General features: G+C 41.3%; 1 protein-coding gene across 8 annotated transcripts; it reads left to right on the plus strand.

Moving 5' to 3' along the window:
* Positions 1 to 364: 364 nt before the first annotated feature.
* On the plus strand, positions 365 to 110,862 carry dscamb (Down syndrome cell adhesion molecule b; the record flags this gene model as incomplete). Of its 8 annotated transcripts, none has more annotated exons than XM_079225185.1 (34): positions 365 to 407; positions 17,455 to 17,772; positions 18,575 to 18,721; positions 68,687 to 68,833; positions 69,199 to 69,477; positions 70,129 to 70,404; positions 71,632 to 71,928; positions 73,000 to 73,272; positions 74,970 to 75,248; positions 75,515 to 75,634; positions 78,643 to 78,822; positions 87,854 to 88,050; positions 88,398 to 88,494; positions 88,761 to 88,889; positions 89,015 to 89,182; positions 90,026 to 90,096; positions 90,552 to 90,795; positions 91,622 to 91,768; positions 92,755 to 92,910; positions 94,169 to 94,302; positions 94,481 to 94,634; positions 95,037 to 95,154; positions 95,278 to 95,444; positions 97,093 to 97,191; positions 98,693 to 98,881; positions 99,347 to 99,637; positions 101,251 to 101,427; positions 101,789 to 101,819; positions 102,062 to 102,177; positions 102,305 to 102,499; positions 104,516 to 104,716; positions 105,140 to 105,442; positions 110,173 to 110,250; positions 110,401 to 110,862. In XM_079225185.1, 34 exons carry the CDS (start codon positions 365 to 367, stop codon positions 110,724 to 110,726), a joined length of 6,147 nt encoding a protein of 2,048 aa, XP_079081311.1. In that variant the 3' UTR covers positions 110,727 to 110,862. The 8 variants fall into 8 exon arrangements, with proteins under 8 accessions (XP_079081311.1, XP_079081310.1, XP_079081314.1 ...); XM_079225184.1 differs by having other exon boundaries at positions 102,335 to 102,499; positions 110,362 to 110,862; XM_079225188.1 differs by having other exon boundaries at positions 102,335 to 102,499.
* Positions 110,863 to 144,179: the final 33,317 nt, after the last annotated feature.

The following is a 144,179-nucleotide window of genomic DNA, read 5'->3' on the forward strand; positions in this document are numbered from 1 at the left end:
CTCTGACTCAGCATCACACACACACCTGGGCTTCACCCCTTCAGCATCCTTTTGAATAACAGGGAGAAGCAGCAAGACGCGGAGCAGAGGAGGAGAGTCTGAGCACAGCTCTCTCTCTCCCCAAGACAATCACAGAGGCGCATTTATGTTCCAAGCGCAAAGAGAGGGCTCCGAAAAAGAAAACGAAACGCGTGTCACGAAAAAAGTAGGAAGGAGATATTAAAAGTAGATACTTGGACCGGTTTGCATCAAGACAGTGGCAAATGTTTAACCTTACCCCAAGCGCACAGAAGAGAAACCCAGGGAGGCACCGGTCGGAGGAAGAAGAGAAAGCATAGCTTGGGGGGATTGAACGGAGCAGGGCATGTGGATATTGGCTTTTATCTTCTTCCAGAGCATCTTGAATGGTAAGTTGCACCGGCTCATCTTTTTTTATTAGCGCTCATTACCTATTGCAGAAGGCAAATCACCGGTAGGCAGCTAAGTGACTGGAGAGGGAGGATGGAGGTCACCTGTGACCCACATGAAATGGATTTTATATGGTTGTCAAAAGGCTGACACCCTTGATGGAGGGAGAGAGAGACGGGCGAGGCAGGAATTGCGTTTTAAACCCTTCAAGCTCTCCTACAAACCTTTAGACACATATCTGGCCTTCAGACATACATCCTGGGTCAGATTAAATACAACGGATACATTTTGTTTGTGTGGGCCTGTATTTAATTAATTAGTTTGATTGTGTTAGTTGGATATGATTTTTAGGGTCAAGTTTGAATTATTTTTCATTTGCATCCGAATTTAATTTGTATTTGACTCTTAATGATACTTATTCTGTCACAACCTTGCTCCACTGTGGCCCTTAGCAATAAGTGACGTATTTGGTATAATGGACATTTGGTTTAACCCCTTCCCCCTCCCCCACAATGAGCTTATTTTTCAAGTTTAAAGTGGCCTAAATTGATTTATTGCATTAAAATGGCCAATTTATGAACATATTAAAGATTCAGGAATCCATGTTTTCATTTTGAACATATTTGATGTCAAATGTACAATTTTATTTATCACTGTCAGAATGTTTCCAACATCTGTGCATCCAATTTTGTCACTAATGTGAATACAGCTTCATGCCATTTATTTATACATTTAGTTTGTAGAAAGAAATTTAGCACCTTTAGTAGAAATTGTTCATGTTAGAGATTAAGAAAATAAAAAAGTGTAATGTTGTTAATACGTTCCACAAAGGTAGTAGTTCACAAACACACACAAAAAAACATTCTAAAAATATTTCCATTCAAATATCCGTAAATCTGATTCTCCATTTAAATTCTGTATTCAAACACCCAGATTTGGTTGTGCGTCTTGTCTGTGTTTTCTTGCACACATGTGTATTTGCGTGAGTGCGTGTGCACCAGTGCACACATGCATGCGGCTGACACCGTGCACGCATATTTGTGTGCTCATACAGCGTATCTATAATCAATAGCAGAAAATTGATACAGCTTATTGCATTCACTTATTGGCCAGAGCCCCTTCTACAGGGAGGGATTATGGCTGACTGGGTGTGTACGAAAACAGGGGAAGAAGAAGAAGAAGAAAAAAAAGGGAGAGTCGAAAGAAGGAGAGAGAGCAGGAACGAAAATGGAAACATGTCTGTGAGAAAACACATCAGGGGGACAAGATGGGGATTGTTCACGTATTGAAACAAAATCCAGCCTGCGGTTGGTTGCATTTTATTTAAACGGTCAAGAATTCACAAAGCTAAAATTTGGGGATTTACAGGTATGAATACATTAAACCACATCGACGGGCAGTGATATGATATCGCGTGTCCCCAAAATGGATTTTCCCTTCTGGCCGGGATGATAAAATAAGGCTTCGAAATGGATTTTTGTTTTCTATATCGTCGCTTTTTCAGCGGCGAGGCAACCCTCATACGGTATCGTTTATTGACACCGACTCCATATAAAATGGTATCTCCCTCAGCCCAGCTTGTGCGGAAACTCATAAAGGAACAATAAGGAATCCTCATTAATCATAATCATCTGACTCTGACATTAGATCAACTGCCATGCAAGATTGTGTCCGTTTATTGCATAAGGGATTATTGAGGAGGCCTGTGGCAAACAACTGATAGGGATTAAGCAGTAAGACAGCGTTGAGTGCAGACATTACACGTTTCGTGTTTGTCATTCGCGCTGCAATCATGGAGCTTTTATCACTTTCTGTTTGCGTTGTCATTTGATTTGATTTCTCCATCCCCGTACAGAGGCTGTATATGACTTTGTCCTCTGCCGTCGGATGTTTTGTTGATTATCATGAAAATGTGGGTGTTCGTCGGCTGAGCAGGCGTTGTCAAAATGAATGAGTGACCTTGTAGATAGAAACCAGCACAGCGATTGGATTCCAGACAAGTCTTGCTGTTTCGGAGTTAGGCCTATCACATGCTCACTGGCCTGTCTCTATGGTAACCTCCTTAATGGGTGTCAGGGGCTGCGTCCGAAAAAACGTTCCCTCATTCACTCTATATATGTGGGTAGAAAACTATATGGTGTGTTGTTGTTTGTATGGCAAAACATCAAGATTGAACACTCTTCAACGCAATCAGAATCTATGGTTCTCATTTCGGTCGGATCATTTTGTCCACGATGTTTGGGGTAATAATGCTTCCTAGACAAATCGGACACCTCTAAAAAATGGCAGAATGGAAACAGTAGACTATACAGTATATATGGTATGATTTTAGAGTCTGGCTATTTTCTCAAACTGAGTTGACCCAGTGTTACTTGATTAGCAGCTAATCACATCCTGTTACATCAGTGTGTCAGGTGATAAGTGGCCAAATGGCAACCAGGGTTCTTTTCCACATTGCCTTGTGGTCATTTCACGGTATTTACGTCAGCTCAATGAACTCAGCAACCGATTTAAATAAGAAATAAAAAAAGAAGAAGAAAATAGATATAAACCTGCTCAATGTTCTCAGAATATTTAATCTTAATTGCTTTCATAGTGGAAATCATCGCAATTGGTTTCTTATTGCAAGTTACGTCAAAAGGAAGCAAAAGACAACCACAGTCCTGAGATAACTCATGAGTCATAACAATTTTAAATCTGACATATTCAACAGCATATTCATGCCTTTTCTATTTCCTGTGCTCATCAAAGTAGAATCTATAAATCCAGTCATCAGTACAGGAGAGGTAACATATTAAATATCTCTCCCTGAAAGCTGCCTCTAGGCAAAACCACAGCAAGCTAAACTGGCCTATTCAAATTCTCATTGCAAAGATATAATGAGGCTTCTCGCACAGTCCCCACGAAGACCGCGGTGATTTGTAGACATACAGGCGGCTTAACCTGATGCTCGTGACTTAAAAGGGCTTATCTCGTACGTCTTCAATAAATGAACATTTACGCGGAGGTCAGGGGATCACGCAATCAAATTTTTATCTCAATTAGCTGTGACATTTCTCGGGGTAAAGGCAGATCCACTTTGGAAGAAGGAAGCTCTTCCAAAGCATCTCACCCAGTGTAGCTCACAGTACAGCAAATAGCTGCCAACATCAGTTAGCCTGCCAATTTTACATGACCCCACATTATTAGCAACCTGAAACTCGCTACAGGGACCGGGGTGGATAGATGGATTGAACTTGGCTGCGACTAGAACAGGGGAACCGGATTTTTGCATGGCGATAAATCCACATGAGGCATGAGGCGATGAAGGCAGTGCACTGATGAGAGCCCCATTTGTTGGAGCTGGGAAGCGATTGTCAATCCTGTGTAAGGATGTCCAACGATCAGCGGCCTCCCAGCGGCCACAGTGACCGTTCACCGGCTCCGTAAGGCAACGGAGTGAAACCTGACCAGGCATTAGTCTGTTTACTAATTACCAATTAGGGTTTGGTTGCCGAAGCGCTATCACAGCTCATGAAATTAAATTACCCCATGAAAACACGTAGCGCACAGTCAAGTGATAGATCATCTAGTGCAGTCGTACTCTGATATGAATATCTAATGGGCTAAATTAAGTTTACAAACCCACTTAACTCCTGCTCACTTGTGTGAGTTACAAGAGGGTTTGTTGGGTTACATTCAGAAGTCAGTGTGTGATTCCAGTTGAAAGGGCTGCTAATGTTGGGTAATGGATACCCTGATGTGTGATCATAATAGATATCCCCTAGTTCATACATCCCAGCTGTATAATGAGGGCTACTCTACTGTACCGTACCTCCTCGAGCCTGTCTCGCTCTCTAATTAGGAGCAAGCTTCGGCGACTGGTGTGTGTGTGTGTGTGTGTGTGTGTGTGTGTGTGTGTGTGTGTGTGTGTGTGTGTGTGTGTGTGTGTGTGCTGTGTTTCACCCAATGTAAAATCTAATTACCGATCACACTGTGTCTGTCTGGCTTCCACCGAATCAGAGTTGTAATTGCGCGAGCCCGCGTGTAAATGTCTCTTGCATTAAAATGTTAACGATATCATTTAGCATCTGCAGGGAAGAGCAGAGGAGCCCTCGGCACCCAGATGTAGGTGTTTGATCATGCGTGCAAAGTGAGGTTGTAGTACATCTGGCGGGGGTTTCCCTCTCAGACAGGGTTCTCAGTAGAGAGGATGTTTTTAATTCACTCAGCACCTGTCAAAGTGACATGTTATATTACTGTGCTGCACTACACAGGTACTGTAGCGGAGGAACTGGCGTAAAAGCTTTATTTGACAGGTTAAAACTGACTAAGTCAAGAAAGAGGCGCTTCTGCTCCCTTGTGCTGGAGTGCTTCTATCTTGATTTAGATTTTTGGAAGAAGAGTGTCGAAGTTTCGAAAACGCTTGCCTCAGACATGAGATATCTCTCTACCAGTCTCCTCACCTTTTCTCTGACCCATCAGTGATGATGTACAGCTTGGTGCTGATTCACTTCATAATAGCAGCATAATAGTACTTCTTCTGACTCTAACAATATCGAGATTTTGGCCAACCGAGTAACGTCTGTATTGAGAATACATGAATCCTAAAGCTTCAGTTACAAATACATACTGTGTTGTGTGGTGACAGATTTCCAATCTTCACCTGAGACAGCAGCGTGTACATCCAGAGATATTCAAAGGATAACAATCAGAGTATAAATGATTTGGCAAAATCTCAAATATATACTGTTTCGCTACCCGTAGGTTGAATTTATATAAAACAGGCAAGCAGCACTTTGATATGTGAATTTTCAAATCAACAGACAGGGCAAGTCACCTGCGGTTACATCGCTGATCAACATACATTATGTTATTAGTAGCATCGTATTTGTGGATGGATTCCCTTCCATATCCAAGTTTTTATTGTCTTTTATATTCACTTTATTTTGTCTATCTGCTCTGCTGGTCACAAAAATGGTTTAAATATGCAGCATTAATATCTTATTGCCTCATACTATCCCTGTCTCCGAGAAATGGCATTTCTATAATACTAATGTGCATGGTGGAGGAATTATTCACTCACGTGTGTCATGTTTTTCAACAATATCTAGTCAGTAAATTGTGGTTATGATCACATCACATTAATGTTAAGGAAAGATTGGTCAATAGGGACTTAAGCCGTGTTTACTTATTTATTGCAGTGACATTTAACCAAAACCACGAGCTTTCCCTAACCCTAACCAAATCTAGTTTGCACACGCACACAATGCACTGAATGTGTTGTGCACTGTGCACTAAAGCCACAGTCCTTCTGTTTGAGCTCCCCACTAGAGCTTTTTGTTCAAGACAAACATTCACGCTGGACCTCATAAATACTGCCTCCTAATCCAGTCCTCCACATACCAGGCCCAGGCTTTGAACTCGACACACTCCGAGGCCCAAGGCTGAATTGATCCCTGCGACTCTGGCCTGGACATGATGCATGTGCCTGACGTATTGCAGCTCACTAACGTGTCTCCAGCTCCGTCTCTTTCTTTTTTCTTCCTCTCACATCTCATGGACTTCCCTGATGTATGCCGGAAAAAAAAGAAAATCACACATGTCCCTTTGACCTCTCTGCATTTTTTCCAACCATTGCATCTTTGCTGAATATTTCACATCCACTTCTCAATCAGATTATTCAAGACCACATTTCCAGGAGATATTTCATCGTGCGCCTGATGCGCCACAGTCTGAATATTAAAGTAGGCTAAGGGATGGAGGCAAAGGCGGATAGACAGCGTGACAGAAAGACAAATGGGTCCAGCTTGGTTTTTCGACACTGCTCTTTATTTTTATACCTGGCACAGATGCTAAGATTTAAGACCAAGTTAGTGGCGGTTATTTTTAGCCAGCCATTTTTAAAGCCCTGTCATCTTGTTGGAGTTGAGGTAAGGTGTGTGAGAGTGTGTGCATGCGTGTGTGAGGTGTGTAAAGTGGGTGCTTCATTGTGTAGTTGCGGCTGTTTACGTGCAAGTAACTATATTTGTAGGGAGGTGTGTGTTCTTGTGTGCATGCGTACTTGCCTGTGAGTGTGCGTGTGTGTGTGTGTGTTTGTGTGTGTGTGTGTATCTGTGTGCGTGCGTGCGCATTTAATTGGGGATCTGGGTGGGTGAGGGTGTGACATGGAGTGGAGCCACAGGAGTCTGATTTATGTCCTTCTAGCCACTCATCGATCCCCCGGCCCCGTGTGAGACTGAGTGCATTGTCAATAATCTTAGCACTTTGTGGTATTCCTAGAATTCCCCGACCTCCTCTGCTCAGACCACGGTGTGATGCTGCAGTAAGCCATCTTGTCCAAGATCAAATATGCGGGCACAGGGCCTGGTAGCAGTGCATTTGATCATAGGGTCGCCTCGCAGCGAATAGATCATTCTGCAGTGGCTGCGCGGTTGAAGGAAAAAGAGAATTGGAGGTATTGTTTGTATAAAGGAAGGCAATTTGGACGCAGCCCTGTCCCCAGAAGCATGTAACGGTTTACATGTTGTTGCTAAGTGTGCTTGTAGACTGTTGCCAGGATGAGGTCTATTATATGTTGCTCTGGGTCTCTCTATCTGGACCACCCATCCCATCAAGTGATTATGCTAATTAGTGTTTGATCAGATGATTCAATTAAAACTCGATTCAGCCAAAATTCAAAATGCTCAGAATGCATTCGTGGCTCCACACGGCACGGGACCCCCGGTGTCCCAGCCTCTAGGAGGGAGAGGATGGTCGTGAGAGCAGAGGGGAAGGAATTGCACAGAACTACTTTTTTAATTCCGGCAGTGGCACATATAGAGGAGGGTTGTAATAAAGAGAGCTGGGGGGCTGAGGGAGAGAGGAGGAGAGCAACAAGGAAAAGGAGGAAATAAAGTGTTTATGTGTGTGTGGCGGGGGTGGGGAAGGGGAGGGGGGATGCTGAAAGGAGCCGTGCTGTGGTCCCCTAAGTGTTGAATAAACATGCTTGGTTTAGGGAAATGGCTGCGATAAATGTTTAATATGATAAGTCCATAAAGACGGTCAAATGAGTCTGGAGTATTAAAATGAGCGTGGCACGCAGCAGCAGTAGCAGCAGCTTTAAAGCAGGACGAGGAGTGGGGGGGCTGATAATGGCAGCCAGAGCTAACAGGATGAGAGCAGCCAGCTGCTGTGACATCAACATTAACACACTCCACCAGCTGCTGGTCACAGACGTCTCCTGGACAAAACAGGGATAGCGGTATATCTTCAAAGGGCCGCCATGGCCTCTAAATGACATTATTACCTGTACGACACTAATAGTAAGAGCAGCATATTTGTATTGCATTTTTCAAAATAAGTTCAAAAGTGAAAAACAGACAGCTAACGACTAGGAAGACTTGCACTGGTGGCACAGTTGAAAGCAATGGCTTTTCCAAAACAAAAATGTGAGACAGGAAAAATGTATTTGGAAAATTCAATATCAAAAACAAACAAAAGAGCAAGCCTGTCTCTTAAAATTACGTTTATGTACTATACACGACTAATTTACAACAATAAATGCTACCTGGACTATGATTTCAGTCTGACAAGTATAATATGTATTAACGCATTTCATTTGTTTGTCCTACGATATCTGCTCGTGCAGAACAAAAGCATAGTTATGGTTGTTATGGTGAACCCAAATCACAATCTACCCCTTACCTTAACCGAATGCTTTTGTTGCCTAAACGGAGCCACCGAGAACATAAACCCCACACTTTTGGTGTAAAAATCATCTACCCCGACCACCTTGCATGTAATATTTAAACATAACATTTCCTTTGCTTGAAAAAAACGTTGCCCCAGGACATAATCTTTGTAGCAATTATGTTCCCCTCTAAGCTAATAGCAACCAAAACAGAGAAAGTCATTATGTGGTCTGTTCTGCACTGTTGTAGTTCGCAATGATTTATTTAACTTTTTATTTCATATTTTACTCTAAAAATACATAGATTGGGGTGAGTCTTTTTCTGACTTTGGCCTGTAAGCACGCGGCATATTAAAATCCAGCACACGGTGACCAATTGAGATGAGTCATCACCCAATAATTCAAAATACAAAGACAGGATTTAAGTGAAAAAGGTTTTTTTGCCACCATTTTCCAAAGGAATCATGTGTCATAGCAGATTCAGGTAACACAAGTAAAATAAGATCCTTCAGGTCCAAAGGCTATCAGTGTCAGGTCATTCTCCTCAGAGTCGCAGCTTGTGTTCACTGAAACCTTCATGGACGTCCCGTTACCTTCGCTGGCATGCAGGTGGACAGCGGTCACGTTAAGACACTATCAACAGCAACTCTTTTGAAGGCCCCTTACCTTAATGTTTGATGACATAATGAGGTTGGCTGTCCAGTATGTGCCATGTCTACATGTTTAACTGAGGGAAAGGGCCTCTGCCAACAGGTGCAACGAGAACGCTGTGCAACGAGAACGCTGCTGCTTAATCACGTTATCAAGGGAGGCCGCGTATGCTGACCATTGGATTAGTTTGGAGGCAATTTGATTATATCCACTCAAGTCTCAATCAGACATGTTTAAGTATAATAGTTAATTACAAAGAGAATCTTAAAGCATAGACCTCTCTGATGTTGCATTGATGGGGCAGCGGCCCTGAGCTACACTCATCATCCAAAATTGTTTGTAGCAATGACATAGACTTTTGTACAGGAGTTTGAATCATAGCCTTAACAATGGTTGTAGACATATTAGTTAAAGCTCAATTTTGCTGCATAAATGAGCACATGAGCACTGGATATTGTTATTATATCAGATAGAGGACTCTAGACAATCAGAGGCAGATCTTGACCATGTGTTCAGCTGTATCCCAAGCGAGGCCTGGGCAATTATTCTGTGTTATTGTGATTTTCTGTTAGCGGAACCATGTCGTGGCAATACATTTCCTTATTGATTACTTTACCGCATCACCTTTAATTTTCTCCATTATTCCAATACATTATTCTCTTACCTTTTCAGCTCCTGTAAGCTAACCCATGGGTCTTTTGTTTCAACACATTGTGCTGCAAAGCATCGTTCAAACCAGCTCATTTTAGACTGTATTAAAGGTCACAACATTTCTAAAGATGACTAATCCGTCATGCAGCAAAATGTGCAAAAGAATCATGCAAGACATCTCCATTTGATTTGTCTGGATAAAAGCATGATATACTAGCATTAATGATGTGCTGGAACACACAGATACAGTAAATAAACGGTATGTGACGCTGTCGTATTTTGTCAAGAATTTATTTTTCTAACTTACCACATTTTAAACACTGAAAATAAATTATTGAACAATTCCGATTTGACAGAAAATCTCATATCATAATCAGTTTGTCTGTTGCTAATGCAAATTATGCGTCCAATTATGTCTGGTGGTGACTTGTGATTGTGTTTTGATGAAATGCCTTGTGATCGTGCTGCAAACCAATTTCCCCACAGGGACAAATAAAGTATCTATCTTGATTTTATAATGTGACTCTTTATGGTTGTATGTATCTGCATACATACATCAGGCTGCATGCAAAAGCTACAGCTTGACTTGTTAGCAGTCTGTGTGTTACCACCGCCACAAGAATAAATCAACCATAAAAAAAAAGTATTTATAAATATATTCGTACTGTTTGTCATAAGGATTAGCGTTGGCTTTCTATAAATACATAGTTATTCATTCTTGTTAATTGGGCTGAGGAGAGGCACAGTGCTGCTCTCTTCCTGGTAAAATTAGAAACATTATTTTAATTAATAGGTAAGATTGCAGGTGTTGAAAATAACGTAAAATGAATGTAATGAAGATAATATGTTCCTTTTAATTGTGAAGGTTGCTGTATATCAGTAGCATTGTCTCGGCTCACACTCATAGTAAACACACAGTGAATCTATGCAACACTTTAAATGCAATCTTTGTTTTATTGACTTTATTACAGACACGGGTCTCCCTACACTTGCAATATTAGATTTGCACTAGTGGAAGTTTTTATTCATCATCATCAGCAGTAGAGGGAGCTGCTATAGTTTGCTACAGTGTAATCCCTCATCAGATCCTCTCTCATGCACTCATCATCTGCAGCAGCAGCATAATTTAGACATCACTGTCTTTATCGCTCAGTTTTACTTAAGTGAGAAACAGTCCAGGGTCTCTGGCTTCCCCCTTGATGAGACAGGCAGCCACTCTGGCCCATTTAAGACGTGAAAATAGACCACGGAGGAGGAGGCTCATCTGCTGTGGGGGCCTCGCTTTAGCGTTGCCCGCCCCTTCTAGACATCAGAGGACAGATCTGTCGGTGTGGATCAGCGGCTTGCGTACAGCCAACCCTTTCTACTGTCACAGCACTGCTTAATATTCATGAGAGCAAATTGGAAGACAGTCATTTAACTTCCGTGCATGGTGTATTGCCTCTGGGCAGATCAGATCAGTGGGAATGCTTACTCATACTGGACCGCTTGGCCCTGATGGTTTGTTGTCTGCCTGTCTCAGTTCTTCTAGCTGCTATATGTTATTTTTAGGTTCACGGACTTTGGTAGACGGCTAAATGAACTCCCGTGAAATGTTTTTTTTAACCAATTTAATCAGTTTAAATGAAAAAGGAAATACCTGCACACTATATTTAATATATAGGCCATGCACAGGTCAAAGTCATATTGTTAGCTCCTGTGAATACAGCTTAAATCATGCCAATGCTGCTATCCATAAATCCACAGAGTAGGAAGAGGAATGTGTTGAGGTGGAAAATTGCTGTGGCTACTGTGAGTCTCAAATGTGAGTGTGATCTCCACATCCAATGCAGACTTGCCCTGAGGGCACAGAGCAGAGAGTTGCTTTAATTACCCAGGGTTCCCGCTGTCACATTGTCACTGTGGAGCACCCTGTGCCACGCTGCCATGCGGTGCCGAGTCCCCCTACCGCGGTGGCGATGACAACTCAGACAATGGCTCCACTCGCTCAGCAGATGCAACGCGAGTGCCCTCTCAAATATGGGAAGCCGAATCAATCCCACTGTCTCTCTGATTCTCTCTTTGCCTTTTCCTGTTTGTTCCCCGCTGTTCTCTCTTCTTCCCATGTCAGAGCGTGTTCATGAATAAAGCCAGCGGCTGCATGAAAGACAGAACATGTAACTGCAGAACGAGAGTTACTAGGTTGTCACCGGTTTGCCATGTACACTGGGACCATCATAACGCTGCAGGTACATGAGATGGGACAAATCACACCTTCTCTATGTGACTTTTACATGTTTTGTTCAAGCAGCGCCAAAAATAGTTCAGCTGTGATCACAGGATTGAAAGTGTGATCTTGGGGCGACTTCGTCCATCTTGGGATTCTGCAAACAGCCAGTTAGTGAATTCATCTTTACCTGCTGTTCGCTCCCATCGGCATTGATTGCACGTTAACTTAAATGAAGCGCCCTAGTGGCTCTGAAAGCACACTGTCATGGTTGGTTACACCCTGTCAACTGATCAGCTCTATTGTGTGAAGGATCACAGTCTTTTGATGATGCTGAACCATAGGTGTTGTTTGTCATTTTGTACGGTAACGCTGTGGGAACGTTACTGCAGCTGCTTTCCCAAATCACATTTTAAGTAATAAATCACCAAAGTGTGAATACTGTGAGAAACAGCTTAATAGAGTTTACACTAGATTTTTCCACTCAAAGAAGTCTCGTTAATATATCAAGAACAGACAATATACATTTTGCCTTATTCTGCAAAAAATGGCATGAATCAGTCCACTTCTGTTTCATTCTGTTTAAACATCATAAACATCATAAATGCCAAGCAGTTACAGTATGTGTTTACAGCACAGTTACAGTTATGTAATGCATTGTAATGCAGCATTCAGTTCAGATTATATAAAGCCCAAGATTCGGATGCACATCGTTGTGATTGTTGTCGAATCATCTGCAAAAAACACATATGAATGGCTGTTGGATTATTGTAATATCTTAAGCAACCCCACACGTTTCAAGTCATGTCTTGTACATTGTTCTCTCCCGAAAACTGTGCAACAAAAACATCCTATTCACAGTTTATGTTGTACAGTGTCTGTTGGAGTCTAAAGATCACAGACAGCCTCGTGGAGGCGCTGGTTCAAACACTCAGAATACAAGAGAGCAAGGCTGCTATGCTCTTTAAAAGACGATGACAAAGTGCTATTAAGCAAGGCACAGGTTTTTACTATATATTGATCTTCCAATTTGCAGGTGATAATAGGTGTTTTGTAATCTTGTACGTAATTATTTTGGTTTTCTGGCTCCCAACTGGCTCATCGCACTCTTAGCGCTGTTTTCAGCTACAGCAGGCAGCTGCTTTCCACCCAGACACTTAGTGAACACTACCTGCTCAGCACCAGACAGCAGACAGAGAAATATACCAACTAGCTAGTGAACATAGTGTAGCATTTAGCAGCTAAAGAGTCCGATATTTCCTTCAAGAGTTGGTGGAAACCAAAATTGAGCTATAAGGAATGTTAATTTTGGACTTGTATTGGTCCAAATAAACCACTGTTTGCTAGCTACCCCAATACCCATTATGCGGTTGCTTTAGCTCAACACTGGAAATTGCAGCAGTGTAATGATGTACAATATATTATTTTGTGAGTGCAATCAAGTATACTACATGTTAACCTACAAGTATACCAGGCAAACTATGAAAATAAAGCTCAGATTAAAAAATACAAATTGCATACATCTTTAAAAGAATAAATAGGAAATGTAATGCATTAAGTTACCTGTGACAACATGAACCAAAGTCACGTGTAATCCTCACTAATGTTTATGAGGTATTTTTTGCATTCGTGCTCTTCTGGCCCCAAAACAGAAAAGATTGAAATAGAACAGCTTTTTTACTTCTCCCCTTTTCCTTGAAGATATCCCATCAAGGAAAAAATCATAGTCAATTATAGATGCATATAATGCATTATTGAACAGTGTCATTTATTTCACCTTTACGGTTGAGCTCATAAAAAATTATGCCAATTACTGATTTCCTCTCGGGCTATGTAGTAAGTGGTTAGGCCCGGAGGCCGTTTGTTGGGGCATGACACGGTGCTCTCTGTGAGGTCTGCGGGGTGATGTACCTGCGTCACCGGACCATTTGTGGCCTGGCTCCTGAGCTTAGTCAATTAGGAAAACGAGTAGTGCAGTGATATGCACCCTTCCACCAGAGTCCATTTCTTTTTTTAATTAAATCAATCTCGCTATCACTCAGCCAGTCTAAATTGAGTTGCTCTCACGTACTTTTCATATGTGAATTAGACGAATATCAAAACAGCCATGACATAAATCCTAATCCAATTTCTCCGATGCTTGCACAGAATAGAAGCTTTCCAAGCAACCACACACTGCTTTGATCTACTTTTCTCCAGTCGTTTTCTATTGTGGCGCCGTAACGTTCAAAGTATCAATTAAGTAGCCAAAATGTATTTGCAGAAAACTTTGATGTGTGCCAGTTGTGTCTGTCACATTTCTCTTATTGAAGAAAATTGTATTTTAGTTTTAGTTTTTGTCTTCTTCATTTTTGCAAATCATTTTTGGTCCCTCTATCTATATGATCATATGATTTTTGGGGACATACTACACTAACTCATAAGCCACATTTACAAAGAGTATAATCACCAGAACATTTCACATGTTATAAATAAAGAAAATGTCTACTGTGTAACATCAGTAAAGGCTGTGTTTTAAAATATCGACATGAGTGATCTTCTCCTTCTCACTAACCTTGAGCACCGTCCATGAACAGGTGGGGTTTTGATCTCCCCCCTCACAGCTCCAGTCTGTATTATCAACAGAGCACTGAGAAGATTGATACTCCCTGTGCCAGCTGGAAAAAAGAGAATGAATCAGAATTTAATATGACTTTGATGTATTATTTTCATCTTGGCCGGTGCCACAGACCCACTGAGAACCCAGCACACTTTCTACCGCATTTTAAAAGATTCAAATTGGCTAAAACTTTTTGATGTAAGAGACTGTACATAAATACAAAACTTCCTCTCCTGGGAGCATATTGTACTTCTTAATATTTTATTATTAAGTCAAATATGTTAGAGAACCAGTGTGTTTCATATGTAAAATGATTTGTGAAGTTAACACAATCTGATTTGGTAGTCAAATCACAACACACCACTTATATTACCATGAGGATTAGAGTTTAACCAATTCAGGAGGAGGAAGAAAATCTAATACAAATGTTCAGTTTTTCAGTGATTTGTTTTCCTTATAAACACAACCAGACAAATAGCATTGCTTATTCCATTTTCCTGGTGTGTAAGGAAGAGAAAACGTGCACCAAAATACAACCAGACTTAATAAGCGCTGAAGCTGTTCACAGTGTCATTTCTATAGAGTGAACATCTAACATATTCACAGAAATATGTGAAGAACCAGAGGTGCATTGTTTGTCATCACCTTGTACAATTCACAAATGGAAGTCACAAATAGTTGTGTGCAGCAATGTCAGGAATGTGCATTGCGAGCGTTCACAAATGAAATCAGTATCCACACAGAGGCAGTCACAGAGGTAAACAAATAGATGGATTCAGTAATCAGACTGTCCTGCTACTAAAACCCGTCACGCCCGACGCCTTGATACAAGCTGGAGCTGCACTATTTCACCACGGTGTCTGCAGGCTGCAAATGGCTGCTCGTTCCTTCATGTCCCCCATGTAAAGTTAAGCATGATGTTTGAAGATTTATATCCAAGTCAAAATGTAATTTGGTTACAGTGACTAAAAACAGCTGCATAGGTAAACATATTACGATATTATGACTATATAAAAAAATATGTAATAAACGTCCAGTATGCAAAATCTGTTATTATAGCAAGAGGTTTTAATATGAGTTGCACTGTCTGTGGCCTCTGTTAATTATTGCGTCACCTGTTTGCTCTTAATGACATGCAGCTGTTTGCAAACAGTCCTGCTAGCTAACGCTAGCTAAAAGAGAAAGAACAAGCCACAGGTTTGTTGGTCGTTTTATCTCAGTTACTGTATTATAAAAACGTAGCAGGAACAACACGCACAATGCAGGTAAAATGCAAACAACGTTTCTGTTTTATTTGTATTTGTTGGATGTGAACGTCAATGTTTGCTAGTTGTTCCTTGCTAGTTTTAGCGAGATAAAGCTAACGTTAGCTCAGAATTAAAAAAAGATACACTACTACATTAATGTACAACTGTTTTTGTTTTGTTTGTTATGCGTTTGTTGTGTTGAAAATAACCTACAACTGAATGTTGTCATGCATCCATGCGTTGCATAATGACAATAACTTATCCTTGAATCCTTGATTTATGTGAGAGCTAGCTAGCTTATATTTATATGTATATAGCCAGCTAAACTGTGGTGGAAGAAGTACTCAGATCACCTTTACGTAAGTTAAGTAAAAGTAGCAATACAACGATCTAAGAATGTAGTAGTACTATAAGTAAAGGTCCTGCATTACATTTTTTTTATTTGCAGCAAGTGAATATACATAGGCTAGGTATCGTCAGCACAAAGTACTTGGCATATCTGATATAAAACTATTCATTCTGCATAATCACCCATGTCAGAGATTTGTGATTGTATACTTGATATTATTGTATAATAACTCATTTTACTCATGGATTAAAGTGTAAGCAGCATTTAATGTTGCAGCTTGTCCAGAAGTAGCAAACAATGGAGAGTAAAGTAACATTACCTCAAAATTATACTTAAGTGACATTGCAGTATTTAATTACTTAAATGTGACTTTCTTCCACTGTAGCTAAATATTGCCAAATATTGCTAACAAAACAACAAGAGTACATTTCTAGATGTTATGGGCCACACATCCTGGCCTTCTCTTTGCTATACCACACAATAACCTATAATATTAAACACATGCAGCGTGCATGTTCAAAGCTTCATCAATATTTAACTCTGTGATCAATGATTGGACACGGCTGCCTTTTCTTTTCCTTGTCCTGTGGATGAAACCCCCCCACAGTCAGTCCACATTATCTGAATACATTTAGCAATGCATATTCCAGTTTCTGTAACACAGGGAGAGTGCTGAGCTGTTTGCATTTCAGAAGTGGTGCAACTGTCCGGATCGCCAATATGTCAACAAATGCCTGTACAACAGCGCTGCACTATTGATCTTTAGTGTGCTAATAATTTTGAATGAGTATTCCTAATTTGTAACAACAAATGAGCGTTGAGCTGATGTGCGTGTGTGTGTGTACATGAGCAGGTCATTGGAGTGTCTCATTGCTGATTGAGAGCTGCTGGAGCAGAGAAAAGGATGGAAACGTCTGCAATTTGAAACCTTGTTAGGAATTTATGAAGTGCTAAAATGTTTTCTCCCCTGGGAGGGTCCAAGCCAGCTGCCAGTGCCACTGTGAGCCATTTAGAGCAGAGCCTCTGGGCTCGTCACCAGGCTGAGATGGCAAGGGAGATGCACACATACAAATACTGTATCGTATGAAACACAAATAATAAAAGCAGACTGCCTCTCAGACACAGAAGCTCAGATTGCAAACGTGTGCTGGCTTCATCACTCTGAAATCAAACAGCTGTAGATTACTGTGGAGCTAATTGGTCCAACATTGACATTTATTACCCTCCTCTCCTCTGGAGAATGCTCCAGCACAAACTGCATTTAACATCTGTCTCTTTACTGTGATGTTGGCTTTGCCTTGAATTAAATCTTAAACATGATCAAGGCAACTGACCTTATTTCATAATTGATAGTAGTTTATGTTAATTTCATGTTCCCGAGGTCCCAGGGATGGGAATTACATTGATGAATCCTAAACTACCGATCATGTTCCATAACTAGAAGCACTTACGGTGACTGACTTAAGAGGAATACTAATTTGTGCTTTTTTACATTTTCTTGCTCAAATGCCAAACAATCTGAATATAAAAAAAGAACGAAAAGTACATTTCTCGACAAATATCTGTGGCCTCAACTTAAGATTTCTTTTGAGAATGTCATTCAAAGTTTTACTTCCAAACTATTCATAGGAAAAATGATCAAATACAAGACCTGATTGTAACAGTGAATCTTCTGTGTTTCCTCTCTTTCAGTTTTCAGTGAGGACCTACATTCCAGCTTATATTTTGTCAATGCATCTTTGCAAGAGGTAGTATTTGCCAGCACCACAGGGACCTCTGTGCCCTGTCCTGCTGGTGGCGCGCCTCCTGCCTCGCTGCGCTGGTATCTGGCGACAGGCGAGGAGATCTACGATGTCCCGGGCATCCGCCATGTCCACCCCAATGGAACCCTCCAGATCTTTAACTTCCTGCCGTCCAGCTTCAGCAAGCTGATCCACGACAACACGTACTACTGCACTGCCGAGAACCCCTCTGGCAAGATTAGGAGTCAGGATGTCCACATCAAAGCCGGTGAGTCCACAGTGGAGGGGTTAGAGTAGCGGGTGTACTGGTGGTGGTGAGTAAATGTAGGGGTAGGTTGTAGTTGTAATAGTAGCAGAGTAGTGATGCTTTGTGTATTAATGCATTGGTAAAATCAAACACTTGAAAGACAAATTAATTGCAAATTAATTACGTTTCCAAAATCATATTAAATCATAATAATGTTCAAAGCAGAGTATTACTCTTTATGTAATTTATCTGAGTCTTATTCTCATGGCAAGGTCCTCTCATTAGCTTTTATGGAGCTTTCTGTTGTATCACATGACTTTCAGACGGATTTGTACATTTTAGTTTTTTTCTGAACACTTTAAGGACTTATTGTCCATGTTGGCACAACGATTATGATTTAAAGTTCATTATTGACCTTGGTAACAGCAATTGTTACAATATTGTGTTATGTCCACCTGTCATCTCTTTGACTGTTGCTTAATTAGGTTTCATACACAAATTACATTTTTAATGCGTGACCAAATTTGATCCAAACCTCTGCTGACATTAACATTACTCAATATTTTTTGGCCTCTAATATTTTTAAGATGGTAAAAGCTGATCAATTTACTTGAATTAGAGTGTAAAAAACATTGTCTTGCTTAATATTTAGTTTTTTAGAGTATGATGTTGCATAATTGTACACTACAAAGTAATAGCAGCATTGTGATACTACTACTTCAGAAGGTTATGACTCAAAAATGAAAAAGAAGAATACAATGAAGCAGTTGGTCTCTTATGAATGAGACTCGTTATGAATGTATGTGTTTTTTTTCATCAACAGTTTCACGGGAACCCTACACAGTCAGAGTGGCCGACCAGAAGGCTATGAGAGGTAGTGTAGCCGTCTTCAAGTGCATTATCCCTGCTTCTGTTGAGGCCTACGTCACTGTTGTATCATGGGAGAAAGACACAGTTTCACTCAACTCAGGTAAGACAAGTAAATACTTTGTATTTAGTACAGAGCTTTAAGTGTTAAAATAAATCCAAGGACACAACCTGTGACACCTTGATAATCAAGCCAAATGTGTAACATGTGAAGGTAAAATGCCAGTGTTGATGTTAAAATGACATTGGAGAAGGTATTGCAGGTATTAAAATGCTCACAGTGAAGCCTTTTTGTGCTGGAAGAATACATCTTTGACGGAGGGAAAGTTGTGTTCCTTTTTATTTATTTTTTGCTGTTTATCTCAGCACCCCTCCCTGCTCTGCTCTGCTCCGCGCTCTTTGGACACTATGTTCTGTTTCACTGTGAGTCATCTTCTTACCTGTTTTCTGTCGTAGTCTGCCATTACTGAGGCTCTGCAGCTCTGCACAGCCCTGTCCTCTCACTAGCCGGAGGATGTTGATAACTGTCACATCGAATCACTGATCATCTCTCTCCGATACACACTTCACCTCAGCCAACTCCATTTTGAGTCCAGCAAGGGGTAAAGTGGAACAGTTTACATAGCGTCATTGACCTAGTTACCCTCCTTGTTTGAATCCAGTGGCACAGCATGATAACGCAAGACAGCAGAACGTTCTGCGGGTTGGATTTTTACTCAAGTTAAATGGGATGCTTATCTCTTGATTGCTCCATGTACTGCCCGCTGGCTGACTTCGCTTCATACTGGGGCGTTCAGGGACCTGTAAGTGAGCACTTGATGTCATTTGACTGAGGGCAGAATCTGGGACGGTGTTTTGGTGGCATTTTAAATGTGTCTGCTCAAGCATGAAGATGTGTCTTCTGATCCATGCCAGCGACTTATTTACTGGAGGTTACTCGAGTTACTCGCTGCAAGCTGCCGGTTGAAAACATTGCCTAATGTCACGGTGAGCGGGCAAATATGCAGCATGCAGATATGATTACGTTCTGTAAATGAAATGAATCATGTAGACAAGACGCAGAGATGATGTTCATCTCATCTGTACCTGGAAAAAAGTGTCCATTATGAGGATGAAATGCTTTAACATTTAACTACTCGACATATTTCTAAAAAGGTCTGTTGGCCTGAACTAAAAAGACAAGGACATGTAGAGACCATCTCTTTATGTAAGTGTGCATGTGTGTGCCATCCTTTTTTATTAAATAGAATAATTTCCAATCATTACTTAAATCATATCAACTAAATCAACTTATAAGGCTACAGTGGCGTCTTCTCTCTTTTTTTTTCATCTTTTTGTTTTGTTTTACAGCAGGTCCGACTGCCTATAGAATATGCAGTGATGTTTTATTGGATTATATTGTACGCTCAGTGTACTTTTGAGTTCTTTCGCAAGTGTTCAAAAGAACAACGATATTGGATTGTCCGTGTTGACTCCAATAAGTATTGCAGCAGGCGAGTGCTGTCAAAAGCATGAGCACACTGTCAAAATCACTGCTGCTCGGTAATGAATATTTGATGGTCGATTCCGATGCATGAGCGGATTCACCCCGCACTGTTATGGAGAGGGTATGTTTACTCTAGGAGCGAGGGTTAGAAGGGTGTGCACGCGAGTGTGATCGTGTCTGTGCGGGAGCGGGTAAAGCACGCGCCAGAGGCCACAAGGACACCAACAGGGCTTGACAGTGGCAACCGGGTGCAGTTTGACCCAGCCTAGTTTCCCCCGACTCCTTCTCATTCCCTCTTTTCTTTTTCATTCTTTTTTTTTTTTCTTCAATTTTTCATGAAAGACGACTTGGTCTCAGTGGATACAAAATAAAGGTATCCAACACCACACTGAATTATTAATCCCAGGTTTTTTTGTTTGGAACGGGAACATCAAGCACACTTCCCTTCCTTGCATTGTGCATCAGAATGTGATGCAGCCAAGGCTCCTAATATTTTCACCACGGTGGTGTTCTTGAACGATTAATGTCCCTTGATTACTAATAGCAAAACAATGTGCATACCCTGAAACATCCAAACCTATGAACATTCGTGATATTTTAATATCGTGAGGTGTAAATGTGGTTTTTAAGATGGCGTAGAGAGGATTCTGGCTTAAATCGTGGACGCTGAAATCTTTGAATATCCAGGGATTCACATTAGGGTCGAAAATAGATGCATAATTACAGACTAGGGCCTGTCTTAATTAATCAGCTGTGATTGAAAAGTTAATTACAATATGAATTACCTCTCAGAATGAGGACTGCTTAGTAGTCATTTGAAGCGGCCTGTTTTCAATGTGAATGAGCACGACGCAAGCTCACTGGGTCCTAATGTCACTAACATACCATTAACCCGTCATGAATTTTAAAATGTATCTCGCAGCACGAGCTTTCAAAAGCCCGGCTCCGATCGCCTCCTTGCTGCTTTTGATAAACAATTGACAGAGCTAACAGAGAGATGAAAGAGGCACAAAAACAAATTTAAATAAAGTAGAGCGGGGGAGGAGTCGAGCCGTGTTGCTGCCAGGATTTTATATGGTGGACCTTTATTTCAATGCATGTGTGTATCGGTGTTGTCACATGCACCTTTGTGTGGCAGCGTGCACGCGTTACGTCTGCGTTGTGTTTTTATACATGCTGCTGTGTGTTTCAAGTGGCTGTGCTTTTAAAAAGGGATGGAGCTGCAATGGTTTGTGTTTTTGTGTTTTTGTGTTTTTCCATCTACCTACCTTTTGTCTCTCATCATTCATGATACGAGGCAGCGTAATGAGCTGGGCGGCCTCGGTTGCAGAGATGAGCCTAAAAAAAACAGTATTAGATACTGACTGAGCTGCAAACAACATGTTGTCACTGAGACCTTGCACTCTCCTTTAAGACGCATGCAGTTGTATGTTGTGCAATTTGAACATAAATTCTGTGTCTACTAACAGTAATATTTAAGATGTTTGAGCCTTCCTAATGTGCAGTATTAGTTGAAATATATCGTCTCTGAGCCGCTGCAGATGATTTTCCTTTGTACCCATGTTACAATTGTGTGTACATCTCCCACACAGTGATGTCTCATTGACTTTTCTTACCTTCTACAGTCGTAGAAGCAACAGTAGAATGGAGTCTACATAATCTCTATGCAAGTGCCGCTCTCAGAGCTTTTTATGCAACTGTCAACATTTGCATCCATTCAAATCTTGTTCTGTAAATGTTGTTCTCATCTTACAAATTTGGAGACCAGTAGCAAGTCAAGTGGACGATACCACAAATAATATTTTGTGGCAATAGTAAACGCTGGATGGTATTATGTCCATCATTTCAACACTTAAAACTAATTAAAAATAATGTTTGTAATAAATATTGTTTAAAACAGAGTGCCATGGGGTTTTATTGTCAGTTTCCTGTTTACATGTATTCTTATTCGATGGGCACCTTGACTCGAACATGTTTCTAATTTAATGTTAATTAGGATTTTTTTGATAAACACACTTTGGTTTAGGTTAGGTTAATAAAGGGCAAGGTTTTTCTTTTTTTAATTGAACATAATTTTCAGAAAACAAAATCACTCATTTAGCATTTCAAGTGAGAATGTTTTCTTTGACCTGTTTGATTGTAAATTGAATGTCTTTAGCTTTTGTACCGTTTATCGCACAAAACAATTTTAAGACATTTTAAGACGTCATCATGGGTTGTGCGAATTTGTGAAATAATCTGTAGATTAATCCTTTGTGAAACTAATTGTTAGTTGCACCTACACATTTCATGCAGAGCTCAAATGATTTGATATGTTGTGTTCATTTCATAACATTTTGAAGACAAAACACGTCTGGCGCTAACCGTGCTAAATGCTAACTATACCTGAAAGCAACATTGCTCCAACACCTTCATCCAGTCGCTCATCCAGTGGGAAGCCTCACACAGCTTTAGATAAGGGAGTGCATTGCACCTGGGAAGGACAGGAACAGAGGGGAAAGGTGAGGTAAGATGGGGAGGAAAACAGAGAGAAGAAAAGAAGAATAGAGGAAGAAAGGCCTCCTCTAGTGTGGATAGGGTTTCCTCCTGGAAACAAACAAGCAGGCCTTTCATCTTTTCAGGCCGGAGATTAAGCGAGAGATGGAGGACAGGAAGCTTCATTCCGTATTAAGGCGCATGCTCACAGCGATGTGGGAGAGAAGACTCCATCAGCCATTTGCCACCCTCTTGAAAACGAGATTGTACATCTCAAGAGGTTGTATCTTAACAAATTAATTTGACCTTCCTACTTCCTCTTTGTGCCTCTGTCTTGCTATTCCATCCACTTCATTGTATGTGGCTAGTTATCACTTTCATGTTTGACTAAAGGATGAGCATTATGATACATACGGTCGGACGACATGCATTTGTTAGTCATATGACATTTTGCCATACTGGATGCTTAATAGCATTATGGGATTTTTGGGACTATTCTGAGCTATTCATTCAGGTAGTGCAGTTAGTGACAGTGTGGGCTCCATGGTAGCTCTGACAGCTTGACGGAGTGGCAGCGGCGGAAGGGCTTAGCGAAAGAGGAATTGAGTAATATAATTTTCTGTATACAGTATATAGAATATCAATGTTGTAATGCATGTGAGATGCTGACATATATTATGCTCTAAGTTCCCACCATTTGCTTTGTTTTCGTCTTTCGTTTCCTTGTGTTTACTCCCCTCTTCTTTTCTCAATCCTCCTCCGCTGGCCTCGACTGACGGTCTTCTCTCCTCTCTTCTCCTCTTATTGCATAACCTGCTTGGCACAGCGCCCCAGTCAATTTCCTCCTGCATGGAGAAATTGTGTTTTTTTTATTTGCTTTATGCAAATAAGTCTCTCCAATACTCACGGCATCAGTAAAAAGAAATATCAAGTTACATTTTTCAGTCACATTCATGTCGGCCACTTCCCATCTGTGTGTTTAGCTTTCAAGCGATGAAAGTGCCTCTGCACTCTCGCATTCTGCTCACTCCTCTCTCATGGGTTCTTGTGAGTGCTTATAGAGGCTAATTAAACAGTTTGCTTGCTAATAGAATCACAGTCTTAACCAGCCACAAGCTCAGTCTGTGGAATGTTAAGGATGTCTTCAAAGGGGCAACTGTAGGTGTTTGGTTTACAGGATCACTGCTCAGCAGGAATTTATCATGCCAGTGAAGTGCCACCGCCTCCATTTTTCACTGAGATTGACAGTGAGGGCACCGAGAGGCAGGCGGAGACAGGGCTGTAAATTCAACACGCCCAAAGTCAGGACAACCTTGAAAGGAGGGCACAGTGGAAGAAAATGAGCTTGGGAAGTAAGAAGATGCGAGGAAGTGGGAGGAGAGGGCAGATCAGAGGAGAGGAAGAGGGAGCTGGGGAAACAAGAGACTGAGGAGGAGGAGGTTTTGAAAGGTAGAGGAGGAGAGTGGGCGAGGCTTTTTTCTTTTGTAAACAAGGGACTGCGTCACATTAGCCACATGATCTTTTCCCTCTGCCTTCTTCCCCTTCCCACTTTCCTTTCCTCTCTCACTTTTCCTTCGATACAATGGGTGATCTCTGCTTTGCAATTCAGAGGAAGATCTAGATTTTATTACGCATGTGTGCATGATGTGCTGCACATATGTGTCTAAGTTTTTTGTTTGTGGTTGCATTGATGTGTTTTTTTTTTTTGCACACTACTCCACCCATCCTGCAGTGAAACCCTATGAAAACAACACAGCCTATCATTTTGCTCCCCCCTCCTCCTACACAGATCAGCAGTTAGTGAAATGCTGACCCTTGTCTTTCACTGCACCCCTTTTCCCAGTTCACTCACACACAGCTGCCTGAAAGCTAAGGGTATGGGGGCGCTTATTGTTTGTACAGTGTGTGTGTGTAAAGGTGCTGTAATTGTGAATTTATGTTCATTGTCTATGTGTGTGTGTGTGTGTGTGTGTGTGTGTGTGTGTGTGTGTGTGTGTGTGTGTGTGTATGTTTGTGACAGAGTGTAACGTGTGATGCTGTCAAGTAGGAAGTGTTTGTTGGGGGGGCACTCTCCTGAAAGAAATAAGAAGAAAAAAAAGAGCAAAGAAAAAATAAAATCAATAGTTGTGTGCATTAATCACGCTGCTGCCACAGAGAATTATGGGAACATGAGCTGAAGGATGCATTTTGTGCATTTGCAACATATGAGTGCTGTGTGAAGGGGAGTTTGGGGAATTGGAGGAGGACGAGACCAGACCCTTTTAGTAAGAAGTGAGGTTAGAGCCGAGATAGTTGGGGGGCGGGGGGGTGTTTTCTTCATGTATTGTGTGTCTCTGGTGCCTTTTGTAGAAGACTAAACCCACTGTCTTTTGTAAAGCTTGCTTTAGGATAGCGTTCATTCAGTGTTATTTTGAAAGCTTTGATGTTACAGCTTTTGAAAGAGCCGAGATTACATTTTTATTTTATCGCTTTTATAATATGTAGTGGTTTCGGGATGTTTTGGCTCACATTTGAGTTATTTTTACATGAATATTTGGGTTTCACATCTTCCCTACGCAATGAGATTTGCCATTTGAAAAGAAAGAAAGAAACCCAGCTCTCCTTTGACTTTCTGTTTGAGCTGTTGCTGTTTGAAGTCTCCATCTTAGCTGCGGTGAAGGCTTGAGGATGTGATACATATTTGATAAGGATCAATAGAAGAGTTACTGAGACGGAGATGGAGGGAAATCGATCTTGGACCAGGCTTCCCAAAAGCATCTTAAACCTAAGGTCATCTTTGGAGTGTCCTTCTGGCTCAGCTGCTGACGCACACACTTGTAATTTGTGACTGAAAAACAATGCACATTTTTAATTCTTCCTTGCTTTGACATTGTCTTTTATAAGACATCAGTAGCGCAATCTGGCGATTTAGAAATACCAGAAGGAGGACTGTTCTCAGTCCTCAGATTAGTTTAATGCTTTATCTCAGCTTTATATATTATATTATGCCATCTACTGACATCCTAATCACTATGCACGTAAAATAAATAAAGCAAACTGTTTAGTGACGGGAGACTGAACAACAGACAACGTTCTGGCACAGTGGCTGTGATTCCCAGCTGATACTCCATACGGATAGACAAAATCAACAACTGTTGAAGCGGGCACTCTTCCATCAGTGTTTACTAATAAACAGCAGCAATATGGCAGCCATTAGGCTGTTTAGGCAGGGAATGATTAGGCTGGTGATGGCTGGGCGCATTGGGAGACTGAACATGCTCTCATCTTTAATAGGCAATTTGGCTTTCTGTGATGGGGATGCCCCTTTGTTTTCATCTCGGATTGAAGACGGAAGCTTGAATGAGCACTAGTTTGGTAGATTGTGCTATTATTGTAAGGCGGGAATCGGGTTTATAGTAATGTCCTGAATTAGTTTTATTGTTTTGGCTTGTGCATAATTCATGCGTATGAAATCCACTCAAACAAAGTGTAGAATATCAAAACTCAAAAATACAGTTTAACGTCATTGTGGATCTTAGACACTTTGTTATGCAATCGGTACATTACAATTAGGGCGACGCATTTAAAGACAAAACACAGTCGTAGAAAGAGGTTTGGATGAGGACTCGTTCACAGAAAAGTTAGAAATATGTGTATAGTTGAGAAAAGCTCAGTTAGTGGAACGGGTACATCCTGCCAGAGCTTATGGATTACTGTAGAGCAACACTGTGTTGAAAATGGACTGGAGCCGGGCCAGAACTGGCCTGGCGTCAGGCCAAGACACAGATTAGTAATAAGCATGGTGTGAGCTAATTACAGCTGGAGCAAGCAATTAATTCCTGTTTATAAACTCTCCTGGATGTGGGCTGTTGGATGACTGTGGCTGTGTAGGTGCAAAGTCCCTCTGTTCATGTATGTGACTGTGCGTGTCAGTGACAGGTGGCGTGATTCGTGGAGAAACCTTCCCATATGTTCCCATCTGAAGCACTGGGGGAAATAGAGACAAACTGGTGCGCTCAATCACGTCCCATAATACAACTGTGTCTGATCCCATCTTAAAAGTGACTGATTAGAGTAAAAAAGGCACTTAATAACTCAAATCACCCTGCTGATGGGTGAGGGATTTTTCACTCCTTTTTTTCTCTCTCCCGTCTTCCATCCAATCAAGGATTAATTCACGGTCTTATTCCGCTCACAGGGTGGTTAATCTGGAAAAATACAGTAAATCACATTGAGCCTCTTTCAACTTTCACAGAGCCTTGGTGCCTGTTCCCCCCTGCTGGCCATCTGTAACGCTGATTAGACGCGATCATGGTTTTAAAGCATCTGCTGGACACCAATCAGAGGAGGTGCTAATTGAGTGCTTTTGTGTCAAAACACTTCATGGATCTATACATTGTAGATTTGTCTCAAAACATGTTATCTTAAAATGGGAAATCCACCAATTCAGTTTACCGAGTCATCACAAAGATGACTATACATCCCGTACGTCTTCTGCAACTCTGTGACGAGCTTTCCAATAAGAACCCTGATAATGTCACAATGGGGATAATATTTCTCGTCTTTCGACCACTCGCAGCGCTTTGCCCTACATGCCAACATTTGACCTATTTCCACACACTCATAAACTGATGGCAGAGGCTGCCATGCAAGGTGGGCTCGTTAGGATCTAATTATAATCTGGTCTAATTGTAAGTCGTCAGGCTTAATATTAATTTGCCAGAGTGGCCCTTTATTTATCCTGCCTTGAATCTTTTAAACTTTTTTGTCAACCAGAAAATCTGAATAATGTTTAGTTTATGCTCCTCTATATTTGGATGTTATTGACCAAACTATTGGTGGCAGCAAGTACTGAAACTTGAATAAAAGGGTAGAATTAGTTCAACAAAAATGTTGGGTATCTCAGTAAATGAGCTTTGCAAACATTAATTGGATTTTGAAATGAATATCATCATTATAGTTTTCATTCTAACACTGTTTTCATACACTGCCTCACAGTATATGCTTCTGTACTATTGTTCCACCTGTATCAAGATGAGCTGAGATTTCAAAGAGTTGTTGGTGAAATTGTGAATGCAACATATCATTAACATCGTCTTTTTCCAATATCGATCTCTAAAATCTTAAACGTATAACATATTCATGTATAAAAAAACAGGAAGGAGATATTGAATCCCTGCACAGTCTTACTGCATCTTATCAGTTTCAGTTCTCCTGTGGTTTCAACAAATGGTTCTTCAGAGTGACTCCTTCAGTAGCAAATGACCAGCCGACTTCACTGCAAGGTGACCCTCTATCTCTTTCTTGATGTATGAGGCATCAAGCATCATTATTTTTCTTCAAGGCTCGTTTTCGCTCCTCCTGCCTCTTCCTTGGCGTTAGCCTTGAGAACACAAACACACACACACACACACACACACACACACACACACACTGAGTATACTTGCAGCCCGTCTTTGACCTCACCTTGCTATTGTACAGCCAGTGACTGAGATCCAAATAACACCCAAACTCCCTGCAGGCAGTCGGTTCCTGTCGTCCCCTGACTGTCTATTAGGTGATCAAAGCTGTGTGCAAAGCAGCCAAGGCTATACGTCTGATACATTTATGATTATGTTGTGAACTTATATGTCTCGTATCCTGTCTACGATTGGTTCCTAAATGTTTGAGTGTGTCATGCAGAAACACTGCGGGAGGGAGTGATGTAAATCTCCCGCTACTCTCTGAGTGCGGCCCGTCAAACTGTCATTTTGCGGCAGTGACGTCACGAGGTGACAACCGCGAGCAAGAGTGGCCTTTTGACAGACGCAGCCTGCAATCTTCACATCAGCGTAGGAGTCGAGCCAGCCAATCAGAGCCGAGAGCCCATCATCGCACACGCTTATCACCTGCATACAGCTGCTGTTGCCCCTCCGAGGGAGCGAGTGAAGAGGAGAGGAAAGAAAGAGCAGAAATGAACGCCGCGCCTGAGACAGAGGGTGATTTGTGTCGAGTCGCGGCACACTGCGCGCTTGCATCTTTCTTTCGCACAATTTTCAGAGGTGTGCTCGTTTGAAGACGTGTTTTTCTGGTCACTATAATCCCTGCTTGGCATTCACGGGGAGGAATGAAAAGAAAAAATCATTGTTTTGTCGTGATTAGTGCTGCATCAGCCCGGCAACAGTTAAAATGTGATTCAGAGTGGAAACGTGCTTCGTAGCCCTTGTGAAATGAGAAGGGAGCGGGAGAGAGGGAGAGATAAGCTCCGTCTGAATTGATTTTCCTGTTACTTTCGGCTGTACTTGAGTTTCCATAGCAACGTGGTCAGGTTCCCTCGGCCTCCTAGGGCAAGTGTAATTGTTGTCTGTTTTTTTTCCAGCCAAACTCCCTATTTCTCTCTGTCTTTCGCTCCTTTCCTTCCTCTGTCTATTTTCTCTTGACAATGGAAATGTGGTGTAGATGAGATTCTTCTGAGATAACATTGAGCACTTTCACCAACCAGCCGCATCAACATGTATCACAGGCCTTTTTTTTCTTTTCTTTGCTTTAAGGCTGGGCAATAAATCAATATTATATGGATATTGTCATGCAAGACTAGATATCGACTGAGATTTTGGGGATCGTAATCTGGAATAATTGTCTTTTTCTGGTTTTAAGGGCAGCATTACAGTTAAGTGAGGTATTTTTTTGTATTTAGATTATAGTTGTATTAATTGCCTTTACCCCCTTTGCCATTACTGCTGATTATTTATTAACAATCGTATTGTTAATCAATATTAAGTTCATGTATATCCAACCAATGTGGTGAAAAATTATTGCTTGATTAATTCACCTATTATTTGTCAAATTAATCAATTGTTTGGTCTATGCAATGTCAGGAAATAGTAAAAAATGCCAGAAATCCCAATGTACATTTAAATATCTTATTTTACCCAACCAGTCGGCCTAAACCCAAAGACGTTAAGAATACTATAATTTGACAAATGTCACATTTGAGTATTTAGCTCAAATTTAAAGGCAAATGTATTTGATTTAAAAATTCTATTCTTTTTGATGCTTGTGATTTATTACTATGCAAATCTGTGCAAATCAGCGGAGTACAGTTTTGGTCATATGCTGTTGCCCCTGGCTGATTATCACAGCACAATATCTAGTGAATCACATGAAACTGCTACACTCTCACGTATTGCCGCTCACATATCAGATCAGCACAAGGCGAGCCTAAATTAGCAAATGTATAATGAGAAATTTAGCTCAAGATGTGTAAAATGTTCTTCGGCACACGATCATTTTAGAAGTCACACATAGAGCACTGGAGATCAAAGATAATGATACGGCAGAGATCCATTTTTAGTTCTAATAAAACTGATTTGCAGAAGTTTGGAGATAATCAATGAAAGCTGCTGTGTCACAACTTTTGCAGGGATTTTTGATGGTAAGCACAAAATGTGCTCATGGCTTAGACACAGACAGGAATAGAGAAGGAAGCTAGAATAATCCTAAATTGAGTTTGCCACACACACAAATATGTCAGAAGGACCCTTAAAAAAAAATCTGATTAGATATTACCAGCTCCCTCTCTGACTCCAATGATACACTGCTGTGCGCATAACAAGGCATTCACAGCTGTTTGGAGCCTAATGGCTCAAAGAGGCCTTGCCTGCTCAGCAAGAAGAGATGGACTGCATCTTGGGTCTGCGATTAGGACTGCTGATCTAGAAACATTTACATTATGGCTTTCAGGTCATTACAGAAGAAAAATGGTCAAAAAGATCCTGGTGAGAGAGCCTAGATCAGCACTATGACCCTGAGTTATGTGCAGTATATTAGAAACAAAGGACCGAGGAAGACAGAAAAAGTTTGATAGGAAAATCCTGATTCTCACCCCTTTTAAAACATGCATCGAAAAACTAGAATACTTGAGAAGTTAAAATACTTAATTTGTGTAACTGCATACAATCTGAGTGAAAAACCTTGACCAAATTGTTCTACTGATGCGCTTCTCCAGATCAGTTAGCTCCCTAAAATGTAAAATGTAAATGTATTCTGTGTTGTATTTCAAGTAAGCTCCTGTATCTGTGAACGCCTTGGACCTGTCCCAATCTGCTCTGTGTTTTCTTGCTCCAGATCAATGCTAATTAATACACATCTCCCTCAGGGACAGCGGGGAGGCCACGCAGAGAATCAGAAAACGCCATCGTAGGCTGGGCTTCATGGTTCAAATATGGGAAAGAAACCTTGAGAAATATTTGCATACGGGAAGTAGTTTAACCTCGCGTGTGTCAGTCGTAAACTGAGGCTCACTCACGGATGCTTGGTGGACGATCAGAGCTTGTCCAATGGCATACTTGCATGCTAATTGGTAATTTAGGTGGTGGTGCTTTAATGCAAATCCAGCCACCCCTTTTGATTTAGCGGCCATATTCCAGTAAAACATGCTACACCTAAATGCAGACGTGAGACAATTTCCCGTCCAATCTCCTGATGATACAGAATGGCTGTGCCCAGACGTAGATTTCAGTATACGTGTGTTTTGTTCTGTTTACTCTTCTGTTTCTCGTTCTTTTCTTTCTTCTCTATCTCCCTCTCACTGTTAAAACAAGTAAAAAAAAAAAAGAAAAGAAAATGGGAGACATGTTTTTGTGCATGCCTGGCGGACAGATAGGCGCTGCATAACTAGCAGTTTCCTCTGAAGTAGGGAGAAATCTATTTGCTTGTAGAAGCTGCTTGCATAATCCTTTAGTTACACTTGCCAGCTGTGAGCAAAGATACAACGCTGTGGGATTTGGCATGAATATCATTGGGAGGACAAAGAAATGTAACTGATAAGTGTTTGTGCACAGGGTCCTTTGCATAATCCAGGATAACCCATAATCTGAGTTCTTTCAAATCATGCCCAAATGGATGTAGTGAGAAACCATTAATGAGAACATGCCGTTTGGAAAATGGTTTGTCCAAAAATAAGCATTTGTGCTACACTGAAATCAGAGATCAGCCTTGATTTGGATTTTTTGGTTGTTGTTTTTTACCTTCAAATTTTGAAACAGAGATTTGCTGCTGAATGACGGAGAGGGAATTTATTTTCAGAGAAAAGCCTTTACAGAGAAATGCACTATAGGTTCTCTCATGGCCGTACTTTATGTGCCACATTTCCATATATACAGTACAGTCTGGCCTTGTTTTGGTTAACACCCATATGAAAGGATTGTATTCTTACTGAAACTTCATCGCTCTCTCTCTCCCTCTCTCTCTCTCTCTGCGTACATTTCCTTCCCTCTCTCTCAGTCAACAGTATGCCCAGCAAAAAAGAAAACACACATCACTCAGCAGCTTTCAATAGATCTGTCCTTTCTCTCCCCACCTCTCAGTGTGTTTGATTGCTCAGCCTCCTCTGCCCCGGCGCTATCGTTTTATACCTCTCTCAATGTGTTATCGGATGGCAATAGACAGCTGCTGAAAGCTAGCATGAAATATCAGCACGCTAAGGTGTGTGGACTCCATATCGTTTGACGCACAGAGCTCTCATGTCCACGAGTCCAAAGAATGTACAAAATAATATGGAGTCTTCACTTAAAAAAATGTCCTTTTATTTTTTCTTTTTTATTTATTAGCGTGGTTTCTGTAAAATCATTTGATGCATGGCACCATAATTCAGATCCACTACACCCCTCACAGCTCAATACAACATTGAATAGGCAACAATACAATAACATAGCAATAACAGGAGGTAAGGGACATTTCATCTGTGAAACAGAAAATTATACTTTTACCGAAATTGGAAAGATCTTTCCGAACAATTGTGTTTAATAATTCATTAATTCAAAGTTGTGAATTTTATATTTCTGACAATACAATAGACAAAACAGACAAAACTACCAATGCATTAGTTTCCCCCCCTGTACCTTCTGACCTCATCACCCTGCTTTTGGCACCAAGACTATTTGATCTTACTGAAGATGTAAATCTTTAAAAATAAATCCTGAATATATGGTGTCATTTTTAAAAAGCCTCAGTAATTTAATATAATAGATAGCTGGGCACTGTAGATTTTATATATATATATATATATATATATATATATATATATATATATATATATATATATATATATATATATATATATATATATATATATATATATATATTTATATATATATATATATATATATATATTTATATATATATATATATATATATATATATATATTCATACTTTATTTTTTAGGAGGAACTATTTTCAGCTGTGGAATAATTTGCGTTTGTTACGTGTAATCGAGACAAAATTCACAACAGTGCTTGTGTTCAGCGTACTAAAGGAATGTGATTTAAATAGTTTTTGAACCAGGCTTTGGCTCCACAAACAATACATAGCAAGATCCACTAATTTTTGGTTTTGATGGGATTTGTTGACAATAAGAAATCTCCAGTATTGACCGTCTTTTCCTTTTAGTCAAACACGGTTACTGGGAAATGTGCTCAGCCATTAAGTGTAACAGTTGTCCCGACTATAACCACAACGAAAAGTCCACTTAATTAGAGTGCGTCCAAAATCAAAGCTCTCAAGTCTTGATGTTTTTATTCTAAGTGAGGATCCACCCAAGCGGGCGGCCTTAGTTTTCTTTATTTTTGCGACATAGCTTCCATCGTTGTCTTCGGCCTATGTTCACAGCCTGTCTCTCGTGCTCCCAAATAGCATTAACATTTAATTATCCAGCAGAAACAATAGAAATGTAAAAAAAAAAAAAAAAGGGGGGGGTAAGTCTCCACATCCAGGAGGGGCTGAAATATTGATGTGGTTGTGAGGTAAATTGCTCCAAATCTGAGCAAGAGGGTGAAAATGGGAGCGATGAGGAGAGTGAGCAAGGCGGAGAGGGGAAGACATCACTTGTAAAGCTGGGCTCTGAGGGGCGTGGGCGCATAATCAATGAAGTGAAGTGTGTGTTGTATCTGTGGCGTCGAGTCGGCCTCACAGAAGCCAATCCTATTTTTACAGGGAAGACAGGTCTGTTGCTATGCCCTTTGAGAAGGTCTCCTGCAGCTCGAAAAAAGACAGGGATCAGGTGTCGCATCACACCTCCAGAGTGGACAGAAGGAATGAGGAGAGCTGCTCCTGCGAGGTGCCACATTCAATTGATTATTGATGATTTGATCCATTATACACTCAAAGAAACACGTTGACACCAGCAGAAATAGACTCTGTATTTATTCATTTCTTTTTAGGCAGAGGTGTGAATGCAGTGAGACTGCTGCTGTCTGGGAAAAGCAGAGGTGCACATGAGGAGTTCTTTTTAACTATTTATTAACTATTTCATTATTTACAATATCATTATTTACTTCCAAAATTCCAATCCAAAACAAGTCAAATGTTCAATCTGCATGTTAAAAAAAAAAAAATCCCATTTTAGTTTGAATGAAATCATTTGATCAAAAAAGCTAAACGCCAGACCATTAGTGTGTCCCAAAGATAACCGTCTGTGTTATTTGGTGGTAAACATGCAGATAAATTCATGCTTACAGGAACAACGTTACTGTACAGACAAGATTATCGTTCCCAAACAAGTCAATCAGATTGTCTCCGGGCCGTGTTTTTTTCTATGTCGTCTTGTCCAGATGTCGTCTATTAGACGTCAGATTAGGAAGAGTGGCGTTGGATTAGCCAATACCGAGCCAGAATCATCTGAGATTAGATTATAGTATATGGACATCTGGGTCGCTGCAATGGCTCTGCTCAAGCAAAATAACATTAAGTCAGTGTTGCACAGTTAGACAGTACACAGACTGTAATCAGCAGCCGGGCAGAAGGAGGATGACAGCATTAGGACATAGAGATGGATGAATGATCCTTCGGTTTTACAACTTCACAATTATAGTATGGCGACAGACTGCACAACAACAACAGCAGTGGTGCGCCAAACTGTCCGTATAAAGTCAAAATTACAAGGCAAAATAGGAGGTGTGTGTCTGTGTGTGTCATGAGCTTGTGTGTGCAAAGAAGGTGATCAGGCCTCCAGTGCAGACAGCCCTGTCTGCTAATAATAATGGTTATTTTCTCCTCTCTCTCTCTCTCTCTCTCTCTCTCTCTCTCTCTCTCTCTCTCTCTCTCTCTCTCTCTGCTCAGCGTTTGTGCCCAGGCCTCCTGGCAGATAGATGTGCAGAGATTACACCTTCTAATTGTTGCTAGCGTCTGTGGGCCGGCGTAGTTCAGTGTGGTTTAGTGCTGTGTAGACTGTTTTTTATGTAGTGAGGATTTACAATAATGATGAGAATAGCTGTAGAACGGTGTGTTTGTAGTATTGCAGTTAATGTACTGAAGCATGTGGTCAGGAGAGGCCAAACAGAATGAATGCTTTGTTCCCATTAATCATTACTTTCCAACCAAATCTACTCCGATAGGGAGAAGCATCAAAGTCCATACTATGTATCTACCGCTAGAATAATTTAATTAAATGTAAAGAAAAGGTGCAGAATCTTCCAGCATATCACTTTTCAATGCGTTTAAATCAGTAAACAAAAGGCTGGCTATACAGTACAATACAATACAATAGAATTATAGAGCGCTTGAGTTTCTGAGCCGATTCCACAACAATATATTTTTACAATACTTTTCTTTGAAAATTGTTTTTCACTTAAACCTTTTTTTTTTTTTTATTGAAGAACAAAGTTCTAAACAATACTGACTGAACACAACACACCTGTGCAGGAACTTAAATTCACATCAGTACAGTCTAAAAATATGATTTAAATCGAGGAATAAGTCAACAGGATCATGAATCTGACTGGAGATTCAATGCCAACTTTCAGTACTCAGCAGTTTTTAATATCCGGTGCTCCAAACACATTTATGGTATATTAACTCCAATATGTTGGCCAAGAAGTTGTCACGTTGGTGTTCTGCCTCTGTATATTTTTCAAAGCTTCAGCGGTAGTATACTCTGCATATGAATGAATCAGGCTGAACAAATACCTGACAAGCCATATGATGAATGATAAAGTTGTTAATGTGTGACATTATTGGAGGTGACAGTGAGCGCCGGTCTCTGGATGATGATGCAGTGGGCCTGGCTACGTGAAAGCATCTCTCTCAGCTGTTTGCATCACCGGCTTTTCTGCCTCTCTCACAATCTGGAGAGAAGCGAAAGAAAAGGGGATCTGAAAATGAAATATGACGTGTCATTTTTTTTTTGTATTTGCTGCACATTTTTGCAATGGGTCCCGTGATACCCGTCTGCAGGAAACTGACGCCTGCGCGCACACATATGTGTGTCTCTGCTGTGCGTATGACATTTGTGCATATGTGTGTGACAATCCGCCTCTCCCTGTGAAAGTGTGTGATTCTAGTTGCATTTGTCACTCTTTTTTCCTGAGGTCTATGTGTGTCATGTCTGATTAAAGTTAACCCCTGTGAGGTGGCTGGTGCACCCCCTCCTCTGTATCCACCCATACCCCCTGCTGTATCTCTCCTTCCCATCTCCAGCCACTCCTCCGCCCTTCTATCACTCCATCCCTGTTCTCCTTGCTCCTGGCACTGACAGCACAGGAGAATATGCTCCCTCAAGGTCCCCCCCCCTCCTCCCTTTCTGGCTCCCGCGGGTGGCGTTTCCTTGGAAACAGTGTCAGAGTTGACTGGGTGGGTGCAGATAGATGGCTGCCCTTTATCGGACGACACCACTGGACCATTAAAAGCAACCACACTGGACTTGTGAGAACACTCCCACCCCTCTGTTCTCACCCCGAATGGATCGTTCCACCTGACACGTGTGAATATTAGCTCGACCCAGGCTGAGTGTGTGTGCTCTTTTTTGTTGTTTGTATATGTCTATTTATTACTGCCGATGTACAGTGTCTGTGTGTGTGTGTGTGTGAGTGAGTGATCGGCAGTATCTCTCATTGAATTGGGCATATTTAATTCAAGATTCTGTGCAAGTGTCTGCCTTCCTCTGTGTCCTTGGGAGTGAAACAAAATGGAGACTGGTCTTTTCTCTGCTTTGTCGTCCTCTTAAAATGATGTAGCAAAGGAACCACAGTTAGCTCCTGTGAGAGTGAACTTGACCTATCATTTTAAACGACCGTATTACACTTCCAGATGTATGACGACAGTAATTGTCTGTTGAATTATTCAAATGCAAACAGCTGCAGTTGGTATTGAGGCCACACTTCATCAGGAAGCAACATGAACAAACCAAACCTGATGCACAATTTCTTAATTTAAGTCGGAGCTGTTACAAACACATCGTTGTTTAACGTGCCTATAATTGCTGGCAATATTAAAGCAATCTACCATACAGCAGATATTGAAAAATACATATTGTATGAGGTTTATTTGAGCGTGAACACAGTGTTGTTGCATGATTTAACAGTCTAAACATAAAATACATTCAGACGTTGAACATAAGTGAACAGATAGTCGTGGAGTGTGACTATTCATTTGTACTTTTTAAAGCTGGAGTTACGATTTTTGCAATTTTTATGATCTGTTGTGGATCAGATGCATCATTAGTGAAAAACACAGTGTTTTACTACTTTTCTTGTCAACGTTTCGAGCTTTCCAGCTGTAACTATAATGAGCCTCATGTATATCAAAACTGGTGTCATGACTTGTCAGCAAACACTAGAAAAATAACAAAATTAGATCAAAACCATCTCCATGTTTCCCTTCATGTGCTTGTGCTTCCTTTTAACCTGCTCTTTTATTATAGTCTTATTTAGCATAATATGTTTCATCATTTTCTTGAGCATAACATCCAGTGTTGTGAACAGTGTTGTTCTGGACGATTTTAAAGAATATTCACTGTGGTTTTAAACTCTGCTTCCTGCAGTGAGGGAAATGTCTCCTTATCAAAGAGGAGTCAGACTACCTTTCAAAGAAGACAGAGCTACAGTTTTGAATATTTGACAACTGGAAAAAAATAATCACAATAAAAATAATATTGCAAAATCATATTAATAACACAACAAACAACATTCAAATCATTCAAATGTACTGTGCTTCCGCATATATGTGGTTGACCTCATGGCAAATGTTTTAGTCTTGCTAATCATGAGGGAAGTCTATATTTGAATACATTTGTTGCCATTTTTGATGCACACCATGTGTCAACAGACTTAAAAAGTATTTTTTTTAATTAATTATGTATATTTGTTCATATTCACCTGCAACTGTCTTAAATATCAATGCAATGTAGCATGGTGTGTCAGCAGCACACACACACACACAGTATTATGTATTTAAAGTAATTACCTCAGGCCTGATCCAGACTGAGTTTAGTAGCATGTGATAATCCATGAAGGCAGCATATGGGAGGAGGGGAATTAGAAGTCCAGAAGAAAATAAAGAAATTTAAGTGTCCTGGTGGCTGTCTGCAGGTCTGCAGGAGCGAGCATTAGGCCCCTCCATGTGTGTGTGTGTGTGTGTGTGTGTGTGGTGTGTGTGTGTGTGTGTGTGTGTGTGTGTGTGTGTGTGTGTGTGTGTGTGTGTGTGTGTGTGTGTACGTACGTGTGTGTGTGTGTACACGTCTGAATGATCATGTGTGTGACCACAATGAGGATGTAGGAAGAGGTAACGGAGGCTGTTGCATGCAACGTATCAGACAGATGGTTTAATTAATGACATCACTGAACAGAGCGTGTGGCCTTATGCTGTAAAAAGGGTCATCATAATATCATCAGAGGAAACCTCAGCTGCTTGATAACAAGAGGATGAAAATAAATCATCTCCATATTGTCAAAATCACATACTAATTTGGATAACCTCCCCCGCAGAGACTTTGTAAATTGATTGAACTGCCACAGAGCCTGTACTTTCGACAAATTCTCATCCAATTTCACCTCCTGTTTTTTTGGCACCAGGGTATCTTTTCCTGGTTGATTTGCATCAATAAACCTCAGTAAGCAAGGCATTGTAATGCCTAATTGGGCGGTAATGAGCTGTCGCATTATGCAGAGTGCTGAGGTTCAAGCTTATTAGTTGCTTGGTTGCCCATAACATTTTCCTGTCTACCCTCCGCTACTTCAGTGTTGCACAATTGTCAATGCAATCTCCCTTTCTCTCTTACCTCCTTTACTCCCTCTCTACTTCGTCCCTATTCTTCTCAGCCATTTCTCTCAATCTCCCACCCCCCCTCTCTGCAGATCTAAAAATAGTCTCCTATTATCCAGGAGGTCGGGGCCATATACAGTGAGGCAGCAATCAGCATGGCCGCCATGCACGTCAAGATTCACAATAGCTGTCATTCTGCTAACGCCAGCTAATATAATTCTCTCTACATTACTCAGAACCCCGCTGGACTGAACGGAGGGTTATAGTCCAGGCTAATCTGAATTAGTGGTCATCTGTTTTTTCTTTTTCTTTTAAGAAGTTCATACAATTGAGGTCCAAGAGTTTAGCAGAAAATGGAAAATACCTCACAAATTCAGCATGTTTGGTGCCTCTCTCCTTCAGATGGCTGCTTTCAGTGCCTGTCACTTTAAATGCAGATGTGCCACTGCCTCCTGTCCAGCAGCGTGTGCAGCGGTAAGGGACCTGGCTACAGTGGACTCTGCAGTAAGACTGTATGTTTAGGGTCTAAATGCAGTCCTGTGCGTGGTGAGGATTAGCTAGTTTAAAACTACTTGTTAATCCCAATGACCTACAGGTCTCCTTGAAGAGTTATACATAGACCTATAGGCAACATCACTGGACCAGAGTAGCCAGACTTTGCTATCTCCTAGGCACAAGGTTAGCAGGCATTCAGCATGAAAACAGAACTGCCCTGAAAACGCCCCGAAGAGAGGGGGCGGCTCAATGCGAAGCGCAGCCCCTTGTGTCATAAGAATGGGCTCTAAATCCATGCATTGTTGTGTCACATGCCTTCTGATGCAGGAAACCCACAGAAGAAAGGCAGAGATATTCTCCTTTTACATTTACAGGGTTGGTGGGCACATCAGCGACCCACATTTATGTGCACAAGAAATAAAAGGTTTCTCACAATGTAGATCTTCCTGAAAATACTTACTCTTTAGGCAAATAAAGACATAGCTTTTTACTCTACCTCCATTTAGGATGCAGGTTTAAACACAACTCTGGACTAATGCCTCTAAATCAGATAATATTGACAGATGTGTGAATCAGCTGGATGAAGAGCAGGGTGCTCGTTAGTCAACCATTTCCTCACCCAGAAGACACCAGGCGACAAATTGGACATTTCTCTAAGGGCCCAATCCTGGTGCCTCTTGGGGCCTGCAATTAGCACTGTAGGAAGGATGGTGTCTGTTTGTGAGGTTGGCAGTGAAAGGTGGAGGGGTGGTGGGACTGTGCAACATTTTAATCTTTCAATCTGAACGCAATAAGGAAAAACATTTTTTCCCTGAGGCAGCTGTTGACGTTCAGAACCGCTCTGCGCTGAGCTCCTGCTCAGTATTGTTATAATGTATTTATATAACGCTGCTAAACGACGAGACCTGTTCCACATTCATCTACATAAAACAGTACTGTATTGCCTAAGGGTGGAAATAGACACACACACACACACACACACGCACTGATGAGATCGTTAAGCAAAGCCCTCCCATTGCTGCCCCCAACCCCTCAGCACACACTGCAGTCACTGTTGGTTCTCCTGCTCACTTGTCACTCGTGATTGCCAAAAAGCAAGGCACCATATGCCACTCTGTTTGTAAGTGCGACCACCACCTGTGTCATCTTAAATACACACACACACACACACACACACACACACACACACACACACACACACACACACACACACACACACACACACACACATACATACACACATGCAAAGGAACACTGACACATACACCTACATTTAATGAACACTCATATGCACAAAAACCCACACAGACACACACACACGACAGACACAATTTTCCCGTCGCAGTCAAAGACAACGACAAAGAGCAATTCCCTTCAGCAAACGACTCTCAGATGATGAAAGTGAACGTTTTCTGCCTCTGATTTTTGATGTGCAGCGTGGATGTGATCAGAGAGGCCTCACATTGCCTCTCGCTCTCTTTTTTCTTTCTTTCTTGGCATTATGCAGTCTGTTCCCCCCCTGCTGCAACGGGAAACACTCACACTAGACAAGAGCAAACAGTTTCCAGCTGCTTGCTAATTCTTGATCTGTTAGTCTGGCTAGCAGGTGTTTTCTAGGGAAATAGTGTCTTTTACCTCCAGTGTTAATGGAGGGTCAACCCCGGTTTCCCTCCTTCCTATTACTGTAAATGCTTTTTTGTTTTTAACCAATATTACTGGCCTTTCCGGCTTTATTTCCAGTTGAAAGTTTGATCTTGAATCTGTTCATGTGTGGTCACATTCGAAAACCAGCTCTGAAGAAACATCTGGCTGTGTGAGATTGTCCTTCATGAACTGTTGGTTCATCATTATCGTGCTGACTGACAGCAGTCAGTGATTAACATATTGACTCTAATTGACTGTCTGGCTGGCCATCTAAATGACTGACTTAAGTGGAGACTTACCGACTGGCTGGCTGGCTGGATTACTAACTAACACAGCCACATGGCTGGTTCACTGGCTCACTAATTAACTGACTGACCCACTAAAATCCAGACTCTCTGCTGACTGACTGATTGACTTGCTGTCTGCAGACTGACCAACTGACGGTGGCTCTGTGACTCATCCGTCACGAGACACGTTTTCAATACAGTAGAAAGGAAAATCCTGCTCCTGATATCGGGCCCGACGGCTGTCTGACTGACAGGCACATTTCCATTTTTTCCCATTAGCTCTGATATGAAAAGAAATGGGATGAAATGGAGAGATACGAAAAGAGTCTGGAAAGAAATAGACTGTTGGTGGCTGTGTGTGTGTGTGTGTGTTTATTTAAATGGAGGAGACCAACCATCCAGTATGTTTCATCCTTATTGACTAAGTTCTATCTACCTTGTTGCGTTTGTCTATAATGTACAATCAGTGTAGAAAGGATTCAAAACAAGTTGCTGATATTGAGCTGCTGCGTGATTTGCACATTCAATTTCTTACTCACATCCAGGTTTTGGATTTTTTTTTCCCTGATCCTTGTCTCTCCTTTATCTGCATCTGTCCCTCGCGACTGAAATGGATGAAATCAAAGAGCGATAAGAGCTTTTACCTGCAGTCATAAGGCAAAGGCGGACTAGACGGCCTGACGCATCTCATTTAGCCGCTTGTTAGCAACTGTGTATCTTAAGACACGTTAAAGCTTAAAAATTCACGAGAGGGTCATCTCCTTTGTATTTATATGCTTGCGTTAACCACAGAGCTTATTTCAGCCACCTAACTACAAACTACTCAAAAAAAAACATTGACTTCGAGATAATGGAACTGGAAGTGCAAAAATGTTAATTAATTTCCGTATTTTAAGACTTGTTCCTGCAGCACTCTATCAGGCACGGATATTTAAAGAAAGGCACTTTAATTTTCCTTGTAGTAGTTCACTGCCGGGCTCTCCACCTCCCTCCAGAGCTTCCAACTGCAGGTCGAAGGCGGCTGCAGATCTGGGTCTGTCCACGGCCGAGGCCCTGCTGGATTCTGAGCTGCAGGAACTTCTGGTGAACCTGATTCCTTCTGATTTTGCTGGAATCGGAACCGGTGGCACTGATGAAAAGCATTAAAGATAACTTTGTATAAAAAGCCAGTCTCTTCTTGCAGATGGTCTTGTTTACTTTTGAAGGTCAGAAATCAGTTTTCAATTGAGACTAGTTCAAATTTCCCTCACAGTTTACAATTAGTCTGACCTGTCTTCAGAATGTAGAAAACCGTCTCATTGCTTGATCAACTACTTGTGTATGTGAATGTACAGTTTGTGTTTGGACATATGTTTGTGTGTGTGTGTGTGTGTGTGTGTGTGTGTGTGTGTGTGTGTGGTGTGTGTGTGTGTGTGTGTGTGTGTGTGTGTGTGTGTGTGTGTGTGTGTGTGTGTGTGTGTGTGTGTGTGTGTGTGTGTGTGTGTGTGTGTGTGTGCGTGTAGTGACTCATAGACCAAGGCAATGAAAGCCATCTGTGACAGCTGCTGCATAATCAGATTACTACTGGTTCAATTTGGACGTGTGTGTGTGTGTGTGTGTGTGTGTGTGTGTGTGTGTGTGTGTGTGTGCGTGTGCGCGTGTGTGTGTGTGTGTGTGTGTAATTGAGAGAGTGTTAATTTCTGGTCATTTGGATTGGACTCAGCTATGTTACTATTGGTGAACCTGTCAGTATATGTGGCCAGAACACATTAATTCAGTCTGATCCTGTTACCACCTCTGTGCTTTAGATAGTCCAAAGACTGTGTGTGTGTGTGTGTGTGTGTGTGTGTGTGTGTGTGTGTGTGTGTGTGTGTGTGTGTGTGTGTGTGTGTGTGTGTGTGTGTCTTATACATGTATGCGTACGTTACATGTTTGTAGGTGCAGGTTGGTTCACAGAAGATATTTGAGCCAGAACAGGGAGCTTAAAAGGAAGCGTAGCGTGTCAGTGTGTCACACAAGCTGTGCTTTTACATATTCTGCTCCATTTAATGCAGGCACACTGGCCTTCTCATCTTTTCCTTTCATCTTTCATTTTCAACGTTCCTCCTCTCACTCTCCGACTCTTGTTGAATTCCCTGAAGCTAATTAATGTTGAAAAGGACATTTTTCATTATCAAAGTCCTCCAAATGCTTTTTGGCTTTCCCTTGGGGCTATCATATCGCATCTTATCTTATCTTCTCATTTTTCTTCCTGTTCTTTCAGAAACATGTATTTGTTATTGCTGATATCAGTTTGCATGTACCCAGACTTACTGTATATTCACATATCATTCAATTATTGTTAAGGTACCAATCACATAGCAGAAGATTTATTTCCCACACAAAGCTAACATACATTTATTGATGGTTGATCTTTCTCTGTACAACAGAAGGTCATCACAGTGCATTGTGAGTGTTCGTGGCTCAGAGCCTTTCTACAAAGTGCCTCAGCACTCTTGTGGGGCATCATAGATTTAGTGCCAGCTAGCTTCCAGCTGCCATTTCTGACCTGGAATATACCCTGTTGTTGGAAACGGAAATTGAACCAGTGACCTCAGTCAAATTATATTTCTAGGCCAGCTGGTTGCCCCCTGTGTGTGTTTTACCCCTGTGTGTGTCTCCAGTGTGGCTATTGTGTCCACCACAAGGGTATTTTGTCACCTTCCAGCTGGTCTTATCAGAGTCTTGCAGAGCTGCGTAGCGTTGGAAAGGTCATCCACACCACAGGAGGCAGCATCCACACGACAGACTCCCCACAGGGCTGTTTACTCTGTCACATCGACTCCTCACAGGCCTCTAAAGATGGCGTCAACCCACGTTCCTGTGTGTGTTTTTGCTAGTGAAGAGACTCAGTTTAGGTCAGAGGTCGACGTCACAGTGCCAAGGCTGCGGTGACAGTTTCTCTTCTTTATTTCAACCCGCGAGCGAGAAGCAGAGATACAGAGCGAGTAAGATAGACAGAGGAAGGATTGCACAGAATGTCCTCAACTTCCTCATTATCTCCTTGGCTGCTTATGCCCTCATGTAGAGCTGGCTCCCTCTGCTTCATTACTGTAAGGAGACTATCTTAAGGGAGGAATGGCAGGCTTCCAGTTGGCTCTATGAACCTGTCAATCACTCCGGTCTAATCTTAGCTCTGCCCCTCAGTGCTGCCTATCATTTCCTGGCACTGTGGAGCAGTGAGCAGATTCTGTGTGCCTAATTCCCCTGAAATAGATAAGGACTTTAATGGATGGCCTACTCAATTATGCAATGATGTTTTGTTGTCTTCTATCTTGTTTTTTGCAGTGGCGCTCCATACTGCGCCATTCTGGTCCGCCCCGTTGTGTCTTTACATTTTGTTTTGCTTCTTCTCTCCTCTGCAAACATACATCAACTCAACTGCTTCACTGTGTTTTTTAGACAAAATAAGTGATAATCACTACTGAGTTGAAGCCGACTTCCAAGACTTTATTGTCCATCGAAACACTGCATAAAATAGCCACCTTCAGGGACATATACTGTGCAATACACAAACATAATGAATACTGTGGAATAGCATCTTGCAATCACACAAGTGCAAATCTGCACGCAATCATACACTGCTCTGCCACTCGGGCCGTCATTCTCTGCTGTTGTCACAGTAACCATCTCACCTTCCCTTCACAGTCCCGCCCTAATGAGACCACTGGAGGACAGACAGAGAGAGAGAGGGAGAGAGGGAGAGAGGGAGAGAAGGAGAGAGAGAGAGAAGGAGAGAGAGAGAGAGAGAGAGAGAGAGAGAGAGAGAGTACCAAGGGGGTGGAAAAGGGATGCAGACACAGGGAAAAGCAGAGATATATATCACAGGGCAGATAGGCAGCATGGAGGCAGAATTGGCATTGTCTTGTATCTGCTTTTTGCACATAAGAAACCAGCTCTGTTGACTGGCCAGGATCCTTCAAGAAAAAAAGAAAAAGCATCTGCCCCTGCCTGCAACATCCGCTGATTACCATGTGTGTGTGTGTGTGTGTGTGTGTGTGTGTGTGTGTGTGTGTGTGTGTGTGTGTGTGTGCGTGTTGATGACCACGCAACAAGTTCAGTTTGCTGCCTGGGCATTTCCATATAAATCCAATAACATTATCGTTAATAGATAATTACCCTGCACTGCATGATTTGTGACCGCAAACACAGATTAAAATTCAATTAAAGGTAAAAGTGTGTGCGGGTGCTGCCTGCTCTGCTTTGCTGAGTGGCTCCATTTAAACCCAATAAATCACATTCAGCGATTATATCTAATGTTCGTGGACGTCATAAGATGGAAAAAAATTAGCATTTAGTTGATGGAAGCCAAATAAAAGTAAAACTGAGTTTTATTATCATGATACTATTATGTGATTGCCTTGATCCAAGTTTAATAAACAAATAGATAGGGTATGTAGATATAAAGAGAAAGAGAGAACAAGGCAGACCAGTACCATGACGTTAACATCTGTTCCTTTATGTACTTTTAAAGCCTCTCCGTCTGCTGCAGCACCATAAAAGGCCTAAATGAAGTGAACGAGGCCTCTGGGCTCGGCACAGATTGGCAATTACAGTATACACCTCAACATTTCAGGAGACCTTTAGTGGTTCAGACCTGAGTATTTCATCTGGGAAAACACAGCTGCCACATTTTAATAGGCAGGCCTCTTGGATATGAATATGAGTGTGTGCAACAGGTTAAGAGTCTCTCGGTGGGATGCGTTCAGTGTGTGAGGACAAATACAAGCCGTATAAGGATACATACAGTAGTCTTGGTGTGTGTGTGTGTGTGTGTGTGTGTGTGTGTGTGTGTGTGTGTGTGTGTGTGTGTGTGTGTGTGTGTGTGTGAGAGAGAGAATATAGGTTTTTAATGACTGAGAGCAGACTTGGCACTTCCTGTGCTGTGTTTTATGGGTTGTTATTGCTGATTAGCCCGGGTTCAATCGAGGCCCATTTACATTTGGGTCACCAGCTAGTACTTACTAGCCTTACTTGAATGCCCTCAAGGTGTTTTCACTTATCTGATTAGAGCTCTTCTCAGGACTTTGTGGGCGTGTACAGACTGTGGCGTTTCTCTTCCACACAGTTACCTGTGTTGCACATGTTCAGGCGGCAAAGGTGCTAGGACCTTTGCCACATAGTGAGTACTCAAGTCAAGTAGCCAAAAATTGCAAATAGCAAATTTGCCTCTAGGAGTTTAACAATCCCCCCCAAATCCCTTTAACAGGGACAATGTGCCCGTGCTAAATGGCTAGTAAATACACTAATGTAGCTGGAGAGCTAGCTGCTAACAAACCCAAATAGGAACATAGTCAGTCATAATACCTGTCCCAGCCAGTTGACTAATTGTCAATAATTTCTGTAACACAGTTTATTCAGGAGGCATAGTCGTTAAAACAAACAATGCCCCTTTGGTGGAGCAGGTGGTCAGGACACGGTTCACACCTACACAGAATAATAATAAGAAGAACATGAATAAGAATACTCATAATAACTTTACGTATAGTACCTTTAAAAAACAATGTTAAAAATTACTTTACAATAAAAACATGATAAAAGTGATGAAGATCAAGACATCCGCTAGTTAAAATAATGACATTTGAGACAACGATATATCATAATTTTAGAAAAAGTCTTAAGAAGAGATACAAATTAAGATACTGAGTGTCTACCCTGTCTAGACACATTGTGTTTCACCTCCACCGTGTCACACATGCACTCTGAAATACACAAACAGACAGCACACACATGTACAACACACACATTCACATCATCGTCTGCGTGATGAATGATGAATGCCCTGACACTGCTTCAGCCCTCACAGTCCTCACACGGTGGTACTGTTCGCTCCCAATCAACTCCCCTTGTCAATATTTACTATCATCTGCCTCCGCCGCCTTTTCCGCGCTCTCGTTTCTCACCGTCAACTTAATTAGTCACATCTCTCGGTTTAATTACATCAAGTGGAAGGAAGTTGCAATCTCAAGTAGATCAAATTAAGCCCTATGCAAATCCTGTAGTGTCTCGTTTGAGGTCTCTGTGGCAACAATGTCTCTATCTCCCTTATTTCTGTTAGGAGGAGTCACGTGAGGCTTGTCATCAGTTGCCAAATAAAATCTTTCACTGTAAATCACCCCAATTAGACTGGTTAAGTGGTTGACTGTCTGTTTAAGTTCCCAGTGAGAAGTGACTAATCTCCCTTGTGTGTGAGAGAGAGAGAGAGAGAGAGAGAGAGAGAGAGGCTTGATTTTTTAGGCAAAAAGTAATTCTTTATTTTCGATAATCTAGTGCTATTGATAAACTGATGTTCAAACTATTCTCCTAATATTGTAAAAGGAGCATACAAACAAATATTGTTGTTTGGTCTCTCTTTGTTAGGTTTAGAGGTAACCACATCCTCCAGGTTTAAGAACTGGACTATCAAAAGGTCCAAAGCAAAGTCATGCTACCAATCAATATGTTCTCAGAAATTTAATCGGCAGGTATTTACTGTTTAACCACAATTGATAAACAAGCACAGCAACTAAATATTGAGTCATGTATAGCTTCAACTTGCATAAACGTTTTTATTCTGGACACTTGGAAGCAGCACATCAAGCCTGACACCTTAACCCTTGTGTTGTCTTGGGGTCAAAATGACCCGTGTACGAGTGTATATGTATGTGTGTTGATGGGTCATTTTGACCCCAAGACAACACGAGGGTTAAAAAGTTGTTGGGAATGTTTATTTACACATCATAGACACGATGGAACAACATAATAATTCATTTATGTCATATGTTTGGCCACTTGGTGAATGTAAGTCCAATATTCACTCTCCTTTGGTCTCCACCCACCACCTCATGGGTGGAATACCTGTCTCTGCTGCTAAATGCTCTACTTAATGTGTCTGTCCTTTGCTGCTGGTCGTTTATCCAAGATTTTTTGTTGAAAGCAGCTGCATCTGCATTTAGTAACAATTACGAGGGCGGTAAGAAAGAATAAAAACAGTTGCATTGTGGGCTATGAAACTAAAACAGTGAGCTGAAAGACTCAAACATGTTGTGGGTTTGTGTATATTGAACTTGCACCATTGACACACATTGAGATTTATTTATTAGACACAATATTAATAAATACATTAGTATGAAGTTGTATAATTAAGTCACAATGCTGAATTCACGATATGTGATTTTTAGACATCTGCTTAAATATTGGTCAAAATATACACTTGTTTCATGAGACATCAATAGAGATCAAAAGCTTGTTTCATAGAACTAGACTTCCTTTAATACTGAAAGTCACCTTTAACAAGTTTTCCTGTCGGCAATGAAACTTCAACAAAGTCCTGAATCTGTCACAGAATTTTTCAGCCCTAAGTGTGAAATTATGGCAGGAGCAAGCCAGTCCAACGTGACCTTTGCTTCATGTACACCATCCCAGAATGCAATCTTTAATTAATTAATCCTTGACGAATGCAAACTGTGACCTTGTGGCGAGTGGATTTCTCTTACCAGTCCCATCCACTCCATCATTAAAATCCTTCTTTATACCTCATGAGCCATTGCCCTTCTTCCCGCTCGTCTTCTGTCCTCTATCCACACACATGAGAAATGCATAAACCATGTGATGCCAGCAGAGACCACACGCAGCCTTGCCCGATAGAGATGAGAGGAAAAAAGTGAATTTGAGTAAATCAGTTGCTATGAGGATCGTCATGCATGCCCCGCTGCACTGCATCTTACAATGTTTTACGCCAAAGGCAGAGTGTCCTAAAGATGATACTTTTAATTGTCATTTTGAATGTTTTGCAAAAATAATCACTGTCACTAATGACATTTTAGATAAGGCTCTGTGACGTATCTCACTTGCACAATGTGATGTTTGGACTTCCTGAAAAACAGACATGAAAGATTTAAAATATAAAGAATTAAAATCTTAACTAATCCAAATATTAGGAGGTACTAAGGTAGCTTCTGTGCAGTAATTATTCTGGATTACATTTTAAATTCACTATGCTTACAAGGGACTAAAGCCAAGTAAAGGATTTGTAAATGTACACACCATGTATGGGACTTTAATCTGCTACACATGCTTTGCATTAACGGGGAGATTTTCATTTATTCCTTACTTATTTGGAGAGACTGCTATTTTGTGTGGGCATGTGGTCCTCTATAATCCCATACTGTGAAACAACTGGCTATTGTTCACCGATAACCTGGATGATCCCCAACATTAAATAATGCATTATGAGGACAGCAGTGTGTCTGTGTACCACACATAGTGTAGCACCAGAGATGTAGTGGAGGGTGGGACTGGTTTAGACATCTTTTCATTTTGTAAATCTGAGACATGACAACAACGAAAGTAACTATCGTAAAAACAGTGAAGGACAGAACAACTATAACAGTAAAAATCATAGTCAATATTGACAAAAACCTTTCCAAAACAGTATTTACAAAGTGCATTACAGATTACAAGGATGGACTTTGTACAACAAATACACAATTTTACCAAAAAAAAGATAGAAATATTAAGATCTAATCTAGAAATGATGGTCATTAGGAACGTATCCATTTGTTTTCTTTCATTCTTGCCTTCTAATTAATGACATCAATGCATTGAGTAATACCAAGATCACCATAAACCTGTATATTAAATATGATTTGGTTGTTCTATGGGAGTATAGTTTAAACTGAAGTAAAATCCCTTTCTTCTCGTGTAATAGTGCAGCATTGGTTGACACTAAATGGCTCCATTAACCATCAAATAGAGGTAATTTGTGTCACAATCCGACACCAGTGACAGGCTGCATCTGGCTGCACCCACTGTGTATTCAGATGAGCCAGGAGAGGCTGAGGGAGGGAAGACAAGGAAGGAGGAAGGGAGTCAGACGGAGGAAGAGGAGTGAGAGTGTGCAGCTTCCTCAGACAGCTGGTGATGTGCAGCTGTCTAGGAGGCTGGATTACTCCCTCAGTCGGCCCTCAGAGGGAGAGGCGAGAAGGAGAAGAAAAGAGTGAGAGAAAGAGAAATAAATAGAAACGAAGACTGAAATGGGGACAGAGAGCGAGAGGGATGAAGAGTGTGAAACAAAGGGGATTTGGGCAGTACAGAACAACGGAGAAACAGATGTGAGTTATTGAGATTGAGGAAGAGAGTGAGAGAAACATGCACGAGGGAGAATGACACAAATGTTCATCAGAGATAAAGAGCAGACGATGAGCGATCAAAACTCATCAAAGCAACCCTGAAGATGATAATCTATGAATACTTATAACCTTCTGCGTTTAAATGTCTTGAAATGGAATTTCAGTGATGGCCGTTTTGTTCCAGCAAATCTATAGTTAGTTAGTTGTATCTCTAGTTATACCTCTGCTAGCTGGCCACCTTTTTTTGTTACTCCTATTTTTGAGGGCATCATGTCTTTAATAAAATATAACACATAGACATAATGCCAGTGCAATACGAAAAGTGCATTTGAGATTTACAAAAACTATTTCACCACAAAGTCCATGAGTAGCTGAATCACACAATCTTCCTCAGCGGATAAAATGTTGAGATTGATAGTTCTTCTTTGAGCCTGGAAACAGCAGTTGACAAAAATAAGAAAGATTTTTATAATATTACATGGTTTTCTTCAGCAGATGGATGTTCTATAGTACTAAATAATATATGCAGGAAAATGCATTCATGCAACTTACACCAAAGACCAAAACTCTCTTCATATTATTATTAGGTTCCCAGGCCTACATCTCTATTAGGCCGGCTCAATGCTGAGGATAAATGTGCGTATGGTCCTCAGTGTTTGAGCTTTCTGCTGTGAATGCAAGCTTCATTCTTTGAGTCTGTCGTTAGCAGAAAAATGACTTCCCCCGGAAAAACCCCATTGAAACACGGCTCTACGTAAAGTCTGATTCTGAATTTGACTCAGTGCCGTGTCACCAGGAAAATGCTTCCTGTGCCTTTTGTTGCCAGTTAAGATTTTGATTCTGATCAAAGTGGACATGAGAGGATCTCTCGATCAGAACGTAACGGAGTGCGTGAGGCCGGTACAGGAGATCAGTAGCAGATGCTGCCAAAGAGCAGGAACAGTAGCTAGCTGGCTGGCAGGGTGGTGTAATAATCAGACTTCCCATGTGTTCCCCTCAGACTGAACTAATATAGTTTTTGCTGGGTAATGATACCGAGATGCGAGCTCACATTCCCCCGTAATTGATCCTGCCGGCTCCCGCCACAGACTAACGAGCTAAACGAGGAGGAAAACCCTCCTAGCATCTGGAGGATGAGAGCAGTAGAGAGTCACCAAGGGAGAAGAGGGACGGCTTACACAAGCAAATAAATGCATGCGAGTCAAACTAAGGCAAAAGACGGGGAAAAGCTTCTAAAACAAAGACAATGAGATTTTGATCCGTTGCTATGACGGCGGCATGCTGTAAGGAGATCAAAGCAGGTAGTGTAAAATGGTTGAAGAGTGCAGGAGCTGCTTGAGTATTCACTTTCTTTTTTCTCTCTATTCCAGAGAGAATGAGCAGAGAGAGAAAGAGAGAGCAGTGCGGACAGAGCGCCAGTGCACGCTACCTCTTTCATCTTTGACAACATCCACGGGGGGATTGGGCTATTGTGAATTTGGAGTGAAATATTTCAAAGGGCTGTTGGAGTAGAGCTGGGGCCGGGCTTCTTGGCTGGGTTCAGGCTGTGTTTCAGAGAGATGAAACACACCTGGTTCCCAGCCTCGCCTCTGATTAGACAAGGTTGTGTACCTCATGCCACGGGCACTCGCTGATTAATCTCGTCTTTATTTAATGACTGACTGATCGGAACAGATACTATTCTTCAAGCACATTTGTATCGGGCAAAGTAGATTTTTTGTCTTCGTTAACCTTTTTTCTTCTTTTTTTTCCGGTTTAGTCGTTTATTCATATTGTTTGTTTTCAGATGCAATAAAGAAAACATTGTTCTATTTTTTGATCAGCTGACCTTCGTGTCAAAGGTTGTGTCCTTTGGATTTATCTTAACTACTGTTGATAGATAACACAATAATCATGTTTTTCAACAGAAAATGGCATAATCGATATGCCTACAAACTGTATAGTACACATCCTCACGCACTATACACGGTCATGCTGTGTTCTGATACTGCAGAGCAAAAACCTAAACCTTTCTCTCTCTCTCTCTCTCTCTCTTTCTCTCTCTCTGTTCCATGCTCCCCTCGCCACTGTCTTGGAAACAGGTAAGTCTTATTGATATTCTAAAGTGAAAAATGTTGATTTGGTGTCCACAGAATGGGCTAATATCTGCACATTGTGAGAACGCTTGTGGTGCTTCTCCCTCGGCTTTTAATCAATATCTCTCAGATATACACTGCTCACGCTGTAGCAAATGAGGGGAAAGAGACAAACGAGCTAAACTCAGCAAAGCGTAAACAATGCCCATTTTGAAAGAGTGGGTGCCGGAGAAAGGCCCGGTCTGTGTGTGTTTATATATTTGTGTGTTTTTATCTGCATGTGTGTGTGTGTGTGTATGCAAGAAATTGCTTGCATGCGCCTACTGTTGTCTGCCGAAACGGAGATGGAAGCTGCTGAATATTCATGGCGTCTGTGCACGGTTGGGGCCGAGAGATAAGACGTTTATGTTCTGGCAGCCAGAGAAGGAAAGAGGGTGTGTGTGTGTGTGTGTGTGTGTGTGTGTGAATGGGGGTGGAGGAGAGAGAGGCCAATGGGCGCGGTGGAGATGTGTCGACATCAGTGGTTTAATGGTTTGAATCTAACTTGGGCCAATTAAAAGGCATGCCGCGTGCACCGAGGTGGGCTCCCATTCATTTCGGGGGAAATTGAGGTTGAAATGAGCCATTGTCGGGCCACGTGGCCACTGTGCATACTGAGCGGCAGGCCTGCAGTGGCTCTCCAAAACGGTGCATAGAGGACAGAAGAGACGCTTTGACTGTGGACAAGGAGAGGCAGTGTTCGCTTTGAGAAAGAGAGGAAGGAGAGAGGAAGGGTTGCACAGAGAGAGAGAGAGACAGAGAGAGAGAGAGACAGACAGACAGACAGAGAGCAAGGGATGGAGACAGATGCGGAGAGACAGAGGTAAAGAGGAAGAAGTAGGGAGAGAATGACAAGAGGCCAGAGAAGAAGGCACAGAGAGAATGACAAGTATATCAGGAAATAAGAGAGAAATGAACAAAGAGAGTGCAGAGAGGAATAGCTGATGAAAGATGAGGAGGACATAAGAGATGTAGGCAGACGGGGAGGAAGAAAACAACGCGCACTGATATAAAGGAAAAATGGTGAGGGGAAAGGAGACGGAGAGCAGAAGGAGAGACCCGTATGGATGCTTAGATTCACCGGGCTGTGGATGGGGGTTGCCTGGCTGGCTGGTATACAGTAGCTCTTGGCCTCCTGATGTCAGCTGGACAGCATGCGGAAGTGCTGACTGAGCCCCCCACACACACACACACACACACACACACACAAGAAAAAAATGCCTGCCAAGACAATGCCTGAAAATTGTACATCACAGCATATCAGGCAAATGTGTGTGTGCGTGTTTGTGTGTGTCATAGACGGGAGAGCTGCAAAATAACAGATGCCCCATCAGATCCCATAACCAGATAGCACAATTCCTGTCCGTGCCGTCACTCTCCATCCTCAGCGGTTTACAACATCGTTCCCCGATGAGTGCGTGTTTCCGACTGCTAACAAGCCCCTTGTCAAATAAAACAAGCTAACGTTTTTTCATCATCATGAGTCCTCAGCATCCAAATCCAGATTTGAGCTGTCAGAGGTGATTATGTCACGACGCAGTCCAATCGAGGACCAGAGCCACACCGCTCAGTGTGTATCACTTCCTGTTTGGCTCCCCTCCGTCCGCCAGTGTGATTGGATGATGGCTTGTATTCCTTTGAGGCTCCGAGCCATGGCGGCTGTGGAAGGAGTCGTCTACATGCAACCTTTTTTAATGCCAGACGTCACAGGCTTTAATGTCACACCCTGATGACAACGTGACATGGCAGGAATCGTTCGTGACTCCCCCCACCACCCGTCCCCCGCAGTGTGGGCTCGCTCACAGAACGCAGGGCCTCCTCATCAAGGATATTTCAGAGCAGAGTGGGGAACATTAAAAATCCTTGTGAGTGGTCTTGATGGAAGAAGAGCATTCGTACACAAGCTGCAATGACTGTGTACTTATATGAACGTATAAGTGTGGACGGGGAGTTATCAAGGCTAAATTAATCTCTACCGCCAGACACGCACACACATTAGTTTGAACTCTCAGCATCTCTGCGATTTTTTTTTCTTCTTCTTTTTGATATGCAGCTCTTTGACAAAAGTCTGAGTCTACCAGATACAAGGCACACTACTCAAAGCACAAAGAAAGGCCCTCTGTTATTGCAGGAGCACAGCTTTTGTGTTCAGAAAAAGAAAAGAAAACATCAATATTTCAAAACTTAACATTTTGGCAGAAGAGACAGAGGGCAGGAGGTGCAGACGTTATACAACAGGGAGCAAACAAGGTGGCTATGATATTGGTTAATGTTATTATAACAGCTGTCATGTACGAAGATGGATGAAAAAGCTCATTCAGACATTATTACCTTTTTTATAATGGAGGATGTTCTGTTTCTTCTTTTGCTTCAACATACAATGTTATTATGGATAGACCTTTTATAAAAGCTTCATGGAATATTTATACTGTTATATTTCTGAACAACCGACAAAATTGGCAAATTTAGCTTGACTGAGTGGATCAATTTCTTTCTCGAATATGTTGATGAAGTCATCTGCAGACATCACAGACTTGTCCTGTCTGAATCTCCTGCTATGAGAGAGGACATGTCCATTCCTCATGTGTATCTGACATATTGTAAAAAGTTGGCAAGTTTTACCAGGGGTTAGGGTTTGTTTTCATATAGTTCAGTAGTTTGTGTCTTAACCTTTACATCAACTAATGAGAAAAAAAAGGTTAAAGAAATTACATTTTGTTTATAATAACACTTTAGGCTGGAGAGTAAAGACACCAACACTAACACTGCACTTTAAACAATCAACACGGTCCATCCAGGCACTGGTGTTACAAGCAGCTAACGAGCAGCGTGTCTCTTGTTGCTTTACACTAAAAACGTCGGCTTTTACAGTTGCTTCATCAGAAGCTCATAAATAAGCCCCGACAGGCCGATGGTCCACCCTCAAAGATGACTTCCTGTGCCGGATTACAGCCCGGCGGAGGAGTGTGTTTGCTGACTGAGCTTGATTGACGTCTGTCTGACCCTCCTGTTAGTTTCGTCGAAGCTGTTTCGGATGGTAGAGGTCACACTTTTATCAGCTAACAGGCATTTTGACTGGTCACAGTTGGGAAAAGCACCGGTGTAACTGATAACATTAATGATGGTGTGTCGTCAAACCAGCTCGCAAAATGGAATAAAATGATGTATAAAATGAATTAACATGAAAATCGGTTTGCCATGTGTACATCACACATCTTGCTCAAAGTGCAATAACATGCCTCAGGCTGGTCTAGAGTGAGATCCTGCACGTCATGTGTTTCCTGGAGCTCCGATACTCCTGCCCTTCTCCTCTAGTCCCTCTCTTCCTGTCTTCACATTTTCTGACTTGCTCTTTCCGTCTTTGTTGTCTTCCTCTCTCTGCAAACACTGACTTTTAGTAGCAGCTGCATATCGCACGCACACACAAGTACTCTCTCCCGTCATGTCTTCCTCTCCCTCACACCCTTGTGGCCTTCTCTCTCAGGTGAATTAGGGCCAGAGGCGCGTGTGTAATCCTGAATATGTTTCTGAGCATTTTAAATTTCATTTTTTATTTTTAAATTGCCAATGTACTGTCGGTAATATTCAGTTTAGAGTCTTAACGGGATCGTTCGTCTTGTTATTGCTCAGTAAAATTCAGAAGGCACATGTAGAGAATGTTTATTGCATCTAGCAATCATGCGATCTTAAAAAACAGGGGAAAAAATGAAATAATTTGCATTTCAAAATGTTCTCTTTGATTGTGATAAAACTCTACACTGGCCTTTGCAACTTCTGTTTCGAAAATATTGTTTAAAATGTTTTACTAGCTGGCTAAATGTAAAATAATATTAGCAAAGTATGTTCTTAACAGGACTGCATATATGCTGACCTTTTCCTAAAGCTTTTAAAAGGGCAGACATCAATAATACTATATTCTCCAATCTCTGTTTAATTTATGACAAAGGCTGTCAATACTTTTGATAGCATGTGAAACAATCGATAGATAGATTTATATCCTGTTCTTTAGGGTACTTGAGGGCATTTAGGCAAAGATGGAGTGCAGGGTAAACCTGCCATAACTTAAATTTGTTTTGTTTACTTCTTTGTGTTACAGAGAACGGCTCTTCAGGAGTGACTATGTTTTTAGTTTTTACTGGTGTCCACCTCTGATGCTCAACTCTGAGAAAGGAAGGATAGCATCTTTACTCAGTGAAGACGCAAGCTGTATACACCATGAATATCTATTGTTGATATGGATTTGAAAATAATGTCAGATTGCATCACAGGTTGTGTATTACAGGGATTGACCCGCAGCTTGATAGTGGAGACTTTTTAGCAGTGTGTTCGGATCGATGGTGTTGCTATAGCTCGGGGCAGACTCGCTGCTCGCTGACAGGCATGTGTCCGTGAAGTCTGGAGCAGAGAGGAATCCAGACCTCACGGTAAGGAAACAACAAAACAGCACGCTGGATCTCCATCAATTTTCCAATATGAGCACATTACAGTTTATGTAAGTTTAAGTTATTCATTGATCTTTAAATATATATTTAAGGTTTTTATAGAATGTAAAAGACATTTTTACTTGTTATTTTGAGAAAATCACAGGTGTTACTAACAGCATTAATGTGACCGTGCGTGCACAATACCACGACCTTGACACTGGAGCAGCTAAATGTAATTTTCTATGATTACTTTTATTATTAACACCTAGGGCTCTATCCACACACGCAAACATATCTTCCATGGAATAGACCAATATATATATATATTGATATTTATTCATATATATATATGAAATATGGAAACCCTTTTTGCTGATTAAATGTTTGGGTAAAATAAAAATAAATGTTTTGATTTGTGTCTAAACACATTATACATGTTAGAAAATAATTGCTGAAAACATGTGAAGACTGTGTGTTTAAGTTAAGTTTTTGTGGAGGCCTGAAACCCCGGCTCGATGACGCACTGGAGAGCCATAAAAGAGTTACTCATCAGAGGAACTGCATGTTTACTCACACTCGCTATTACAGAATTACATTTTAAGGATGATAACTTTTTGACATTTGGATGTAGCAAAGTAAATATAACTATATATGTAATCTCAGAAAAAAATCTATGGGTTTCGTCCAACTGAGAGAAAAATATGACCAGTATGGTGTGAAGCACACAGCCCAGGGTTTCATACAGTCTTAACTACTTAGTGCATATCGAACAATACTACACTCGAAATACAATCGTAGTCAGAAGCTCAGCAGTGGCTTACTCTGCACAGACTCCTCTTGTATATATCGCTAATGTGGATTTCTTTCAGAAACATGCTCGATGAGATGGATCGGAGGGTCAAGATCTTGGCATTGGTTGTCTCCCCGGCAACGAGTGAGGCCTGAAGTATTGTCTCATTAGTGCATTCTTTACCGTTGCAGAGTAGCGGGGAAGCAAGAGGTTTGTGAGTGTCCACTAGTCCACATGTCAGCGTTGGAGCTGTTGGCAGCAGTTCTCAGTCGTGACATTAGTGTACAGTAGCTGCAGGACAAAACACATTTTTCCTGGTGATTTGTTGCTCCTGTGTTTGTGTGTTGTTTTTGTTGCCGTGTGTAGTGCATGCGTGCATCTTGTCAGTGTGTAACACTGCAGCACATCCAAGTGCAGTCTGTCTTTATTATACTGTATGTGTATATCAGTGTGGCATAGTGTGTGTGTGTGCTTTGGCTTGTGCAGAGCAACCCAAAGAATCGATTATTGAGGGGGCCTGACAGCTCTGCTCGCCGGATGCAGCAGAATACATACTGTAGCAGGGGAGCGCCATCAGTTGCCCTGACAACACCAGCGCCTGTCAACACCTCCGTCTTAATAGTGACAAATTGTACTTATTACATCAGCGTTAATTCCCTCCGATCTCCCTCAGATGAAGATACTTAGCCCCGTGCTGATCAAATTGTGTCAGCATAATTACTGGGAACAGAACCCTATTAAAAACCAGGGCCTCAGACGCACTGTCCAGACTCATCCACAGGCCTATCACTCAACATGCATCTCTGCGTAGGAAGTGAGGGAGGAGGGTGGGGTGAGAGGGTAGAGGAAGGCAGGGAGATGGGAAAATGAGGGGGCTGAGGAAGGAGGGAGGATGTGTTATTCTGAAGCAGTTGTATGCACAAAAGCTGCTGGAGTCGTTCACCTTTCACATTTTTCGACTGATGCACTCGCGCTGAATCCTCGAGAGAAAAGTCTTCAAAAATCGTGCATTAGTCATAAAGGGTAGCTGGAGAATTTTACAAACAACTTATTAAAACTTTCTCAACAACATGTAGTGGTGTAGATTGTAAATACACTTCAGCAAGACATAATAGTTTACAAAATGGCAGATGTTGTTTCTGCTCAAGATCTTTAAAGCTGCCATAATCAATACTTTTTGACTAAGATGATGTATTCGATCGATGGCTAGTTATATGTGAAAGTGGTCTCTGGTCGTGAATTGTCCCTCAGCTCTGCGGAGTGTTTTTAGCGTCTGTCGGCTCATTGTTTTGGGTTGGTTTTATGTTTTGGTTCGCCCTCACCGCTTGTTGTTTACAGCCCCAGCATGCAGCTGTTTTCAGTAAAACAGCTCTAAAAACCCACTGTGTGCTACTTGTCCAGCACCAAACAGCAGAAAGACAAAGTCAGCCACTAGCTGGTGAACATAGTGGAGCAATAAGCAGCTAAAGAGTCAGATATTTCCCTCAGGAGTAGGTGGAGACCAAAAACGGAGCTAAAAGCAGAGTGAATATTGGACTTATTTGCCAGGTGACCAGAACACAACTTAAAATGTTGGTGTAAAATATGAAAATGTATATCATACCAACTTAAAGGGTGATACTATGTCAGGTTTATAGCTTGTTTTTGCAGGTTATAATATTCCTGAATTGGACATTAGTTATTCATTAATTACATAGAATCATAGCAATTCTACATTCCCTACAGATTTACCATCAAAATATTTAACGCTAGAAATCTATACACATAGGGGGGTATGAATGAATATTGCCAAAATGGGAATCTCCTTCTCCCCAAAGTGAGAGGAAATCATTGTTTGATGGAGCAATTCCATTTATCTGTCGGGAAGGGGCATTTTTGGGAAGTCAGATGAGGAAACACGGGGTCCCTCGGGGGAGAAGTCAGTAAATGTGGACTATACAAAAAACAAATGATTAAAATTTGAAATTTCATTAAAGCTTCAGCCTAGTTTTACAATAACTGCAATTACCATAAGCAATTTTCACAGCTCTATAGATATGGATTTAGCATTGCCAGTAGCTCAACAGTAAATTAAGTCTCTCTCTCTCTCTCTCTCTCTCTCTCTCTCTCTCAGTGTGTGTTGGTCTTGAATGGTGCTGGAATGGAATTCACAAATTAGTGTCGTCTGATGGAAATGTGCTAATTGCTGTTGTTAAGCTGCTGCAATAATTAGGTTATGATGGCAGACTGCTACACATGTTGCACACACACACACACACACACACACACACACACACACACACACACACACACACACACACACACACACACACACACAACCGAGCAGCCCAAAACCAACATGCTCTCTCCCCAGTATGGTTGAAATAGAAGGCTAGATTTAATTACTCATTTTACTATCCATCTGAGTGTAATTTTCCAGACATTGAGTCAAACGCAGAGCGCAACAGATGACAACAGTTTCTCCTGTTGGTAAGAGAGATGTTTTTCTTTTTAATTACAGTAGACTGTAATGCAGTAATGCAAAGTAAATGATTAGATTAGTTAGCTGGCCATTTGGCTGTGGAAGCAAGACATGTAGCAAGACAACGCATCAAGGGAGGAGGGTCAAATTGGTGCAGTATGAGCTGATATTGTCTTCCTGCTCGAGGCTTTTCTTTTCCTGCAACTCTTGTTGCAACAGTTGTTGTGAGCTCCAGCATTGTCTTCTTTCTATCCAGGTGACCAGTCTACAAAGAACACGTGAGCCCGCATATGAATTAGACAGCAGGCCTACAAACCCACAATGTACTGCATGCACAATGCAGGGCTCCATTTCCAGCCATCCGGCTCCATTTTGTTTGTTCTTCGTTCAAACTTGTTTGCCATCAATAGCATGAACATCTAAATAGTGTCTAAACCTAAATAGCCAGGTCTTTCAACATGTTATACTGTAGCAGTGAGTGACCAATGACTTTCATCATCTTTAGCATGATATTGTTAAGGCTACTTTCTTGACGGGGTGCAGTGTGACATGGTTGCATCTGATTGTGCAAGGAGAGGATATTGGTGGCCCAACACTTAAGGTGAATAACATGCTGGTTATGTTATGGCAAACACTTAAATGGTTTACACCGGTGCATTTTGACTGCCTGACTGAAACACCCTCTTAAACGTCTGTTGTTGTTTGGACGCTGCTGTCCTGACATTCTTCAATGCACATACCTGCTTAGCAACATGCTGTTTAATGGCTCTGGGCTTCAGCAGCGATTACTGGATCGCTAACCTCATCAAAGACATCAACAACCCCCCGACTATTGAACCTTGGAGACCCGACTTTCTTTTTCAGCAGTTCTTTTGTGATGTGTGTGTGTGTGTGTGTGTGTGTGTGTGTGTGTGTGTGTGTGTGTGTGTGTGTGTGTGTGTGTGTGTGTGTGTGTGTGTGTGTGTGTGTGTGTGTGTGCTTCCCTGCAGCCAAGCTCAGCAAGCAACTATACATTCAAATGTAAAAAATATTCACAGCTTTGGACTGCATGTTGAGCTTAGCTTTGTTATTGGCCACATGCATTGCAAGGCCATCATTGATGAGTCTTTCCTCAGTTCACACTCTTTTCACAAAGTTCAGTGTTTAGTAACATCAGTAAAAATAATCATATGAAAGAGCTTGCGGATTCAAATTAAGTAAATACAAAAATATGAACAGACAGTGCTGAAGATAGATTACAACACTGCTATATATGAGGGTCACTGGGGTCACTGTGTGTCTGCCTCAAGTCTTTGTTTTTTCTCCTTTAGTTACCATAATAAATCTTTCTTTATTGCTCACCATTTCATGCCTTTGTGTCCACTAAACCTCAATATTCAGTAGCAATCTGACCAGAACCAGCAGCAAGTAAATACGACGGGGTCACATGATTTATTAAGATGACATCTTTCACTTGTTTAGTTGTTCATTAAATATGAATTGTTCATCTCATGGCAGTTGGACATTTCTTGCATGGATTGCAACGCAGAAATTATTTATGATGAATGAAAACCCATTTTTAATTTAAAAGATCTGTGGTGTAACACTGACAGTCACTGCATTTCACTCTGCATCTTCAGGACAGTTTCTCGTTGAAAAAACAAAGAAGTTAAATATAATTAAATACCGCATGACATTTGAGTGTTATTTTAACAAATTAAGTTTGAGTGACTCTTGGCCTTAACTGGTGTTTGGTTGTAGTTGTAACAGCTGGAATACGAAGCAATGCCGATACGAGTTATACTTGCATCCAGATTTGTTGATGATGCTCCAATGACTCTTGGAACATTGAAACAAAGGGATCTTTTCAGGGAAATATACAATGAAACAGTTTCTTATTCTTTCTTATTTTTCCAAAGAGCCTTCAATGGCAGCAATTTCATATCCTTAAAATCCAAAGTCTCACAATATCTTTACATTCATTGTGCTGAAGTTTTATATATGTATGATACATGCTATACATATATTCATACCTGTGTATAATAGTTAATGTTCATATATACTTTGCTCAGCTTTCTTTTTCTGGTTTTTAGCTGTTACGTCTATTTACATATTAAGTACTTTGAAAGTCAACTTTATTGTTTGCTTGTATGTGCATTATTAGTTTTTCCCTGATATCTTTGTCTTGTAATTGTTCTAAAAAGCTGTCGAACTATATTTTTTATTGCTGTAATTGTATTTCCCCTCTAAATGATCAATTAAAAATACATTCAGTGATTTAAATAATTAAACTGATTTCATTTGAATACACTGATGTTTAAAGAAGGTGAAATATAGCTTTGGGATCAACGTCGAGGTAAAGTGAGGTGTTTACTCAATGTGGGCGTTTGAGACTGCAGGATTTCATTGCAGTGTTCTGACACAGCCAACCACTGTTTTAGCATTCAGGACACAGAGGGAGAGGCAGAGAGGGGGAGAAAGAGAGAGACCAAGCTGAGGAGAGAGAAGAAGCAGGAGAGGAAGTAGAATGAGCCAAACAGGAACACAGAGGGTTTTTGAGGCTGAATAAGAGACAGAGAGTCTCTGATGCCAAAACTTTCACTGAACCAAGGATGCCTTCTTCCCTGAGGCTTCAATGGCAGCTCTGTCATTTACTTGTGTCCCTAAAATCTATTCACACAGCAGGTGCATTGAGAGAGAGAGATTTTTTTTTTTTACAGGTGCTGAAGGCGTTCTCATTTTACCTGTATTTAATAGAATTAGTTTAAACTTATATTTGCAAGATACTCTGCATTTGTTATGGTCTCATCATGTTGTTTGTTCTGCGGTGTCTCAACAACTATTTTGAGTGGTGTGCGTCATTGGCCAGATGATGGCACAATAAAAGTAACTTTATATTTTAACTGCCAACTCCTAAACTATATGATCTAGGATTGATTGTTTTCTTCTTCTTCAGATTCCCTGCCTCAAGACAAATACACCACACACTCTGTTTTTCATGATTATTTTCCCACCACTTAGATTTTCATGTAAAATCCATTTTCATTGGGGTTTTTTTCACCAAGCTATTAGACTCATCTTGAAAGTTTGAAGGACATGACAAACTGCCTACTTAACCGCAGTGTTGAAAATCCATATTGTTTGGCTGTGACATACAAACAAAAGTGCAACAGACAACATTTGCTTCAGATCGAGTGACTCCAACAGATCAGCCACGCAAAGGAGACTTTGTTGCTCTCTTTCCATTTTCATTTCACTAAAAATATTATTTGTTCTTTGACCGGTTTCAATTAAATTCAAATGATTTTGTATAGTCCAAAATCACAAACCACAAAATGTCGTATGATTGCTTTACAATCTTACGACATACTCCGTCCCCTGACGTCACATCGGAACTGGAGGAAAGGAAAGAAACCTCAGGGAGAGCAACAGTAGGATCCCTCTGCCAGGATGGACACAAGTGCAATAGATGTTAAGTATCAAGTTGCTCTTCCATTACTGTACTGTGGCATCAGAGCGGGTTGTATCCATTGATTTAAAGAGGGTTGCAGTTTGACCATTAGCATGTCTTTTTATTGATTCCAGAGTCATCATGTTAATTAAATGGATCCAAGAGAGAGCCAAAGTGTGTGCATTCACCTGATGGTCTGCTCTATGCAGTAGCTCAGTTTGACACCTACAGTACGCTGGCTTTAGTTCAGGGTGATGTGTGTTCTTCAGCAGTGCATAAGAGTCATTACATATGGCTGTTGATTACATATGATCATTTAAATAGCCAGGCAGATTAACGATAGGTCTTTCATGGTTTGTTCTGCAAGTCATAGCAGTCCTTTCAGTTCCTCTGCATGCAGCCTTGCAGCCCCGAGGAGCTCTGCGGTGGAGAGGTCATGCCTGCGATCTGACCTCAATCAGCTCAGATTAAAGCCGTGATCAGACGCCCTGTTTCGCAATGCAACATACCCTCCCCGACTCTGAGCAGGCAGGAAGAAGTCTGAGAACGCAGACGACAGAACACTCCTCTGACATTACCACCACAGGTGTCAATGCAGTGTTTCCTCTCTTGGTTTAGGAGCATTGTATACCACTGCGGAAGGAATGCTCTGTATTCAGGTTAACAGCACACCGATAGCAGTTTTAAGTAATATTTGAGCTTTACAAAAATGGATGGGTGGTGCATTTTTTTTAATAACAGATGCAGTCTGCAGTAAGCCCACGATAGATAGCTATCTGTTTTTAATTTTAAATTAATGTCGGAAGTGACTCAGGAGAGTTGAAGTGGGCCAGAGAAGCTAGCACACAGACCTGGAACATTCAAAAGCCCATTTATCATCTCTCTCTCTTTGCTGACCCGACTAGAACTGGGTCCCTCCTCACTGTCTGACTCATAGTGTACTGAGAGCCAGTCCCACCTTCCTCTTTAAACAACAACTCTGACTCACCGACTCACCCTTTATAGGAGAGACTACTCTGTGTGCGAAACATCTCCATCCTATTGCAGTCAAACTGTGTCATATCATTTGTGTAATATCAGTGTTGCCTGACATAAACAGAAAATATGCATCGACAGAATATGGTCTTATGAAGTATAATCCATATAGATGTACACAAAATGCAGGTTTTTAATTTATCTTGTGAAATGTCTCAACATTTTGAAGCACCATTTTTGGATTCCAAGATGATGAATCCTAATGTCTCTTGTAATCATATAATATTCCTATGTCCTATGACACACAAGTTCACATTTGTAGTTTTGAGGTAAATCTACTGGATGCAGCATAACATTTGGTTCAGATATTCATGTTTTAATAACTTCTGTGATGGCCTGATTTTTCTCTTGCCATAATCTGTTTACGATTATATTCCTGCAAAACTAACGACGTCCCATCAGCCTCAGCTGTACTGCCTCTTTAGTGCTAATTAGCAACACGCTGAACTAAGAGGTTGCACATGATAAACATTAGCATGTTAGCGTTGCAAGGCTGTGCAGCCTAACAGCCTAACAGCGTCAAAGAGCATAGACTTTTCAGGTGACTCCAGATGCTAAAGTATGTATTTATTAGTGGTAATATGACTGCATTTTGCATTGGTGATCAGAATAAACCTATTGGCAGTTCATAACTAATTCACTCAAGTATAGATTGACAGCTAAGATCTGACCAGCGTGGCTCTCATTTAAATCACAGCGACTCCAGAGCGTCTGTCGGCAGTGAGGATGCTGTGACTCTAGCTCATCTGTACGTCGGGGCTTATTTAGCCTGCTGAGAGTGAGAGCCCGCTGTTCGTATTAGATTCTGTCTCTGGCAAAGTGGGGATGATTAGATAAAGTGTGTGTGGTGGAGTGGAGCACTTTTTCACTTTACAGTAGCAGTGGCTGTGAATGAATGGAGAGAAGGGCTCCACTTTCTGACAATAACGCTGAAATCTCTGTCCAGAGGATGTTTTAATGCATCTGGGAACTGAGGCCTCAATTACTGCCTTAATTAATCCATAGCAGTTTATACACTTCACTGCACTACACGTTTAGCTTTTTTAGTGTTTAAAATACATTGTGCATAGTTTCTTACTTGACATACTGGCATTTTGGACGAGGCAGTGAGCAAGTTAAAGACAAAGCAGTGGAATTAAAGGGAGCGGGTCGCGGAGAAGAAATACAATAGCTCTCATTTTGAATCCCCTCCCCACTGTAGCGTCCCCTCTGCCTGCACTTCATTCTGTCATAACACAATAACTGAGCTCTGACGTCTTAAAAGGCATTGCAGGAGCATAGAGGTGCTTGAAGGGAAAATTGCAGCAGCTCACAGCGGCTGGAGTGAAATACCATTTTGTCTCACTCAAGATGGATTCCACAGTGAGATTTCAGAGGACCAGTACAGAATCAAAATGGAGAAGCCAGAAGGGAGGAGTGAAATAAGGGCTGTGTGTGTGTGTGTGTGTGTGTGTGTGTGTGTGTGTGTGTGTGTGTGTGTGTGTGTGTGTGTGTGTGTGTGTGTGTGTGTGTGTGTGTGTGTGTGAGAAGTGGACAGCTTTGGAGAAGTCTGAATTTTGTTTTTGCTGCTGCTTGGTGATATATATTTTTCAGGGTTTTCACCTTTTACAGATGGAGTGTTATTTATTTGGGAGATATTTCTAGTCTTTTCTTTTTGCTGTTGTGGTACTGACACAGCTACCTATGATCAGTTACAAAGAAGTCTGAAGCATTAATTAAACATACTGAAATATAAGGACAGAAAAACAAAATTAAATAATAAAAAAAGAAATCTCCCTCTGCTCTGCACAGACAAAAAGAGCAAAGGCGATGATCATAAACAGTAATGTTTTTTTTCTGCATCTGGCCCCCTCAACCTCTGAGAAGATTTCCTCCCACCAATCGTCTCGCACACTGGCATGCATGGCTGCCGGCATCAGCACACACACACACGCACACGCACACAGTCACACCCTCTTTCTGTCTCTTTATAGATTCCACTTGCTGGTTGCCCATCTAACAGCCATGTATGTAAACCAGTGAAAACCCTTCAGGACATCAAATCTGTGGAATCTGTTGTCGGTTCTATCTAGGTCAACGCTTACAATAGCTGTGCAATTTTCTCTTCTTCAGCCGCCTCGCTCTGTATTCCCCCTGTTTGCTTAACCCCACAAGGTTGATTTTCCCTTGCATGTATAAACATCAAAAATGCATATTAAATGTAAGCATATTAAGCATGCTTTGCTTCTTTCATACATATTAGTCTCAAGTGGAATATTAAAACATGTAGCGGTTTGATGTTAACATCTAATGTTTGAAGAAAATTACATTTAGGTTCTTTCTCATTAATATTTGTTCAGCTAATTGGTTTGGACTGAGCAGTAATTCTGTCTGGTAGCACAGAAAGTCAACACAGCAATGTGAAATGTAGGGGAAACAGTGCAATTATGTATAGCAGTTGTTTTTGCTCTGATCTATAGGGCATGGTGTTATGTGACCTAAGGGAGGTGACATCTAGTTTGTTAACCCGCACAGAAAAGAAAAAACCTCTGCACCTGCTTGTCCATGCATTTTTCATAGCATCTTAAAATGTCAAATTTTTTTTAGACCATTTTGACTAAAAGCACAACACTAAATATTCAAACAGCACCAGTTTAACATAAATAAGCAGATGAATTCAAAACCTTTGCTAATTTTTGCTTTTGTCCGACAGGCCACCCTCTTTCGTATCCTAAATCTAAACAACACATCTTACATGTTAAATGTCTGTTTTAGAGAAAAATCACCAGAAAGCCCGCAGCTCGCCTTGTTAAAGTTAAATGAATTACCCACTGCTAATCTACTTTAGCTGCTCCACACCGCCCCAGTTCGTTCTACTTTTGGATAAATCGCTGATGCGACTGCCTTCAGACACGGGTGCAATCAAAATCAAATATGCAGAGAGAATTCCTGCTTATCTAAGCAGTCAGAAATCTAACCTCAACCAGACTTTACCAGCGTCGTTGTCACGTATCATCTTCTTCATTATCCACATGCCGTAGGTATCAGTAGTTAGACGTCCAGGTATATTGTTAGACCTTAATTGTGGAAAAACAACTTCCGACCTTGATGATCCATCACGGTAAACACAACGCTTTAATTTATTTTTGTATAAGTTTCCCTGTTAACGTCATAATGCCACATTTTTCATCTTAATATTATGTTCCGCTCTGCTTACTGTCAATGAGCACAAGATGAAATAGAAACCTCCTCCTGGAAATAATCCCTCATGAAACATGTCACCCAACAAACTAATTAGTCACATACATGTCTTTTTTTTGTCATCTTTTATTAGCTTGGCGAGCAGCTAATTTTGCAGTGTGAAATGATCACAAATTAGTGAATATCTTTGCTCTGTGTGTTGTTTAGTATTCCACACAATCAGAAGGTAGAGGTGCGAAGTAGATGTCGGCTCTCTTAAAATGTGTCACACTGACGTGCAGAGCATAATTAGCTTCAACCCTGTGACGTCACTGTGCCGTGTTTTTCTCGCGGACCCCGTCAACATTCACTGTGGCCGCCTCTCCTCGGTCCTTAAAGGCTCCCTAAGCTGCCTCTGTCTTAGCATGCCCACCGCTGTGCACTGAAGACAATCTCCTGTAAATTGCTTTTTCGATCAGTTTTGACATCAATCTGCTCCCATGGGAATGTGGGCATTCATGTGATGGCGGAGTGGAGGGTTTCTTTCCTTATGGATGTTGACAACCCCACTCAGCCTGGTTTGATCTGCAGAATTAACATAATATTACCCTACATACTGAACTGGCTGTGACAGCCAAAGAGGGATTGGCTCTCGATGCCAGACATTGGCGCCAGTGAGGTTACTGCAACGGCAGAAGTCAAAGACGAGACAAAAAAAAACTGTTCGGGCGGCAAATATTTGATATGATGTGATTTCATATTATTCTGGATACATTGTGTGTTTCATCATCCAATAATTAACAGTATTAGTACAAATATTGGTATACTTATCTGGAGAAGTTTAAGTCTCATTCCACAGCAAATATCTGGTAGTTTATTTACACAAGATAAATATTTTTTTATTTTGCTTCAGTAAACTCTCATGTAGATATAAAGAATAACCTCAAAAGGCTTTGTGTGCTGTGAGATTCAAACTTCGACAGATTTTCCCTGCTCTCTACAAACACCCCATAGAGAAAGAAATGCCTGTGTTGCGGCAGGGTGAATAAATTCTTTATAATGTAGAAGTTGTTTTGATCCTACATAACAACCACACAACTGCCGACTTTCATGTGTTTCGACTTGCTCCTTTTTAATCTTTTCCAGGACAAAGACATCTCATCACATCCACGGGAGCCTTGTATATTCTGGACGTCCTGCCTGAGGATGGGCTGAATAACTATCGCTGCACGACACGCCACCGCTACACCGGCGAGACTCGTCAGAGCAACAGTGCGCGTCTCATTGTGTCAGGTCAGTACTGGAGTCCAAATGGATTCAATTTAATCTTAAAGGCCACAAATACAGGTCAAATAAACAAGGAGAAACTATTTTGGATACTTCGTGTCGATAATTTGACAAATGAGAGCCGTTTTGCATTTAGCAATTAGATGCATGAAGGGATAAAAAAAAAAAAAGGAGCAATCCATGGTGCAGTCTCTGATTTGACTGTGGGGGACAATTTTCGGAACACACTGTTCCTCTCTCCTCTCCCTCACATAACCGAATATTCAGTATATAGAACAGAATCGTGACCCCAAGAATCAATATTGGATTACACTGTCAAGCGCCTGGCAGCGCTCACCACTAATTAACACTAAATTCTCTGCTCCTTCCAGACCCCACCAATGCTGAGCCAGGCATCTTGGATGGCTTTGACCAGCGAGAGGTGATGATTAATCATCAGGTGGAGCTGCCCTGCAAGGCCTCAGGCTACCCAACGCCCAAATACCGCTGGCTGAAGGACAACAGCCCTTTGGAGCCTGACAGTCGCTTCCGCCAGACCGCCACCGGGTTTCTGATAGAAAGCACACAGCCCAGTGACTCTGGGACGTATGTTTGTGAAGTGTGGAACATTTATGGCAACGCGGAGGTGATGGGGCGCCTGTATGTCAAACGTAAGTCTTTTATTAAAAGGAAGGAATCCTCTTTATGACTGTTGATTCATGCATTAGTTGATCAACAAGATTTACTGACAATAGTTCTGATCAAAATGTTTTTATCAAGCAAAAAGGACAAACATTTGCACCTTTGCTGCTTCTCATATGTGAGATTTGCTGCTTTGCTCACTTATATTTAAAACAAATTAAATATTGTTGGGCAGACAGAACAAGCAATTTTGGAACTTAAGATCGGCATTTTTCTGACACAAATTACCAAATGTTTTGGTCGAAAAATGTCCAATGTGACATCTTTAAATTGCTTGTTTGGTCCGACCAACAGTCCAGAAACAAAAGATGTGAAATGTCCTGTCATAGAAGACAAAGACATTTTATTTTTAACATACATTTTTAAGGCGATGGAACCAGTGGATTTGGTGTACCAGTGAACATTGTTTTTCTTCAAAATATTGACTATTCAATTAGTAAATATATTGAATGAGATCTAATCTGGAGATGGTGGTTACAACCTTCTACTCTGAAATCTTATGTAGCAACGTTGATCAATTCTAAATAAGACTTTCTTTTAATCTTATTGTCACTAAAACAAAACAAATGTTTGAATGCTCCTTTAAAAAGACATCGTGTCTCTTATTTCTGTGTTCTTAGAGCCCTTGAAGGCAGTGGTCAGCCCCCGGAAGGTGAAAGGCAGTGTGGGTAGCAAGGTGTCTCTGTCTTGTAGCGTGAGCGGCTCAGACGAGTACGAGCTGTCATGGTACCGCAATGGAGAGATCATCTACCCTGGCAACAATGTCCGCTTCACCGGGCTGAACCGGGAGAACCTCATCATGGAGGGGATGTCGAAGAGCGACGGCGGAGCCTATCAGTGCTTCGCCAGGAAGGGCATGATGTCGGCACAGGACTTTGTGCAAGTCATCCTTGAAGGTAAAATGCGTGCATGTGATTTGCGGCATTCGCACAAATGCCGACCGAACGCCACACTGTAGCAGCGCCCTTATGTATAATCGGTGAGTTAGCAGAAACAGATGCAGGCCATTGAGATCAATACAGGGTGTGTGTGTTAATGGCGTCCAGCCGTGACTCTCTGCTATAGGCCGCCATTACAACGATCATCCCAGACTTCACAAACGCATAGAAAAATACATGAACACCCACCCTTGAATCCAATAGCTTACCTTGGCAGCGTTGCTCAGGCAACTGTCTGCTGTGGCCAGGGAGCTGTTAAAAGAAGATATTGATAATCTATAATCATGTGGAACAGATCTAGATTATCAGAGCAGCAGCAGGCAGACACAGACGTTTCAAAAGCCAACTGCTCTCAGTGTCTGGGAGGGAAGCTCCTGGATCTGTTCATAATGAAAGAATGGTAACAAAAAGACAAAATGTGCCCTTTTCCTTTGCTACGTTATTATAATTTCATTTAAAAAAAAGTTTATTTGACAAAGACCCCTGAAAGCAAATTACACATCTTCTCTCAAACTGTGTTCCAGTAACTGTTGATGAATATGAACAACTGATAAAGTAATAACCAACATGAAGTGTTTTTTTTATTAGAAGCTTTGTGATCTGAGTTTTCTTTTAGTCCTCATGGCCCTCAAAAAGTATACACTGTACTGTTCAATCATTATGCAATGCAACAGAATGCAGTAACGTATAGGAGCAGCTCTCTGAGAGGAATACCAAGATTAATAAATAACAAGAAAATGCCTCAGGAACACGGTCATCCAATCGTAGCCGTACTAGGTGAGCATGCAGTCAATGTGGCAGCGTCATTGCACCCGCTTTTTATTTGCAGAGAGAACTGGTTTTAGACAAAAGCTTCTGCCAAATCAATACATGCAAATATAATGTAAATGTAACTCCTCCAACAATCTGAGAGAAAAAAACAAGAACAAAGAGCAGCTCTTCTAGCTGAAACAGTGGGCTCTGCTGACAAGTTGCTACCAGGTCAAAATGAAACAATCCACTGCGTAAGTATTGTAAATTATGTCAACATTTACTTGTTTCTAGCTCTAATAATACTTCACAAGTCTCCCGTAATCACCTCATAGTGATGACTGAGAATTGTTTGAGGTCCAGTTTCTCGTTCTATATTTTATTCACCGTTGTATTCCTGTCCCCTACCCTGTTCCTCCTTGTCCCTCATCGCAGATGGTACTCCGAAGATCCTGTCCTCCTTCAGCGAGAAGGTGGTGAACCCGAACGAGCCCGTCTTCCTGGTCTGCAATGTCAAGGGCACGCCGCCCCCAAGATGCTTCTGGTCGCTGGACGACGACCCCGTCATCAAAGACACCCACCACCACCTGGGCCACTACGAGACCCACGAGGGCCACATGGTCAGCCAGCTGAACGTCACACACACCCAGGTGCAGGACGGCGGGGTGTACCGGTGCACGTGCAGCAACTCGGCCGGGGTCGTGTACCACCAGGCTCGAATAAACGTAAGAGGTGCTTGTCAAATCAGCTCCTCCAAGAACAACAATACACATACCTTGTCTGTCTCTCTGTGTGTCTGTCTGTGTCTCTCTGTCCAGCTGGCTTTCTGGCGCTTGCAGTACACGAGCGCTGGTTATTGATTAGGATGTTTTGGTTTCCTTGCTTTTGTAGTATTCTCTTATGATAATGATTTTGCTCAGTATTTATTAGTTCTAGTATTACATCTTTAATCACGTTTACTTTTCTGATTGATTTTGCTTCCATTTTTTTGTTATTTTTTATGCATTATTATTTAATTTTTCTCTGCTCCTTGTATACATTTTAATATTGTAGCCTCGTCTTTTTCTCTCCAAATTATTACTGTGCTTCTCCTACATGCCTGTATTTTAGGTCAAATGAATTATCCTGGTTTGCTGCACATAAGCGTATCTGGATATTGGGTTCCAAAATGGGCTGGTTTGTAAATAGCCGGAAGAAAAAAATATTTCTTTTGTTTGCATGAATACATTTATCTCTGGTTTGCTTGTGTGTGTGTGTGAGTGTGAGTGTTCTTGTGTGTCAGTGTCTGTGTGTGTTTACTCAAGCAGCCAATTCAACTCTCCGCGAACAGATGTTAAAGCGATTATTCTGTTTCCATTTTATGAGACACAGAATGTATTACTGCAGCAAGAGCGGACTAATAAGTATCAGTAGTACAGTGTTATCTAAACGCTCTGTTTTCCTTCAGATAGTTAGCACACTTTCATCTGCTTGTCATTTCACAGCCTTCTGCTTTGAGTTAAGCCTAAAACCATGTGGTAAAACAAACAAGTACAGCTTGAAACAACAGTTTGTTTTGCATTTCTAAATATTTCAGTGGTAGGTGCCATGTGTGAAGCTGCGGAGAGAAATGTTCTCTGTTTTGTGTTCTCTGTTTAGCAGTTAACCTTTCTTTGTTTAACTACTACATATATTTGGAAAGTAATAAGTCAGAAATATATTTCTATTTACAAAAACACCAAAAATAAAGCTCTAGTGATTTGATGTCACTATCCACTGAATGTCTTTATAGAGGATCTTTTCTCATTCTCTGTCCCTCTGTAGGCCGCGCCAGCATTCGTCCAATGAAAAACATCACAGCGATTGTTGGACGGGATGCGTTCGTTCACTGCCGTGTGATTGGCTACCCTTACTACTCCATAAAGTGGTACAAAAACTCGGCACTGCTACCGTTCAATCACCGACAGCGAGCATTTGAGAACAACGGCACACTGAAGCTGACCAACGTGCAGCAGGTGGACGCCGGCGAGTATAACTGCAAGGTGATGGTCCAACCCAACAAGATGGACTCCCAGAGTGTCCATGTTCTTGTGAGAGGTTAGTTCCATTGGGTTGTGGGGGGTTGCGCTTACCATGCTGCCCAGGCTGTCAATTTATGTTATTTGGTGCACTGATCAAATTTGAGTATTTACCGATTGAGACAGACGAGATACAGCAGTTTAGAATCAAGTGTTAAATATAGAGCTGATTTGATAAACCTGATGATTTAAACACGTCAATTCAATGTTTTGTTTTATTTGATGCAGTGCATTCTGGAGCCATCACATCTGCATGTTTTTCTTCAAGGAATATTTCGTGAAAAATGCTCATTCATGCTGAGATAGATTAGGAAGTCAGTTTAGCTTAGCATAGAGACTGGAAAGAGGGTGAAATAGCTAACCTGATAAAAAGTTACAAAACTATGCCTGCCAGCATCTCTAAAGCTCACTGTTTAATATTTTACTTGTTTCCATTTGTTTATTCGAAAAATAAATCAGTGAGTTTTATGAAGGTTATGTGAGGGACTCATATTTTGTGCTCTAATAACATTGCATTTGATAGATACTTTAAATAGGGAATGTAAGGCCCATTCTGAGTCTACTGAAAACACCAGTAGATATATAAATAAAATGACCCACTCAAACAGAAATGCAAACAGCTATAATATATGTCATAGATCTTACCACACTTCTAAATTAATCTGATATTCCTCAGGACATCAAGGCATCTAATAACGACTGTATCAGTGTCACTGATATTACAGAGCTGAGTGACTAATCTCCACTGAGATCGTACAACTGTAAGAAGTAATACTCAAAAGGGCTTCCCCATTATGCTCCATGCCCTTCCCTCTGTACAGTATGCTAGGTTGTTGTCACTATATTACACTTCCTAATGGAGCGAGGGAAACAGAGTGGGAGAGAGAGTGAGAACTAAAGAGAGCGATGATATAAAGCAACACTTCCCAGTGGTGCTATAGTGAGCAAGTGCATTTGTTAATTTACTCTGCTCATGCTTAAAATGCGGAAGTGTCTTTGGGGATCCCTGGAGTCCATTATCTCCCCTTTGTTGTGAATTAAATAAGGTGCTAAAGTGCTGCTTATTTCAGTGTTATTTCAACTCACTGGACACTCAAACACAGAGATGACTGGGGATGGCTGGAGATTTCCCAGAGAATAGAGCGCAGGCAATTTAAATAAATGTTATTTTGTAACAGTGTCGTTATATTATGCAGCCAGATTGGCTCTGGCTGCTCTGTGAATATTTGTTTTCTTCCACTCACTAGTCCGGCAATCAGGGCTTTGAGTGGTGGATACAATCTTAGATTTATGTAGTAGCCAAGCTGGAAGATGGGTAAGTATGTAGGTTAGTAGATCAATAGATCATCATTCATAGACAAACAGAAAAAGTTCAGGTTCACTCAGATTACTTTTTCCAAGCAACCTGAATGAGTCACTTCAAAGTTTTTTTGTTTTTTTTTCTGTTTCTGTGTGCGCTCCTTTTTCTGAAAGAACATAATGTCCCCAACTGACAATGATGGGAACTTATTGCAAAATGTTCTGCAATTCAGGTCTTTTGTGTTCCTTCAGTGACCTCTTTAAAGCAAGATAGTTCAAATATTTTTGTTTTACTCTAAAGGAAAGGACACAGTATCTGCCACAAAATCCAGGGAATTAAGACGCTCTTTGAAACTCACGGCTGAAATCACATTTGATCTTTGTGTCTCTTCCTCCCTCTCCTCCTCTGCCTGTCAGTGCCTCCCTACATTCAGCCCTTTGAGTTCCAGCGTTTCACCATCGGCCAACGTGTCTTCATACCCTGCGTGGTCATGTCAGGCGACCGTCCGCTGGACATCACCTGGCAGAAAGATGGCCGGCCGATCCCCATCAGCCTGGGTGTGACCGTGGATAACATCGACTTCACCAGCTCATTGAGAATCTCCAACCTCACGCCCGACCACAACGGCAACTACACCTGCGTCGCCCGCAACGAGGCTGCTGCAGTGGAGCACCAGAGTCAGCTCATTGTTAGAGGTGAGGAAGCACAAAGGAACAGATTATATATCTAATGGCACCCTTGTGGACGACTCTAATCTGCAGTATGTGTGCAGGTTTTCATTTTAAGCCATCCCTGCAGTACCAAACTTCAGTTATTAGTTCCTGCTGTCTGGCTGGAGGTAAAATCGACTGGTGCAGTGTTTGACTTGTGTGAAACTGCACACACAGGCTACAAATGTAATAAAGACACCAACACAATGATCATGTATCAATGTCAACTGTTGATTTTTGTGTATGTACAGTTCCTCCTCAGTTTGTGGTTCAGCCTGAGGATCAAGATGGGATCTATGGGAAAACGGTGACTCTTAACTGCTCAGCCGAAGGCTACCCTCCACCCACGATCGTATGGGAACACTCCAAAGGTACATTAAACACAGCACGCATTACCGACTGCAGGTGTACCTGCCAGCTACGAGGGAATGAATTAAAAACAGATCACACTTTTGAATTCAAACTTATGGAGTGGGTAAGCAGACTTAAGTCTCCCGAGGTACCAGGATGCTCAGCCATATATCAGATTGAGTAATAATACAAAGTGCCTGTGAAACAATCAAACATGGAGGTTCATCACTCAAGGTAATTAACTCCAGATTTAATGTATATGGTGTTACAATTCAAACGATGTTTAACCCTCACAAGACAAACTGCAATCACATAACTGTCTTTAGTTCAATGACATGAACACTTACAAGTGGTAAACATGGGAATCCTTCTTTATGTGCACGCAGTATGGGGTGTTCCACTTTTTATTGCTAAGTGAACACCGCTCAACAATGAACACAGTATTGAAACACAAAGTAATATGAATTCAAGCTCACAGCATTAGCATCGTTTAATCTTGAGTCTCAATAGGGATTCTGGTCTGTATTGAACTACAGTGATTGAAGGTTGCAGCCTTTAGATTCAAATTAATACTTTTCCATTATTTAAGAGGGAAATCATGTGAAATGGATGTATTTTTTATGCTACAGTACAAAACATAAAAGAAAAAAAGGAATAAGGATTGACCTGAAACAGTACAGCTTCCTGTGAAGCTCGCTTGGTCTCAGGTTGTGTTTCTTAAAGCAACTGTGTGTGAAGGCGAGTGCAGTCGTGCTTTTGCAGGTGAGTGCTTCATCCACAGCCGGAGCATATGTGTCTGAATGCACAGACATAAAAGCACACAGGCAGCCATCTGCTCTGTAAACTGCGGGCTGAGGGCTTGCAGGGTTTCCACCTGCACCATTAGAGAATCATCAGATAGAGAGAGAGAGACAGGGAAAAGTAGGCAGGCAGATATACAGATAGAGCGTCAGCAGACAGACGGACAGGAAGGCAGCAGGTGAGTTCGGCCACTTGAGCAGGGCAGATGAAGAGGAGCCCCAGGTGTTTGCTCCATCATCCATATAACCAGAGATGAAAGCTTCACCAACAGAAGGACAACAACCAATGAGGAGTGCGTGTATGTGTGTTTGTGTGTGTTCGCTCGGCCCCATGATCAAAGGAATGAAAGAGTCAGATCTGTTTTTCACCCTTTGATTGGATTGTGTGTGTATTTGTGTGAGTTTGTGTGTGTGGATGTGAGACTCACAGGCCTCATGCCTGATTAGTACTGTCTGTACATCCATTTCTGATCAGATTAGGCTGAGCAGTGTTTGTTTGTGTGTGTGACTACGCAATCGTAGCGTTAAAAACAAGCATTATCTATCCAGCAGGAAGGCCCCCATAGTTCAGTTGTCCCGGCCGCAGATCACTTTTTTACCTCCATCCTTCTGGGTGCTCTATGATATGTTGTTGTGCAGCATATCATTCAGAGCAAAGTAGCAATGAAAATCACCTCCAAAACAAAAATACATCCAGGCTAGGTGGCTTGGGAAGCTATCGTTTAATTTGTTGGAAGCCAGAGGGCAGTTTGTCCAGAGAATGGCTGTCTGGCATGCTTTTACTGCAACAGAAGTAGGTAAGAGCCAGATGAGTGTCTCTGGGAGATATGGAACAGTAAGTAAAGGTCAACTACTATTAGCATAACGACTAGCACCGTTTGGATATGCAAAATCCATAATTCAAGGAAGAACACATCTCCCTCCTCTCCCTGTTGGAGCCAGGGGAGCAGGAACAAAGTCACCACTTGACCCTTTGCTAGCCACGGCCACTTGACTGCATTTTAATTAAAAAGCAAAAACCCACAGCTCACTAAATAGCCTAATCTCTACACGCTTACTTTAACACGAGCTAATGCAACGTCTGGCTCAGTTCACACATGTGTTTAATACTACATGAGCAAGGTGGAATACAGTGCTTTCATCACTGTAGGAGCAGACTGCTCCAAAAGTGGTACGCTTTATGATTCATTGTCGGTGACATTTCCTGCGGACTTTGCAGAATGAGATACTGTATTGTTTAACAATAGAACTAGTGATTTTTTTATCATTTTTCTAGATAGATAGAGATAGGTATTAATTACACGCAGGATAGACTTTCTCAGAGATGCCAATTCCAATTATTACATCGATGCTTCAGTGATGGATATCAAGTGTCAGTCGTATTGGACTTTTGAGAATTGAGAAAAGACGCATGGAGAGATTTACACTACTTCTTTATAATCAGACAAATCCATGCCTGTAGGATAAGTCTGTCCTCGACCAAGGCCATTTATGCAGTCGATATAACTATTTATTCTGGATCTAGTAATTCAACAAACATACATGCAAAGAATAACCCAGAGATTTAACGCACAGGAATAAATAGTCTGGAGAAAAAAAAAAAAGTCTAGCTGCAGCACGTCTTGGTGTTGAAGGCCGACAGCAATGCAAGGCCCCTCCGCTCTGCTCGCCGTCTGCCTGTTGTTCCTCTGCACCAATCTGCTGTCTTGTTAAACATGAGCATTATGTCTATTCTGATTGCATCACACCGGCAGCTCGGCCTGCTTCACTGTGCTCAGCAGCTGTTTGGCGGTTTAAGGATTTAGGCCTGGTGTTAAGAAACATGTTTACAATCCTCCCTAAATCTGACAAGCTTTGTCATCAAATTTGTAAACAGAGACGCGTGGTCAAATGAATGCACGCACACACACACACACACACACACACACACACACACACACACACACACACACACACACTGGAGATCGACTTACTGTTAAGCACTGCATCCCGTTTTAGCATTACGCATCAATTTCTCCTGAAAATTACAGATCAATATATAGGCATGTGTGTGTGTGTATATATATATATATATATATATATATATATATATATATACATATATATATATATATGTACTGTGTGAGCTATAGAAAGAGTTGGATACTATATCGAAATGTTTATTTTTTCATTATTGTGTGGTCTTTTACTCTGTCTTTCTTTAACTTGTATCTTCCTTTTTGTCTCAGGCGCGGGCGTCCCCCAGTTTCAGCCCATCCAGCTGAACAGCGGCTCTCGTGTGCAGCTGCTGAGCAACGGTTCGCTTCTCATCAAACACGTGCTAGAGGACGACAGCGGCTTCTACCTGTGTAAGGTCAGCAACGACGTGGGAGCTGATGTCAGCAAGTCCATGTACCTCACCGTCAAAAGTAAGAGCCTGCGTCTGATGCACGATCAATAGTAGCTGATGGGCTGTAATCATTGCGTATTTTAATGTCTGGGCCGCTGCAGCAACAAGCAGCCGTTAAAAAGGATTTCCAGCTGCGGGATTTTACAGATAGCTATACTCCTCGTAAAGTTGATCGGCTAGACATTCATTTTGAAAAAAATAAATAAAAATGAAAGGAAGGGAGATGCACATCAGCAGATTCAATAGGCAAGCTGTGTATATGATTAACAAACTGAGTTTGAGAGTTACAGATTCTGATCATAATCCATCCGAACCAGCATCTCACTGACCAAAATATCTTGTGTTGAACTTCAGCTAAATACAAAGCACTTGAGTTAAACAAAGCATGAAAGGGGTCATGAGCCTGACTTCCTTACTGGCCAAAATGACAAAAAACAAACCTTTATTTTGTCAAATGTTCTGCACAATCCTATCCATATGCAAACAGTTTGTATATGTAAACATGTTACTGTTTCTCTGTCAGTGGTCGGGATGTTTATGTCCCCAACTGCAGGTCTCCTGCCTCCAGTGAGGCATTAGCATGTAGCTCCCCTATAGCGCCAGGAGTGGCTCTTCATTTTCATGCCGCTTAGATGTGAGTGGGGCTTATTTTCCCTGTGCTACTGTTATCAAACTGGATCACGAGGAGCCCTGCTGACATGCAGCCCTCTCTCCGTCTCCCCCTCTTTCTCTGTCTCTTCTCTTTCTCTCTCCTCACCAGCTACAGGACACAAATGTGAAAAAGAGAACAAGAACCTGACACATTTAACTTGTTTTCAGTGATGTAATGGAAGTTGTAACTAACCCTGACTTCTGACCCTTCTATGAAAAGGGAAGCAAACAAAATAATCTCCTTCTGGATAAATCATCTCTTGTTATCATAAATATCAGCTGGCATTGCAGTGGATTTTCATGTGTCACTGTAATTAAGCCTCGCAGTGTACAAGGTTGGGAGCTGTCACTGTGTGAAGCTGTCAGTGTTACAGCGGCAGGCTAAGAGAAGAACATGCTCTTTGTGTTTTCATAGGTCAGTTTGCTGACTGTAGCACCCAGTTGCTATGCAGCAAGTTGACCTATGGCTGTACAAACCTTCTTTTCTTCCATTTTTCACCAAGCAGGGAGCAAACAACGTGGCTGCCGCTACAGAAGACTCAACTCTCTGTAGCACATCTAACTCCAAACACCACACAATGATTTTTAAGGCATTGTTTATTTATCTCAACTAAAGAAAACTAAAGCAAACAAGGTCTTGTGTCGCACAATGTGCATTGATATCCAGGTTCATGATGTGCTTTTACTGTATTTACTGAACTTTTACTGTATTTACTGAACAATAAGTTCTTTCAGAGCCAAAGAGAAGACATTCCTCAAGCAGGTTAGAGTGAGATGTGCATCTTGTACTGATGTGGGGGATTGGGGCAGTGTGAGAATTAAATGAGATTGCATGCATAGTTTCGGTTTCATTGCTCTTTAAAGTCAGTTGTATCGTGTTCCAAAGTAGAGGAGAGTGATAGAAAGAGAGAGAGAGATGTTTGACCTGCCGAATGCACTCTGCTGTTGCTCTAGGCTTCAGTTTCATGTTGTACTCGGCTTTATCAAAGAGAATTTTGACAGCTTTCGTGCTAAATAATGTAAGTCTATACTCGTAACTAGTAGTTTCATTATCTGAACCGTAATGTTAACATTATTTACTGTTTTTTTTATGTCTATATCAATTTCTCCCCCATAAGATTAATCTTTAAAAGATTCTAGTAGTAGAATATTACATGAAAAACTATATTTCAAAGCTTGCCAGTTAATTGCTCTCTTTGTGTGTTGTATGCACACTGACTCCATACAGTATGTGTTCTTACTGCTGAAAAATATACTGAACTTTTAAAAATAGCATTTCTGTTTGCTCCATAACTATCAATTGTGACACATCTTTACAGAGCTTTCTCCGCTAACCATATGAGTCCCTTGACAATTAATGAAAATTCAACCAATCCTGACAATTGCCAAGAGCTTGAAGTTTTTCCTCCCTTTTCCCACATAAAATCCTCTAATTCAGAGCCATTGCTGTCTCATTAGATTTGGCGCTTTATGCTGAATTATTTACATGTTTTTTTATTGAGCCTTTGTTGCATATAATTATGGTTATTTGAAGAACTCCTGCTGTTAAAAACCTTTGAATATCATGTTTACTATTTCTCAAATTTGCAGAATCCCATTTTGAAGTCATCTATGAATTAATACACTTCTCCTGGAGCCTTGCGCTCTTATTGCAAAATAGAGTGCTGCAGGAATGACGTATTTTTGTAGGCCAACCCGGACGCATCGCTCTGGTTCCCGAGACAAAAAGCCAACGGGATTTTTTTCAATGGATTTGGGATTATTACAGAAAATAAGATCTGTGGCAAACTAACTTCTATAATGTTTACATGTTTTGTTCAGCAAGATCATTTTTAAGCGTCAATGAAATCAGCAGAAGTAAACATCTAACGTTGGGCTATGAACAGTGAGCGGGAGTAGAGACAGACTTTTGTAGCCACTTGATAGCTTACTCCTTTTTAAGGTACCTAAAAACTGAAGAATTTATGGTCTTGACTGATGCATTTTATACATAATAAAACAAAACATTAACATATCATAAGCTTGTGTTAACCACAAACCTTATTTCAGGCATCTAACTATCTATCTAAAAACTAATTAAATTGATCCATAGACTTTGCAACAACTAAACCGGAAGTGTCACTTTGTTTATTGTGCATTTTGTCTTTTTTTGTGGCAAATTACAAGAGGTGCAGAGAGTCTGTCACCATAACTGTATATACATGAAATGATGAAGCGATGCTAGATTATTTATACACTATTATTATATGTACATGATATCAATATTTCATTCTTAAATATTTATAATTATCGTCAATACCGGTATATAACACCACCTATAGCTACAATAAACACACAAATCTGTTTCCTAATCTCCAGAACCGTTGGTACTGCAGCTAACATCATGCGAACAGTTCCCCCATGACGTCACCAGTGTCATCATTAGTAGCACTGAAAATGGATTAAATACATGCGAATACAGTTCTCTTTTTACACTCAGTCCATTTACTCCTGAATTTAATTTACTTGCAGTGTCATTTAAAACCTCCAAGTCATTTATGATTCAGTTAGCATTGACGTGCCATCCTCACAGCTCGAATAATTCACAGTACAAGAGCCAGCTAAGATCTTTGGGCCCGTGATGACACCGTGCGCTGTCCTTCCTCGGCTGCCATTGGCTTCTCCTTCATTATGTACTGGCTCAGCCGCGTGCCAGTCACTCATCAACAGATCACATTTCATGCCCTTTAAACCCCAAACTGTACTCGTACGCTCAAGATGCCTTCTGTAAAAGTGTACTTACTCGCATGAGTGGTTAGAAAAACTGCGACCATTAGTGTGCTTGTAGTCATCAGCTCCATCGTGTCCATTTCTCAGTGTTTGTGTTTGCGAACACATTTCTGTTCTAGCATACAGTATGATTGTCATGTAATGGTTGTTTTATACGTTTTTTATTTGTGTATTCATTCATGGTGCATTCTGTTCATTCTGCTTGCATCAACGTGTGCGAATTTGTGTGTGTATGTGTGTGTTATGAGATGCTGGAACTCTTGAGTGCATTTCAGCCTCATTTAAATCCGTCAATACTTCAATTAGAAGCCGACGAGGGGGCTCAAGGGAAGAGCAGTCCGCATGTTTCTCTGCTTTATTTGCACTCTCTGTCTGTCTTTGTTTCTTACATTTCCAGAAATGCGAGAAAGATTAAAAAGATAAATGATACATTATCTGTTTCATTTTATAGCCTTTTTCATTTGATAGCCGCTGTGTGTGTCCACCAAGTGACTAAATATCCCATTGTCACAATAAAGCATACATTTATTTCCCATTTATAGATCTGTTTTTAGCTTAACTCTTCTCACAAAATAGTCTTAATCCCAGATGAATATTACAGTATCATATATTTAAATCCTTCTACATCAGTCTACACTGCTCCTCTGTGTGTCTGTGTGCATGTTTTTCTGTTTTCCTCTTTCTAAATCACAATGTCAACAGAGTGAGTCATGTATAGTGTCAAAAGAGAATTGTTCTGGTTGTATACTCGCAGGGTTGTGTGTTTTTATTTATGCTCTCTGAAAAAAAAGTATTGGATTCAACAGTACGTTTATCTACTAGGTAAAGCTAACGTGCCGTACTGACTGGTGCATATCACTTTAGCCTAAATATGTTTGCATCATACATGATGTATGACTGCTGGCTCACTTGTAGCCATCAAGTTCATGTAAAACACTTTTTTACAGGGTTCTCATTTTAACACGAGTCAGTTGGAAAACATTAAAATGTCAACCGTTGTTTTCAACTATAATGAAGTCAACTTTAGCTTAACTTAACTAGTTAACGAGTCTGATTAATCGTCCATCAAATAGTGACCAATTAATTTCTCTCTCCGTCAAATCAATCATCGAATTATTGAGCTCTTATTCAATCAGAAACGGCTTTAACAGTTTTAATGCCACGGTAATTCTGGAACTAAGATTTCAGAAGTGCCAGTTTCCACGCAAAAGAGGTTGTGCAAAGCCACCGTTGACTCAAATGGTGCTTCAGGTTGAATTATTCAACATTTAGCCCATGTTAGTGCGAGTGAAGCCTTCTCCACATTGCTCAGTCCCTCACCTCCGGTCTGTACCTTTCTGTCTTTGTCCCCCTCCTTTTACCTTCCCTCTCTAGCCTCTCGGCTTTCTCTTTCTCCCTTGCCTCAGCTCTTCCCACTCACACTTTCTCCTCTACCCGCCTGTGTTTTATTACCAGGCCCCTGTAATATCGCTGGATATTAAAAAATATACATCAACCAAGCAATTATGGGCTATCAAAAAGAATAGGTTTAGCCCGGGGCCCTGCGAGTGCTGCACGGTAGATGCATAGAGATGAGATGAGGCCTCACCTCAGCCTGGGCCGCTGAAGCACAACCAAGATCGGCGAAGATTGTAGGACATTTTAGATGCTGCGGTCTGTGTCATATGCTAGCGAAGCAGAATACACGGACATTGAGCATGTTTCGTTCTCACATATGCACTCACACACACACACACATGGTCACAGCCGGAATTCAACTTGTATTCAAATATGCATATTCATATTGACAAGCGTGTGCTCATATAAACCAACATATTTTAATAGTCATGATTTCACACCGAAACACGTACACAGATAGACACACCAACACACACTGAGCCATGCATTGTGTCATTGAGTGCCCTTTCTCTCTCGATGAGCAAACACGAGCTTCGTCAGTGTTAACTTGCACTGCCAAAGCCGCCGATTTAGATGGAGAAAATAGCCTCCGTTAAGGAGCAATAACATTTAGAGAAGGGGCTGAGAAGACTCTTTTAATAGGACTCACTTAAAATTCATAGTTGCTATGCAAAATAAATCAGCGATTTCCTGCGCGGGGGCAGTGGGAAAGGGGATGATGGTGTGGGGAGCGAGGGAGAGGGAGGGGCTGCGAGTGAATAAGTGATGAGGTTTAAACGTTGGCAGTCCCAAGTCTGACACATTTCATCATGCCGGGGGTGGGCTGGGGCTGAAGGTGCACGTACACGCACACACAAGCGCACAGGTCTCAAATGTGCGCACAAACACACACACATACACACACAAACACACACACACACACACAAGTAAAACCCCCTTTTGATTTGTGTCAAAGACGGAATTGTACTGTGAGAAAAGTCAGAACATGTTGAGTTCATTTGTTTGTGTTGGATGTGTGCATGTGCGAGTTAACTCTTGATTTTAATTTACAGTACACACTGAATACACTGATATCAGTGTAAATACATGTTTTAGCTAAGCCATGCTAGCAGCATTTTAACCGCCATACAAGCTAAACATCGGCATGTCAGCCGTGTCATTGTGAGCGTGTTAGCAAGTGTCATTGTGAGCGTGTTAGCAAGCTGACGTTAGCGTTTAGCTTAAAGCACCGCTACATCCTCACGGAACTGCTTGAGTATCGCAATCAGAATAAACAAAAAATCTTACTCTAATACACATGCATGCACATACTTTACAATATAGATACATATTTATACTGTATGTACTACTGAAATGATAAATAACAGACCAAGAAACAATCCGTGGCATTTTCCAGCCTTCTTGTGCTGCAGAACGAGGGCAGTTTAGCGCGTCAGTACAGTATAATAAATGATTAATTATAAATTCAAGTACTTTAATTGACTTGTGATTGTCTAACCTTCCTTGCACTCCTAGTACGAGCAAACTGTACCCGACTGGCGCCTGTGTGAAGCCAAAACAAATGATTACAAAGTTATCTACATTACTGTTTTGACCCAGGGGAATACTGTGTGTGTGGGGAAGCATGTGTGTATTTTTGAATCGTGTTTACAGTTGTTTATGTGTGCAATTGCTTCTGTTTTGGTTTGCATCTGTTTGTGCATGTGCATCCCTATGTTGTTTTCTTCCATTTTGACAGTGTTTCTTCACTTGCAAGGTCTCTGTATTTGTCTTTGTTTGTGTATTTCTGAATGTGCACAGGCGCGCGCGCGTGCGTCTGTCGTTATTCTTGCACGCCTGTACATGTTCGAATGCGTGTGTGTCCGTGTGAGACAACAGCACGGCCAGCGGACTTGTCTGCTGCGTATGAATAATCAAAGTGGTCTCTCTCATCATTAAATCATCGCTGTCCTGGTGGGAGCCTGAGGAGGGAGATGGAGTGAGAGAGCGAGAGAGAGGGATCATAGTTAGCGCTGCAGGGGTACATGCTCTCTCTCTCTCCTCCATCGTGTAGCGTGGCTGAGATGTGTCATGAGCACAAGTCTTTTCTGCTCTCTGTGCTCGCCCACTTAGCTCCCACAGACACAGCCGCTCTCATGCACACACACATTCATGCATATGCACACATAGTACAACACTCATACACATGCACACAGACAGATTATTCAGGAGTGTACAGACATGCACACACTGACTCAAACACACATATCGCATCTCTTCTTGGAGGAGAGGGCCTCCGACCTCGTCTGGCACAAACAAGTACCTGCCACATGTAGCCGCCACTACTGTCCTTTCCAAGGACACAGTTTTCACCATAGCACATATTTACTTAAGATGGAAACCTGCTAATAAACATATGGGATTACACACCGGCCTGTATAGTGTAAATAAAGAGTAACTGACTGATGATTAAAGCCGCTCTAATCTGTATTTGTATCATGTAATTTGTGTTGTGTAAAAGGATTCACTCATATTTTTAAAGCCACAGTAAACAAAGTAAAGTGTCTAGCTGGTGAACAAAGTGGAGTATTTAGCAGCTGAGGAGACACATATTTCTCTCAGGAGTTAGTAAAGACTGAACCGTATCTAAAAGGAGAGTGAATGTTGGACCCACATATATCAGGTGGACACAAGCAGGACTCCAAATGAATGAAAATGTTGCTCTGGATCTGTGGATGTGTAAAGAAGCAGCTGTTTGCAAACATCTCAACTTTTAAAGGGTGATAATATGTCAACGGTGTGTTTATAGCTCGACTCTACTGCCCCCGAGTGGCCAAAACGTAATAATAAATGTATTTATATTTAAATTTATTAAGTAAATCCTTGTAAACTAAATATATTTGGGGAATAAAACAAGTAATTTGAATAGTCTCTTTTGGCTCCGATGTTTTCCACTCAAATTTATTTTATAATTATTAGTCGCTGCCTTAGTTAGTGTCTGTAGAGATTGTTGCTAACAAATTAATTTCTACAATGATTTAACATGTCTTTTTCTGACTATTTAGTATTACAGATATTCAGTGTTTCTTCTCCTCGTGCGATTTAGAGCCTGATTGTTGCACATCAATGAATGGCATCCTGGCCATTATAAAATAACAGAACTGGGGGGATTTACATAGCATTTGTTGCTGAGAGCTTTGAATGGATTCACAGGATTATTTTCGCCTACAAATCTTGATGTGCATTGACTCAGATTGTCTCAGGTTTATAAGCCATCACACAACATGCATTTTAACATCTGTATAATGATTATGATAATGTTCACGATTGTCCAGATTGATAGAGATCATCATAATCGTTCAGTCTGCTCAAACCGCAGAAGATAATATGAGGTATTCCAGCTTTAACACTGCAAAGATCATTGTTCTGTGAAGAGCACCTGAACGCCTCTGTGAGTGTTATAATCGGGAGACGGCTTCATGCCAGTAGAGAGAAAAAGACAGAATGAAAGAAAGTGTGAGTATGAGAACAGTGTGAGTGTGAGTACAGACTGTGAGTAGTCTGGGTGAGAGACGTTCACAACACATAGTCGTTCTGCTGAACGACACACACACAAACACACACACAGGCTAGATGTGTTGCTAATGAGCCTGGTGTGCGGTTACGGCGTAGAGCCAGACCGGCACCACGCTCAGACCGATGGGAGTTCAGTCAGGAGTCACCACTTTCTTCTCCGTTCCTGTGCCTCATCCTCAGAAAGCAGCACGTTACCGTTCGCTGTCACTATCAAAGCAGGCGCAGGCTTACCTGAAGGGCTGCGTTTCAATCTCTAAGTATTGTGGGAGACAGGTAGACTCAAACATGAGTTCATGATGGTCCCCGGAGTGTTTAAGTGGTTGTCATAATTGTCAGAGAAAAGAGGGGAAAAAAAGAGTTTTCTCAGTATCAGACAGGAAATACCGTGAGAGAATGCATAGGTGCTGTGTTTTTTCAAATGTTTGATTTGATTTTACATTTAGATTTCTTTTGGAATAAAAAGATTAACGCATGGCAATATGAAAGTAATTATTTCCAAAGTGGCCTTTGGTGGAAGGCAAACTAGATAAAATGATAGAAAATGGTGATGTTTGTTGTCTATCTAATTGTCTAATCACAGCAGCAAATGTGCAAAATAATTGTTTAAACTGATTTATTATGTTCTTTTTATTTCTATTCTTACTCTCTTCCCCTCAACTTCTCTCACCTCCATCCAGTCCCGGCCATGATCACCTCCTACCCCAACACCACTCTGGCCACGCAGGGCGAGGAGAAGAAGATGAGCTGCATTGCTCACGGGGAGAAGCCCATCATGGTGCGCTGGGAGAAGGAAGAACGCATCATCAACCCGGAGACCAGCCGATACGTGGTCACCGTCAAAGAGGTGGCCGACGAAGTCATCTCTACGCTGGTGGTGAGTGCAAACATGTTTTTAAATCTCATTTTAGGGCGTGCACAACTTTTCGTCATTTAAAGAATCTTGTATCTATACATATGGAAAGCAGAGAGGGAGAACGAGTAGGTTATTCAAACACAGTATGAGTAAGTACATGTGGAATGCACTATTGTAAAAGACTACAGTATATGCCTTGAGATCATTTAGTAGTTAAGTGTCCAACATGGTCAGGATGAAGAGGAATTGTCCTCCTCTCTTGTAGAGGATGAGAATATTTAAGTTGCCCATTTTAAGTGATTAAAAAATCACTTGGCATGAAACTCTCTGCACCCCGTAATTGCCTGCATATGTGCGTCTCTCTGTAGATTATGCCAACTGTTCGTGAGGACTCCGGTTTCTTCTCCTGTCATGCCATCAACTCCTTCGGTGAGGACCGAGGCATCATACAGCTGACAGTGCAAGGTAAGACTCAGTTCAGCGAGAGGCTTCTTCACTGGCTGTTTCGAAAAGAGTCCCCATCAGGACTAGTAAAGTTGTCTATCCTTTATTACTTAATACATTCATTTATTCATTTAATTGCCGCACAGTGTGACTCTTACCCATAAACTCTCACAGGGGAAATCTCATACGGGGTAAAAACGATACGTCTGTCTGGTCTGCCGGCGATCCCGTTTTATTTCAGGACGACTCTGTTGTGTTCACTCTGTTGTGTTCACTCTATTCCTCAGAGCCGCCCGACCCTCCAGAGGTGGAGATCCGCGAGGTAAAAGATCGGACCATAGCTCTCCGCTGGACCATGGGCTTTGATGGCAACAGCCCCATCACAGGATACGATATTGAATGCAAGAACAAATCAGGTAGACACAAGTCGAAGAAACAAGAGGTTACTGTCACGCCTGTGCAACAATTACTGAAACGTGGCTTCACAGTAAACAGGAAATCCAGACGTTATTATCCATTCTCCCCCCTCTGTTTGTTCTAGCATCATGGCTATCAGCCCAGGTCACCAAAGATGTGTCACCGCAGCTCAACCAGGCCACGATTATTGACCTCCACCCTTCCTCCACTTACAACATCCGCATGGTCGCCAAGAACATCATCGGCAACAGCAACCCCAGCAACGAGCTCACCATCACCACCGATGAAGCAGGTAAGTCAAGTTGCATTTTGTGCAGTTTTACCTCATTTGAACACAAAGTTCACAGCAAGAATATAATTGTTACTGAAAAGGATCTGAACATTGCAAACAGAATGGAAGTGAGTAGTCTAAGTAAGTGCTGCTGGAATTACTTTCCCGAGAACATAAAATGAAACTCTACTTTCTCCATATCACACTCTTGTTAAATTGTTAATTTGGCTATTATGAACTTTACACTGTCACTAAGATTCATTTTAATAATTTAACACTGCTCTGTAGAGAATTGAGACTTCGTCCGAATGCTGGTTTGGACTGAAACTCCTCATCTATAGTGTCTATTTCTTCCTCCTGGCCCTCAAACCTGTTGAGTCATCTTGCACATAATTATTTTATGGTTGTTGGAATTGGAGGCCATCAACTTTTATACGTGGGGAAACAGATCAGTTCACTGTTGCTTTTAGTCGGCTCTATTAGTGTTCACTTATCTTCTATTGCCTATATAGATCCCGCCGCAGGCATACCAGCACTTTAAAATGCCCCATTTGACTGGATTCATTGCTAAAACAAAGTCATAAACTTCAAATTAAATAAAGCATGTATCATTTCTCACATTATTTTAAAGGTTAAAGTTGATTAAGTTTTTTTTAATTATCATTAAGTTGAGGTGGAAACTGCAAGGTACATGAATGAGCGAGTGCACCAAGAGAAATACATTCTCAACTCAACAGCACCATCTAGTGGAAGGGAACGGGACACAAGGGGACTTGTTCTGTCAGCGGTGGATCGTCTCTTCCATTGTGAATACATTGTGAATACAAGCATGCAGTCATGATGAATGATGTGCTTTATGTGCAGCTCCTGACGGCCCACCACAGGATGTCCTTCTGGAGCCCACCTCCCCACAGAGCATCAAAGTTTCCTGGAGGGTAAAGTCCAAACTTTGTGTGTATTGCTGATGAGCTGCAGCACTGGAATACATATAATGAATTAAACATTAAAGCGGCAGAGAAACACAAAGAGAAGATTTTGTTTCTCTCTCTCTGCAGAAATCAGTAGCTACAAATACTGATGTTTATTTTTTATATTTTATTATTTTATTTGGACCCCTTATAGGCTAGCAGCCACTTTGCGAAGATCTGAATAAAAAATAAACAAATACACATTAATACAGTAGCTTAACATTCTGTATATTGTTAAAGATAAGCTATCATTAGAACGAGCAACAGTTACCAATAACATTTGCAATAATTTGCATAAACATTCTTATAAATCAATGTTCTGTTTGCTTTAGATTTGGTATTTAATGTTTGACTAGTTTGTGTTAAAGTCTCTACAGCTCGTGTACTACTTACCGTTTCCTCTCGTCCTTATCGTCTTGCAGCCTCCCCAGAGGCACCTGCAGAACGGTGTGATCCGTGGCTTCCAGGTGGGCTTCAGGGAGTACAGCCCTGGTGGGAGCCACCAGTTCACCATCATCAGCCTGGACACCACAGGAGACACCACAGAGAGCATCTTGCTGGACAACCTGAAGAAGTTCACTCAGTACAGCGTGGTGGTGCAGGCTGCTAACAGGGCTGGCACCGGGCCTTCTTCCCAGCAGGTCGTCACCAAAACCCTGGAGGATGGTAAGGAGGGGGTGTGTGGGTGGATCTGATGTGTTATATGTGTCTTACCGTCCATGTGTCCAAGACAACGTGTCCCTGTTGAGGATCTCGTAATATATATTGTTTTTGATCTATACTGTTTTATTGTATAAACTACTTGTGGTTTGACTTGTTATTTTGCACCACATCTCTGTTACAGCCACCTTTGAGATGCAATGGCTCTCGATAAACTTTAACATATTCTTGTGGAAAGGCTCCCCTCTACTGGACACTTTTAGAATTACATTAGACAAACAGAGGACTGATTGTCCCTTCTTGTTTTGTTTTGTTTTGTCATAGAAAACATATATTTATATTCTTTATTCACAATAAAATTATAAATTGGAATACTTTTCCCTGCTTCACAAAAATACAACATGTTTTTTAACAACCTTGACACTGTTACGTCACTGATGTGGTGCTAATATTTAGCATTTAATAGCATTACATATCCAGTTTATTAAGATATTTTTACTCACAATAAACATCAGGGAGTTTGAGGATGTAGTTGTCAATGTTTATGACATTTTAAACAACTAAAATATTCAACCATTTTAGAATTGAACATCCATTGTCACTAATGTCTCCTCTGGTTGTTATACGATTTAGTTCTCTAGATAAGACACAGTGCTGTTTCATTGTTAGACGTGGAACAAAAATGATGTATCCAAACAGATGTTCCAGATGTAATATTTGTAATATTTGTTGAACTCAGTGAACTGCCTAAATGAGGGTACCCGCACAGTCACTTAAATTGCCACCACTCTGCCTTCATTAAGCCTCCTCCCTCCCCTTGTGCCTCTCATAGTGCCGTCTCGGTCTCCTGAAAATGTCCTGGCCGTGGCAAAGTCCCCAGAGGTCATCTCGCTCTCCTGGATGCCGCTACCCAGAGAGGCTCTCAATGGAAACCTGCAGGGATACAGAGTCATCTACTGGGCCAACCTGCCTGACGGAGGTATGACCATCACCCACACAACGATATGATTTATTAATCAATGCAGTTTACCTGCCATTCAAGTCCGTTGTTTACTTCACCTGATGTATCAATATTTCATGTTTGCCATTGCTGTTGCTTGTCACTGTTGATCCACTAGGGTGTGCTGTGGTGTTGTTGGTAATACTGTAACATGCTGTTGTGAAAGGTGGTGTGTTCTTCATATAAATTAGCACCATTTTTAGATATAAACTGTTATTTTCTGATAAATGACCAACAGTAGTTGATCTCATAGGACTCATTGTAGCACATTCTACTGTTTATCTGACTATCGTTTTTCAAAGTCTGAGTATAATTTACACCAACTTATTTGCACTTACAATATACATTTTTGATTTACGTTTTAATCTACATACTTGATGAACAACATCAGATTTTTTCAGAAGGTGCCGCATGACTATATAAGATGTATATAAGATGGTGCTGAAGAACAGTCGAAATAGAAAGTCTGTGTTTCATGGGAGGAGGAATATGTGTGGTTCTTCGTGTGTTTTTAACGGCTGTAAAGCAACAAACCAACCCTGTAGTCTGGCTAGTCTCCATCAATAATTCACAATGCAATAACTCAGCGAGGGCCATTGCCTCAGCGCTGAGTGACAGGACATAGGGGAGTAGAGAAGGAGAGAGAAATCAGAGCAGTTTTGAGGAGTAAAATCCTGTAATATCTGTTTTTACATTTTTGTTGATAAAATACTTCATTATGCAGAGGAGTGCCTCCCATATATTTCCTCCACTGTACATTCATTTCTACATTAATTAACTCAGGAGAGTGAAGTAAAGGTTTATATTTCATTGCAGGTAGCTAATATTTGGATAACGTTTGAATGCTGAATTAACTGGTGTTGGTATTAGTTTTCATAATAACCACACTAAGCTGCAGCCTACCACTAGAGTGTGTACTAATTCTGATACCCACTCTTATAAATGTGTCTCCTATCCTGTGTCAGAACTGGGAGAAATCAGGAATGTGACCACCAATCAGCCGTCTCTGGAGCTGGACGGATTGGAGAAGTACACCAACTACAGCATCCAGGTCTTAGCCTTCACCAACGCTGGAGATGGTGTCCGCAGTGAACAGATCTACGTCCGCACTAAAGAGGATGGTATGACGCATGACCCGAGAACAGAAATAACACACTCAACCCAAAACTTTTCAAAGTTCTTACTTGTCAATCATGTTTGAGTTGCAACTCAACAACCTGAAGCACAAAAACAATAGAGTGTAACATGGTGCTGTGTAGTGAAAGAATATGCATTAACCGCTTATAACACAAACTCATCATGCGCCTTTCCGACAGTATAAAACAGACCAGGGGTATTTAATATACATCGCTGTATTTCAGTGTGATTTATACGTATACAATAAGGTGCATTGAAATGACATATGCATGCATATTCAGTAGGGGTGGGAATCACCGGAGGTCCCACGATTCGATTTTATCACGATACTTGGGTCCCGATTCGATACTATCACGATACTATCACGATTCTGCGATATATTGAGTATTGCGATTTTAATCCCTTTTTTTCAACGCAAATTGTCCCCAAAGGAAAACTTTGTCAACATATTGTATCTAAGAAGATACCATTTTTAGTATGTTCATCTCACTTCAAATCATTTTTATTGCAGCAAAATGTGACTCTTGTGTGACACTTTCATAAATGTTGCACCTGACAAACTGAACAGCTTGTGTTACAGTCTGCATAGTCGGGTCATTTGAGCTAGACGCGCCAGAGAGGGGGCGGGACTTATCTCTGTGGTTTAATCTCCGTGCAAAGAGTTTACATTTCTGCCTCCACCATGAAAATAACTACTATTTCTGCGTTATACTTGTTGTGGAAATCCCAAAGAGGTCGGGCATCAAACGCCGTCGTGTCTGGGTTCATAATGTTACTTCTCCAGGAACTGCGTCGGGATGACGGTGTTACGGATTAACAGGCGGCCGTGTTAACTGGCGACTTTCGGCCGGAAGTCACCAGTTAACACGGTCGCATGTTAATCCGTAACACCGGCCGCTTCCAGCGCTACCAGAGCACCAGCAGCCAGTTTGATTTATGCTTGAGTTAACGTCTTTGATCAGCGGCGTGTCGCGGACTTTGTCCTGTGTGTTGTGCAACAGCTGTGCAGCAGCGCTGCTACGAGTGACAGGAAGTCCACACATTTGATTTACACGCGGACGGTGCATGATGCCTCCCATAATTGATTACATAAAAAAAAATCGATACTTGGCTTCCGTGTATCGATACAATATCGACACGCAAACTATCGCGATACTATGCTGAATCGATTCCCCCCCCCCCTAATATTCAGTATGTTTGTCTTGGCTCTTCTAAGCCCGGCACTGTTCTCCTCTTCCTCAGTTCCTGGTCCTCCAGCGGGCGTTAAGGCTGCAGCCTCCAGCAGCTCTGTGGTGTTCGTCTCCTGGCTTCCTCCCCTCAAACTCAACGGCATCATCAGGAAATACATCGTCTTCTGCTCTAACCTGCATCCGATGGTATTAGCATTTGTATACCAAAAGATATTCAGTGATCTTCTTTTTTAAATTTCAGTTTATCATTGCCTGTCGAGGGATCTGTATTTTATGTAAATACAACATCTGTTACCAAATGGCATTTCTCTGGACTTCACTGCTGCTGCCCAATGATACATTAATCTCTCCTCCGTTTTTACAGGTGATGAGCGAGTTTGAGGCGTCTCCGGATATTTATTTCTACAGGATCCCCAATCTGGCTCGAAACAGACAGTACAGTATCTGGGTGGTGGCTGTGACGGCTGCTGGTCACGGCAACAACAGTGAGAAGATCACGGTGGAGCCTCTGGCCAAAGGTACAGCCCTCTAACGAAGCCGGCCTTTCATGTTGTTGAGTCATACAGTCATTGTCATCAAAAGCATTATTAATAATAGTAGAGAGCATTTTTTTGTGATTGAATTGTATAAAATGGTTTTGCTTTATATGTTTTCTTCTGTGTAAAACATGTACATTTTTACACTGACATATTTAAAAGTGTGTTGTTAGTAACCGCATGGATGTTTATTGTCACTGGAATGTTTTCATAAAGGTATAAACACAAAATTCAACAGTGAACATAATATCAAGTTCTCTTTTAAGCACTGATAACCAAGAATATGTGTCAATCACATTAGGTACTGTTTTATTAACCAAAGGAATTTGTGAACCTCTGTCTTATTGTCTTGACAACAGAGTTGTGTGTTTGTGTGTGTTTTAGCTCCAGCCAGGATTCTGACCTTCAATGGGACAGTGACCACTCCCTGGATGAAGGACATTGTTTTGCCATGCAAGGCTGTGGGAGACCCTCCTCCCACCATCAAGTGGCTCAAGGGAAAGTAAGTTGCACACAAACAATCGCGTCGTGCTGCTCAGCAGAGATAGAATATCAAACAACGTGGCGGCTTTTCCTCATGTCCTGGAGACATGAAGTAATAAGCATTGTTCCCGTCTGTCTACAGCACCAATGGAACTCCCACACCTGTCCTTGTGGATGGTCGCCGGAGTGTCCATGGCAACGGCAGCTTCATCATCCGCACGGTGAAAGCAGAGGATTCTGGGAACTACAGCTGTGTGGCCAGCAACAACTGGGGCTCAGATGAGATCACACTCAACCTGCAGGTCCAAGGCAAGTAGTCTTAGAGCACACATTAGGGAGCCATAATGTTTTCAACAGGTGACATTTCGACAGGATCGGGTTTCGTTCCAACATTCACGGGACAAATATGGAGCGGAGAGTCTGGGGTTTTTTCTCTAGGAGGTTTTGAGCGTCAAACACATAATGTTCTGCGTTCTCGTTCATTTTTCTGCATCAGCTTATGGTGGACATATCTTTATTTATGTCAGGGAAAACACAAAATTCAGGCCAATTCAACACAAAATAAACAAAACCAGTGTTCATTGAGAAGTCGCAATATTTGGAGAAAAACGTACATATTATGAGAATAAGGTAGTAAATACATTTTTTTAAAGTCAGAATGTTTTAATAAAGAGTCTTATAGTCTGATGTGCATTACGTAATTGCCCTTATGGGATGTCCTCTGACTTCCCCGTTTGGGACTTGCTTGGGTGAGACAACGTTTAGGGAAGCAGCAGTGCACTGCTCTTCATTGGAGGTGGAAAACCCAAACTGTCAGAATTGTCCTGATAAGGATGGTGTCTTCCTGACTAATTTTTTTGTTAGGTCAGCAACCTTTCCTATCCAAAGAGCCATTTTGCTCTTTTTCCCACCAAAAGAAATTTGTCTGGAGCCGCAAAAGCTATTTGATATCACACCTTATAAAGTTTTATATGTAGTCATATTATATGTACAATATATATAATGAGTCCTATCTACATTTGTGGCTCAAATGTAGTGTCCTTCCTGTAATCACAAGCTAGCAGGTTCGATCCTTATCCTCCTCACGTTAGTTTTCCCTTTCAAAACGTATATATTTTGCTACGTTTACACTGAGCGTCCTCTCTCCGCCGGACTTTTAGAGCACCGCAAACGGAGCAGAACGGATCCGTCTTTACTAGCGCACGCCTCACTGTCTCATGAGCTGCCACACAAGCAGCAGCAGTAGTTGAGTTTGGAGACTTGATCCACTTTGTGAAAGTATATCTACTTTGCTCAGTTTGCTGCAGCAGTTGAGAAATTGCTCGTCTTCGCTCATCTGCAGCTTCATACTTTTCAGCAGATGCTTGTCCTGAAAGTGTCTTTCAACATTAAATGTTTTGTTGTTTGATCATTTCTCGCCACATTACAAGCATACAGGTAAGCCAGCATCGTTGGCAGTGAAAGCAAAATAATGCGTCCACTCGAATTAAACTCTCTATTTTTCTCTGTGACTTTTCATTTTATTTATTCATCCGTTGATAGTGTACTATCTACTAGGGCGGGGCTCTGAAAATCACGATTAGCCACCTGCAGAGAAAGGTGCTTGACAGCGACATAAAAAAATCTTAAAATGTTAGCGACCCAATATCACCTCAAACTCCAAGATAAAAAAAAATTAAAAGCCTCAGGGAGCCGAGGTGCTAAAGAGCCGCAGGTTGCCGACCCCTGGGTTATATGATGTTTCTTTGCAGTCTGAATCTCCAAGCAAAAAGGTGTCTACCCTTATAACATTAAAATATCTTCTTAACTCTGAGGTAAAAAGAAACCAAAAGACAGTGAACAAAACCTCCGTAATAAGTGGTCACTCCGCCTCGTCCAGCAGTGTCTCCCAACACGGAAAGACACGAGGCAGTTCAATGCTAATACTAACAACGCCGCTAACTTTGTTTGTCCTCAGTGCCTCCTGACCAGCCGCGCCTCACAGTTACCAAGACTACCACCACATCAATCACACTGTCATGGATACCTGGAGACAACGGAGGGAGCTCCATCAGGGGTGAGAGCAACAAAATGGCACACACACAGACACACACACACACACACACATGCACACACAGGAAATGTATCTGAAACAGCGCAGTGGACAGGATCATCACAACCTTAATGTGCACACACACAACTAAATGCATTATCCATTATATGAAAATAATCCCCTCCCTTCAGCTTCCTATGATCACCAATGTCACCTCCTCCTTTACTCCGGTGTAACATCCTGTTCTCATTATTTGGTGGTTCGGCCTGAATACTCGAGTCCTAAAAGGTAGATTAAAAAGCAGCAGGGAAGATTAGGTCCGTTTAAGTGAGAGATTAAAGTGCTCCATCTTAAGGAAAGCGCAATCACAGTGAGGCTATTTGTGGTGATTCATCATTGCTCCTCATCATCTGCTCCTGTCTTTAGAGTTGCGGTCGCTATGAAAGTTGTTCATGATGCCTTCTTTGTGATGTTTGTTATTGCTTCCCTACACGCAGCGTCATTTATCAACCAAATACACACACAGGCGCATACGATTGTCGCAACTTTTGTCCCGATAACTACATTCATGATGCTCTAATGATGAATCTAAATAATTTCTGACTTTTTATTTAGTGCCACCAGCAGGTCAGCACTTTCCACATAGGCAACGCTTATTTACAAGCTTCATTGTGTTATACTGTATTCCTGTTAGCAGCTGTAAAATATTGTAAATTAATTCCACGGGTTAGTTCAGCTCGAGTCATATTGGCTAGACTTAATCTTGAGAATGTATTTACCACATTTTTTCAACAATTAAGTGTTGTTACTTGCTTAATGTACTGATTTGAGGAATCCATGGTTGTTGTTTTTAGACACGTTCATGCTACACTTAGATATTATTCAGGTCAAATAGAATAAATACATAGAAAAAATAAATTTCCACTCATTATTACCACTTGGATTTTTATCAGAACGGTATCTACAAGTCCGAAATTGATAATACTTTAACTTTCATATCATACAGAAGCAGCGTTAGTCTTTCTCAAAAAAGCTAAATCACGACTGAACATGAACAGCTGTATCTGAGATCTAAAAGAGCCAGTGTTTGATTTAATCAAATCAATCATACACAGTACAACATGTAGTGAAATGATGTTGTGCCTACATGTAGCTCCAACAAAGCAATTAACAAAAAGAAACAATACAGAAGTATTTTTCTGAGAAGCAAAACTTAGGTAATAGGATCTAGAGAAAGGCGTCCATCCCCCATCGTCCACCCAACACTTTAATATCCTGTTGAACTACTGCCTCACAAAGCTACACGTGTGGCTGCAGACTTTTAGTTGTGTTACTCTCTCTTTAGTCTTTAAACTAAATGTTGTCTTACATCCACTAACAATTAAATGGTGCACTCAAATGTAAGTGCATTCCTATTGGTGTTTTTACAAGGGATGATAGTAAAATACCTACAAGACAAGACGTATTATTTATTGATGTGTAAATCGATTTTTCTGTATAGTTACTTTCAAATCTTCTGTCCCAGGTTACATCCTGCAGTACTCGGAGGACAACAGTGAGCAGTGGGGCAGTTTTCCCATCAGCCCCAGTGAACGCTCGTACCGTCTGGAGAACCTGAAGTGCGGCACCTGGTACAAATTCACCCTGACGGCCCAGAATGCAGTGGGGCCCGGGCGCATCAGTGAGATCATCGAAGCTAAGACCCATGGGAAAGGTAGGGAACAAAATGTGTATTTCTTTTAGTTTTTCTGTCTCAGTGCAGTGATAAATTAGGTTGTGTAAGATGATTCATTCATGGGACTCACGTTCCCAAAGCTTTATTGTGAATGTCTCTAATAACTCCAGAGGTAGAAAGAATAAAAGTAAGCAAGGGAATATTTTCTTTTCTCAGCCACTGAAATTTGATGGCATGACACGATTTTGTTTTCATTGATCATAAAAACTCATAACTCAAAACTCCCATAAAACTCACTAAATACGGGCAAATTCCACCAGGTAAAAGTGATTATACTCCTCTATAACTCATATGCCTTAGGGCTGGTTGACAGGTATTTATTTATTATTTGACTTTCTTTATGAAAATGTTCACGTTGGTCGACTGGGAGACATTCAGCCACACTGTGTGACTTAAACTGTGTATTAAGTTGCAGCTTCACCGCTCTGTCTATCTTCTCCTCAGAGCCGCAGTTTGCCAAAGACCATGAACTCTTCACCAGCATTAACTCCACCAGGGCCCGGCTCAACCTGGTCGGCTGGAACAACGGCGGCTGTCCGATCACCTCCTTCATACTGGAGTACCGAGCGGTGGACTCGGCCACCTGGACCACTGCCCAGCGCACATCGCTGACCAAGAGCTACATCCTGTACGACCTGCAGGAGGCGACCTGGTACGAACTGCAGATGAAGGTCACCAACAGCGCCGGCTCAGCAGAAAAGAGGGTCACCTTCGCTACTCTCAATGCTGACGGGGGTGAGTTTGGATTAAACAGTTTGTCACAGAGTTGCACAGATAGCGAGGATCATTGGATCAGAATGGAATGGAAGTATAAGCAACACCTCTGTGGTAATTTAGGAACGTTATGAAAAAAGTGCCAGTCTAATTATTTTACTGTTAACATTAATGATATGGAACCAGTAAAAAACTTAAAGAGTTTGGGCGGAAGCCTTGTTTCTTCTTTTTTCTGTGTAATCAGATCTTATCTGAGTGTTACAGTAGCTCTCTAACAAAGTTTGGGAGCAAATCACCGCTTTGTTTCACATAAACACCCAATCAGAAGACGATGAAATACGACCGAAATTACTCTCTTTTTAAAAAATCCCTACAAAACCAGTTAAAACAGTGTATCACCCTTTAGTGTTGGGGACAGCTTTGTTTCGGCATGAAGTGCCACTCTGCAGTTCTGCTACAGCATGTGTTTTTAAGAGTATATGTGATTTAAGACAGTTTTGTCAGCCTTTGTGCAGATTGACAGGTATTCAGACGACTCGGCGAAGAAAGAAAACAGGGACGGTCTTCAGATTCTCCGCGGGCCACGGTGTAGCTTTATTTGCTTTGGGCTACAGAGTGTGTCAGTCATGCACAAAGGAAGTGTTTAAGCCGTAAGGAAGGATAGTAGATGATGAGAGCTCCGTGGTACACTCCAGACTATTCACTAATTTCCCTTGAAGGGTTTTGCCGAGACGTGTTAGCTGCCTGTCAGGATGTTATGTGCGAGTGGATGTGCTTTTGCAGTGTGACAGTGGGTCTATACCTCAGCTCAGCAGACTGAAAGCACATATTCAGTCTCCTACAAACTGAAAACTATAAAAACGTCATGTTGCCCTGGCCAAAATAATTCAGTAAACATCTTAAATAAGGTAATCATTGATGATTAGGGTCCCTCTGCATAAATACATAATATAAACATTGTAGGAGTCTGCATGTTTCTTACATTTTTCACCCGTCACAATTATTCCGATAATGAAAATTCACCACGATCAACTTATTGTGAGTGTTTTTTTTATTGTGATCTGTGATCAGATCATTGACGTCCTGTCAGTAATGAGGAGAAAAACAACAGTGAAGTCGAAGAAAGGGAAGTCATGAGGATCACAAAGCAGTGATCCAATAAGTGCGAACAACAATATAATCAAACCATATCAATAAAGCAGCGGTGGGTTTGACTCCACCGACCAATCTCAGTTTGCACGTGAGTGTGTTTATCTGTCTATATGTAGACCAGCCTGGATTGCTTTTTAAGATGTATAGATCAGCTAGAAGAGATGCAGCTTAAGGGATTTGTATTGTTTGAAGTGCAAGGATTACAACAACGCGCATTAAAATCATACATGTGGAAAATCAATACACAAAGTGTAATTCTTTTTAATTTTTCATTCCTATAATCTTTGATTATGTTGAAAGAAACATATTTTTCTAACGCTCTTTACTGACAGGCATCACTGTTTTTCTACATTGTTATTTCTAAAAATGAACAACGCAGATTGGTTCTGAACAAATGTTTCACATAAACGGAGGAACATGAAGAAAAGGCTCTTGATGTCCGTCTAATTCCTCATAAATGTCTGAACGTCTTTATTTCTCAGGTACCATCCCTCCCCTGCTGAAAACAGGAGATCCCATCTCAGACAATATGTCCGGCAGCGGCGGTCTGAAGATGGTGGTGACCATCACCTCTGTTCTCGTGGTGGCCGTGCTGGTCTTCATCATGCTCATGGTGCTAAAGAGGAGGCGGAGGGAGCAGAGGCTCAAGAGACTCAGAGGTGGGTTGAAGATCAAACTCCTAACGCTTAATACCTATTCTGGATAACAAGAAACAACTACACATTATTTAGTCCCCCATCACATGCGCATACCGTTTACATACATGTGGAGTTGCGCTGACACACATCCAGTCTATGTGCCACCATCAAAGCTCTACTGCATTACAGTTAAACTGTGTCAAACCAAAACTTCTCTTCAGGACAAACGTTTTAATTAATTTAGATTTTTCCAACTCTTGAACAATGCCGTCGTTGCCTTTTTCTAAGTGGAATTATCAGTGATTGTACCGTAAGTCCACGGCTGTAGCTTATAAACTAGGACGCTGCGATGGTATTAACGAGCTCTTTGCTGACTTCACAGATGCCAAAAGCCTGGCAGAAATGCTGATGAGGTATGTATGCTTAATTTTAATTTATGCCTGCTGTTTTCCTTTAAGCAGCGACCATAAATCACAATGTAGACCAGAGTTACAGTACCTATCCGTAAAAATCTAATACATTGCACTCAGGATATGCTGTCCCTCGTGCCTTCTTGCAGCTACTTATCAACTTAAACGGAATTGAATTAGCATTTCTGCGATACAATGCAAAACCACGCTGAAAGGTAATGACGTTTTCTCATTTGTCTGCTCAGTAAGAACACACGGACTCCAGACACAGTGAACAAGCAGCAGCAGACACTCAGAATGCACATCGACATCCCCAGAGCTCAGCTCCTCATCGAGGAGAGGGACACCATGGAGACAATCGGTAAGACACTCAAAGTGTCTCAGAGACCTTTTACTCTCCAGTCACCATTATACTTAATATTAATACATTATACTTATGACTGACTATTTCTTTTCCGGCTCTGCTTCCTTTTCTTCCTCTATGTCTCTCCCCTCTTTCCCTATTTGTCATCTCTTAGATGACAGGTCCACCGTCCTGTTGACAGACAACGACTTCGGGGAGACGAATAAGCAAAAGTCCTCCACAGTGACCCACACAGTCCACTACCAGTCTCTCTCCCAGGCCACTGGACCACTGGTTGACGTGTCCGATGCCAGGCCCGGAACCAGTGAGTCCCACCACCGTCAGTGCTCAACATTTATTTCCTTTTACTACTAATATTACTACTAGTCCTGTGTTACTAACAATAATATAATGTTGTAAAAGTGTCTTTGTATTTGGTCACTCTGCAGTCAGAAATCGAGAACTGCCAATTTTCCTCCTGAGTCTACATAGTTTTATTTCCATAGATGGATGTCACGTTAAAATGAATTTGACTCACGACCATAAAATATGAACACTGGAAAAAGCATTTCATTGCACATTCATCTCAGTTACATGCAAGGTACAGCGCCTTTCCACCTTGTCTTAGCTGACCCGTAGACTGCCTTCATGCCGCATGTGAGCCGCCTTCCAGCAGTGAGATTACAAAGACATAGCAGCCGTGCTGCAGAGCGGCCTCTGGGCTTCTGGTGTTTGAGCTCCGCTGAAGCAGAACAGATGAAGAGTAGCGATCTCCCCGCCTCTTCTTGACACGTCCCTCACCTGATTGCCAAGCTCCAACTGGCCAGTTGGACCTGAGTGCACACATGCACACTCACACAAACACGCACACGCTCAGATTACCGGTGCACTGAAATTATTTTGTGCAGACGGGCCAGAAAGTGGGTATTTTCCCACTTAAATATTATTTCTATTATTCACTTTTGTAACATAGACATGCTGGTTGTCTTGTGCTAATTGAATGGTTTAAATGTTAATTCTGTATCTAATTTTACAGTAACGTTTCCTACAGAAGCACCAAATATCAGTCCGACAATCTGCTATATTTCACTCCGCCATTAGCTTAGCATGCTTTTTAACTTTATATCTGCCATCACCAACAGTATGTCCACATCTGTAACATACACACACGTCGCGAAGTATAATATACACACATACACAGGGACATAAAGGGCACAGAACAATATCACACACACACACACGCACACACACACACACACACACACACACACACACACACACACACACACACATACATGCATTTAAACACCAGCATATAGTCTATGATTGGTTCGTTTAAACTGGCCAGTGGGGCGTGAACCCAGTTTGCTGACTCATCTCTTTTTTTTCTCTTCCTGCTGTTGGCCAAACACCTCCATCACTTCGTCCCTTCATTCCCCGCTGATAGGATTACTGTCTGACCTACTACAATTACCAGCACCATTCTTCTCTGCACAGATCCAATCCAGGCTTTTCCTAAAGGGTCTCACTCTGATTTTGGCCCAGCGGTGCACAGAGCAGCAGCCAGTCTGGGTCAGGCTGAATATGATACTATTTATACAGTATGTCTATATGGAGACAGTGAGAGCTTAAGATGGATGATAATGTCATTCCAGGGAGCTGTGGGATGGTAATGGTCTGTGTTCACTGAAGGAGTGAACTGTAGATTTGTACCACAGCACAGCAGGAAATACATATTTTTCCATCTTGTTCCAGCTATAAATCATGTAGTTTTGGGTTACTGATGAGCCACATCATAACAGCTGTTTGCATATGATCCAAAGATAGAGTTAACTTGTCTTTCAACTGAAGGTGGGTGGATTCCTAGATTAGGCCCCCAGCTGCTGGAGGACAAATTGTGTTTGTTTGTTTGTTTGATGCCATCCCTAAAGATGTCATTTTTATTCTGTGCAATGAAGACAGACATATTTTATTCCCATTTTAAAATAAAATACTCTCCCAGAGACTAACTCAATTCTCATGATTAGATTTTGAATAACAAATTTGAAGGAAAGCAATTTATACTATCCAATCCCAGGTGCACATTGACTGTCAGTAAACACTGATGTATGCTTATGAATGTAGTAATGATTTACTGTTTTATTCAAGCACTAATATCTATTTATTCATAGAATAAAATCTCTCAGACTTGAATTCCGAGCTAGATCCTATACAAACAGAGTCATTTTAAATAGTAAAAGTGCGAGTTAATGTTGTGTCATAGGACTTAGACTGATATTCATTAAAAAAATAGAAAAATGGAGTAACTGTTATTAGCGCCGTTCAGCCACAATTCATCCGGTTCTCTCCTCGCCAGATCCCACTGCCAGACGCACTGCCAAAGCTGGTCCTGTCGCGGCACGGAGCCGCTACGCCAGCCAGTGGACCCTGAACCGGCCGCACCCCACCAGCTCCTCACACACCCTCACCACTGACTGGAGACTCCCTACGCCTCGCGCCACCGGATCTGTGGACAAGGAGAGCGACAGCTACAGTGTCAGCCCCTCACAGGATACAGGTAGAGTAGAGCAGGGTGTCCGTCACAGCTTTCCAGGAACAACATGGACTCACAGCTTTTTTTTTTAAATGTATAATTACGGTTAGAAAGTTGTGTGTGACCAAAATCATGTTGCTTTTGTGACATTGTCAGGTGTGACGGTGATCTGCATGACTGTCACACGAGGTTCTGTGCAATCCAAAACACATTGGCAGTAGTTTTTTCCATTTAAAAATTTAACTTTGGGGCGTACTCTTGACTGAGGCTTCCAGGGTGTGACTTACATCTCGTTCATTCATTCCCTCTTTCTCTCCCATACTTGTTTAACTATCCCTGCACTGTATTAAACCATATTGAAACACCACATGCATAAAGTTACATCTCAGCTGTATTTTATCGTGCTAATTAAACTCGTGCATCACGACGTGTACGTCTGTTTCTCAGATCGTGCACGGAGCAGCATGGTATCAACCGAGAGCGCGTCCTCCACCTACGAGGAGTTGGCCAGAGCCTACGAGCACGCCAAGATGGAAGAGCAGCTCCGCCACGCCAAGTTCACCATCACCGAGTGCTTCATATCCGACACCTCATCCGAACAGATGACAGCAGGGACCAACGACTATACTGACAGCATGACCTCCAGCACGCCGTCTGAGTCGGGCATCTGCCGCTTTACCGCTTCACCGCCCAAACCTCAGGATGTCAGCCGGGTCATGACCATGGCCGTGCCCAAGGCACACAGACCTGGTGAGGGAGTGGAGTTTACCGCACGACTCATTCGACCGCGTGTTTCTTCTACAATCATTGAGCCTCTGTCCACTTTCCATTCCAACACTACGTAACAATACTTTCTACAGCTCAAAGGTCTATTTGCCTTCACTCACACCTCTCTCACTTGTGTTGTTCGATCAGGAGGTGGAGGATGAGATAGAAATTAATACATTAGCCCAATACAGTAAAGTAATACAGTGCATTCTTGGGGAAAAGCTTTTGCCAACAATAATAGTTTTTGGGGTTTTAACAATTAACACAGGGACACACTTGGAAAGTGAATTTTTCATTTATTAGCCGTTTATGAGACTTTCCCCTTTATTTTCTCTCGTGTCACACATTTTTCCAGATGTCTCTTTGTTTCAAGCTCAGGTTGTAGGAAACGTTTTAGTAGTTGAGTAGGTGCTGTTGATGGCCGCCGCCATGGCCAACTTCTATTTAAATTTAATCAGTTTTCAATCCTGGTGTGCATCTCATTAGTCTTCAGACTGCTGTTACATACAGTATAGTCACATTAAAGCTTTACCATTACACAAGAATCTCAGTGGAAGTGTTCCAGCTTTTTTCTAGGCCTTCTGTGGGTTTAGCTTCTTGTTGTTCTCCAACTTTTAGAGCCTGATCACAGTTAGCAAGCACGTCACACATCATGAGCAAGAACTATGAGATCCAGTTCTTCCAGAAGCACCCCGGGGATACCTTTTTATTCTAATGAAACAGAAAACTTATTTTGCCAGTAAATGTTGTTACTTTTTAAAGTACATGAAGGCTCTGTCTCAAAAGTATTTCATTACATCTGCAGCTTGAGGAAACCTGCTGTGCTGTGCTGCCCCCGCGCTCGGCTCTCCGCTTGTAGTCTCACCTTACGTGACCCTCTGCTCCTCCGGGTAGCCCTGCAGATCAATTACAAGTGCTGGCAGAACCGGCGCACCGAAGAGCTGCAGACCACACACAGAAGCACAGACATTCAGAGAGACGGACACATGTACACAGCTCATTCATCATCTCATCTGCTGTCATGTCATCTGCTGCTTAAGTTTCAGGGCTCATTATGTTTTGAAAGTTTGTGCACGGGACATCAGACTCATATCACAAGTTCACTGGGAAGTGAGAGGGCAACTAAAGGCCATCTGTCAACCGTATCTGACGCTATTGTCACTCGGTACAAAACACCACTTAAGCGCCACAGTGGAGTTCAGTGTAACACCAGACACTTAGGCTGGTGTGGCATCGCAGAGTGCTCTGGTACTCTGGTGTCAGTTACTTTGGGGACACATTATAGGCAAAAGAATCAAGCTGCGTTGCCTCTACAGTTTCCTCGGCTGTTTTGACATTGCACAAAAACCTATTAAATGCACTCGTATAGAAAGTTTGGTTTCAGCAGGAAAGTTGAAGGCATATTTATTATGTCTACGAGTGGGACACAAATGTGAAGTATATATTTTCATGAGACTATTAGCGTTTTCAGCTTTTTTAGCTGTGTCAAATGTTATTTATTTCAACTGACTTTACGGGTAATGGACGGTAAAATTATAGGATTGAGGTTTTCCAAGAGACCTGCAGCAACTCTGACAATTCAATTCAATTCAAGTACCCAGATACTAAGGGCTGGATTTACTCGTACGATTTTAAACACAGGTTCTCAAGGGCTTAAGAGAGAGTAAGCCTTTGTAAAAAAAAAAAAAAGCTGTTCAGACCAATTGTTCATCTTTCCTGTGATAATTTGATTCTGCATATGAAAAAGTGTGTTTATTTCTTGTTACTGAATCTTGCCATGGTAAGACTAATAGCCAGTATATAGAAACCTTGGAAACACTAATGTTATGCCCATTAGTGATTACTGAACACCTCATTTCAAAACAGGAGGCATTGATATGATATGAGGAAATATTACATATTGGCCCCCAACAGTCATGTAGAAATGAGTGCAGCTTCAAGATGAACTCAATTGGAACAAAGAGGCCCAAACCATGTAAATAGTCCCAGACCAAAAGCAACCAAAAGTATGAGTAAGTGGAGTCCATCTGCTTATTTATTTTACCTCATTTACCTCATTTATGTCATTTAATCACTTTTCACCTCCATAATCTACAGTAGAAGTCAGTGTTCTCTCCAAACGTGTTGATTCTAAGTAGATTGTAATACAGTATTAATCTACTGTAACTCAGACCCAGTGTGGAGCAGTTTGATTGACAGCTGGTGAATGACCCAGCTTCAACCTCGCCTCTGTCTCTGTTACATCTGACTGACCTGGACCGACCTCACCTCCCATCGGCAAAGTCTTTCTCTCATCTCATCTCCACGTGACCACCTGACAAACTTTTTTTTATGAGAGTAACATTTTATTTATTGGTGCTCTTCGTCTTCAGAGCCTCATCAAAGTAAATCCATGGGGTCTGTGTCCCATAACGGCTTGTTCCTCTGCACTTTGCTCATAAACTTTTACAGCTGTGCTGGTAATTACTGGGCTACAGGCAGCACTCTTCTTGTGATAGGCCCGTAAATATTTAGTTGTGTGTATCTGAACGACGCACACACAAACAAGATAGAAATACGAGTCGGGGAATATTAAAACATCACTTGTCACAACAGTCCGGATTTAGCTGAAGATGCGACAGGCGCTGAAGCAGATTAACGGCTTGACGAGAATCGCTGTTTGGCTCCACATATTGTCCCATTACTGTACAATCTGCAATTTATTGGCTGATGAATTTTAAAACTACATTTCTAATGATCTCCAGCAAGAAACACTTCAATCTATATTTAATTCAATTAACAATCCGAGCCATTCATCATCTTTGCTGGCACTAATAGGGCTTATTATAACACACAGTCAATTATTCATTCTCCCCATGAACCCAGAAAGCCGTTCTCCAAGGTCACTTGTTGGAGGGAATCTGCAGACGTGCGTGCGCATACATACGACATATACTTGTGCACGTGTGGGCTGCGTCCATGTGAGCCTGTCGGCACGTGTGGGAGAGAGAGCGCGTGTTGAAAAGTGATTTTAGCGATGACGGGTACGCCTGTAAGCGCTTGTTGATCTCTGGTCCTCTGACAGACGAACGTGAAGATGAACGTTTCCGCAGCCATGAAACAATACAGACAGATCCTCAGCTCAGATCTGGCAACCCAACACTCTTTTGGGAGGCACTAATTTGTTCTGTTAAATATGTAATCCAATCAGCAAAAGGGATACAATAGCGGTAGAGGTACCGTGAATTCACCAAACCAAATTTAAAATGTCTCTCTATCTCTACCTCTTATCTAACGCTTAAAATAAATACTTAAAGATTGAAGAGACAGCTTGTAATCGGGCTTTATCACTCAGTTCAGTTATGAAATCTGACCTGGTTTATCGTGCTACAGGCGTTTACAAGTTATTCTGATTGCTAATGAGACTCCAGTTCTTCCTCTCATACAATGCAACTAAACTTGCAGCAAAAGGTGTTTTATTCAACCAAATGCAAGCAAAAATGTATAAAGAATATATAAACACAATCCATCATTCAGCTTCTTCACATTAAGAAAATATAACTTAATCATTGCATCAGTCCCTGACAATAATAGCAAAGATAACTTGTAACATTGTTACGTTCAGCTCTGTATTACATTATGTTCTCCACATTTTTCCGGATAGCAACTATTAAATCAAATAGATTCACACTTGGTGGAACATTGGTATTACATTAAAATAATAGTTATGTGAATCATAATCGCAGAAGGGCCCGAGGTGAGCAAATGTAACAGTGTGACTCAGTTGAATATGGATTTTCAACTCTCTATGCAGTTAATTTAAACGAAGATGAAGGAGTAATACAAAGGAGTCTGTGGAGAAGCTCAGACCTGGTGAGGAGCACTCACTGTAAACAGTCTGGTGAAGACTGGTGAATATAACCATGCAACCAAGCGGACCAATTTTGCAAACAGAAACACTGGGAGGCAGGTGAGGCCTCTGTAGTCTAAAAATATACTGTTCAATAATAGGAAGTCCTGATTATTTTACACAAATAGAACAAATCTGTGTTATATGAGTTTTCAAAACTGTTACTGTCACCAGAGGGGAAAGAGAAAATCGACACACATGATTTTTGTTTTGTAATTTAATTTTTCACATGAATAAATTAAAGCTGCACTAATCAATGTTTTTATACAGTATGAACAATTGATCACGTGACTACCTGTACATTTGGCATTTGTTGCTTGTTTTGACAATAATTAATTGATAATTGTCATCCAATGCAGTTCCAATAGAAAGACACTTTCAGCTTATGGTTTTGGTTTTAAGAGCCATTTAACTTTCTTGTTTGTGTGCCACTACAGATACAGTTAGTGACTAGCTGGTGAACATAGTGGCTATTTAGCAGCTAAAGAGGCCCATATTTCCCTCAGGAGTTGGTGGAGCCAAAAAAGGAGCTGAAAGGATGCATTCCTACGTGCAGGTCTCTGAGTCTGCTGGATGTGCAAATAAGCAACTGTTTGCCAAAATGTTCCCCATTAAAACGATCTGTAGGGACCAATCACAGCCATTCATTCTTGCTTAATAAGGTGACATCATTGTTGCCCCCAAGTGGCCAAAGAAATCAATCTACGCTGTCGTTAAAGTATTTTCATTACTGTCCAACCACACGACAGAATATCACTGTGCATTGAGACTAACTGTAATTGAACTGAACCTTAATCGTCACCTGTTTGTCTCCTTCTCCCAGGAGGAGAGCTGGTTCACTTGCCGCCTTACCTCCGTATGGACTTCCTGTTGAATCGTGGCGTGCCACTGGCAGCCCGAGGTGGAGGGGTCAGCAGCAGCAGTGGCAGCAGCAGTGGTGGTGGTGGTGGAGGAGGAGGAGGAGGAGGAGGAGGAGGAGGAGGAAGTAGTGGAGTCGGTTCTGGTACTGCAGGGGAGACAAGAGGAGCGGGAGGATGTGGAGGAGGTGGAGGAGGAGCCATGGGCCAGACCTGCTTGGAGCCGCAGAGGAGCCGCACCCTGAAGAGGCCTCCTCCCATGGAGCCCACCCCCATGGAAGTGCCGTCGCCCAGGGAGGTGCAGCAGTGGCAGCCAGGAACTGCCTCCACCCTACCCCACAGGGATGTCCGGGAGAGGGGAGAGGCCCGGGGCGAGGTCCGGGCGGAGGCCCCCTCCTCGGGAGACCTAGCTCAAGCACAGGCTGCCAAGCTCAGCACTTCTCAGGAGTCCCTGCTGGACTCCAGAGGACACCTGAAACAGAGCAACAACCCCTATGCCAAGTCCTACACTCTGGTATAACACTGGGACACACACCGGACTGCTTCAGACACACTGCAGGAGGAGGACAAGAGACAGATGACAGGCCAAGATGGACAGTTTACCACAACAGAAATTGTTGTATATAGAGACGTTTCTGACATGCGTCTGAAGTGGATGCTTTTCTTTGAGTCTGTCTGTCTTTCTTTCTTTCTTTCTTTCACTCTTTTCTTTCTTTCCTCTCTCGCTCTTCTCTGTTGCTTTCACACGTTTCATTCTCTCACACCTTCACTCCTCTTCTGATGAATTTTCTCTCACAGTTTTTATTTTCTACTTGAGTATTCTTTTATTCTAAAGTGAAAACATATGAGGATTGCCAAAATGATTTATTTAAAATTTGAGAAAGAGAAAAAAAATACTATTGAATTTATATTAAGGACAATTATAGTCATTATTATTATTACTATTATTATTATATAAAAACAGAAAATATAAAAAAAAACAAAAAAAACAACAACAAGAAGGGAAAGGGAGGAGGAGGAGGACTCTGGAGCACTCAGCAGGAGAACATTGCTTTCTTAATTTATTTTAATTTTATTGTCGCAGTGTGATGAAATCTGTGATTGGGTAACTGAGGGGGATTTTAGCACTACAAGGAGCCGATAGAGGAGAAGAGGAGCGACGCCGGACACGACCGCCAATGCTGACCAACCGTAATGTTTTTCAACCTTTCTGACGACTGCATGGCGACTGATCAAATGACAATTAATAGGAATGGCTGGATATCCAAAAAAAAGAGAATTTTTGTCACACTATGAAATTATACAATGTGAATATATATAAAGAGATCACTTTTATTTGTGGATATTATGGGGGAAATGATTTGGTTAATAAAGTCCTTAGTCATGTTTGCACACATCTGACTTTGATTCATGTTGGTCGAGCCAAACATCCATCCCTCTTCCTCTCGTCTCGTCTTCCCTCCTGTCCTCCTGCTCGCATATGTCCCACTCTCTATCACCCACGTTCTTTCCGTTGAGACCTGTCATTTTCCAGAAAAATAGAGTTCCAGTAGGTAAGACTGGAAATGGACCATCCTCAAATCTAAGACTCATAATTAACGGTTTAATTTGTCACCAGGAATAATGCTAAAAACTAACATGTGATTAATATCAAATTAACTTTGGTGAAGTACCTAATTGTGATGTAACATAAGTCAGTGGCTCCCAGCGTTTTTTTGGCTTGTGCCCCAATTGTCACAGGTTTAATGAGGCGTTTATACCGTGTGAGTAATGCCTCCCTTCTTTGATTGTTAAATTTATGAAGCCAAGGTTAAACTATAGCGTAAGATTCACTTCCAAATGCTCAAAGTAGGAGTTGGGTGCCAGACAAGAGAATGATTGCACTTCTACCCTGTCGCTTTAAGAAAATGCTGCCTTGAAACAGTTGGAAAGAGTCTGCTACCCCTGTTACAAAAGGCATAAAATAAGAAAAAACAATCAGTTTTTTATCAATTTTACTGCTGTGGTTTACCCAAATATAAATGATCAAATCAAAAGTGTATGGTTCTCCCTTTCTGCTCCAAAACAATCCAGCATTTCATAAAAATATATATATTTTTCATTTAATTCCGTCCTGTTAATCATGTCGTGATCCCTCAGATTTGTGTCATGACTTCTACTAATTAATTTTGAGGATTAGACCTTTTTGTTTTTGCAGCAGTTTCAGTCAAAGGGCATCACTTTCCCCTTCAGCACTGATTTATATTTATGATGTGTTTTGCATCTGCAAGTATAACACCAGCTTCTACAGATTTATTTGAGGAATAACTAAAATAAGGACATGTGTATCCATTTTCACATATCAGAGCTATTAGCCACAAGACTCAAGTTAGTGGGACTTGTCGAAAAGGACAACTGTGGTGGTCCGATACATTTCAAACCTGATATTCCACAACTAAACGTAGTATAAAGAAACAGACAGTGATTACACTTCACACTGTCACACTTCTGTGTCATTTGTGACCTCATTAGATGGCAAATATCTTGCTGGAAGATAGAAAGTTAAAGGTTCACCCCAATGATTTATGTCAATGATGTCATCAGGGTTCTTTCACCTTGGCTTGTAATCTACGCTGCACATTTACAACAGAGAGCTTCTGTTACATACTGGTGGGGCCTCATCAAAGACGCCACTGAGTTGCATTGTGGGAAGTGAAGCATTCAGTGTTTTGGTCAGGATTTTTCTACCTTTCTTGACTGATCCTATTCTTTACATTTCCCCCCTGATAATTTAGTTTGTAATGTTATTAATACATTTTTAACAATAGTTTTCATTTATAAAAGCAGACTTGGCTTAATAATGGATTCCGCAATAAGCTTTTAAGATGACCTGTTTGAAGGGATTATCTGGAGGACTTGTATTTCTTTCGGTGTCAAGTGATTAATCGTAAGAGAAAAGGAAATACATTTTATCAACATACTACACAAACTGAGCTCAAGCATCGCAAACCCATCATATTCACCGAGCTGGATTACTCCACCCATGTGTAGAAGTAGTTTTCATGCATAAATGAATTGCAGTAAATGAAAAGATGGTGAGAGGGGATTTCCCCAACTCTCCCGGCTGCGTCCGCACACCGGAAGGAAGCGTATGAAGGTGAAGAACAGCCGTGATGTGGCTCAAACATGAAACATGAAATAACGCCCTCAAAAGGGTGGTATTTCATGTTTGAGCCATATACCACCCTTGTATTGATGCAGCGATCAACAGATGGCGCTGTGCAGTCACTAAATTGAGTCCACTTGCTGCTTACAGGGAGTGAGCTTGAGGACTTTGAGCAATGGAAAGAGATGGTTCAGCACCAAAACTATTTGTATCAACCTGGAGAGAGACATCAAGAGCAACCCAGCGGTCTGTTCCGGTGTGTATGTCGGCCATTTTGCAGGAGCACACCACCCTGAACACAGTGAATTATTCATGCCTGCACTGACACAGGAACCTATATCAGGTTAACTGTGTCTCACTGATCCCCACAGCACCCGGGAATGTGGATGAGACAGCAGTGGCAGGGCCAAGATTGCATGTGTACACTTAGATAATGCATATATAGATACAAATGCGCTGCAATAATCTTTCAGGAAATCAATACCACTGATGTGGAATTAAGTATTTCTGTTGCCTACCACAAAATGAAAAACATTATTTGTCGTTTTCTAGACAGTGTGTCAAGAAAGAGCAAGCAAATGTTGCCATGCAACGAAAAGCATCTGCTGCACGTCTGAGCACTGAGCCTGCTGATGCACCAAGGAAAGTCCATGCAGTTGCTATCAACGATTCCAAGAAAATGGTCACACTGGAGATAAAAATGTATTGTGAGCGAATTACAGTGATTGCAGGTTCTTTTTCTTCTATCTGTGCACTGGTGTGAGGTAGCATAATGAAGATCAATGGCCCGCATACACACCGAGAAGACTTTATGACTCTGCAGTTGCCCTGGTACATTAGGAAGAGGCAGGACTGAGTGTTAGTGTGCGACTCGCCTCCTGGCTGCAGGCCATTATCACACCTCCCACCGGGCTCAGCAGCCAGAGAGGGAGGCTCTGAGATAGGAAAAATTGAAAGAGGAGTTTTCAAATCTAATAAGATTGTAGAATGGTCCCCAACCCTATTATTGCCTGATGTTGACCAACCCACCGCTCTGTCAGATTAACTCAAGTTCCCCATCGTCGACGCCACCTATCATATTCAAAATTAGAAGTGATTTTAAGGTGGATATCATAACACTATAAGCTGAAATAAAAAATGTTGTTCTTTCTTACAAGTGAATTGCCAATGTTTTGTGAGTGAATTTGCACTACACATCTTGAAATGGCAAAAGAAGAACCATTTATCTGATGATTGTAGCTTGCTATGTCAGCCGTATATACATGACTGTTATAGTTCACTGACTCGCTATTTTAACCGTTTTACTTTTAGCTATTTAGGCCCAGGCCTAATCTGTGTGACCACAGGCTTAACCAATCAAATAATATTTATTCTACGTTTGTATTACCTGGATGCAAGATGGCAGCGTTTCCCCACAAGCCGCCCACGGTATAAAAAATATTTTTTTGTCAATTATGCAATTAGTATGATAAAATCATCAGGGCCTTTGTGTGATGAAGACTGTGGTCATCGGGGATGATGGTGAAGCAGTCACTGGAGGTGCGTAAATATAATAGTTTTCTGTTTGCAAGAGGAAATGAGAGATTGTAAACTGGTTGTATGGTGTTTGTTTAGGTCTGGTTGGTTTTCTTCTGCAAGTTACTTTTTTAAATTTTATTTTTACTCTTAGAGATGATCACAGTTGCGACTACCAATGCATTGAAGAGCCTATTATGTAAAGCCGGTGGTATTACATTTTTGGTGTTGTTTTTTCAGGGCTGTGTAAATGTTTTTTCCCCGTCTATATTCATCAACTAAAGCTTTTTCATTTACCTTTTATTTTTAGCTATTTTAAACTTTTTTTTTTATTAGCTCCACTTTTAAACTGTCCATCTATTACTTTCAGATCTGACTGCTACTTAGTTAATATGCTACGTCCACCTATTTCGACCAGTTATCCATTAGACTACTGTAATAGCTGTTTGTCCACGACTTAGATTTTACATTAGATACTTATTTCAACTAATTACTTTTAGGTAACTATTCAACCATTGATCAAATAATGTTAGCTATCCATTTCACCAGTTGTCTATTCCTTTTAGTTATATATTTAGCATGTTCCCCAACATTTCTAACATAGCGATCCAACTGTTTATATCTATTTCAACCATCTATTCCATTACTCTCAACTGTAACCTCTGCTGTGGGCTCTGGTGTTAGCAACAGCTTTTAATATGAGGATACATTTCTAAAACCAAATCGTAACTTCCATCTTTCGAATGACTTTCCATGTACCCTGTCGAGTTCCCCTGGGAATCAACTTTCTTTTCACTGTACACCGAGGAAACCATAGCGTGACGCGCCATGTCAGTGTGCAGAAGGATAAGAATAGAGCAGCGTCCTCCCAACTGGGTTTCATAATGAGGTGCCTGAAGAGTTGGCAGGAGACATGGGGATAATTTAGAGAGGATGAAACGGAAGGACTTTCCCCCTGTGTTCACACAACACTCCCCTAATCATTACTTTATTCTCTCCCCTGTTTTGACCTCCATCTCCCGTCTCTCTCTGTCTCAGATTGCTCTATTGATCCATTTTGCCCGTCTGTCCTTGTCCTCAGAGAAGGACTTGAGGAGCACATGTTGGTTTCTGACAAGAAAATTATTTCCCACAAGGTTCCTTTTGCCAGATAGGGCACACTGACATGTTCACAGCAGATATACCGCAACTGGTTAGCACCACACTTATTTCCCCCATGGATTAAGGGTGTGGATTTACATCCGGTACGTATAGCATTTATTTACTGTTGCTGAATTTTCAATTGAGATTGATGGTCAAAGAAACAAAGTAATTAACAAGGACAGTTTACACCTGGTGTGATAGCTACATTTATTTCTGTTTTTATTAAAGCTTCCCTCCCCATGTCACTTGAGCTAAGAGTGCCCTTATCTGAGCTCTCTGCTGTCTGTTGCATGTATTAGTTATGGAAAGATAGATTTACAGACGATCACAGATAGTGACCAGGTACATTTGTGCTCATCTGTTGGGTTATTAAAGAATGGGCTTATAATGTGAGTGAAAGTGAAGACGAGGGTTTTTAAGTATGATTATTTTACAATTGGTTTAGTAAACCCTGCCATTCAAATGACATTCTGTAAATATAATTATGATTATAATTTAAGTAATCAAAAAGTGACTTTTCATCACTGAACTGAAGTCATTGCAGTATAAGACATGACACATTATATCACATGTTCAATATTTGGACAATATTAACGTCAGAAGGACAGATGTGGTCCCTATGTGTCTTATCTTATTGACCATACTTAAAAGATGGAGAGTCTTATTAAAAGAGGTCGATGCCCACAGGGGGTGTTAATCATACTTGTAATTGGTCATAGATAATTGGTCCAAGAGACTGTTGAACTCACAGAAGGATAACCTATTGTGGCGTCTTACATAATAAGGAGTTAGCGTTTGATCTTTAATAAAGCTGTGTGTGTACCAGGGCACTAATACAACCAGCATGGGGGTTTGAATCTCACTCGAGCCGCTGTGTTCACTCCTGGTATTGTAATGTGCTTTAGATAAGCTTCCACCAACTGCTCACATTTCTGATCTAATTTGACCTCAAGCTGTCAACAGAGGGGCTTAGAGAGTGACCTGTAGCTGGTATCTCCGAAAGAAGGGACTTTTCAGTAGTAACACTTGCAAATGACATATATCTTACTGAGTATTGCATCATATTTCATCATTCAACAATGATGGATTGCAAGAAAAGCGCGTTGCTCAGCGATCGTCTGCTTGTGAGCCAACTACTTGTCTCCTCGTCTGCTCAAGTCAGTGTCTTGAGTGAGATAACGCAGCTTTACTTCCATAAGATACGTTTCTGGCAGTGACCATTGAAATCAATAAGTCATGCAGTACATGATCACATGAAATATACATATAGAGGATAAATACAATCCTCCCAGAAATGGCTGCAATCAAATCCCTAGAATCTTATAACCAGTCTCAAATGAGTATAATATAGTGGTGGGATTGGTAAACTAAAGCCTCTAGTTGAGCTGTGCTATGATTGTAATGCTAACGTTAGACAGTGGTCACTGAAAAAGTCCAACGGATAGATGCTGTGTGGAGGGGATGGGCACTGATTGTCATTCTTTTATTTCATGACATGGATTAGTCCCAACCGGTCGTCTAAATACCAGAATTGGTGTTACAAGATTAGGATTGATTTAAAACAGCAGATGAGTTTTTGAGCTATTTTTAGCTATGCAACGCATTAATGTGTTTCATCAATGTAAAGTCATATCATTTAGTTCATAGCTTAAAAAAAGGTTTAAGTGTAGGGATAGAAGGAGCGGCAAAAACAAATTTGATTATTTTGAACAGCATTGATCTTTCACTTCAGACACTGGTTCACGTCTTTTAGTTTTAATCCACACATAGTCATAATCTTTAACCTTTTTTTCTTCTTTTCTTTTTTTTTACTGTGATTGGTTTGCTCAGGGCGAGGGATTAATTTCCCCCACACATGATCATCCTGCAGCATACATGTTAATGGTCACACTATTTCCACATATTCCTTCAGATAAAAGTTAGTCTGATCACAATTTTCCGTCTGAAACAACATCCTCATGCCAGCATGAGCCACAAAGGAGTAGAAACCAGTGACTTCTCATTGTCGTCATCTGCCTGTCCTGCAGGCTCAGAGACTTTTCATTGCTCACTCATTATGTGCTGGAGCTGCTGCAGCAACCGTCCTGTATCTGCGCTTAAAGCCACGGGTCATTGCTCATCAGATGCTTTCCAACGTTCGCCTTGCCATGAGGCGAAAATGCCATGATCCATTTTCAGAATGATTGTTGCTCATTACCTAGCGAAGACAATATATTACACACACACACACACACACACACACACACACATACATTTCATCTAGGTCATTCTAGCCTAGTAACCCTTTGAAATACAGTGACTTGAGTTTAATTGTGGAAAAGAAATACTTTGCTTCGCAAAATGTAACTGTACTGTTGAGATAACGCGACTATAGCCCTGTCAAGAGTGATGTCGTCTCCAGAGACATGAATCAGCATGCACAACATATGAATACAGTATATATTTGTCATGTTTTATAATGCAATATGGTGAGAATCACGTGATATTATTACGACGACAGCATTATGATCAAAAGCTAATGGGACTACACATTGTAATATTTTACCAACAGTGTTTGCTACATTAAAACATCATGATGGCAAAATGTACTGTTTACCACAGCTGTTTTCCACGACTACTTTCATTCTAACGGTAGCACAGATACCGTATAACTGTTCTCTGTTGTACTGTAGCTCTCTCCTCTCAATAGAGCAACTCAAGTTTGAGGCTGCTGCCAATTCACCTATTCAAAAAAGATAATTGGAAAATGCAGCACAAAACCACCACAGCCATGACTAGAAGGATAATTCTAGTATTTTCAAACCAATCTAATCTCAAACTCGCCACCAACTTCATGGCCCTCATGGCCTGCTGAGCCTTCTGTGCTGGCCTAAACAGAATCACAAAGTTATAGGTATTTTATAATTTAATTGTTTTTCACAAATACACTACATGTATTATAATAATTTTTCCCTATTAGCTTATTTTCTCATTGCACAGCTCCTGTCTGTTCCTCAGCTTCAGGGGGGGATGCGCCACGAATAGCTATATCCACTGAAGGCCCAGGTAGAAAAGCCACGGCCCGCCACTGGTAAATATACATATTTTTAGATAATTCATTTCATGTATTTTGTCTCAGAGTTGAACCGAAAGTAAACACAGAAATGTAGCTTTTGGATCCGCACACTGCATAGGGATCTATTTCTGGGGCAACTTGCAGGGTTTTAAGACCCCGGCTGAAATCTTCCAGTAAAAAAATGATTCCTGAGCCAAGAAGAGCAGCACAAAGATGTGCTTCACATGCAAACATTAGAACCCACTCCTGAGGCGTCTATCTGTGCTTCTGACAACAAGCATGCAAATCTGAAGTTTTAATCAGCTTCTGGGGGGACGGCAGTATTTTTGCTTTTTTTTTTACTGCACTGTGAGATTTAAGTTTTGATTTAATCCTTCAATACTCAATTTCCTGTCTCCTCACTGCATGAGATTTAACGGTGGTAAAACTTTCTTATGCAAATTATGAAAAGAAATCAAAATATGTAATCTAGCCAACAGAGAGGGGAGAGATTTGCTGATTGTAGGCACCAGTTTTTACACTTTGTGTATGATAAAGTGAGAGTCTTTTGTATCAGTCCTGGTAAACGCACAGGAGGCTGTTATTTTCTAACAGTGAGATTCCTCAGACTATGCTTGCAGGCACACACACACACACACACTAGCTCGCTGATTAGATCAAATTCATGTTACTGTTAATGTGACAGGCCACTAATGGCTCAATGTGGATTTAATGAATCAAACCTAGCAGCATCATACATCTCCCCATCTGCAGGGACCGTAGTTGTACAGTGAAAAACAAATCGAATAACCCAAGAAGAATGCACAATATGGGAGGTTTCCATAGATGCACTTATATGCATGAAAAGAACCAAATATGAGCAGATTTGTTTTCTATTTTCAACGAAATATGTTCAAAGGCATGTGCAAGTGGATGTAGTCAGTGGTGTGTGGACCAATCATGAAAATGTCAGTTTTCATGCAATCACAGATAATTAGTTATTATCAATAACTTTATAGTGTGAAATTGATTTCTGTAGCTGGGACACAGGACACAGGACACAGGAATATCTCCTTTGCCTTCGAAACAGTAGAGAAGTAGTGCACAAGGATAATTGATGCACTATATATCAACACTGCTTCACATTATATGTTGCCTCTACTGACTCCCCATCCTCCACCTCCGGAAGATTTATTCTGCTTTCTGCAGAATTTATATTCTTCTATGGGCAGAACAGATGGCATGCGATACATTTTACAATCTCATTCTCAGTGCATGTGGGAATTTTCATCATGATACAGTTTTGGGGAATTTATCAACATATCATTATCCCCAGAAGGGTTCCTATCAGTCCCAAAATGGCCGACAGTATATCCCTGCTGTATTTAATCGGATAGTGAGAATGAATCAGTGTAGTTCTGTTGTGTCTAAAGCACAAGGTAAGGAGCCTTAGTCGACTTTAAAACTCCAGACATTAACTTCAAAATTGTCTAACTTTGTCTGGTGCTGTGATCTATCTATACATTCAAGTGCACCTTTCAGTCATACTCCAGGGACGGTATGAGCACCCAGAGGTGGTGACCCAGAGGTCATGTCAACTTCTAAATATGCCTCTCTACATCAGCAGGGAGTCGCACAGAGGAGAGGAGGAGAGAAGAGAGGGGCTTCTTTGTAAAAGATCAGAAGAAAATCTCCATATGTTAATATTATAATATTCTATTACCACACACTCACAAACACAAACACAAGGAAGAGACTAGCAGAACCTCGGGAGGACTGTTGTTCTCTGTGGGCCTTTGGATGACTTGGCAGGATCCTTCTTCGTAGTCCTCCGGGTGGAAAATACAACATGCAGGAAAACAAACAAGCAATAGCAGTGACTTTATTTCCATGAGGCAATAACCTTCACTAGAATTATAAAGGTCACTGTGCTGCCTGTTTTATGAAGGAAGACTAAGGCAACAAACCTACCTCGTATTGATTCGACATTCGCAATTGCACAATAGTGTTACTACAAATTCAGTTTTACGGACATTTAGACTATATTAAAATGTAATGCATGAACTCTACTTGACTGGTTTGGACTGGGAACCATCTGGCTGTGGATATCAAGGAATCGAGTGAACTTGTCATGGCAGTTTAATCCTCCAAAGCTTACAAAGCTGATCTGCTGTGAGGATCAATTCCCTGGGGTGCAAAGGCCATCACTGACCTTGATATAATACAGTTCAGCAACTCACCCTTGTGCAGTGTCCTGATCCTGATTATGGGGAAGTCAGTGACACTTTTCTGAACCTTTGACAGTTTAAATTGCTGTCTTTGTAAAGTGTAAAAACACTTTTTCTATATAAAGGTTATAGTCGCTATAATATATAATATTCTCATCAAAGTATCCTGTATAAAAACCTATTATTAGAAAGGCCCCACCACAGTTAAACTTGTAACGCACAGGAGCCGCTTATTAGATCTGCGATGTTATATTTTTGTCGGCCAACCCTGGAAGTTAGCATTGCACTGGTTCCCCTCAACAAAAAGCCAATGGATTTTTTTTCATTGGCTTTTTGTAATCATTTTTGACTATGGCAGAACATAAACCCTGTGGCAAACACAGGATTGTGATACTTACATGTTTTTTTCAAGCAAGATAATCTTCACAAATTATATCCACTTTTATGATTTTTGAAGCTTGTGCAGGCGCCAGAGGTAAAGCGCTAATGTTCGGCTATACACAAAGTACACACAGCCACATGAGTGTGAGGATACGATACGAGACTGTGGTCTCATTTAACCATTTCGTTTGCCTTTTTTAAGACATGCAAAAAGCTTCAATATTCACGAAAGAGGTGTTTACTGATATATTTTCTATCTCGTATGCCAAAATGTTAAATTATCTGAAGCTTGTTTTAACCACAGACATGTCAGGCATTGAACCAAAAACCTATTAAAAAATCCCATTGACTCTGAGATGAGGGAACCGGAAGTGAACAATTGCTTCTTCTTTTTTTAAATAGCAATATATGGTTGGAATGTCATTAGTTTTGCAGGTATTCAATCATACACCAATGTATTGGTCAAATGGATGAACAGATGATGGTGCTACAATGAACATGTTTTCCCATAAATGTCCCTTGGACAGCATTGTCCAATTAAAGCTTTGCAACTGTTACAAGGCCTATTTTGTTTCTCCCAATGCAGAAGTACCTGACATTAAACTCTAGTAAGGGTGATACTTACTTAATTGGTGGACATTTTATAAAGAACCTTAAATATTTGTACACTTCTAAACAGCCGGGGTCCATGCAGTCTGCCTCTGAGATTTCTAGTCGGCAGGTTTGCAATGGCCGTTTAGTTTGGGAGGACCTTACACCGGCTGGCTGCCTCTCGCTGGGCTCATTTATTCCGTGGCAGTGCGTCAAAACCGAATCTAAGACAGCTGGAAAGGCCCGAGATGAAGGTAGCTTGATGTACCCTCCCTCCCTGAGGGGTGCGACGGGGCCCCATCTTGCCGGTGCGTCTGTCGACCGGGGTGGACTGTCCTTAACCAAATTTAATGGCAACACATCCCATTGTTGTCAAGACATTTCACTCAAAATTACAAATGTCAACCTCATGGAGGCGCAAAAGGAAAGGTCAGACCTCACCAATGCCATTAGGCTTCATCGTCTGGGATTCATGAATGTGTGTGCAATCTTTTCTGCCAATCAATCTATGAAGAATTTCAACCTGCCGGTAACCAGAGTCAAACAGATTCATCCTCTGGGTACCATGATTGTCTGTACAAAATGCCATTGCAATATAATACTCGATAGTTGTTGAGACATTTCAATCTGGACCAAAGTGGTGGGCTGACAAACGGACATTGCATCCATAAAGCCTCAAACTAATGTAGTCTACTTTTCAGAATGGTTCATAAAATATAATCAATATCTCGCTAGAAAACTATAAAATGCTGTGTTTCTATGTGACATAATATATGTGATATATCATGCCATGCTGTTTGTTCCTTTGAAATTCAGAACTATAGCTCCAGGCTGTAGCACATGTAGTATCGCTGGCTGTGTTTGTGTGCTTTCTCATTTTTCCTCATGCAGGCTAATGAGGGAGAGACCACATAATGAGCCGGAGCAGTATGCTGTATAATGATGGGAGCTGTCTGCTGTTCTGTGATAAACTTCGAAAGGAGTCAGGCTTGTTTGTGACAGCTGCCTCGTAGCCGAAATCATGGCCGTCCAGTTAATTAGTGAGCAGAAGGAAAGTCAAAAAAAGTATGGAGAAGAAGAAGCGGGGCAACTAAGACGAGAATCAAATGCCAATGTTCCCTCAATTTATTTTGCTTCTTTTTTTAACCCATCTTCCAACAAAAACTCAAGACAGACCAAATCATTTATCAACCCCAATAATGAAATATAAACCTATACTACGGTAAAATATACAGTATTTATGCAGGTGTTTGTTGCTGGTTGGATCTGATTCCCACTGAGCTGAGACCAGCTCAGTGGGAATCAGTCAATCTGTTCGCCTGGCTCTACATGGAGAAGGTCATCAAGCTGAGAAGGGAATAGATTGCACCCAGCTCATTCTGAATCGGTTGCTATTCATAGTTTTGTCATCAAAATACAAGTCCCACAGCTATCCCTGCAGAGTGTATGTCAATGCAATGTATCAGACATACTGCAGCAGCCACTTTTCACATGTGGCTCGAGGTGTTTGTCAAATTTTTGGATTTACATAGACTCTACACCAGTTCCACACATTTTTTATTTATTCAATGTACATTAATACACACCTTGATAGTACCATGCGGGTAAGAAAAATGCCTCTGGGTGAAATATTCTGTTCAGAATGGAAAGCTCTGGGCTAAGTTTCCTAAAAACAACCTTCAATCCAACATCAGCGTTTGCTCCATCTAAACACACATACAGAACACGGGTGTTTTTAGGACACGCAGTCCTCAGCCTTACAGAGAGAGATGTTGCAAGTATAACTATTGAGGCTGGGATAAGTACAAAAACATATTCTAACACAAACACCAGCTAGACTTAATGATACACGGGACGGGACAGAAATCAAATATTCTTTCTATCTGTTTCTGTTACTCATTTATTGATACAGCAGTCAAACAATAAATTATAGTAATTATAATAATAGGAAAATGAAAATTCACAGACATGTTATATGATAAACAGGCTATTGCATTCTCTCCCCCGTCCCCAACCCCATCACAACCCCTGGAGGTCCACAAGGTATGAATTTGTTTACATGCAAATGTCACACCATCGTCACTGTGCCGCCATCTGTGCGCACCGCGGCGGAGCGTCGCGGCGCTCACTAGGACTTCTCAACGCGCTTCTTCTTCTGGAACTTCCTAAACTGGGACTGGATGGCGACGGCTGCCTTCTCGGTCTCCGGGTTTTCCATGTCGATGTCAAAGTCCTCTGGGACGTCCGTCTTGGACGCATCTGGAAGGAAAAGGAAATGATGGGTTTCAGGCAGGTCACAGGGTCAAGTCCCGCTCCCTCGGACAGCATCGTCCAATCATAGCTTAGCAACTGTAACAAAGCACGGCAGGCCTGTCAATTACTTCTTGGATTTCTCAAAATGCTGAAGTGGTGTACACTGAACTCTAGATTGATACTAAATCTATTGTTAATAAAGAGTTTGGAGTATAGTCTTTTTTAGCCTTTCCAAATAATTAATACAATCGTGTGTTTGTGCTCTAATGCACTGGCTCCCAACCTTTCTTCATAAAAGCTCTCCCCTACTTTATCTGCAACTGTGCAGAAATGTTGGGTTTAAACAGACTGTGGCCGACTAAGTAGCCTTCTATTTTTGAGTGAGTACTGTGAACCACTGCTCTAATGTATGTACCGCAAGGTAGCCGGTTCCATCCCGGGTCTCCCCATAGTTCAAGTGTCCTTGAGCAAGACACTGAACCCCCAGTTGCTCCCTGGGCGCTTCATGGCTACCCACTGCTTCCTTATTACTAAGGATGGGTTAAAATGCAGAGATTTCCCCACTGTGGGACTAATAAAGGATTAATGAATTGTACTGTATATCTAAACTCATCCTGGTTGCGACTATATTAGAGTTTCACTTTTGCAAAACCCTTCTGTTAGTCCTGATCATAATACCCTTTTCTCTGAATGCAAGTGTACAAGTATGAAACCAAATGTTGGAGCAAAACAACAGTCTTTGTTTCCATGTCTCCCACACGGATCGTTAGCTGGTGAGGACGGTGAAACATAAATACAGTCAGCTGAGGACATTAAAAGGTTAACCAGAAATGGCATTTTAAACTAAAAGGGACGGCAGTTGGAAATGAGAAGTCATGTTTCCGCCTCAAATCTGAAATCAAGTAACGGTTTCAAAATAACTATGAATTCAGAGATTTTTTATCGGCCACCAGTTTCATTGTAAACTGTATATGTGCTGTGCTAGAATGGAAATATTGGAAAAACAGGGATAACTGTTGCTGGATTTTATTTCATGTCGTGCAATACTGGTCCATATATGGTTTGTAACCTCTAACACTCATCTACTCTGCTGATACTGTTAGAAAATGAATTGATCGCGATTCTCGACATTAACACTGTCCCATTAAACCACCAGCTCTTCACTTGTTTGGAAAACAGTAACATGGTGCAGTGATCTGTAATAGTAAGTAGTGCTCCTAAACCCCATCCCTCATCATAATAGTGGAGCACAATTCCCAAGGGGCAGCCAGAGCAGTTGTCTCCTTGGTCAAAGGCCAAAGCATGAATTGATCACCAGGTCTTAATCTCCTCTGGAGCTCCGCCAACGCTGACCAAGAACACACGACTGTAATCCGAGTAAAAAACGCTGGTTTTAGCAAGCGTTGGGAAAGAAGGGTGTTTTTAATCTCCTGGTCAATGGAGTCCTAAAGTAGTGGTAAAGATGAGTACTGGGCCAATTAGATCAGTTAATGGCTACATTCTCTTTTCTAAGGACTTCTAGGTTTAATCTCTCTATTTTGGACATGCTGTGATTATATTGTGCTTTGACAAAATACCAATCAGTTCCTGACATCAATCTTTTATTGACAAAAAGAAAAGTGTAATTATTTGCTGTAGCACAGATCCGTGCTGCTGAAAGGGGCAACAGAGCGGTCGGCTATAATGAAGCGGGGTATTCATTAGGACATTGAACGGCCACAATAAGATAACATTTACCCGAGCAGGTTTCCCTGTAACTAGACAGTTTATGTCACCGTAAGTAACAATCTGCTTTGTTTATATATACTGAAGCTAATGTGAGAATCTTTTCATCAGTCCCCTTTTTTAGCCATTTAACAGTCTGCACTGACTCTCACACTGAGATGAAACCCTATCACCAGTTAGCTGTTTCAACCTTTTTATTTTTCAGAGTAACTAATTGTTTCATTCCAAAGAACAGCAGGGGAGCCATTTAATTTCTCTGCCTTGCAACACCCCTGCGAAGGATTGACCCGCTTGAGTTTGTGAGAGAGAGAGAGAGAGAGAGAGAGAGAGAGAGAGAGAGAGACTCATGTATTGACTGTGCAGCTAATCCTAGGGTTCCCTTGGGGCTGAGCTGGAGTACTTCTCTCTTGCTGCTCAAGGAGGAAACACTAACTGCTGTGTCAAGCCGAGCTTTGAATCCCTCATTAATTGATATTGAATTTTCCGACGCTCTAATGCTGCCTTCGTCCCAGCCGCATTAGCTATTGAGCTGTACTGTCCGCCGTGTCAACACCAGACATGCTCATAATCTTTGTAATCCAATGCGTCTGACATATTTTTGGGGGGGAAAGAATTATGACATTGTGAGAGTGGAGGCGCATGCAGGATGTGATCCGGTGCTGCCTTCATGTGTGGGAAGAAAAATTGTAATTGTGACGACATGTGTGCAGTTTGACAAATTAAATAAACAAATACCACTTTTCACATCTTTCATTCAAATGTGTGTTTGACCACATGAGTGTGAAGGTGTAAATGCATCCAAAACACATTAATCCAACCGACTAAACCAGGGATGCATAGTGACCACATTGAACATGAATGTAAACGCAGTTGCATTTTCAATGCACATACATTCCAAACCAGCGAGGGAGCGGCTATCTGCACTAGCTAATAGTGACTGACAGATGGCAGTCATCTTTTTTTTACTTTTTATTTTGCATTTTCAACACAACAGAACAATCCTTGACATTAAAATAAACATAATAAAATAAAATAGTAAATAATCAAAACAGCAACATTCGTATCAATAGTTTAGCTTATAGCGAGTATAAATGCTAACCTTTACATACATGCACATCTACACCGACAAATGCTTATACTTAAGCATCTACATATACACTGGCGGACATCTTTTTTGTTTTTGACCCATGCAAATGAGAGGAGGAAGTGATATTTGGTTGTTTGAACTGGACGGAGCGCTTAGAGCTCAATGTGGACACTGGAAAGACGTATTAATACTAGACGTGAATTTAATCATGTTAAATAATCTCTAGAGACAATTTGGATATGATATGCATTTCAATGCAACGTGTAAAAGCGGGTCAACGTCAAGTTTGAGTTTTTTCTAGTCAGAGACATTTCTGGCCTGAGCGTATCAGCAGAGTAGTAATGAGAAATGTTATATACGGTCACGCTGTACATTACTAGTCAGCTGGCGGCTACACAGCTGTGAAGGAGCAAGTGATTGTGAAACATGAATGACAATCAGCTAATGCAAGCGTGACTTTGGTGCTCTGCCTAAACTAATGCTACTGCGTCTGGAGGGAAACGTTTTGTTTTATCAGCACTAATGAAAAAAGTGTTTATTTTCACAACTTTATATGGCAAATATTCTATTCTTTCTTTCGATCCGACAATGCAATTCTCAAATTAGCGAAGATACTTTGGCATCCATATAGTTTTCGCCAGTCATATTGACAACTTTCGAGGGTGATCACTTTTAAAGCAGCGTTACCTTTACTAATCAAGTCCAGTTTAATATTTCGGAGGAATCATTCATCAACAAGAATTATGACATCATCTTGATGAAAGTCTTTGAGTCCTGAGGGCAAATTTTCATCAATTTCTTCCAAGACAGGAAACAGTGGGTGAATGTGACAATGACGGAGCATTCTCCTCAGTTTGAGGATTCATCTCCTCATCGACACACACACACACAGATTATAAACCTATTACCTATGGCAGCACTTTCTGTGTCCCTGTCTTCTAATGGGAGTGTTATATCTGCTGTCAGAGTGCCAGTCTGGATCATCTTGACTGGGCTTTCAGTGAGGAGGAGAACAAAATTATGTATTTATGTGTTGGTGTGTGGCAAGTAACTGGTATAGAAGCCTACATGCTTCTAGGTTGGAGGCTCAATGGATTTACTTTCATCAGACGTGACTTTCCTGCATGTTGCCAACTTTATCTATAGTTCAGATGGAACGGGTTCAAACGTGACATGATAAGACCATCCTGGGTTGGCTGTCTTTCAAAATGTCTTTTTAAAAAGCTGCTCTGAAGCCCAGTGAAAGTTGGGACGTCTTATTGATTTCACTGCTTAAAACCAGTTGAGCCATGAGAGGGATTTGTGGAAGCGGAGAACGAGAGGCATTAAAGAAGGACTTTTAGACCTCGAGACAAGAAAGACAGATTGTAGAAAGTAAAGAGAGACGCGGTATTAAAGGGTTTTACACAGTATGTGTGGACATCTTTTGGGGCTTAAAATACCACAGAGCTGCAGGTATTTGTCACTAAAATGTCCCTTGCTAAGGTGCAAATGTATAGTGCATATGTTCCTTTAGAGAGCCCACATCAGCACCATTTAGCTTCATTAAAAAAAGATATACGATTCCCCCTCTCCCCCACCAGGTTACAAGTAAGGAAAAGGTTAATCAAGTTAATATTTTGTATTCTAGGCTCTTGATCTTTTTCCCAGAAATCAATTATATTAGCAATTTGCAGAAGTATGTCATCAATTAACATAACATTTGTAGACGGCATCTTGATTGTCAAGGAATCTTTTCGGTTATTTATGAAGTAAAAAGCTCAACATCTGTTGGTTACAGCTACGCAAAGGTACATCAATAACTTGAGTAACTTTGGGTTTATCCGACAAAGAAGCCATTTTAAAACAATACTTTGTTTTCTGGTGGTGGGAATTTGTCATGTTGACATTTCATTTACTAAACAACAATCATTTAATTAAAATAAAAAAAAGCTTAGATCATTATGGAAACAGTTATTATGATATAATTATGATGAGTTATTAGCTGCAGCCCTAATTGCTTTTAAAGAAATGGAGATGACTTAAATTCCAGACATGACTTTTACTTTCTTTTATGCTACACAGTTTCGATTGCCTGATTTATTTGTAATTTGCAATCTGTTGTTTGGACTCACGGGGTTACCATACTTCACACCAGTTTTAAGAAGCTTGGCTTCATATTTTATTTTAATTCCCATTTATCCCATTTACGTCTGAAAAAGCAACGTAAGCCAACATTGTCAGGAGTGAGGCAGTGCAGTCACTCCATAACATACAAGAATAAGACATCCGCCATTCAAAGCCGGAAGGTCTGGATACAAAGACACCGTGCATGCTTTCAAAGGAAATGAACAGTATTTGAGTGTGTGTGTGGTGTAAATGTGTGTATTTACGTGCGTAGGAGTGTGCGTCTGTGCCTGCCAGTGTTTGAAAGTCAGTGTGTGAAAGTAAAAGGAAAACATCAGCAACCCCTTAGGCCTTGAAACACCTGAGGGGCAGCAAAGCGTGAGAGAGACCACGGCACAGCGATCAATACACACATACACATGAAGGACCGGCGCCGTATTGATTAGCACTGTGTGCTCGGTTTTTCACTCCATGTCAACTTTTAAGTTTTCCTTGGCGAGGAAGCTTCTGTGTGACCTACTTGGAGGTGGTTGCACATAAAAAAAACAACATAGGATGTTCAAAGATCACAGACATATCTGAAACAGCGATGCCGTGTGCATTCACTAGCAGTTTCTGACAGAATAAGACACATTCAATACGGCTATAATTGAGTACAGTGGAGCTAATTAAAACGTGTGTAGAAATTGGGTCAACTTCACTTTTAAGAGCTTCTCGCAAACTAATTAAAAAAAGGATGACTTTGATCTCTCAGGTGAGTCCATTTGAAATGACTCCAGTGGCGGTTTGAAACAGGAGGGGGAGGTGCTGATGGTGTTGCCGTCTCTCCACATTGTTCCTGAACAATTCTCCGCAAGCGTAACAATTTACATGAAGAAATGGAGCCGTTTTTTTTGTATCCGTGAACAAGCAGATGATTATTTCACATTACGATGGCATCATACCCAAAGATTAGAGAGTGCTGTGCTGGAATGGTCCCGTCAGTGTGGTGTTTGTTTGCGCAGTGTGATGTAGAGCTGGAGGAGGCCCGTGCAGCCCCAGCTGTTGCAGTGACGGGGACCGTCTGTGTTGTGCTTGGACTCATGAGGTCAGTGGACATATGGAGCATTTGGCCCAGATAAACAGACATCTGGACTCAAACCGCGTCGGACCAATGTCACAGAAGACAATTTTTAGGGGCAAAGGACCGAGCCGGTAAGGGTTTGAATCAGTGTTGGGTAGCATGTAAGGACTGCACAATGTGCTTTCTTGAGTATGTTTCTTTTGCTCTCAGATAACCTAGCAGAGCACAAACAAACAAGGGCCAGACGCTAATAGAGTGGTGCAGGAATGAGTCCTAAAACCCAGAAAAGGATTTAGCATTTTAGCACTTCCAGTGACCTTCTTTTAATGGGATTTTGGTTAGATGCCTGAAATAAGGTCTGTGGTTAACACACACAAGATAATTTAACATTTTGTTCTATGATATAAAATACATCCGTGAACACCACTCCCGTGACTTTGATCAGGCCGCTGCGAGCAAGCGGTTAAATGAGACGACAAAGCGGCATCACAGCCTCGTGTACTCACACTCACAGGGTAACTGGGGTGGTTCATAGCATAGATTTAGCTTTTTACTCCAGCCAATTGGATTTTACACTTCAATAACCATAAAAGTGGCGTTCATTTATGAAAATGATCTTGCTGAACAACATTTGTCAGCATCATAAAGGTTTGTTTCTCCTCAGAGCTTATTTTCTGCAATAATCCAAAAGCAAATGGGAAAAATCTCACTAGCTTTTTGGCTAGGGAACCAGTGCAACGTCTCTTGTTGGCCCACAAAATCCCCCCTGCAGCACTTATGAGTGGAGTGGGTAAAAAATCATTGAAGTGAGGTGGAATTACCTGCAGTTGATAGGTCACATGTTCAATGTACATTTTACAGGAAGTGCTTTTACTCAGCACTCCATCATCAGCACAAATACAGTTTTCACTCAATTATTTGTTCATTCACATTCACAGTTACTTTGAATCTACTCTCTTTTTAAGCTGCTAAGTGGCTGTGAAGAAAAGTCAAAACTTTTGATGTGAAAATGATATTCCTACTTGTGTTGAGTTTAGTAACAGTAGCTTAACAGTGCTCTTAAAACGGCCAAATTAATGAAACAGTAAATAATTAGTTGTTGAAAATGGTGCTGCTGTTGGAAATAGAAAACTTGACATGACTTTTATCATCAGTGTTAAAATGTACATCATACTAAATTAATTTTTTTGTGCGATTCATTTACACGTCATTATATTTGTCCAAACTGTTGTTGTTTTTTGTCAAGAGTACTTTCACAGTGTTAATGTGTGAAGGTCAGCTACAACATGAAAACTGCTTCTTAAACATAAATGCATCAGTCACAATAATTCAATAATTGAGCACATAGAATAATGTAACACAGTCAAAGCAGCCAAGCTTTTACTTCTTCTGCTTGTGTATTTTTCCGCTGCAGTATTGCTTTTACTAAAGTAATGGATCTGAATACTCCAACGTTTGAAAATGAAAAATAAACATCAGCAACAACACTGAACATCTTCTGACTCTGAATGCATTCTGTGTCCGGAAGTAAAGCGGAAAAAAAAAAAGGGTGCTTCAATTGTATCCACTTGACAAACATTGAATCTTGAGCCGTTATCTTTGCAATAAACACTTCCGTCCTCCAGCTTCTCTCTTCGCTCCGTTATCAGGTAAACAGCCTTCGCTGCATTACGGAGGTGCATCACAGTTGCATGTACTTGTACCTGTCCGGTTCAAAATGTGTTCCGGTAAAATGAATACGTCTCTGTGTGGCTGTCCTTGAGCCTGCGAGAGGTTGTCTCTAAAGACTGCGCGCTAGGGGTATGCAGAGTGGGCGAGAGTCAATAGCAGCGTTACTCCCTCCTCGCCCACTCTTAAGAGCGCTCCCTCTCTCCCAATCTCTCTTCACATTTTGAGAGGCACACTTCAGACACGCTGGGAAAGCAGTTTTTCCAGGCATCAAATTAATTGTCAAGGTCAGACAACAAAGGAAAGAGCTCTGTGTGTGTGTGTGTGTGTGTGTGTGTGTGTGTGTGTGTGTGTGTGTGTGTGTGTGTGTGTGTGTGTACTTTCCTTCTCTAGTTGTATTAAGTGAATAGAAAGGTGGCCCTGCATCCTAAAGGCAGTGAACCATTAGTCTCTGCAGCTCTGTGTTCCAGCTGCAGTGGCTGCGTGAGCCCGCATTAAAGCTTCCTTCCTAATCATAAATAATGTGTTTTTCTTCTAACTTGCTATACAGGCAGGTTACTGCCTGTCAATGACATACGTCGCATATATATAGAAGATTATTTATTCCTCTTTAAGACGGACAACATCTTATTAGAGATTTCTTTAATTCTCTTGTGAAGCTATAACTTTATTCCCTCCTATAATACATATTTGGTAACCGGAGTGCCAAAGTGGACATTTTGGGCCTCTTTAGATTGAGAATTTCACACTGATGACTCCCTTGAGACTAAAAGGGGGATTCAATACGTCAGGATGGCACATATGCAGGTTGTTCACTCACCTGTTCAAGATGTACGTGTAACTTTGTATTTGACTGTTGTGATAAATGCAATATTAGCTGTATTATACTTTGAATCTCAAAATACCAAACTGGCCCTCACGTTTAAGTCATTGCAATAATAATTACAAAACACTCTTTTTACATCAGTATTTCTATGTCAGATAAGGTTTCTGATCTTTAGACAATCAATCGCTTCTGTACGTTTGTAGAGGACTCAATTTAAAGCTCTAACACTTTACTCCACTGACCCGATTTCCTTTTCCCACAAACACATTATGAATTCATTTGTTGAATAAATCACATAGCACACTATTTTATAAAAATCGAAATGGCTCATTCTCAAACTGTGAGGCGCTGAGTCAGCGCGGCGCACCAAATCATGGACATGATTTAGAAGAGGTGAAAGCAGGGGAGATATTAGTTCTCTCGTTGAAGCCTTTATTTGCTTCGCTATGAAGGTTTAATGACAGAAAGCTCGACAATAAACATGATTTGTAATGCACTTGATGCATGGAGCGGATCTTCATTTCCCCCTGGACAGAAGCGATGCATGCGCTCTATCTCCGCTCAGGGGGGCAACCAGAGAGTTGGATTTACAGAAGCTGATGGTCATCTCCGTTTCGTCTCCCGGGGTCCGTATTATTTTACCCCGCTGAGTCAGGACGTTAAAGCTGAGAGCGATCAGCAGCTTTTGGCAATAGATTTATAAGAAAAATGTAAAGTGTGCAGTATCCAACCTCTGTGAGACGCCAAACTATTAGCAAAGTTGATTTGCTATAAGTCATGCCCCATGCGGATAAAATCCTACATTGCATTGTTCCGAACATGAGTCATTACTGATGAACAATCATGTGTGCAAGTTTAGAATAATTGGCACCAATTTAGAGCTCATGCTGTCCTGACTGGAGGACATTACTTGTGACGAAACTGTAAAAAAAAACTGATAAAAAAATAAAAAAATAAGAGAAACTAATTAACTCATATGCCGGTAATGAAATGCTCTCCATGTCATGTAAACGATGACACCCTGAACTCTCGTCGGATCATGATGAGATCTGACGGAAAGCCCTGAAGGGGTGTGGACTCTGATGGAAGCTGTCCTTCAGACCCCGTTACTGTCAATCATGTGACATTGCCTTTTAAAGCTCATCCTGTGTACATGAGCCCACATGTACTGTAAACTGTGGCCCACTTCCCCTCCCCCGCTCACTTCCTGTCTGCGCATCAATCATCTGTCTCTCTTTCTGCCTTGGAAGCACACTGTAAGTCGCCCAGTTGTTTTTATTTAAGTAAATGGGGCAAAACTCCAAGTTTAAAAAGCTTATTTTAGAGGCTGACAAAATGTGTCTGCTGATGTAAATATAAGTGAATGTTTTGAGAGTAAACGCCACAATTTATGACGGAAATTGTGTATTTTAATCAACTTTCTTTTTTACCTTGATCTCCAGATGTCTTGTTGTTGTCAGCAGCTGCTCCTGATCCTTGTCTCTGCAATGCAAGAACACAGACAAACATGAATGAGATGGACATTTCTTTTCAAAGTCATTTTCTTTTTCCGAAACTGAAGTCCAACATACTTCAGCAAAACAAGAGAAGATTTCCCACAATCCTTTCATCGTATCCAAATGAATTGAATACGCGCCACTGCTCTTTGACCTTTACTAATTAAGCCTCGTCCTCGTGATTGTCCTGACATCGACTGGGGGCTAAGCTGCCACCTAATCTGCTCGCACGCTCTCTAAAGCCTCCACTCTGGAGGATTCTAGCCAGTGGGGTCCCCCTGTTATGACCACATGAGCTGGACAGAGGAGACCCTGCAGGCCGAGGGCTTGTGACAGTAGAGATGACTCTACGGTATGACCAGCAGTGAAGCGATGCCAGAGGTGTTGCGGTTTACTACATACAGTGTGGCACTGTGACACTACAGAGGTCGGGAAAAAACGAACATAGAACATGACCTAATTCACTCTGTATGTTTTAGTGTGCTTATTTTGCCGATTATAAGAAAGCGGAAAAGCTCCAAAGCCAGAGAGTTGTCTCAGCTGTCAGATGCATCATTTCTGTTTTCATGAGAAAAAAAATACGCTTATTTTATTTCAGAAAATAGTCCTTAAACCATACTGACGAATACACTTTAGCTTTAAATAAAAGCTTAAAATTCAACAAGATTAGTGTTTTTCACAATACAATAAAAGTCACAGAATTAATCCTAGTGTACTTTAATGGAGCTTAAATATTTTAAATAACTTACACACTGAAACAAAGCACACGCTTGCATCAATATGTACTATTAAAATATATATTACACGTTGAGATAATACCCCTACTTTCTGCATATGTGAAGGGTTTCATTCAAAAGCAGCTTATAGTCATTTAAACATTAGAGACTGAGAATTCATCCAGATTAGTGTTGGTTCTTCTCGGCCATATGGTAATAATCACATTCACTCCACATCACAAGATACACAAGTGCACAAATGCAGATACAAAATGCAAGATACACAAATGAGAAAACCTTCTCCTGTGGAACCAAAAATAAGCAAACATCTCCTCTCCACAGTCTGAAGTCCCACCAGGTGTTGTGCCTGCTCTCGCTCAATAAATGGCTTTTAAGATGCGATGATGCATAACGGTACTTAGTCAATTTAACACAATCATTACACCCTTACATACTAATGCAGAAACATTTATCTAAATGCCAACTTGCATTATCCTGCAGACATTTATTCCCTGTGTCCTGTTCTGTATTCCAAACACTTGCTTTCCTCGTATTAAACTGCAAATAGGCGCTGATCTCCGGAGAAATAAGCCACAGTGGTTAAAGTTATGTCTGCCTCCATGTCGGCTGTCGTGACATGTGCGTTTGTAGAAATAGATTTAACGTGAGAGAGTTGAATAAATTTCACCTCATAATTAGATGTCTACCGCCTGACACTCCTTACATGAACGCTACTTGTTTTTATTTTTAGAGAGAAATTAAAAAGTTGACATAATACAAAAAAAGGCTATATCGCATGTTGGAAATGAAATCCCACTACTCTGCAGGGTTCAGGCAGGAGCCGACAGCATCAGAGGTGTGAAAAGGGTAAAGCAGATATCGTGTTAGAGAGAACAGGAGTGACACTCCCATCACAATGAGCAGATTAAGGAAAGCTATTCTTAGAACGCTACCATAGTCCAGCGTTTAACATGCAGCACAGAAAGAGAGGGAAGAGATGTGCAGGGAGTGATGGAGGAGCCAGAGGAAGTATGGCAAAGTAAAGGAGCAAGAATGGATCGAGGAAGGAAAGTTAGAAAGAAGAGACTTTATCATTAGTGTCTTATTAATCACAGTTTCAAGGTGGCACTGGGGAGACATGTTCTTCTGAAAGAAAAAATGACTCCATGATGTGTTCGATATCCTAGTCAGTAAAAAACAATCCGTAATTTAATGATTGTGAACTCTCTAGACACTGAGCATGGCTATACAAGGCTTTCTTACAATTACCAGTGTCTATTTCTATTTTGGAAATGACACTTTTGCTCTCTTGTTAAAAGTTATAGATGCCACACTCATGTCTGTCTATAAACAGGTTTCCTGGGAAACAAGTAAAATAACTATTTTGAGGTAAATATCCTGTAAATTTCCCCACTACGGGACCAATAAAGGATTATCTTATCTTATCTCATAAGGAAAGCATATGTTGCAGACCGTTCCCCTTGGTGCTCAGCGCTGATGCGACTAGGAACCCGACGGCATTAAATGATCCGCTTGTTTGTTTGCTGCTCCTCCATATCTGTCCATTGCTAATTAATTCAGCATTAGCGCTCCTCGTTATAATGGATGTCCCCTCGGCCGCTCTTTGGGACCGCCTTGGTGGCCCATTTATCTTCACCGCCACAACCAAAGAGCAGTGGGGATTCACTGGAGAAGAAGAAGTGCAAAAACAAAAAAACTCCAACACTCTGTCACTGCCACAAACAGAACTCATAAAAACATTCAGTATGCAACACCACCAAGGAAACGCTCTCCTATGGAAACCGACCAAACCTGATCGTGAGTTTGAATTGATGTTAATACATTTTTTGGTCATTTTTATGATTTTCTGTCTTAAAACCACGTGATGTTAGAGGGCGTTGAAGGCTTGAGAGTCCCTTATATCATCAATGCGTGTCACTTTGAACCTGGCTGTGTGTGTGCAAGGGGAAAATGAAATCACATCATTACAGTGTCACTCTCCTTATCATCAACGTGCACCGTTTATTGCCAGCTGGGAGGCAGGTTGTCAGCTTGTGTTTCTGTATGCACGGCCTGGGTGGGAGATGTGGAGATGGAATTTTTTTTTTGTCTTCTTCTGTAGTGAAGAAGGAACGAAGGATGAAGAGAGGAGAGCAGGATCAATACTTCCCTCTGCAGTTAACACATACTTATTCAGCATTGGCATCGGGAAGATAAATGACCAGAATCAACTCTCTGGCCGAAAGAAGAAAAAAAGAAAAGGAACACAGGGCGAGAGAGGGAGAGAGGACTGCAGCAGTTTGACTTCCTCTACGTTTCTAGAGCCGCCTAGTAACTAAAACCGTGACATGCCTTTCAGAATAGTTGGACATTTTGGAAATGTGCTTGTTCCCTTTTGCAAATAGTCGTACTTCCTAAAATGGTATTCCTTTATGAGGAGATAGCTGGATAGAACAGAGATAAAAATGGGTTTTATTTGATATATTTCCTCTTCCATGGCTGAAATGGGGATATTGCGTAATATTTCCTTTACTATTCATATTTTAATTATCTTATTAAAGCTTTATTTAGTTTTATGCATCACATTTTGTAAAATCAGAGAAAACCGCTTGTATTTCAATCAAGCATTTCATGTGGATGGATTTTTTTTCTTCTTCTTCTTTGTATTTCATGTTGAACACATTTAGAGGGAAAGCACTGGGGAGTTGGCATGGTAACAAAACAGAGCAAAGGAAATGGTTTCATTTAGGTAGCGCATATCTGACTGCCTTCTGGGAGATTTAGCACCAGCTACTTTCACTGCAAACCTTTTTGCAGCTATTCCGTCGTCGGTTCAAAGGTTCCCCGTTTGGTCGTGTCAGAAGAGTTTCCACGCTTTTACAGCTGAGGAGCCGAGACGCCATCGTGCTCGGTGTCCTCTTTTCTGAGCTTCTCTTTCTGCATTATTAATCGCTTTCAATGAATTTCAAACGGTGTACGCTGTGGCTTTGATGCCGGGGAGAGGGATGGGTGGTGAGGGGGTTTCAAGCATCCCCCCCATGCCTTTTGGGGAAGAAATACCTAATTTGAGGATGGTCTTTGATGAAATTCTGAATTTTGCATAAAAGGAACCAAACTTGAAGTGTGTAAGATTTAGGCATGCTACGCTACAGTTTATGTTTACCTGTCGAGCTAATCAGGATGATACCTGCTCCCTCTTCTCATTTGTCTGAAGTGAAACTGCTTATCAAATTGCTTTGTGGTGCTTCACGTTACAGTCTCACAGCTGAGCTCTCCTCCGGGCCCCCCTGCAGCTCCAAACAAATATCAGAGCCAGATAAGAGCACCGTTTTGTTTCTCCCTGTTACTAATCCCAGTTCAAAGAGACGAGCTGAGTCTCTCCATCAGCCTCCTGTAATGGCCATGAAATGAAGTGGAGCTGCTACACTGCTACAGCACCAGCTGGGTGGGAGAAGGGAAACTAGTCTGTCCACGCTGCACTGCATCTGCAAACTAAACTGACCTCAAGCTCATAGGGTTCACTTACTTATGTTCGCTTTTGGAGATGCAAACATGTTCATGTAACATTGCAGCACTGTTGTGAAAAGATTAATATTGTATTCAACACAGAGACCAGCTGCAAAGGTTATATTGGCTGTTGCATCATTTAAACATTCCCGGAGGCCTATAAGAAGATTCAAAGGCATGAAAAACCAGTTTGGTCCATATAGGCTATGTTCACTCTGCAGGCAAAAGTGACCTATAGATCAGATGCTTTGTTCATATGTGATCTTTCCATTGATTTGGATCGCTTTTATATGTGGTCTTTCATCTATCTTGTCTGAACTTTCAAATCTGAATTTATGTGACTTTTACGTCACTCTAGAGCAGGGATTCCCAAAGTGTGGAGCTGCCTATAGGGGGTGTGCGAGAGGAAAAATGTAATGGTGGTCTAATGGTGTAATAATTAATATTAAACATAATTTTTAAAAAAATAAGTAGGATTTTTTAATTATAAAAAATCTCTTTGTAAGATTTACAATTAACTACAATTAAAAACGTACAATTTAATAAATAGATGCACTTCCGGTCCGGCCGCCAGACTGTCTTTTAGTACACACTAGCTAGCCTAGCTTGTGCACCTAACGTCATTTCATTCATTCAGCAACATCCATGAAAATATGTTAAACTGGCTGAAATCGGGGAAGCTGTCAGGTGGGACATCTGAAGCTATCAGTAATAAAAGAGGAGAGGGACAGAGAGAGGGTGAGGAACCGGAGGCGAGAGAAACGGAGAGGTGCGTTGGGGAGAGACCGGGAGAAGAAATTGACCCGGAGTCGGAGAAAGAGGAGACGGAGCGGGAGCACAGAGACCCATCGCGGAGTCAAGGTGAAAAAAGAGGAAACGAGAGTGAGCATCAGACTGGGAAAAAAAAGAGGAAATATGATGATAATTATCTGGGTTTGGGCTTCACTTGGATTGGCAATGCAGATTGCCCGAAGCCACAGTGCCTGTTGTGCAGTGAGGTTCTGGCTAACCGCTGTCTGAAGCCTCTTATTTGCGCCTCCACCTGAACACCAAGCATGCCAGTGCAAGTCAGAAGCCCCTTACATTTTTTAGATCAAAATTGGAAGAGTTACAAAACAGCCAAAAACAATTGCAGTCTCATTCATGGGTTGGGTCTACACCAGGGATTCCCAAAGTGTGGTGCGCGCACCCCTGGAGCCTCCTTTTTTATTTATGTCTGTTTCTGAGCCTATGCATGTGGCTTACTGTGTTTAAGTAAATAAATGTGAAATGCAATCTGCCTCTGAGCCTGTACGTGTGTCCTCGCCATCCTTATTGCTCTTTAAAAGTGACGCCTTGTGTAACTGAAATGTATACAGCGGACTAAATCTTGTAACAAACGGCACGCGCGAGCAAACAGTTCTCGCAGGAACCGCTGCTCTAGAGCGACATTTGTCACAATTCTGCTCTGTGAAGAACATTCACATCAAGATCAACATTCCTGGCTCCGACTCTGCATCCACACACACACACACACACACACACACACACACACACACACACACACACACACACGCAGGCTGTCTATCTCTTTATCCTAGTTCTTGTTGACATCTGCTCACGATTTCACTGGCTTCCTCTGAACATCAATTTATAACTGAAACTGTAAGTTACACTGACTTCAGTCGCCTCCATGTTTACTTCGGTACAACAGCGTCCTGTGTGTGACGTCTTTGTTCTTTATCGAACGTGACAATTTCGCACAGACAGATTGTTGTCACATTAAAAAAAATAACGTGAATAGCCAAACGCAAATAAATCTGATCTGATCAACGAATCAGATTGCCGCTCATAGACCAATGTTCTGTCATGTTCCTATATTCTTACAATCCATTTGACCGACTCTTCATCGATAACAAACGATACAATCATCATACGATACAATCATCATACCTAAATCACCTTCCTCTCATTGTAGTGTTGTTGTCTAATAGCAGGTCATACTTCCGTTGTTTGGAGAAAATTCAATTTTCCCCAAAAAAATGTAAACTAAACATTTCTTTTTAGTTTATACCGCAACGTGCATAGTGGTGGAAATTACATCGGATATAATGACAACGAGGGAGCTCAGATGCAATAAGCTTACATTATTGATTCAGTCATCGATGCGAATGATTTGACATGTTTTTATGAAACCGGTTTACCGGTTGTAAAGCTCTATCCATCCATATTAAAGATAAAAATAAAACTATGACACACAGAATGAGAGTTTGGTTAGAATTGGAGGTTTTAACATGACGGCGCTATGAGAAATGTCTCCTGTGAGACAACAACACTGTGGACGTGGGCGCTGCTCGGCCATGACAATCACGATGTTACACTCAGAACAGGCTCTGCGGGGTTTGACTTGGCTTAAATACAAGACGTGACTCGAGGTCATTTTGTTTATGGCGAGAGAGCTGGGCTCGGTGCAGGGGTGATGAGAAACTGTAACGCTCCCGAGGGCAGCGGTGAGATGAGGAACCATCACGGCTGAGCAGCTCTGGGGCCGAGCCAAATGTGAACTGCAATAACAGCAGCTCGATGAGAGAGATTACTGGAGGGGGAAAGGGGCTATCCTCGCCCTGCAGATAAACACAACCGCTGGCGAACCAATCCGCAAACCTGTGGTCACATCAGGACATACTCAAGTGAGAAGGAACTGTAATTATAGGACGTTGACAAGGGAGATGGGGAGCAGAGACGCATAGACTGTGCCTCTCATTAATCATGAACAGACTCCGGTACACAAGGTCAACAAACAGTATTTTGAAGTGTGTGTGTGTGTGTGTGTGTGTGTGTGTGTGTGTGTGTGTGTGTGTGTGTGTGTAAACAGCAGAGCTACTGTAGAATACTACCGGCAAACTCTTTTTGTGCCTCCAGGCTTTCAATTAGGACACTTCAAGGAGAAAGTAAATAAACACACACATACATGTAGGCATACAGGCGCACACACACACACACACACACACACATACACACACACACACACACACACACACACACACATTCTCTCAAACATAGTGAAGCAGAATAACAGAAGAGCATAGACTGTAAGCACATTGCAAATCAAGAGAAATGTAAATATGTTTTTATCTCCGATTGGGCACATTCTTGGGGGGATGGAGAGGAGAGAGAGTGTGTGTGGAGTTTTTCAGAGAGAATCCTTAAAAACATCCACCTCCTTTTTATTCTGCTCAGAGCGAGCCTTTATTTTCCTCACTCCAAGCCAAATTCCTTCATCTGCCCAGCAGAATAGGTTGCTGGAGACAAGCTTTTTTATTTTGTGTGCTGTAAATATGAGTTAAAGTGACATATGTTAAACTTAAGTGTTCAGACTTCTTCTGTATCAATGGATGTCAAGAATAATGAGCATCCGAGCCCAAATATCAAGCCTGCACTCTCAAGTTCTCTCTCCATGTGGTTATCCGCACAGACGTGCCGGATGCTGCTCTTCCGCTCTAAATACAGATACATCTTATTTCTTATAGGTTTTTCTATTGTATCTCTATTGACTTTTCACTGTTTTACATTACATCCCCAAGACAAATTCCTTCTTTGTGCAAACCCACAAGGGAATACAATAGAATCCGATGCAGGTGCTAGTCTGTTTATTCAATGATATGTAGTAGTGTTATCCTGCAATTAACAAACAATGTGAACAGTCAATGTTTATATTAAGAAAATCTGTCAAGGAATAGTTCATAATCTTGGGAAATACGCTAATTTAGATAGATATAGATTAGTATCCCCCTCAGGTCTTTGGTAAATATGAAGGTGCAGCTAGTTAGGTTAGTTTAGGAAACTATCCTGGATCTGGTCAAAGATTTAAAACTCCCAACACCTCTTAAACTCAGTAATTAACACAGTTAACTAGATTTTCAATAAAAGTAAAAGTAAAAGTGACATTTTTGGTCAATTCAGGGGTTTTGTGTTGGACTATTTATTGGTGGTACACCGGAAAAATTGTTGACAGACTATATTTCCTCCTGCAAGCAGCTCTTACGCTAAGCTAAAACAAAGACAAAGTGTAATATGAGGAAGAATATATATAGTGAGCCACGCATGTGAAACATTGCTCCTGTGAGAGATCCTCACAATTAAAGTTAACATGCAGAACAAATGTCTTTGTTTGACTGGTGCATACTGTAGCAACATGTCAAGACTTTAATTGAACTCACTGAGGGATACAGCATGTGGAGGCAAAGGCACCTTGTTTTCATAACGGCGACATCTTGGTGTCATGTTATGACAGCGTGAGCCTCGGCTGCCTCTGAGGCGACGCTCAGCTCATGGTGGAGGCTCTGTGGAAAAACCTTCACCTCAAAACATTGTTTCTCTTTTGATCCTCTAACCTCCCGCTGCCTCTTCGGCATGTGGGACTGTGTATGTGTCTGTGTGTGCTCTTTACTACGAGTATTTTCATGTGTGTGTATGTGCGCTACAGACCACTCATCTGCATGAGCTCCATTGGCAGTTACATAAACCATACTGTCATAAAGGCTACAGGGCATACTGAAACACAGCCAAATCAGTGCTGGGTCAATAACTCCCTGCTGCATATTTTTGGGATTTTCTTTCCTTTGTTGGGTAGCAAGTACATGTCTGGGTAAAAATGAAGAGAAAGACTGTTCTTGCTGGTGCACTGCAGGAAAGTAATTACCATGAAGCATAATTACTGACTTTCCCTTGATGTCTTTTCTCTGACAAAACAGACACTAGTTTCACCACAGTAATTAGAACATACAGAAAGTCAGTTGAAATGCAAATAGAAGGGTGAATTCAGGTTGAAATGCATTTAAACTCCCAGTTTGGAAATACACCTCCTTCTTATGCCAAAATCCATCGCTGCAGCCTCTGGCATTGAGGAATTGTCATGCTAATGCTAATGCTAATGATGACACCATTCACGAAATTTGATTTTTCTCATTAAACCATGATACAATGCCTTTTCCACAGTCTATTGAGGGAATATAGTTAACCCCCATACAGAGAATAGGTTATTTTTCGTGCAATTACTGCTTGGAATTCACTACCTCCTCATATTAATCATACTGGTAATAATCTGTCATTCAAAAAACAATTAAAGACGCACCTCAGGACATCAATCACTTGACGTTTTCCTTTGCTTTTTAGTCATCTGATTTTTCTTGTATAAATTATGGTTGAACTGCAGTATGTATCTGACTACTATCTTTATTTGTATTTTTATTCTGTTTGTATTATTTTTAACTGTTTGTTTGACGTTATGTTTTGCACGTTTTTGTATGTATTTTGTCCTTTCTGTGGACCTAAGGAAGATTAGCGGCCGCTAAGGCGTCAGCTAATGGGGATCCAGTAAATAAACTAAACTAAACTAAACTAGGTGTGGAGATGCCACCGAAATGAAACTGATTCGGTATCTTTTACTATCAAGCCAAGTGCAGAGATATTTTTTTCTCCTCAGCGGAGCCTTGGGGACAAGTGAAGCG

Source organism: Taurulus bubalis, assembly GCF_910589615.1.
Source record: "Taurulus bubalis genome assembly, chromosome: 10".
NCBI lineage: Eukaryota > Metazoa > Chordata > Actinopteri > Perciformes > Cottidae > Taurulus > Taurulus bubalis.